This window comes from Strix aluco, chromosome 24 (assembly GCF_031877795.1).
Source record: "Strix aluco isolate bStrAlu1 chromosome 24, bStrAlu1.hap1, whole genome shotgun sequence".
Lineage (NCBI taxonomy): Eukaryota > Metazoa > Chordata > Aves > Strigiformes > Strigidae > Strix > Strix aluco.
Window position 1 is genome coordinate 5,658,864 of NC_133954.1, and position 144,179 is coordinate 5,803,042.

The window sequence follows — 144,179 nt, forward strand, 5'->3', positions numbered from 1 at the left end:
TCATTTGCTTTTCTCCAAAGCACTTCTATTTTCAAACAAAAATCTGGAGTTGCAACAATTTTTTCCCTGAAGTTGGAGGGATTTGCCCTCAGCCCGTGGTGAGGAGACACCCTGGGCTTTTCTGGCACCCAAGCTCCAGCTGGAACCCAGCAACTTCCATCCACTTCTATCTTGTAAATACAGGAGCCTTTGACTTCCCAGGCATTTAAAGTGATTTGTTGGTCCATGACTACAACCATGTGGCCCGGAGTGTCTATCCGTCTTCCATGAGTTCGCCGATGAAGCTCTGTGAGCTTTTAATGCTTCTCTTGGCAAAGGGACCTCTTCTGCAGCTTCAGCTCCTGGACTTCTGACGTGGCCATGCCAATCCCTCCCACATGTTTTGGCTGAAGTTCATTCACATTTTCTGTTTTTAGCCACTCTCTCGTGTTACTCTCCTCTGACTTTTCAGACATTTCAGCCTTTGTGTGTTTTACCCCATGGCAATTTCAGCCTGTGATATCTCATTTTGATGGCCTTGGGAGTGTGTTATTTATTAGTGCTGAGTGTCTGATTTGTGCACTGAAAATTCTGCTCTTTACCCATCTTCCAGGAGACACCAGCAGATCCTTCTGAGCTGAAATACACCTGAAGATTGGTCAAAGACTGAACCAGCCCCATCTCATGTTTCAGTACCTGGTTGCTGGGGACAGTCTTGGGTCAGAAGATGCAACTCATACAAAACTTCAGGGAGCAGCAGCCACAGCAACCAGCATCTCCTCCCATGAAAGAGATGGGAGCTTTGTGAGCTGTTGTATGTCCCTCAGATGCCTTCAAGGTGGGTTTCAGAGAGTCTTTTGCAAGAGCTGCTGGAGCATCTTGCAAATTCTACACCCATCTGAGCCATCACGTAAAGCAATCCTGACTCCTCCCGCTTTGTCTGCTCACACCCTTTGCAGCTGGATCAGCCCGTGTCTAAGAGCAAAGAGGAGGATGTCTCCAGGAAGGAGGCAGGAGACATGAAAGCCCAGCTTGCTCTTTAGCTGCTGCTGGTAGTGCAGAGTGGGGCCATCTCAGCTTGTTAGCATCAAGCAGGCTGAGAAGATGCAGGCTGCTTGAGTTTTAACAACACACAAAACTCCATTTTCCTTTCAACCTTTTTTGAATGCATGAGAAAAAAAAAACCCAAACAACACTTTGCTGCATTGTAAGGTGGTCCCTACAGAGGTTGGATATGATCTAAATTTCCATACCCTTGTGTCCTCTGGAGATGTGTGACTGCCCAGCCTTCATCTGGCTGCAGTCTCTCTGCTTGTATGAAATATCCAACAGATGAGATGTTTCAATAAAAGTTGTGCTGATGGAATCAGCTCAGGAAGAAGCAGAGCCAGAAAATATTTCTAAATTCCCATGCTCTTAAAACTGAAAACTTACTCAGGAAAAGTTTTACTGGGTCCAGGCAGCAGGAGGCTGGTGCCCACGGACTTTCCCAGTGGAGGCTTTCTATGCTGTAGCAAATATTAATAAATAATGAGGAAAGTTGTTTTTCAGGGAAAGGGTGAGATTGCCAAAAAAGATGCAGCCACCTGAGATAGAAATCTGCAGAATGGTTGTACGCTGGCAGTGCAGACCTGGGCAACCTTCTCCAGCTGGGGAAAACAAGCTGCTGCAGTACAGCCATCACCTTTGGTCCCCTTCCTCAGACAGCTCAGCAGACTGAATGCAAAGTGCCTTGCACTGGACAGATACATCACAACAAGAAGTAGACAGTAATAGGGTGGCGGGGATGTACCGTGACATGTCTTTTATGTTCCTTTCTCCTTGTACTCTAAGCCAGCATGGGGCTAATTTGCAGCAAATAATTTATCAAGTGCTTAGAGCTGCCCTTTTTGTTTGGCAGACCCTCTTGCACTTCAGCATAACTGTTTTCTGTGCTTGCTCAGCAGGTTGGGTTTTGATGTTTCTTTTTTTTTTTTTTTTTTTCCCCGAAACCCCCAATATTCCTTGCTTTTCTTGATCTTTAATCACCACTTTTTTTCCTGAGAAGGGGACTGTTAGTCCCAACAGGCAATGGGGTTTTGCACTGGCAGTGCAGTCTCCTTCCATCCCACCTTCCCCACAGGGGCTGCAGGTCCCTTTTCCAGGGACATTCTCAAATGCTCGGCTGGCTCATTTCATTGGTTTCATGAAAATTTTAAGGTCTTGCATGCTGCTGAAGAAGTGGCAGAGCTGCCACTTGGTCTCTGGACCCAGGAATGAAGCTGCTGCCAACACACTTGTTAAAGGGGAGGGCTTGAGTGAATGCACTGGGATGTCACTTTATTTTCTTGTTACTCTTGTGAGCCAGGTAAAGTTGATTGGTAAAGGAAAAGGTGTAATCAGCTGCCAACGTAGCAATGCTCCAAAACTCCCAGCCTGTGTGGAGTTTCACATAGCTGCTAAAATCTATGGCTTGGTGGAAAGTAATTGCTCCTTGAGCAGTGGCACGAAAGAAACCTGATTTCTTATGGCTTTGTGCCCTTTATCCCCCCTCCCACAGCCCCCTTTGCCTCCAACAGTGCGTGTGCATCCCCCACCTCCTAGGAAAACGCTTCCAGGAGAAGGCAGCAGATGCTGGGAGCATCTCGGAGCCACATGCATGGTCCATCAGCCCTGCTGCTGCTTGGGCTGTGCCTGTCTTCATCCCAGCAGAGCTGCCAACTTGGTTTCCCCTACTTCTACTCAACCGGCGGTGCTCATGTAACGGCGCGGGACCTGAATTATTTCTGAGAACCCACTGCCAAATTTTCTTGGAACTGACTTGTGGATTTGAAAGCTGCCGGAGGTGATGAATGAGCAGACAAATGGGCTGACAACGAGCTCTCTTAAGGAGACAGGGTCAAAGTCATGATTTTCTATTGCATCCTTAAAAAAAAAAAAAAAATAGCACAGCTACAATTCCTGGCTTCTTCATGACTCCATCCAGGTGCAGCACATCTGTGCCTGACGAATCTGCTTGGTGGGGGCAAGGACTTGAGCTACAGGAGAGCCAGGAGTCTGGTTATTGGGTTGAGGAACATCCTCCAGCATGCCATGCCATGGGCTTTTAAAACGGTGGGATCATGCTGCCAACCCCTGTGAGCGTACCCTGAGTCTCACCAGCTCCTCGCTGTGCGGGTGGGTGGAAGCAGAGGATTTGAGTGAAAATCGCAGTTTTCTTTGCACGTTTCCAGGCTTCCTCCTGAGCGTTCGAAACTGTGAAGCGAATGTCACCTTTCTCGCTTGGAAGGTGGGAGGAACAGGAAGAGAAAAAAACCACCAAATTTGGATTTTTTTTCTTTTTTAGAGAAAATTCTCATGATTCTTTAAGGCGACCTCATGATTTTGGGGAGATTTGCTGAGGGGTGTTGCTCTGGGGATACAGAGCAGGGATGAGCATGGAAAAATGTCCAGATGTTGAATAGCTCCCAGAAAGTGTTGAAGAGCTCCTGTCTGGTGACCACAGCACCAATGTGTCTAAACCCTTGGGATGATGCACCTTCTCGTGAAGTTTTTCCCACCTCACTTGATTCAGAGCTCCAACATCTGAATATTAGATCACTAAGATGCCAGGAAAGGGGATGTGAGAGCATCAGGAGGTGGAGAAGAGCATCAGGAGGCAGGTGAGAGGATCAGGATGCAGGTGTGAGGATCAGCAGGTGGGAAAGAGCATCAGGATGAGGGTGAGAGCATCAGAAGGGTGAGAGCATCGGGAGGTGAGGGAGAATATCAGGAGACTGGTGAGAGGATCGGGAGATGAAAGTGGGGTATTGCGGTTTTGTTTTGTTTTGTTTTCCCAGCAACTGTGAACACAGCACATTTCACAGCCTGCAGAATTTGAGCCTCACTTACTTTTTGACATCTTGAAGGGAGAAACACCACGAGGTTTCTGTGCAAGGGGGTTTTGTGACTATGGACACGGCGCAGTGGTGGATGAGAGCAGAGAAGGTTTGCAAAGAGCTTTTTAAGCCAGAGGATGGGACTTTCCTCCCAGACCTGGGGTCTGCCGCCTCTACAAGTGTGGTGGCACTGGGAGAGGTGATGGAAGATTTGTCATCCAGGGGCACAAGCAGGGAAGCAGCAGGATGCGAATCTCTGCTGCCTGCTAAGGAGAACCCAGAGGAATGAACCAGCTCCACTTCTCGGCAGCCATGGGCGCACCATGGGCTGAGCATCCGAGCAGGACAAAAGCAGATAAAAATGGGAAAAACTGATCTGGACAGATAGGAGGAGCACAGGGAGAGCAAAGAGAGGGCACAGAGTACTTCCAGCTTGACACCAGTGCTCAGGCTGAGGTTTTAAGGCAGGTGATTAAGGTGATTTTTCCTTTGGCCAGCTCAGGAATTTACATTTCAAGGGCCATGCCTAAGCCCGGTGGGTCCTGTGTCACCATCTGAGGGCAGATCTCCTGGAGGCTTCATGGCAGCTTCAAACCATGTTTTACAGCCAGGGTGAGAGCCGTGGGTCGATGTGCATTGCTTATCCCACTCCACGTGGTCCTTGCAGCAGCACCACCCTTCAGGCTCAGCCCAGCATCACCCTGTGGTGCCCTCCTGCCTGCTGCCATTGCGATGACACTGAACACCACAGTCCCTACAAGCTGAGCTGTTTATTAGTGCTTATACTAGTGTAGAGAGTAGGCAGGCATGTCCTCGGCCACCCCCAGGATGTGGTATAATGTTCCCTTTCTTCCAGTATGAATTTGGCTTTGCAGCTGATAGATAAGACAGCCGGAGTCAACACAATGTGCGTTGTCTCTAATCAATTGACACGCTAGATTCTTGACAGAAAAACACTGTGTACCCAGTGGTAATTATTTGTTCCCTGCCAGTCTTGGAGATCGCACTGCTTTCAGTGTGATAAGCAATTGAAATATGGACCTTTTTTTTAAACCACCCCCCTGAGGCTGAAAGTCAAAGGCATCAAACAGAGAAATAGCTGGGAGTGGAGTGACCCTGGTGCAAAGATCTGCCCAAGCTCTTGTGAATGCCTTGGGAAGACAAAGGCTTGTGGATGTCTGATGGTGGGAGAATTAGAATTAGGTCCAGCTTGCTAAGGGTTCAGGTGAGCTCAGACACCAACAGGCTCAAATGCAGAGTTTTGAGGTCTTCACTTCCAAGACCTTTACTACCATCTGCAAGATCCTCCCTGTGAGCCAGCCCAGAGAGTGCTGCAGGGATGGGGACCTGCTCTGGGACCACCTCTTGGAAAACGGTTTCCTGTCTTGATTTAAAGACTTCAGGGGCTGTGGGACCACCCATGGTCCCAGACGGGTTGTTTCATTTGAATGCATTTAGCTCCCCCCTGTCATGACCCCCTCTGCCTCCCTGTTCTGGCTTTGTCTGCCAAATTAAAGAACCCTTTATTAGAAATCTCTCCACAGAGAAATTTATAGACTGATGGAGCCACCTCTTCACCTTCCCTTTGTTAAACTAAATGACTCGAACTTTTGTCTCGCTGGCAGGCAGCTTGCCAAGCCTCACGTCCGCCCTTGCAGCTCTCGGTTGAACCCTTTGCGATGCACCAGCATCTCTCCCAAGAGCTGCTGCCTGAACGAGGCTTCGTGTTGTGTGGGAGAGTGGCAGTGGGCCACAGGGATATGCCCTGCCTTAGTGCAGCGTGAGGTTCTTAAATTTGGGATATGCAAGAGATGCCATGTTTTGACTCCTCCAGCCCCCGCTTCCTCCACCACCCATCCCCTCTGCTCCCCGCTGTCATGGTTTAACCCCAGCCAGCAATCAAGCACCACGCAGCCACTCACTCACTCTTTCCCACTCCCTGGGATGGGAAGGATTGAAAAAAAAGTAAAACTCGTGGATTGAGATAACAGTTTAATAACTAAAATGAAATAAAATATAACAACAACAATAATAAAATATAATAATAATTATAATGAAAAGGAAGATAGCAAAAAGAGAGAAATAAACCCCCAGAGAAGACAAGCGATGCACAGTGCAGTTGCTCCCCACCCACTGACCGATGCCTGAGCAGGGATTGGCCCCTCCCAGCCAACTCCCCCCAGTTTCTATACTGGGCATGACGCCCTATGGTATGGAATAGCCCTTTGGCTAGTTCGGATCAGCTCTCCTGGCCACGCTCCCTCCCAGCTTCTTGTACACTTCCTCACTGGCAGAGCACGGGAAACTGAAAAATCCTTAACTTGGGATAAGAGCTACTTAGCAACAACTAAAACATCTGTGTGTTATCAACATTATTCTCACATTAAATCCAAAACGCAGCACTGTGCCAGCTACTAGGAAGAAAATTAACTGTGTCCCAGTCAAAACTGGGACACCCAAATACAGGCTCTTCAGGCAGGAGAGGGCAGGCAGCCAAAGGGAAGAGGCTCTCGAATCAGCCCTGTGCTGAGTCTGTCTGTGAGCTGAGGCGGCTCTGATCAGCGCTACCTCTCTGGGCCAAATGAGCACATCAGGAGCCTTCAAGCCACAGGCTTGCAGAGAGCCGGGCAGCATGGCCCATCAGCTGTGGCTCCAGGGAAGACCCCGTGGCAGGAGGTGGGAATGGGGGAGACCTTCTAGGCAAGCATAAATCCACCAGTGTTGAAACTGCCAAGCCAACTTACACGGAGGGATGGAAGATGTCACGGCTAAAAGTTCACCTTTTTCCACCTTCTGCTGCCCTCCTGCTCAAACCGTCGGTGCTCCAGAGCACTTGGGTCAGCACCAAGCCAGTGCCATGTGTTCCTGGTTACAGCAGCCTCCTAAAAGCATGATAGCACCCTGGCACTGGATGTGGGATGGTTCAGGACAAAAGGACAGGAGGCAGCCGGGAGCTTTGCAAACCTCCAGTGCAGCTGGTTTCTGGGTCAGCTGGCTTTCAGTGTGGGGAAGTGTCTGTGCCTCAACGTACCCCCTCCGCTGCTGCTGCTGTCCCAGCTCTGTTGATGTAATGCACTTCGGTGGTGATCCCTAAGGGGCCTATGGGGCTTTTTTTTTTTTTTTTTTGGGTATCAAAACAAGCTCAGTATACAAATACCTCTAAGGCATTTAGGCATTAAGGCTGCCCCACGGATTTAGCAGCGTAGCCCAGGAACTGAGAGTTCTGAATTTGCCTAGTTTGGTGGTATCTCCTCCAGACTTGGCTGTCAAAGGGTACCAGCTTATCTGCAAGGGACAGGCATCATCAGCAGTGTCTCACTGCTCATCCCCCATCCCCTCTCGATACCCACACTCTGTCAGTGAGTTGTTTTTGCATTTGAGGGGCTGGATCCTGTAAAGTCCCAAGTTCACCCTTGGACTCCAACCCAAACAAAGGTGGAGGCGCTCCTGCTCCTTCAAGCACAAAGAAATACAGTACAGAGGTCCACCATGGCTATAGGGCCAACTCCCTTCCCAGCCATTTCTAGCGTAAGGGACAGAAAGACCAGTTTGGATGAGGCACCCAGACAAGGCTGGGCTTTGATGGCTTTGTCATGGGCATGGCTAAGAGCCTACAGATGTTGCAGTGAGTCACCTTGAGCTAGGCCTGGCATGAACTCCCTCCTCTGGTCCAGAAGGGGCTACAGGGAACAGGCTGGCACAGGGATTTGGCAATGGGAGACAACCCTTGGCCGCTCCACAGCTCTGCAGCCAGGCTGCCAATGAGCACTTGGTACCAGCTGATGGCGGCTGGGCATACCATGGATAATGAATGTGTGGCTAGCATCCAGGTCTCAGGAGATGAAAACTGATAACACAAAATGAGCTCTTCAGCAAGCCCTTTGAGGGTGCGCTCTTCAGGAGCAATCAGAGATGCCATCCTCATGCCAGCAACCCCCCCTCCCCATTCAAGTGGCTTTCCTCTATAGGTGGTATTAGCTAAACTCTTCACATCACCTCCGGGTATCCCTGTGGAGTGCCACCTCATCAAGCTTCAGCAGACTTCCAATGACTCTACCAAAATCTCTTAATGGAGATTTAATAAATTGCCAAGTGGAGAAATTTGTATGCCCTTTAGAGGGCACACACCTGAGCACACATGCTCCAGGCTCTGCCAGCCTGGAGAGGATTGGATTGAAGCCTGTCTCCTGCTTCTTGAAGTCTGAAAGAACTCTGCCTGCCTCCTTGCTTGGTGAAGGTTTTTTGGGTGCGTTCAATCCCAGAAACGAGGTATTTTGTTGGAAGCCTTACTGGTTTTTATTTTTGTCTAAGGGAGAAAACGTTGGGGGGCTGTAGAGGACATGCTGCTGTAGAGCAAGGCAAGGAGGAGGACATTGCAGCTAAACAGCCTGCGGGATGTCTTAATGTGGCTCCTTGGTGGCACCGCTCATGTTTAATTGAAGGAGGCTCCTGTGGAGCAGGGAACAGCTTTGCAGCAGCCAGAGACCTCCCAACCCGGCTGCTGGAGGAAAAGCCAAGACTGGGGAGCATTGCTCCAAGGCCCTGCTGCTAGCACGGTGGGGACGGCAGTGGACGCAGGTTTGGTGGCATGTGATGGGGGGACATGATTTGGGTTTTGCAGAGACAGGACCTGCCTTTCCCTGAGACACTGCAGTGCACTGAGGGTGTCTGTGTGGCTGCTGGGACTTCTGTCCAAACACAGGGAATCTCTTGTTGACTTGGGTGGCCCAGGACAGGGACCTGCCCTGAGCACCCTTGGCAGGCTGCTTGCTTGACATTGTCCTTGGAGGCAGTCTGCTCCAGAGCAAGTGATGGACTGGAAGCTCTTTGCACCATCCTCTGGGCAGCAGAAGGATTTGTCCTGAAGGGAAGTGTTTTTGTGCATGAACATGGGCACTTGAGACAGGCTAGGAGGATGGATTTGCACCTTCTCCAGGGCAAAGGGGTGTCCTCAGGCCCTCAGCCGGCTGCAAATCCCAACACACCTCCCCTCTGCAGCATCCGCTGTGGGTAAATCTGGGCTGACCTCCACTCCCCGTGGTTGGTTTAATGCCCTCCCAAGGTTTGGGACTCCCATCAGCTCTCCCAAAGCAGCTTTTCACAGTCCAGCTGTGATTCTCCCCGCTGTGGCCACCAGATTGGTGATGGTCACTGGCCATTCAGCAGCACCCAGCCATGAGCTAGCAGAGGTGCAAACACCCCCACACATGGCAACCTGTTCCCATTCCCCCAGCCTACAAAACCAGCAGGGTTTGGAGCTCCAGGAAACTTGTTCTCTTTACTGGGGTAAAGCAGCATCATTTTGAGCCAGTTCTATTTAGACTCCTGGTCACTAATAAATGGGGCTCCAAGATGACCACAGGGCACAACATCAGAGCTGGCTCCACTGTCATGGAGCAGACGAGGACGCAGCTGAGCACAAGAGGTTGAGCACGGCCATGGCATGATGCCCACCCCATCAGGAGGGGTGTGAAGACGCAGTGGAAGGAGTAAAGCTGGGGTGAGGGGTGAGGAATGGTCCTGGGCAGCCCCTGGGATGTGCTTGTACCGGTCACTGCCCCTCACCCTGTGCCGAGGCTGCGCTGGGGGCTCCAGCTTGGGGTGGGGGGCAAGGCAGAAATGACACAGCCCGGCCATTTCCACAAGACCAGCTTTAATATCAGTCATGAGAACGAGGAGAAAGCACAGAATCCATTAACGGGAAAAAATAAAAAATTAAAAAAAAATATTAAAAAAAAAATAAAGAAACCCACCGCCCCGTGCCCACCTGCCGCAGACGGACTATCCAGGCACTGCAGACGGAGGAGCACGACACAGCAGCCGGGGGGGACGATCCACCGAGAGCCACCCGGTCCGGCCCCTCTCCAGGGATGCTCACCTTGGGGTGACTGGTAGCGCTGAGGAGCCCCGGTGGTGGCCTGGCCTTGGGGGACCCGGCTTAGCTTAAGATTCATCACAGACTGACACGAAGGACAAGAACGTAAGAAGAATCCAAGAGCTGCGACTTTTTGTTTCTTTATTCTAATTCAGCCTACGACGTTAGTAATGGTGATTTCAGGGGATGGCTGGGCCCGCGAGTTCCTTCTTGTAGTGAAAATCAGAGACTGTAAAGAGGAACAGAGCTTATAAAGACAGATAGGAATATATTGCCATAAAAAGAACTGGCATGCAAGTGCTTTATACATTTGGCAGTATGTGAAATGGCAGGGCTTCGGTTTTGTTTTTGGTGGTGGTGGTGGTCTCTTTGTTTTGTACAGTTCAAAAATGAGCTGCTGCCTTCACATCTTGAAGACAACCCCCCCACAGGAAAGGACAACACAAGTCAAGTCCAAGGCGCCTCTCGCTTGGTTTTGGCAGAGTATATATATAATATATATATTTATTTTTTTTTAATGCATAGCGATTTTCTTCCTTTTTTTTTTTTTTTAATATATTTTTTTAATTTTTTTTTTTTTCCCCCGTTGCAAACCTGAGCTCGGTCCCTGCTTTCCTGTGCAGTTTTCCTTCCTTAGGTGTTGGCACTGTGGAGCGGTCGGATGGTGTCAGCAGGCGATCTCCTCCAGCGTTCCCAGGGTGGCCTGCAGCGGCACGTTCACAGTGTGGCTGATGGTTTCCGAATGATTTGGCATGGGGTCGCAAGTGCTCTGCGGACGGAGAGCGGGGGACAGGGTTACCCTGGGGCCGCTGGACGCTCCCTGTCCCTCCCCAACCGCTATCTCCTTTCTTTGGCCGAGCCATAGCATCAATCCTTCGGAAATAACTCAAGCTGGGGCTGAACGCTGCATCCGTATCGAGCGACTTCACCTGCCTACAGATCCAACTGCAGGGAAATTTCCTCTTGTCTCCCAATGGGGCTCCTTACCACGTTTTCATCATGGCTCCCTTCCTCTTCCTCCTTTCCAAGTAGGTCTAATAATTTCTCCTTGATCAGCTGCAAAAGAGGAAGGTGGGTTAAGGTGGGCAGGAACAGGCAAGACATCTCCCCTGCCTTGCGTGGGCATCCCACGAGGCACAGAGCAGCCTCACCAACACAGCCCCAGGGAATGCACCAGGTTTGGAGGACACCCGCTGAAGGATATGGAGAAGGAGACAATCTTTCCAAGGAAACCACCCCACGCGTCAAAACTGAATTCTTCACACGGAAAAAAAAACAACCCCAAACTCAGTATTTTTAAATATATTTGGGGGTTTACTGAAAAATGTCAGCTATGTGAGCACCGTTTCTCTTCACAGCCACATTATTTCCCTGGCAGCCACTGCTGCTGAAGAATGTATTTTCAAGGGAAATCCCAGAAAGGTAAAAAAATGAGTGTTTTTCTGAAAAACTTCCACTGGGGGAAAAGAAAAAAATAAGAAAGCTAAAAATGTGAAAAATTGGTTCAGTTCCTAAGGAAGCAAGGTGGATGCTGGCTGGCATGTGGAGATGTGTGGTGGGGATTTGGGACCCCGATGAACCCAGGAGCACAACTCTGCCCTGAGGCAGGACCAAGAGGAGGATTGTGCTGAGCAAATGAAGCAAAAAAACCATCTCTAGGGTCAACATTTCATCCGATTTTGGCTAACCCACTGGAAAAGAACAGTTGTATCTCTTTGCTGGCAAGCTCGAAGAGTTCACAAATGCTTTGGTTGAAAACACAATGAGTTTTAGGTGCACTGAACCCCACCTTGATGGAACCCTGAGCCGATCAGATCAGCCATGTAGATTGGGCATCATTTAAGACATTTTATTCCTTTTCTCCCTGTCTGGTGTGGGTTAAATATCTGTCACAGGTGACCATGAAGATGTCCCACATAGGGCATAGTTGGGTGAACCTGCTGGTGCATCCGTGTGCACGGGGAGCCTCTCCAAGAAGACAGGATGCTCCCTTAAGCCATGTTTGCCCAAAAAGAAGAAGAAAAAAAGATAAAAAAATAACAGCAAGAGGAAACTATTTGCCTAGTTTTATAAGCAGATGTCAAACAAAGGAGTAAAACGGAGAAGAAAAATCCAAACTTTGTGAGGTTTCTTATTACCTTCTTATGAAAGAACCCCAAGTAAGCCGGGAATAGGCAATTTTAATGAAATATTGTGTGCATTCAGCCTGAGATATAAACTGAGGCGCAGGTTTTGTTTGCACTCCGAAGCCATTATGAGCTTTATGCTTGTAATTTTCAATATATTTTATTGCAGAGTAATGCCACCAAGTGCTAACAGCTGCCCAGAAGGGACTGTGATGGGGAGCGACTGTCTTAAAACATAAAGTCAGCATCCCAACTTTAATAACATGAAGAGGCTTTTCAAGATGCCCCAGCGAGCTCAGAGCAGAGAGCGTGGTTGCCTGACATCCCTGTGCACCCACCTGGCTCGGCACACATTAATGCAACAGCCACGAATGACCCTGACTGCAATATCCATGGGATTCAAAATCCCTGATCCCATCATGAGTCGGGGCTGAGGCAGGGCTACGAGAGTGCTGGACTATGCAGGTCTAAGATATTGTGTATTTGGGTGCAGGGGGCCCCAAGCCACTGCACTGAAATCACCAGGGAACGAGTCCATGAGCTGATTTAGCAGGAGGCACCTTCCCAGGGACAAGGGCAAAGGACCTTGGGCTCCGATTTGCCAAATTTGCTGGGAACTTCCTGCCTCTGTAGGTGTTTGCATCCTCCTTGAAACTATCCCAAGCCATAAACTCCTTCTTTCATGCTACAGAACAGGACACACGCTTGCGTGTTTGGGTCCTTGGGGTCATCTTGGTGCAAACAGGTTGCTCCTCGGTGGCTCACATCCGGCTGCAGCCCCTCTCCCTGCCTCAATTCCTCTTTTACAAATAAAAATCACGAGCCTAGTATCCTCAACATGAAGCCTTCTGTGATGTATTGAAGGACTGGGAAGGAAAATCAACTGCTGGCAGGGAGCATGCTCCAGAGAGGGTTATTTTGGACCACGGCTCATTTAGGTGAAAAATGGGGTGGAAAAAGTCCAAATAGCAGGAGGGTGCAGAGAGCTGCTTGAATCTGCCTCTGCGCTTGCAGGGGCAGCAGTGGAGGCTGCTGGCAGGACGATGCCCGCAGGCAGGCTGTGACAGCAGGGCAACGCCGAGGCCTGCGCTGGCACCACGGCACAGAAAAAGCAAAATCCCCTGGAGAGATGCTGAGCTGTGCTGCTGCGCGGAGACATCAGCATTCACTGGGGGAACTTGCTTAGGCAAAAAGAGATTAGAACTATACAAGGGTCGTAACTCTGCTGCTGGAGGGCAGGAGGAGGGAGGGCTGCCAGGAAGCTACGTCCCCTCCTGATTGCTTATTGCAATAATCCCCATTAAAGAGGGCTTGCACTTTTCTCCGGAGCACCTGCTCTTGGCCACCGCAGAGCCATGGCACCATGCTTGAGCTCGTCTCGGTGCTTCCTAGAAAGCTCCTTGCTCCAGGGCTGCTGGCAGAGCTGCAGACAGCAGATAACAGGGACTGGGGTTTTTCCACCGTACAAGGTCTGGCCTCGCTGCTTCTGCCGCCTGACGGCTGGACTGGGACTCAGGCATTAATTAAAGGTGGTTTTATGAGAAGATAATAACAGCATGCTGCTGGGAGAAGCCCAAATTGAGGACGGGGACAGGAAGGCGCAGCAGCAGGTCCCAAGCCAGCACCCCAGGCAGTGCGAGCCTCAGGGTGGGCAGCAGCACAGCTACATGAAGGTGGTGCTTAATTAGCCCAAGGGAGAAGCAAATCTCATTAGCAGAGGCAGGGTGCCAAGCGAACCTGGCTGTGCCATGCCGTGGCTGCGTGCCAGCCCCCCCTCACAGAGAGCCCCCGCTGACGCAGGGACCTCCGCACCACGCTACACGGCCGTGACTGATTATGTAGCACTACGGTAGAGCAGTAAGTATATAACATCATTAATTAAAATCAATAATCCATGTGGGAATAGCGGGCATGGAGGGTCGTGGTCCACGACCACCCCAGCTTGGCATCAAGGCTGGCAAACCCACACCCTGCCAGAGCAAGAAGGCGAAGGGCGAGGGTCTTACCTCATATATATAATCGAAGAGCTCTAGTATAGTGAGGATGCTAGCACCGATAAATAGCCCCATCTGGCCTCCAATGTCACCTAGGAGAGAGAACAACACGTGCATGGCTTTCATCCCTGGTGTAAACGCTCCTAGAGGCACCCGTGCAACCGTGGTGCAGCTGCCCTGGGCGCTGCCACCCCTGAAGAGTGGGGCAATGCAAGGGATGGCCCCCACAAACACCAACAGCTCTAATGCCATGAAAAGCATCTCGGGAAGGATGTTGCCGGCCACCAAAGTGTCTTTCCTGCTAATGAGGCCATCAGCTGGAAGCCTAATGAGGAAGCGATACTGCACGCTGGCATCCGAGGGAGCCATCTGTCAGAGGCAGACAGCAAGCTTCATCCCAGGAATCCCAAAGCCCAATTCCCAAACTGGGTGGGGGGAGGAGAAAGATGCTGGAGAAGAATTAGGTAACATCCCCTGGAGCTGAGAAAAAACCCAAACCTGCTGAAGAGAGGAAAGGGAGACGGCCTGCTTTTTCAGGGGAGCATCTCAAGGCTGTCTCTGAGTCCCCCAGCGCCGGGGAAGGGCTGCGGAGGAGGCACCATGGGGAGAGGAGACTTGCAGGAATCTGCTGGGAAGGTAACTGCTGATATGAGATACTGTGCTATGCCAAACCGTGTGCTTTAGGGAAGATAAATCTCATGGATTTTGCTGCAAAACATCCGTGGTTCAACTGTGTTGTGCCCCAGAGCAAAGGCACCCGTGGGTGGAGGGGCTATGGGACCTTTGCTGTGGGTGATGACAAAAGAGAGACAGAAGAAAGAGGAAAAAAGGTGCTTGGGGGGCAAAGTGCTGGTTCAAATAGGGGCTGAGGATTAGGGGAAGATGAGACTCTGCCCAAAGCCTGCAGTGCCCTGGGAATGCGGGTCATGCAAAGTCATGCAAATAAGGAGGCTTGTTTACAGAGGCTTCATCACCAGCCTCCTCTTCCTCGCTGCAGCACTCCTGGGGAACCCACAACTGGTGCAGAAGTGCTCCCAGCATGTATGTTTTGCAGAGCTACCACTGTGGGGTGGCGTTGGGGCACCCAATGGGACGTGGGGTGCTCTGCTCCCCACAGTGTCCCCATCCCAGGGGAGGCTGGCAGTGTCCAGCCCCACGGGGTGGCCCAGCTCCAGCCGCATCCCCGGAGGGATCTGGGGATTCAGGGTGGCACACGGAGGGGGCTGCAAGGCTGAGCGTGGGCACAGAGCATGCTTGCTTCTCCTGACCAAACACCTCCACCCTCAAACCCAACGGGTCCCAAGCACCCAAATCTGTAGCTGACACCCGCAAAGCTTGACCCAGTTTGAGGCTGAGCAACCCAACAACTCCTCCACCTTCTCCATCGAGCTGCAGGGACCCAAAGGCAAAGAGCTCAGGGTCCTGGCTGGCCTGGCTGGAAAGGAGGATGAATTTGGAGCATGGAAAAGGTGAAGGGTAGATGTTTTTAAGAGCTGTTCTCCTCCACACACTGCCCTTCCAGCATGGGGGGCACCACAGAGAGCATCCATCACCCGCTCAGCCCTGGGATTTCCAAATAATAGGGCCCTGGTAGCAAGCAGAGATGGAGCAGCTCACGTTAACCTTCCACAGGTGATACATGGAGTAGCTGTGGTCCCTAGGACATTCCTGGGACAGCTTGGGGTTGGAAGGAAAATAAGAGATAGGGTAGAAAGTGTGCTGGCCAGGAAGGTGTCTGGACCTTGCTGGGATTTTCAAGACAATGCACATAAGCTGTGCACCCACTCGTAGCATCTCTCTGTCCCATAAACACACATGGACTCCAGCACAGGCTCACACAGACTCCAAACTGCACCCCTGATCTCTCCTTACCAAGTAAGGCTGCCACTTCATAGGCTTTCTTCTGCTCAATTGTCTCATAGTTGAGTGCTTCAAAAAATATGTCCAGCACAAGAATATTCTCTCTGTAGAAAGAGGACAACAGCATCAGCCCATCAGCCACCAGCGGTCTCGTGTGCTTTGGGACAAGAGAAAAAATGGGACTTTGGGGCTTTATTCCCCTCTCTGTCCTGACTATTCTCTTCTTGGGGTCCTCAGCAACCCACAGACACTTGGACCTCCTGGAGACCAGGACCACAGGGCACCATCAGGACTCTGGTAGTCTTAGCAGAAGATGGAAAATGTTTCCCCAAAATCTCTCGGGATCTGAGCTCTGGATCTCACTTTGGTGCTAACAGCAAGAGTCCAAAGGATCCTTAATATGGAATAACTCTCGCTGCCTCTGCAAGACAATAATGTGCCCAGAACTGGGAGAGGTCCAAGACGGGGGCTGCCTGAGGTCCACAGCCCAGACTTGGGTAGAGAGCAGCCGTATCTCAGACAGGGCCAGCAAGACTGGGCTTCCCTGTCAAAATAGAGTTCTTGCACTGTTTTTGGTGGGTATGGAGTATGCTCATGAAAACAAGGCCAAGGAAGGAACATACAGTTGTCTGGAAACACGTCTACTGAGAAGAAAGCAACCTACACCTCCTCTCTTCAAGGGTTTCACCCTAACCTGCCCTGGAGGACATACCTCTGTCTGGTCATGGAGGCACTGGCAAGGTCTGGCTGGTCTTAGCACAGGCTGGCTTAAACAGCCAACGGGGCTTTTACAGACACTTTCCCCCCATAAAGCAATGAAGATCTGTTTTCTGCAACACTCACGAGATATATTTTTCTGACTTGTTGAACTTCTTCTCCAGGTACTTGGCCGAGGTCTTGCTGGGGATCTTGACCATGGAGAGCTCTTTGTTGTATCTGGTCAGGTTACAGGGTGTCCTGCAGATGCAGTAATTGCTGTCCTTTTCAGCAAGCAAACCTGGAGAAGGCCACAGAGTTAGATCTCATGGAGTGAGGGACACACAGCAGATGTGGGAGCAGAGTCATGCCACCCAGAGTGGGGCCAAGGAGTCACATCTCAGAAGAGCTGCAGGAAACCCCATCCTGGCCATTTCTCTCCCATTTCATTGCATGGCCATCTCCACCACCTTGGAGAGAGGCCTTTTGGGGGAGGCTAAACTCTTACCAGCATCTGCTTGGGGAACACGTGGTAATTGAATCTCCTAAATCCAGACACAGAATGGGTCCCTCCATCCCAAACCCAGACCCAAACCCAGAACCAGAGGTGCTCCCCGCCTACATATCCTGGGGTACCTGTTATCCTGAGGGTTTCTGCGTTCATGGAGCCCCATGCAGAACCAGAAGAAACTTTATCCCAGGGTGCACCCAGCCCTTCCCAGTCTCATCGAAACCCATCACCAGGCTGCAGCTACTCTAGATTATCCCAGTCCTGCCAGACAGTAGGACACAGGTTGCTGAAAGCCCCTCCAGCTTGGGACACCGTGGTACCCAGGGAGATCTCTTGGTACTCACCGAGCGCAGGCTCTGCGCATTCCTTATACTGCTCCGGGGTACAGAAGGGAGCATCCCCTGCACGGAAAGGACACATCCATCAGCGGGCATCAGCCACTGCTGCTGCAAGGGACCTGGGGACTGCTGGGCTCTCCATGGGGACCACAAAGACCTCCCTTCAGCAAAGTGAACCCAGGCTGGGGATCGGCAGCATCTGCCCCACATCTGCACGCTGCCTTTTCTTGCAAACTGAGGAGGGGGCTGCTGGAAATACCACCCAGGGGTGTTAACTGGGGCTAAATAAGGGGAAATCAGACCCATGTCCCTCTGTCATGTCTTGCCCTTATTTCTGGGCATTTTGCAAAGGCTGTTAGCATCCTTCTTTCCTTAGGGAAAGGTATTCCCAGCTCCTTTAATCCCTGTTCCCTTTCCAGCTTGTTAACCCTTAATGATGCAGGCTGGGTGGAGGGAGGGGGTCCCTGCCCACCCCTGGCACACTGACCTGGCATGTGAACCATTTTGCAGTTGCAGTTTTCCACAATATACCGGGTCTCGCAGTCGATCCTGCAAGCCGTGATACTGTAAACGGGAAAGAAGTCTAAGCCCATATCCGACGAGCGACATTCACCCCACGGTGGAGGCAGGTACGTCAGCTGCAAGAGAGGGAGGAGCGGGGTGTCAGGGGATGCTGGGGACCAGCAGCAAGGAGTGAGGTGCAGCATCTCCCTCCTCTTGCCACAGAGGAGCCCCCAGAGCACAATTTTAATGATGTTTTTAAGGAGGGGACCAAGCGGTGCTGTGGCAAGGGATGGCCATAGCGTGGCTTTTGCCAGGTGAGCACCTTTACCAAGCTCTTCTGCTCCAGAGTTGCTCTGCTGCGTCCCTCCAACCCAGCACCTCCGGAGCAGAGCTGCAGCAGGATGATGCATCAGAGATGTGCAGCACCAGAGGTTCTCCAAAACCAGCTCTGTGGTCTTTCCTGTACCATTAGGAAAATTCTGCCCACGCAGGGACTGAAGGAGAGGCTCCGACCTGCAAATTATCTCTGACTTCGGAGCGAGCAAACATGGGGTTGTTGGCACTGGTGTGTTGACAGCTCCCATCTCCAGCTTACTCTGACCTCCGAACTGTGCCACTATGTGCCACTCCTGGGGACAATGCAGACAGTGCTGGTGACATTGAGGAGCTAAAAGGGGTGGCAGTGAGATCCTGGCAATGGTTGCGATTGCTCTGGTATGAGCAAAGCTGCCACATTTGCACCGTTCACTTCTTCAGGCACTTTTCTCGATGAAAAATGCAGCAGATCACAACCCTCAGAGAGGTCCAGGGACTTGGGAAGCACGTGGAAAGCACCAAGAACAGTTCAGCAACTAAAGATTGCTGCAGAAGGTGAAAAATGCCAAGGAGAGGGCATACTGGTGCCATAAAGAGCCTCCAAACCTTCATGCTCCCCATGGAGGGATGGCTCTGCTCAGAGTGGTGCTGCCATGGGAGATGGTGCTGGGCTGCAGAGCAGCACCTCACTGCAGCCTTGGAGAAGGCAGACAAGTCATTCATGTCCTTTTCTGAACACCCATGCTCAGGGAGAGCCCTGTGGAGTTAGATCCACATTATCCGCTCTCCTGGCATCCCTTGATGATGAGGAACCTGTCTTCTTCCCTGTTTGCACATCACCTCGCATGAGGCTCATAAGTTGCTCTGCTCAGCGCTAGTGCAATGAAAACCCTTCTGCTGTTACCACTTTATTTAACACAAATGCAAAGATAAGATAAGCAGGACTCCACAATCCACCACAGAAACCTTAATTCAGAGCCCAGGACATGCTGGAGGAAAAATGCTCTCTGGCCCCCATGGCCAAATCTACCTTGTTCCTTTTCTGTCTGCAGCTTCGCAGCCTTTCCCACTTCTCTTTATCTTTGCTAAATGCTCTGCACTACTCTTTGCTAGAGAGCAAAAAATAACATTCCCCTAACCCCTCCTTCTTTGTGTTTTAAAGCAGCATCTAATTTGCTGTGCTTTGCTCCAAACACAGAACGTTTTGTGCTGGCAAAGCACGTTGGCTGAACAAAAACATTCCCTTCAAAAATGTAGTAACATTGATCACATCCTAAAATAAATATGTAAACATGTTGATGGACGATGAGCCTAGGACCTAGTTGGCAAGGCTCTACGGTGCTTGATTTGGGTTTCTTCTGGAGATGTGTGGGAAAGAGGAGAAAGATGACCCAGGAAATGGAGGCACACTGCAGATACTGTTGGATAAATAACGACCCCATGAACCCTCCCGGCATGGACCTGTGGTAACAGTGACAAAACTACCATGGTGTGAGCTGTTTGGAGCCCATGCTCTGCTCTAGGCCTGCCCCATGAGATCTCCTGTGAGAGCAGAGCTCCAGTTCTCCAAAGCACCCTGTGAAAAGATGTTCACCTTGTGCACCAGCTTGCAGTGCTGGGTTGCTGGTAAAACTCCCTGTGGCTTTGACTTAGGAACCACTCAGACGTTAAAAACCCAAATGGGCTTAAACTGCAGCCAGGAAGAGAAAGTGGGATGTTGGGATGAGCGTGATTTGTGTGAGGGCAGCTGGGTATGGATCAGTCTGCCTTGGAGGGGCACAAAACCTGGAAGCTAAAGGAGGGTTTGGGGATGATGCCAGGCGTCAGAGAGTGATCCTGCCTTCTGGGGCTGGACAAGCTCTCAACTCAGCCAGGCCAAAGTAATTCCTTCTCTAGGAACAATTTTGCCATGAACAGTTCCCATCCAGGAATCCAGAGGTGCTTTGCTTACTCCAGCACTTTGCTTGCTGCATCTCTGGTCACTACACTGGCTCCCAGTTCCTTCTGTCTCTGAGAGGCTGATGCAGGTTTTACGGGACCAGCTGGAACCATGGACATGGCAGCCCTGTGCCATACCCATCTTCTAGATGAGCCACAGGTCCTCCTCACAATGAGGTGGTAGTTCAAGGTCTTCCCTTGCATGACACCAAGGTCAGACCCATGAAGAACTCAGACCCAGCCTGCACAAGGGCGAGGGGTGTCTCCATGTGATGGTGAACCCCTCTTTGGCTCTGCTTCCCCCACCAGCTGGGAACCACCAACTCCCCCTGCTCCTGTGAGCACCATCCCTGCTCTCAAGTGCTGATGAGACAGAAAACTTTACAGTGATGTTCAGACACAGATGTGCATGGTCTGCTCAGCAGCTCCGCGTCCTGGTGTGCAGAAGCAAAGAAACAGGATGCTCATGGGTGCCCGGGCTGCTCGCTGAGGGACGTGCGCTCTGGCATTCCCAGAAGCTGCCTAAATCCATGCTCAAGCTCAAGCTGCTTTGAAAAGCAACAGCAGCAAGAGCTGCTTGGAGCGACATGCACCGATCTCTGTGCTCAGGGGGTCAAGCTGAAGAGCAGACAAGATCCACATCAGATGTGAAGATGCAGCAGGTGATGGAGGGATCCCATCTGTGGGGACCAGCTGAGGCATTACAGGAAAAAAAACCAAACAGTTCACAGCAATCTCAGCATCCTCCAAGAAATAGGCCTGGCTCTGAATGGCATGGTTTTGAAAGTCAGCAAAGCAGCACCTTGGAATGAAAATACCTAGAGTGTCTTTGTGACAATAGCAAAGTGCTCTCTGAAGGGGACCTTTTCTCATTTGCTTTACACTTGCAATATAATAGAGTACCAGATGCCATCATTTAGTCATCCACGGTGGAGAAAGGGGCCCATATGTTGCACGTTGTATGATAAAGGAGAATAAATAATTGCAGTCTCAGATGGTATCAGCTCTCTTCCAAGCAGAGCTACACACAAATCTTTTAAGCCTTTTAAATTTTATTCTGAATGTAGGTGACTGGATCAGAAAATGATGGGAGCTGCGACCAGATATTTAGCTTACACATTTTTTTGCTCAGCCAGTGTCGGATTTGAGCCACGGTGCTTGTGAACTGGCACCATGTCTGCAGGAGGTGCACAGCCTGACTGATTAATTAAACCCTAATCGATGCAACTTCATTAACAAAGTTATGGCCTGTTTTGTAGCCGGGACCACGAGCACCGACTACCCCTATACAGCAAAGCAAAGCTGGTTTGCATCTCCCCAAAAGCACGGCATTCCTTGGGGATTTGCTGCCTTGCCACACGCACACGCCCCTGCCCACACTTGCACACACACACATAAGTGTGCAAGTGCAATTCACTTCTCTCCATCTTCCTAAACATGCAGGAATAGGCACAACACATCTCCCCTGTCACACACCAAGACTTTTGCTCTCCCCACCCCTCTCTGAATCGCTGATACTTAAGAGCAGAAAAAGCCTCTTGGCACGTTTAACACTGGTGGAGGTTTTTTTGCTCTGCAGTATAAAGGCTCTCCCTGTTTTGGAGAAAAGCACGTTGTGTCTGGCACCAACAGGAGACTCCAGGGAAGCTCAGATTTTTACTTTTTAAAGGAAATTTCCCCAGTGAACCCCCTTGCCATGGAGCAGAGTCCATCAGGTGCAACACAGGCACTTCAGTGCTGCCTTGTTTTGTATTAATCCCTGTCTCTCACATCTCTGTACCACAGGGCAGGGATTTCTTGCTGCTGGCCATGCCTCCGAGCAGAGCCCTGAGGTTACAACAGCTGTAACCAAAGCATCTCCCACACCCGGGGGACCGGCACCAGGAATCCGTGTGCCTCCCCCTCCATCACTGGCTCGGTGGGAAGCAGCGCTGCAGCAAGGGTTCATTTGAAGTATGACAAGCAAATCTGTGCTTCTTCCTTAGGGGCACGATTTTAGAGACAAATCTCCCTTGGCTGGCAGGGTTGGACCCTCCTTCCCTTGAGCAACTCAATGAACTCTCTCCAAGGGGCTCATCAAGGGCTATTACCTGGAGCCTCCATGGTAATTACAGCTTAAAAGACTCGTAGCTTCCCTCGCACTCTGTAATTTGTAATCAGAAGCAAACTCTCAACTGATCATCCTCCCTTCTCTGGAGGGAGAAGGCACATCATTAGGGACAGGGCTCTGCAGAGAGTAGAGGAGGCACATTTTCAAGATCCTGCCTCAACATGCGAAGATAATTTGGTCCCAGGAAAGCTCCCTTCGTCTGTCCCAGGTGGATTTGGTTGGCAGGCACCAACGTACCAAGTCCCTGATGTAGTCAGCTCTTGTCCTGCCTTTTATTTCCAATTATGTCTGAAGGCAGCTGCTCTGTTACCGTCTGTGGAGCCCCAGCAGCATCGCTCGCGGGTACAAGGTGACTGCCAGGAGCGCTGGGTCGCATCCTCTGAAATGCTCCCTGTTACTCTTCAAAGAGGAGACTATCCAGCCCCAGAGCTGGGTATGGTTTTACCCATCAAACAGTGCACCCTGCAGCGAAAGACTTCAGCCAAGCGGCCAAACTCTTGGCAGCCCATGACAGGTTTCCTGCCCAGAAGTGCAATGGAGCAGGATCCCAAGGTTCTTCGCTCCAGCCCCGGTGTCTTCTCCCCCCGCTAACCAGCCCCATCCCTGCTCCTGTTGCCTCTTGGCACAGGACTCCCAATGCCCTGCGAGTTAATGCAATGGTGAACCCATCCGCAAGAGCATCCCTCCTTAACCCTCTCCTTGCCAAAATGTGTGCTTTCTCAGGGCTGCACTCTCAAGCAAAGCCTTTACATCCGAAGCACTCAGCCCCAGAGAGCTGCTCAAGCAACTCATTTTAGACACCTGACACTTGAATTTCCTGCCCGTGATGCTAACGAGGCCGCTGCATTGCCTGGGAGAGCGCACAGGGGAGCTGAGCCCGTCTCGCTAGCCAGCAAACAGGAGCGCCTGTGATGGAGCAATCCCGCCGACCGTGGCCATGTAAACACTGTAAACAGCAGAGACTCTAATTAGATTTGATTCCTCTCCCCTGCAGCCCCTCCTGGGCAGCGTGCAGCCACGCAGACGTCTCCTCCTCTTGAGGGAATCGCTTTCCCCTCTTCCAGATGATGCTAATTTGGGGCTGGCTGAAGGGCTCCGGCGTGGGACCAGCGGAGGCTGCCCAAGGGTGCTGAGCGGCTCCCCTCCAACCTGCTCTGCTATCATCGAAGATGAACTAATTTTCTTTGAAGCTGGAGGGAAAAAACAAAATAAACCAGAAGGAAAAGCAAGTGTAAAGGCAGCATGGCCAGCTTCTGCCCTTGGTTCCTGCAGGAGAGTAGCGCTGAGCTCTAATTTTACTCTGCTGCCGTGGCAGCTTTCCAAGGGCTGCCCGCACTCACCCTTCCCCGGCACCGCGTGGTCTCACACTTATAGAAATTCAGCTTTAGCCTCTAATTGAGGTTGACAAAATCGCATCCTCGCGCTTTTGCAATCGTTAATACTTAATTAATTAATGAAATGTTTTTTAAATTCTCTTGATCCCGGCTATTAGGGATTACGACAATCAGTTACGAACTGGCAGGCGCCGAAAGGAAAAGGAACAAATTGACTTGTCTCCTTAAAAGCAGGATGGATCTTGCTTGCCCAGAACGCAAGGCACGGAAGGGCCGCTCCCGTCAAACGGGGGGAGGAGCAGGTCGTGGTGGCGGGGGCTGTTCAGAACAGCCTCCTCCCTGCCACAGCCCTTTTTCCTGGCCATGCTGCTGCCCTTCACGTGCTGCTCTTGGCCCTGAGCCTCCTGATAACTGCCAACATCTGCCTGCAGCCAGAGAGGTCTTTTTTTAAATTTATTTTAAGTGGTATCTCTGTTTTTTCTGCAAGTTTAATTTTACGCAATAGGGAAGATGTGGAAACACGGTGGAGACGTTTCCAGCATGAGGTTGGGGCAGTTTCAGCTCATTTTGCAGCTGGGCTCTGCGATGAACCCAGCTTTGGGGACAGGGCCTGGAGAATAAATCCTGTGAGGAGAGATTGAAGGAGCTGGGACTGTTCAGTGTGAGGAGGAGGAGGCTGAGGGGAGACCTCATCACTCTACAGCTCCCTGAAAGGACGTTGTGGAGAGGTTGGTGCTGGTCTCTTCTCACAGGTGATTAGTGACAGAACAAGAGGGAACGGCTTTAAACTGCAACAGGGGAGGTTCAGACTGGACATGAGGAACAAATGTTTCCCAGAAAGAGTGGTCAGAGAGTGGAATAGGCTGCCCAGGGAGGGGGTGGAGTCCCCACCCCTGGGTGTGTTTAAGGGTCGTTTGGATGAGCTGTTGGGGGATGTGGGGTAGGGGAGAACTTTGTAGAGTCAGGCTGAGGGTTGGACTCGATGATCCCAAGGGTCTTTTCTAACCTGAATGATTCTGTGATTCTGTGACTCAGCTCAGCTACAGCTCAGTCCCTCTCCTGCCTCCTCCATGTGTGGGTCCCCACCTGATGCCACCAAACTTCACAAGCTACCAGCAGGGAGGGATGGAAACCTCTCCCTGAACATCGCAAAATCTAGATGGGGTGTGTTTGCATTTGCTCCAAATGAAATAATAACCAGAAACCTCAGTTCTTTAATGAGACATCAAATAGCATCAACTTAATAGAATTTCAATCCCAGGCAGCTTTAGCACTTGTAAAATGCTTAAAAAGCTCGGCGTACACACAGCTCGTTGGCACCGTCTCCCAGTTAATGATGCCGGAATTTGTCTATTTGCGCTGGGTGCGGGCTGTTCCTTCCCATTTACTCCCTTCACACAAGCACCAAAGAAGTTGTCTTTGAAGGATAAAAGCTTAACCCTTCTGGCACCTGGAAGGTCCCCCTGAGCAGAGCTGTTAATACAGCCTATGAGTCCCCTGTGCTGGAGGTGAGTGGGCACCAGAAGAAAAATGTGACTTTGGAGCTCCAGGCTCCTCTGGGTCCTGGTTTCCTTGGAAATAATTTTGCAAATCAAATAGTAATATTGAAACCTCCTGTGGCTCCCCAAAAAGTCAAGAGCAGCCCCTTCTGAGCCTCATCCTGGGTTTTCTCCCAGGACTCACTGAACGGCTGCTCCTGGCATTTGCTGCACTGATTGTCTACAACTCGCTTCTAGCTCCCCCTAAATGACTTGTACCCATCACTCATGTGCAAACTTGGTCTTAAATTGCAATAAACTCTTCCCTCTCCCCCCTGGTCACCTCCTTGGCATATCTATAGGCAGCAGAAGTGTTCCCCCTCACTCCACTGGACACCACTGGCTCTGTTTGTTGGGACTACATTGGCCAAACTCTTACTGAGGTGCCCAAGTTGGGGGTTGTGCAGTGGGAGTTGGACCCTCTGAAGCTCCCCTGTCCTCAGCGAGCAGCTTTCTGTCTTTTTTAAAAAATCCTCTTATCCACAGTGAAGGGTTAGCAGGAGCACCCAGGCCATCACTTCACCTACATCCCTGATGTTTTCTCTTTCTGACCTCCTTCCTAAGAGAGCCCTTTCCAACCTCTGCCCATTCAGGTACACTGTTCCTGGCCCTGACTCATTGCCATCATTTGCCTCCAAACCCATTTTCTTTCATACCCTTTTACAAACAGGCTGATTCACTCCTAACACTGTTTTCCAAGCAAAACCACTCCGTTGCCCTACAAAAACCGCTGTGCAATTGTTTTCTTACATCTCCTGCTTTGAACCACTCCTGTGCAATGAAGTTTTCTCTGTGGCTGGCCACCGCTGCCTGCCAGTTTTGCTTCTCGTTGTTGAATTAATTCAGGGTCTGATGATATACTGGAGGAAATCAACTGGGAGAGTGTGTGGGATTGAGGAAAACAGAAATCAGAGAGTGACTGTTTTTCCAGGAGGAGGTGTAAGACCGTAGGTAGAAGATGCTCTGAGCGAGGGTTAGGAAACATGGGAAATGCTATTTAATTGCTCCTAATTTTCAAATCCTGCTGCCTACACCCTGTTGGGAACTAGGGGTTTCAGAGCGATTGCTGCCAGACCCTGAGTCCCGTTTTCCTGCCTCTGTAATTACACTTTTGATACTGCAGTTGTTGGTAGCTGATGCTCTCTGTCCCATGCAAGCATTATGAGGGGATGAGTCTCCAAGGCACACTAGAGCCCTATTAAACAATATTGCTCCATCTTCGAACCTGTTGCTTAATTGAAGCCTCTTAAATTTTTATTGCCAAGTTGGCAGAAATTGCCATTTTTAGTGCGCTTTTCATCTTCTCTAACGCGCTGTGCCAGTGGCGTAGCGGGGAGCAGCCGAGCTGGGGAAGTAACATTATCTGATCCCATCCGTTATGGGAGAGGCTTGAGTGATGCTGCCGAGATGCGGCGACGATGCTGTAAAATCCAGCTGGGAAAAGAGGATTAAAAGGAGACAAATCCACGAGGAATTTATCCTCCTCCAGAGGATCAGCCCTTCAAAATATAACTTCCAGTGTGCCCGCCCATGCCTTGGTGCTGTGGTCTGCTGCAGGGGTGTGGTGGGACATTGCAGCCTTCCCAAGGCCACGCACAACACGAGGTCTGGAGAGGCTTGTTATAGCACCAGGCTCACCTGAAAGAGCCACGAAAAGGAAAAAAATTGAGGTGGATCCCTCCAAATCCAGAAGCAGCAGGAGCTGAAGGGCACTGCTCTACTTGGGGTGGTCCTGCCCTCCCTTGGGACCCAACTGGAGGGTGACTGCACAGCCTGCCCCCAAGCCCTGCGCAGCCCGTTGTGCTGGTTTGGCTGGGATAGAGTTAATTTTCTTTATAGCTGTTAGTACAGGGCTATGTCTTGGATTTGTGCTGAAAACAGTGTTGATAACATGGAGATGTTTTCATCGCTGCTGAGCTGTGCCTACACAGAGTCGAGGCCTTTCCTGCTCCTCACCCCACCCCACCAGCGAGCAGGCTGGGGGTGCACAAGGAGGTGGGGAGGGACACAGCTGGCACAGCTGACCCCAACTGACCCCAGGGATATCCCAGACCACATGGCACCACGCTCAGCATATAGAGCTGGGGGAAGAGAAGGAAGGGGGATGGTTGGAGTGATGGTGTTTGTCTTCCCAAGTCACCGTTACACGTGATGGAGCCCGGCTGTCCTGGGGATGGCTGAGCACCTGCCCGCTGATGGGAAGGGGTGAACAAATTCCTTATTTTGTTTTGCTTGCGTGCATGGCTTTTGCTTTACTTATTAAACAGTTTTTATCTCAACCCACAAGTTTTCTCATTTTTACTCTTCCAATTCTCTCCCCCACCCCACCAGGGGGGAGTGAGCGAGCGGCTGGGTTGGGGTTAGCTGCTGGCTGGCACGCCCATTCATGAGAAAACAAACCCTGTTCTTTAGACTCAGCAATTGCCATGGAAACTGCTCCCCTGTGCTGTAAGGTGCAATGAGGCCCTTGGCCGTCTCTCCCCATGTAAAATGGTGTGAAAACCCCCAAAACCAGCAGCTATGGTGTCACATGTCCCTGTAAACCACTCCAGCTCCTTTCACTTTGCATTCAGACACAGCCACTGCTGTGGCGAACGGAAAGTCACCCAGGGAGGATGTTTTCCACCATCCTCCATCAAGACACTCTTGTTTTAATTGCAACTGTCCATCGTGTGTTGCTTTCTGCTGCGCCACCTCCTGAGGGAGCTCAGTCCCAGCTCCCCTTAAACTTCAGGGGATAGCTTTGGTCTGAGATTTCAGACAGAAAGCATCTCCCTTTAGGCACGAGTCTGCAGCAAAGAACCAGCTTGGCCTATATAACCCAACAACCATGTTTATGGAGGAAACTGCCTGCTGGCATTGTCTTTGCAGGATTGTTTTTGCTGACTCAGCACACACAACTGATCCATCCGCAAAGTCCCTCTTGTGATGCTACTAGTGCAAACCAGCATGACAGGTGGCCAAGAAGGCCAATGGGATCCTGGCTTGTATCAGCAATAGCGTGGCCAGCAGGGACAGGGGAGGGATCTTGCCCCTGTGCTCGGCACTGGTGGGGCCACCCCTCGATGGGTGGGTTCAGTTTTGGGCCCCTCACTCCAAAAAGGCCATTGAATGACTCGAGCGTGTCCAGAGAAGGGCAACGGAGCTGGTGCAGGGTCTGGAGCACAGGTCTGATGGGGAGCGGCTGAGGGAACTGGGGGGGTTTAGTCTGGAGAAGAGGAGGCTGAGGGGAGACCTCCTGGCCCTCTGCAACTCCCTGAAAGGAGGGTGCAGAGAGGGGGGAGGACTCTCTTGAGCCAAGGAACCAGCGGCAGGACAAGAGGGAATGGCCTCAAGCTGCGCCAGGGCAGGGTCAGACTGGCTCTTAGGAAGGATTTCTTTGCAGAAGGGGTTGTTGGGCGTTGGAATGGGCTGCCCAGGGCAGGGGGGGAGTCCCCATCCCTGGAGGGGTTGAAGAGTCGGGTTGACCCAGCGCTGAGGGATCTGGTGTAGTTGGGACCTGTCAGTGTTAGGTCAATGGTTAGACTGGATGATCTTCAAGGTCTTTTCCAACCTAGACGATTCTGTGATTCTGTGACATCGTTACTGCATTAACGATGCAGTTCCCAAACTGGTAAACGTATCTTAAAAGTGTCACTCTGCAGGAATCAGAGGGCTCAGCCACTGCAGAAGGAGGAGAAAAGGTGATTTTGTTCCTTTTCTTAGGACTGACAGCTAATTTTAAAGGGAGATTTAATGAGATTACGCACCATCACAGAGCCAGAGTTTGCTTTCGACAAGGGACTTTTGGAAAGCTCTTGGTATAAAGATCGAGATTTATCGCCCTGGCACCAAGATGCAAGTCCCCACTTGCGCTAAGCAGCTGCATACCTGGAAAGACTGGAGATCAGTAAGTAAAGCCCAGAAAATACTCTTATTTCCAGACTGGGATGGGGGGACGAAGGGATAGATTTGAGCATGGGCATAGGGAATAGTAGAAAGTCAGAAATAAAGACACGAGTCTCTAACCCAGCAATGAATAAATCCCCTTCGCCCCCAAGCCTGTCTCAAAGACGATGCACGGCGCCCACTCGCACCAAGGCAAGTCTGCCCAATTCCACACCTATTATTTTATCACTGGGATAAGCGCTTAGAACTAACACAGAGGCTGCGCTGAGCTGGGAGACATGAAATGACCTCTTCATTTCTATTCTTCTCCAGCTGGAGGATCGTTTCATTTACATTTAATGGTGTAAACCACACGGTTTAGGACCACAATAAGTGGCTGGACTCAGTCCTCCAGGTGATGCTCATGGGCTTTTCCACCTTTTGCTCTGACTTATTGAAGGAGCAGCATGTGCCTGCCCCAGATATAGAGATTTAGTAGAAAGAAAAAAAAAAGACTAAATCAGAGGTCTGAATAAGAGATGTGAATTCAGGGCTTGAGAAGGTGGATGATGCCCAGCTGGTCCCTACAGGGTAATTAGAGCAAGCAGTAGCATGTGTATGCTGTAATGGTTGTAATTAGGCTAAAAAATGATTTTATGGAGAGGAGGGATTGGGGGTAGGCAGCATTGCCCAGGGAGCTGAATACTGCTCCAGGCAGGCAGCTTGAAGAGCCCTCCAGGTCTCCTGGGTAAAGGCGTCAAAGCCTGCAGAGTAATTTTAAATCACTTACAGAACGCCCAAGCAGAAACGTGCTCTTCCCTCCCCCAGCACCAAAACTCCGGCAAAACCTGCAGAAGAGGGGGCACGCTTGAGCTCAGAGTCCCCCCATATGTGTTTTTCTTGTCATCTTCTACATCTTCCCTGCCTGGAATTAGGGATTTGGGGTGGGATGGGTTTTTTCCCTCTCAGCTGGCTGTTTTCTTAATAGGAAATCTATTTTTTTAATAGAAATAATGAAATAGTTAATGCTGGCAATGGGATGGGGAAGATTTACAGCAGCTGTCTTGAAAGTCTCCAGCATTTACGCTATTTCTATCTTAAAACAAAGTCCTTGAGATCCTCGCTTCAGGCTCCAGCTCCCAGCCACGCTTCCAAATCTTGCTGAAGCCAGGATGTTTAAGGAAGACAAATCTTTCCAATTACCGCTTGCGCTGCCAGGCGACTTCGATTCGAGGAGGTGTTGCCAAACCCTTTCAGCATCAGGCGACCGCACCGCACAACCCGATACCCTGCCCAGCGCTGCCTGCCCATGTGAAGGGCTGGTGATGCCCTTCTCGATCGCCAGCCATTAGCATTTCTTCAGAGCTAAAATGGTCTTACCAAGGGGGTGCTGATTCTGCCAGAGGTATTTTTTGCAGCTGACAATCTGCGAAACAAAACTGCTCTTTGATGCTGAGAAAACAGGAGAAGGCTTCGCTCGAAGTCATGTGCATGCCGGGGATGGAAATGCAAGACCCTGACAGGGGATTCCCTGCTCCGACACTGACTTCCTCTGTCACCTTTGGCAAGTCACGTGTCCTCCCTGGGGTAACCCAGCATCTGCGAGCCTCCCGCCAGGTGCCGGTGTGGGAAGGGCTCCCATACGCTGCCACTACAGGGACGATCTGGCCCTAATCCTGGGGCTGTACCCAGGCCACACTGCTCCGCGCTGCGTATGCCCACAGCAGCTACAGGATACCCCGAGGCTGCTGCGTGAGATGACCAAGACTCGAGAAGTGATGGATAAGGCATTCAACACCCAGTAATTACTGTCAACAGTTCTGGTGCTAATTAATCAATTTTCCATCCTTCCGGATCCTCTACCTTGCAGCATACCCCATGTAAGCAATGCCAAATGCTGCTGGGTCCCCCGGGGTGGCAGAAAGCAGCTGTGGAGCGAGGTGAGGGTGCTGGGCTTGTGTCAAGGGAATGGGCATGAAAAGTGCCCATGATGGGTTTCCAAGCCTGTTTCTGCTTTGGGCTTCAGCAGCTGCTGCCTCAGCCCCTGAAGAGCCCTTTGCCTTCGCTGTCGCTAAGGTGTTACACTCCAAACGAGAGCCCTGAGCACTAATAAAGCTGCTCATTTTCTCCAGCCCACCGGACTTCCCACCAGATACGAACTGACAACAGTGAAACATTTCTCTGCTTTAATTGAGAAGTTTCCACCTGCCGCTCGCCCACCGGGAACCCAGAGCATTCGTTATCTCCTGGATGATTACACACAAGCGTGCCGTAATGAAGGAGAGAAGATCTGCATCCAGGCTCGCTGAAATGCAGCATCTTCAGGTGTATTTTGGTACCAGGTGGCCATGGAGAGATGCCTTAATGATGTATTTGGTGGCAAATTCCTTGCATTGCTCTGAGCTGAAGTGTAACGACTACAGCTCTGATCTCCACGGAGGTTTAATAGGAGAAAACCCTCCAATGGCTCACGTTCGCTTTCCTCCACTTGATTTATGTCTCATTTGAGGGTGGATGCAAGAGCAGGGAGGAAAATGAGAGAGGCAATGAGGCAGGAGGGCTAGGAATGAAAGCACTGGGGCCAAGCTGGAGGAAAAAATTATTCCACTGGCTGGCTTCCCGTATGTCTAATCGGGATTTGGGTCTAATGACACCACGTCACATCACATCCATCCACACCATGATGATGTGCCACTGTCGGGACTCAGGGAGGGTGATGCATCCTGAGCCATGAGCATCCCACCACAGCTTATAATAAATAATGTGGCTATTTCTGTGTTACCTGAAAGGATTCACGCTGGTCTACATAATGAAACACTCTCCTCTTGTCTCTTTTTATATTCTTGGAGTGTGAGAGGCTCTTGGCAAAAAGCATCCTTTCTCGGCGGGTTGGAAGGTACCCAACACACTGAGCGACTGCCACAGCTGAACCATAACCATCAAGAGCAAGGCAGGGAAATTACCGGGGATGAAGTCCCTTCTGTGACCAAAATTACAAGGATTGTGGGCAATGCGTGGGAAGCAACGCTGAACAAGCTGCCCTCATCCCAACCAATTTGAAGAAAGGTATAAAAATAGCTGTTAATGATGAAGATGCCTCTCCAGGGGCATCGGTACGTAGAAGCAACCTCTCATACGGATACACTGGAAAGATCTTGGTGTGTAAATGAAATTTAGGACTTACTCTTTGCTCTTGGGTGGCCACGAAGGTCTGGAATCCAGGGGCCACCCCAAATCCCAGCTCCTGGACAAAGGGTGGCTCAGACTGGCTGTGGATCTGGACTTTGACTCCAGCCTCGAACGTTGTCTCCTCTGGAAGAAGAAGGGGGGAGGTTAGTGGGCTGTGGTGGGTGGGATGGTGTCCTCCTGCATGGGCGTGTTCGCCCCTCCATGGAAAATTATATCTGGTAAATCTGTGTTGCTCAAAAGCAGGAGATAAGCTGTTGGGAGTGCTCCACCTGGATGATCAGACTTGTGGGCATCGAGGAAGGAAACCCAGCAGCAGCATTTGCCATGAGCAGAGCACACCTGGGGCTCAGTGCAAATCACCACTGCTGCCCATCAGGACCAAGAGCATCTCCAGGCTCCTGGTCCTTACACTGCTGCCTATCCCAAGGGCCCACCTTCCCTGTAACACACAGATTTGTGACTTCTCCAGCTTGGTCTGTACTTCCAAGCTACAGAAAACAGGAGGTGACATCTACTTTCTAGCTGTATTTAGTTAGAGAATGTATGCCCTTATTACTAAACCAAAGAAAACTCCTCCTTCTCCCAAACAGAGATGTTTCTACTACCCATAAGGTCTCCATTGATGAAAGCATGGGTGCACCCAGCCTGAGGCTACTTGGGAGATAATGTAGGTAATTAAATAACAAAATAAGTGTGCTAAATTCAAAGAAGCTCATGTTTTTGGCAGCTGAAGTTGCTCCAAGCTGGGCAAACGCATTTGCAGTGCATGGGCTCTGGGCTCAGACACATCACCAAGTTGTGGGTGATGGGAGGTTTCCACATCCCAAATCTATGCTGAATACCAAGTAACTTGAGGTCAGTCCCCCTCTTCCACTAGGAGCCAAAACCAACCCAAAAGAGACTTTCTGAAGCAGAATTAATGAGATGCAAATCAGACCCAAGTGTGATACATGAGCACTCTGGGCCCCTCTTATCACATAAGCATCTTCACACAGCTGGGGTGTGTGACCTGTCTCTCTTTAGTATTGCTGCTACGGTCTTGCATCCCAACAAACTAGAGGGAGCACATGGGACTAAAGGGTAGGGGGCTGTTTTGCAAAGGAAGTTGTTAACTATGCATAATTTGGCCTAAAAACTGAGTTATCTGCTAATATGAATCCATGCCTATGGCCAGCAATGCCACCTCCACATCTAAAGAGCTTCTGTTAAAAGATGAATCATTCTCGATTTTCTTACTATTCCTTTGTCTTTTTCTACTATTTTATTATTCATTTCGATTTTTAACAGCAGTGTATTTGAGATGAAGCACTGGTAGAAACCCACCACCAAGGAATCACAGCCACAGAGCTGTTACACCAGAGCTGCACAAAGATGGATAGCAGGAGACAACAGCGGAAGACACCAGACCATGGGATGATATGGGCAGAGAAGGACAAGGGTGGAATAAGGCGATACTGGATAACATGAAGTTTACAGATTATGAGGTTTACATCACTTAAGAGGATGCAACTCGGCTGACTCAATCAGGCAGCAAAAGGATCAGCCTTCCTCTCCCACGAGGACTTTCTCGGATCCTGCTCACCTGGTAGCTCCCAAGGCAAACGAAGCCAGAGACTGCAGGGGTGGGAATGGGCTCATCCACGGATTTGTCCGGCTAAACACGAGCATTCACAGTGCCCTGCTCTACCTCCTTTACACCTAACCATCCTCTGAGGCTTCTACACTAGCTAGGCAAAGTCATGACCAAACTGATCAAGTGTTAGTCCAAGAAGGTTGGTTCAGAGACCTCTGGAGACCCCCGGCTGGACACGCTGCTGTCACCTTCATCCCCTACTGAGCAAACAAACCCTCCCCGCCAACCACAAACCAAACCAAAGCCTCACTCTGACGACGAGGCTGCTTTACGTGTTGGCTACGCAAAGCTTCATGCTCTGCACCTGCAGCGACATGTCTACCAGCAGCATCTCCACATCTCAAGCACTTGATCTCAGGAGCCTCTGCAGACTGAGCAGCTGGAGCAGGCTATTAATACTTAACCTTTTAAACCCCATCTTTTCTATCTAAGGCACAGGAAAATAATTTGAAGATAAATAGGATTTATTAAAACAGTTACCTCCCCAGGCCTTGCATATTCTGCAAAATTCTGGGATGGCAGTGAGCTCTCCACACGCCTGGTCGGGGCTCAGCTCCAGCCAGTTGAAGTTGGACCGTTAACCAGTCAGAGATGTATTGATCTGCAAGGCTCAATCTTGAACACTCGCTCTCATCGACTGATGCCTCCGGTGCCCACGCTAATCTGCCTGCCTGTGCATTGACTCTGCGATGGTCCACGCAAGGTAATTATTTACTTTTGCCTCCTTGTGACAAAAGTGCTTTTGCTATCTAAAGAACGTCATGATCTAGTGCATGGAGCATGGCTATTGCATGGGGTGGCACGCGGCAGCACGCAGCGGATGTAGAACACGAGTGGATCTCCTCTGAATCCCATGTTGGTGGGACACTGGCACAGAGAGTGTGAGTTTATTTTGGCTCTTCCCTACACTGAAGCCTCCCAGAGCGAGACTGGCATTGACCATCCTTGCTCCTGGCCTCCACTTCTGCTCAAGACCCCACAACCACGACCCAAATCACTTCCCACCACCTTCCCATGATGGGGGCTATTGCAAGCAACACAACCCTATTACTGGCACCCACCATGACAAAAACCTGCCTTGCCTTTGCCTCGCTCAGCCATAACTGGGTTCCCCTCGCTCCAAGAGACGTCGGATGGATGTTGACATCTCCAAGCTCTCTCACTGTCTGCTCGTGCCCTGCATTTGCCCACCCATGGGGGTCCCATTTGAGGGTCTCCACCCTGCCAACACCTCCCCAGCTCTGTCCCTCCAACCCACCCCAGCGCTGAGGGTCAAGCCAGCTTTCCCCAAAACCTTTGGCAATGCAGAGTGTCCCCATCCAACCTCTGCTGCTCAACAGCACCACAGCAGCTCTGGGCTCTGCAGCCAATTCAGCACCCAGCTGTCCAAGCCCCATGGGTGAACGCACACCAGAATGGGTTCAAACCCTCCCCTGAGCACCCACCAACTCCTCCAGTTTCAATCCCGATTCTGTTATTCCCACGTGACGCCCACTCCTACCGATCCCACCCGGCTCCATCGCTTCGCCTAGTGTTGATCCCCTTCCAACACTTCAGAGGAGATACCATATGCTGTCTTCAGTAATTACCTGACAAGTTGGAGGAAAAAGCTTCTATTTAGTCTAACTTGTTGGGAAACGGGAACTGTTTTGTCGAAACATTTTCCATCCGAAATTACTCTGCCCGTTTCTGCACCTGCCCCGGGTCTGTTCAGCTCTGACTTAATTCCACGGATTTCCCACAACTGGGTGCTGTGCCTGGGTCCATCTGAGGGCAAACCCCTGTACATCCGTATCAAGCAAACAACATACAGCCTGCAAGTATCCATAAGAGACTTAAAAGCAACAGGGTTTGTAATTTTAAATAGAAAATCCTGGCATGTAGCCAGCTGTAATCACAGACGGGGAGGGGAAGGCATTTTTCTACACCACAGAAGAAACTTTGATTCTAAACCACACAGTTATAAATTTTCATCATTGATAATAACAAGAAGAGCAAAATAAACAGCAGTTTTTTAGAAACGTTGCCAAAAGCCAGGCAGCATTCATTGTTTTTCCTGCAAGAAACACATGCGAGGATGAAACTATAAACATGAAACTGGCTTTGAAAAACTGTCACTTCTCCTAAAAATTCATTTTCCACAAAATAGCTGTTCTCCACTAAGAGAGAAAAATTAAAAGCCCAGCTACAAACCCCTTTAGATGGAATATGCCTGGACCAACCCTCATTAGCTCTATCTTAAATGCTTCCAAGCTCCCTGCTGGAGCTGAGAAGTGTTAGTGTGGGTTAAATATTTGCTGCAAGCGTAAGGAAAAGGAGTCTCATAGGACCCAGAAACTCAAGATCATTTGGTTTTGGGTGCATTTAGCTTGCTAAAGTGAATGTCCCTGGGCAGAGCAAACCCAAAACGCTCTGTGGCAAACCCTGGGTCTCGGGGCTTGTCACCCCAAGACAGGAGAAGTGCAACCAGCTATGTGAACATCCACAGAAACACATCCCCACCATGGTTTTGCCAGTTTTTGCAGTTTTAGCATCATCTGAATGGCTTTTTCTAGTGGTACTTCCTGGAGGCATGGGGCTGAGCACCAGTCCGGGTTGTTGCTGCTGTTTTGTTAAGCCTGTTTCTTGCAATCACCCATCAATGGGGTGAAAAACAACCCTGAAAACCCTTGAATTGGCTTAGATGCCAGAAAAACTTTTTAAATAAATTCCAGTGACTTGGGGTTTGGTATCTCATGGTTTTTAAACTAATTTCATGATGGTGCCCAACCACAGACCACCATTCAATCTCCAGGCCCACTTTTCAGAAGGCAGTGATCGTAAATTCATTTCTTAGTGTGTCCCAGGTTGGGAATGGAGCAAAAACTCCTTGGTAATTGCATTTTTAAATACATTAATATACATTACTGTACACAGGACAGTGTTTCCAAACAAATCCTGAGCTGCTCTTTTCACTGAAGGATTAGAGTAGCGTTAATTAAATTGGGGATTAATTCAGCATGTGCTTCAAGCTGGCTGCAGAGTATTATATGTTGCAGACTGCACAGCTTTCTATTCCTGGTGTTGGCTTTCCATGACTTTGTTGGGGCTTTCTGCTTAGAGCATCGCTCGAAAAATCTTAACAAAGCTCCAGCTGACTGTACGCTCGGGTGTGGGCTACAAAGTTCACCCCTGTGAATATGCAAGAAGCTGCAATTAAAATAAGAGATGCTGCCAAAGGCACGGAGCTACCCTTCTCCCTCCGCCTTATTATGTCCAAACTTCTCTCTGGCAATTAACATCCGAAGCCGTGCTCAGCACTAATTTACTGGGAATTGAAGACACACTCTGAGTCATGGGTCGTTTCTAGCCGGAGTCGTCACCTGCCAGCTCTGCCGGCAGCAGAAGACGCTCCTGCTCAGAGGAAAACGAAGCAGATCCCACATGGCTCAATCTGAGAAAAGTAGATGGGATTTTCTCAGCTGGTTCACACTGCCTGTATTAGAAGGTGGCTTGAATTTTTGGGGGTAATAAGCCTTCTCCTGCACTGTGCAGAAGTAAGCACAGAGCTGGGACATCTGGGTTCTCCCCAGACTCTCACTGTCCTTTGCCTCAGTTTCCCCATCTGTAAAATGGGAGCAATGGTGCTACTTCACTCATTGGTCTGGAAGAGTCACAGGTGCTTCTATGCTCTGCAAAGCGCAGTTCAACATCGCAGAGTGTTACTGAGGTGCAAAGACAGGGACTGTCTCGATGGGTACAGGAAGCACCAAGCACAACATCTGGCAGGAGGCACAGATGTTCCATCCCCGGGCCAGCTGTGCTGCATCCGTGAAGGGTATGTTGAACTCATGGTTTCTTGTCTCCCTCAGGGAGGAAAGCTCCCCAGGAGCAGAGGGTTGCCGCGGCAGCACAGACATGCCCAGAAGATGCTGTGAGACACTGAGGTTCATCTCTAGTTTTTACAGCATCCTTTGCTCAGTATCGCCATGGAAACAATGCGCATCAGAGCAAGCGTTCCTGCACCTCCCGCACCAGCCCCCCGGGACGGGCTGGCCACCCCAGCACTGGGGCTGAACACCCCAAGTTGCTCCGGGTGTGCAAAATAGCATGGCCACGGCCCTGTTCTTCCCACCAACCCAGTGACCCCCCAAACCCCCCCTGCATCCCTCCTGCCTGCCTCCCATCTAGCTCAGCAGCACGTGGGACCTGGCTGCGTGTCCTCAGCTCACCCGCCGGGGTCTGTGCCCGCAGCTCCTGAGCACGTTGGGCTCATCACACCAGTGGGGTAGCCAGGACCTGCAGCGACCCAGAGGACGTGCCTTGTGGTCCCAGACTCCGGGAAGTCAGCTGCTGCTTCAACCAGACTGTATCTGTGCAGAAATCTTAAACAAATGCCTAACATTCACATTTTTTCTAGACAAAAATTTATAGATTAAAAAAACCCCCAAATTGCCATGGAAACGTAACTATAAGAAAGCAGGACTCGCAAGCCTACCGCAAAAATATGTGGCATTATAAAGACACCAGTTTAACGCCAGCGAAACCAGTTTCGCTCCCCTGTGCATGCTCTCATTTCTGTGGAAGCGTTGTGTTTTGCTTCACTTAAAGTTGCTTGGTAACAGGATTAAGTGAAGCTGAAATAAGAGTATTCGCACCAGGGTTTGGGGAGGTTTGATAGCATCTGTTTGACAGGCAACAGCGCTGATGCAACTTTCCCCACTAAAAACTAGTTGCTTGAAATTTGTCCTGTGTATTTTGCTATTGTGGGCTGTGCTTTGGCTGCTGTTTTGGGAGCAATCAGGGACTACGAATTTCCCCACGGATGAAAATGAGATGTCTACCACCCGCTCTGGCAGCTGCCGGGAAAAATACCATGTGTCCCGCTCGGATGTGGTGGGAGCGAAAGTCCCAGCAGGGCTGTGCAGAGCGTCCGTGAACCCAGCCTGGCTGCTCACCTGCATTTAAGAGGGACAAAATAAATGTACAGAAGCCACTGTGCAAGGGTGGCCAGGGGAGTGGGGAGCCTGTCGTGGTCTCGTCCGTCTGGCCAAGCTTTGGAGGGGTCTGGCTGCTCCTGAGTGTGTGGTAAGGTCAGGGCTGGCCCAAGGGAATGGGAATACGCTGATGCTGGAGAAGGCAAAAATATCCCCAAAGCAGCTGGAGAAGAGACCCTGTTGTAAAAGAGAAAACCTCACTAACTGCTTTCCAGAAGGTGTATATTGCATTTAGGGTGGGGGTGATAGGATGGAAAGTCCTATAATCTACAGGTCATAGTCCTATATAGAGGACTGATGGAGACCACCCACTCCTTTATTCTTAAGGACAGGTCCCTCAGCCCTGTCCCCTTTCTGCTGGGAGCCCAAAAGGCAGGGTATCACCTCCAAGGCTGTTCCCCTTTGCAACCTTTTGAACGCACGGAGGGACACTGCCTTTTCTCTCCAACATGATCTCCTTGCCATGGTCCATGCCGGGGTCTCGTGGACGCTGCAGTGACACCCCCTGCGTCCCTGCTGCTGCTGGAGGACTCACTGCTGCTGACAGTGCCAATACAAGCTCTGGGCAAGCCCTGTGCCCAGCTCTGGACACTTAAACCTATTTTCAGACTTCTCCTGTCATCAAAGGAGTGAGGCAGGCAGCTCCAGAGTGATGCATCCCATCCCAAGGAGATGTCTACAGCAGGATGAGTCACGTCCAAGGTGTTGCAACTTCCCTCCACTGAGCCAAGACAATTCCTTAATCTCCGTAAGCAGCTACAACAGGATCAGATAAGCACAACCAAGCCCCAATGGGAATTTCAGGCATTCCCTTTTCAGAGCTAAGGAACTGATAAAGGTAATCAGCTTGTCTCTTTACAAACCCTTCCCCATAGCTATGAAATCAAACCTTGCTGCTTCAAAGCGCTGCTGACAACCTGCAACAGGGACTTCATGTTCCCCTGGTCCTCTTGAATAATCAGCGTCAGGATGACACAGGGAAAAGGATAATTTCCTGGTGGATCAACTCCTTCTCTGTCACGGAGGTGGGATGTGATCTGAGACCCGCAAACATCGCCCAGGAGCTGGACAACGCAGACAGACGTGGCTCCAGCACATCAGTGATGATCTCAAGGAGGCTGGAGGCTTTGATGATGATGGAGAGCAGATGAAGAGCAGCACAGAAGCACTGTGTGACAAGCTGCACTATAGCAAGTCACCAGGTACTTTGTGTGTGAGGTTAAAGATTTATTCCGTGAAAACAAAACCAAAAGCCCTGCACCTGAAAGAGCAACCGGCATGGAAGGCCACCAGCTTGTGTTTAAAGGCAAGTGAGGCAGTGGTATTAGCTACAGAGGTAAATCAATTCTTCCTCTTTACCCCTTGGGATACATTCAGAGTATTTCAGAGGTTTGGGTTTTTTTCCATTTTTTCTTTTTTTTTTTTTTTTAAATGATAGAATACTTTGACAAACCTCATCTCCTTGTATTGGAAAGGTGCAGACAGCACGGCTCTCCGGGCTGCACCAGGAACACGGAGGGCTGCTTCCCAGCCTCGACTGCTCTGCGAAGGGGATGGGAGCACTGCTGTCACCCAACCGTCACCACAAAATGACACCTCATTTGCCGTTTCTCTTTGCTTTGGCACAAAGAGAAGAGGAAGAAGAGAGAAAAAGAGGAAGAGAAGACGAAGAGAAGAGGAGAACCTTCTGCCTGAAGAGCCTGCGAAGAGGGAGGTTGAAAGGGAGATTTGGGAAGGGCAGGAGATGGACCTTGTGTCCTTCTCTCTCCTGCCACGGCCCAAAGGCTGGAAAAGCAGCAGCGAAGCCTCTGCTGTATGAACCGACGGGATGAGGACACAGAGCCGATGCTCTCACCTGGCACTGCTGGGATTTAACCACTGTGCGGTTCCTACAGTGTAAACTGGGACAGTCTATATGGAATATAAACCCCAAAACACAAGCTAACCTCCAGGACATAAGGCAACACTTACACCTAGCTGGGACCCAAAGCCCTCCTGCCAGTGATTTGTTACTTAATCCCCCACTAAGCATTTATTTGGGTATCTTCTACTTAATTATCCGGTCACGGTGCTGGAAGAGGCAGGAGACAGGACATGATCGAGCTCCTTCACTACAAAAGGCAAGCCCGGAGCGGAGGTTTTTGCCTGTTCACTCCATTCCAAGCTCTCTGTAAAGCGCAGCCGCGATTCATTACTCACCAAGCAACAGAAGGTGTTATAACAAACTACATTAAGCATATCCGCTATTTTTAGTTAAGCATATTGCATTTGCATACTAAATCTGAGGGGCCATATGTCTCAACGTATATTATTAAAAAGCTTCTTACATAATATACAGGGCAGGAGAAACCGGCAGGTCTACAGCAAGCCGAGCCGAGAGATGTTGAAGTGGTTTTGCTGGACGGCAAGGAGTCAGCAAATGAATATTTCAGTTCCTTGCTTCTCTCCTATTAAGCTTAAGCTTTAATCATTAAAGTGGGGAAACAAGTATCTTGTAACCTGCTTTATTGGTGAGGTCATGCCAGGTTATGCTGCTTATATGATCGCTTCTTGGTGGGGAAGGAAATTAAACTCCCTTTGCATCTCAGCATCCTTTTGGAATCATGTGTGGCAGGGAAGGGCGACCGTGGGAGGGAGGATAGACAAAAAATCAGAGGGGTGGTCGGAGCCACCCCAGCATCTCCTCCATCCCTGGGAGCTCCTGCCAGAAACATGAAGCAAGGAAGATATATTCGCTCCAGAGGGGAGAAATATTCCCTGCATCCAAAGCCGAGGGTGCTGGCCCCCTGGGCCACCCATCTGCCCGCTTTCACTTTGGCAAGCTGCTGCCACCACAGGGACAGAAATGATTCAAAAAAAAAAAAAAAAAGAAAGGACACGTTTTTAAGGCACAGAAGCGGTTCTTGCACATCCCTCCCCCCACTCCAGGAGCCTCGCCGCTTCCCCCAGAACATCTTGAAATATTAAATGGTGAAAGAGCTGCTGCTAATTTTGGCTGGTAGCGGAGCCAGATGGAAGCAGATTTCCCAGCGTCGAGGCTGGGTCCTGGCTCTGCTGCTGCCCCTTTTGGGGTGGATGGATGAAGGGAGGGGACTGGGACGCCTCGGAGGCTGAGCCCAGGGATCCAGCCAGCTTTTGGCATTGACAAAAGGGAGATGTCATCTCCATGTACTATAGAGGAGGCAGCAGGACGTGGTTTCTCAAACTGGAGGTCCAAAGAGGTGCCAGGGAGATCTTCCAGCTCTGAGCATCACTGGCTCATGGGAAGCCCCTGTACATCCCGACACCTCTCTGGGGATGCGCGTGCCACGGGAAGGCACGATAGTCCCAAAGTGGGACAGAAGAAGGTTGGGGTGGGTCACCATCCCACACGATGATCCCATCACCATCACCACCCTGACCTGAGGTGAGAGCCTCCATGGGACTGCAAGGTCCATGCAGGTCATCAGACCGAGCTGTGCCGGGTTCAGCTCCTCCGCAGGATCTGTCCTTAATTTTCCAGCCTGGAGGATGTTGTAGAGCTCGCACTGGTCCAGCACCACTGGCAGATAACCAGGATTGCCTCCTGCTGGGCCTTTACCCTGCAAGGTCAAGACTTCCCTCTCGAGCCAAGCTCGTGCCTCTCCATCACCCACCTGCTTTTCTCATTCTGCAGCCACTCCAATGAGTAATAACTTCTTACAACTATTTATTTTCTCCTGGACACATTGCTGGAGGCTGAAGCACAGGAGTCCCCGCAGGCAGGAAGACTTGGCTGCCAGAGCCCAGCTCCAGAGACGGTCCTGTTTGCTTCTGCATCCTTTCAAAGAAAAGCAATTTCTCTCTGAACGCAAAGCCAGGCTGGATGGAAAAGGTTTGGAGTTAGTGTGCAATTAAATAAAATCACTGCTGTTACAAGGATATTTGAAGACAGGCGGCGGGCAGAGAGGTTTTCACCATTTCAAGAAACCTTGACTCTGCGCCCTGCCTGAATTGCACTGACAGCTGTGGTTATGTCTATTTAATTTGCATCGCCTATAAATGTCAGTGTTTTGAGTGATGTAATTTCAAAGCACTTTGGTGAACTCGGCAACTAAGTAAACACTTATTTTAATGGAAAAGGATGTGCCTCAGACGCGGTTTATGATTACAAAATGCCAGGAAAAAGCTCGTCTATCAGAGTGGGGAAAAAACCCCAAGTACTTCAGTTACGTTGGTGAGGGAAATGCTTCTCCTCCTCATGCATTTGTTTGAGATTTCAAAGTGTTTCCCAGTAAGGACCAAGAGAGATCTGAAATCAATAGCTGACTTTTCTGGAGATGGGAAGAAAAAGAAAAAAAGAAACCCCAACCCCCTGCTCTAACTCATGGTTACAAGGGTGTAAGTCTTGGCCTCGCATCCAAAGCAACGCTTCAACAACAGGGATGCAGAATATTTTTGAGAGGTTTGGTTTTTCCATTTCCACAAGAAGTTTCAGTTCCTCCAGGTTTCCTTAGAAAACTCCCCACCTTGTAATTTTTACCCCTAGCAGCCAAATGGAATTTAGACCTTAACAGAGGAAAAACTAAAGTCTGCAGGTGTGGGGAGTGAAGAATTTCACATTGCCTATTTGTTAGCGATTTTTATAGGGATTGTTCAGGATTAGGGTTACCGAAGCAGGAGAGCAGGTGGCCGCAGGAGGTGATGCTCCCACAGGGTTCCTTCTGCTCCTCCAATCTCAGCTTCCCACCCGCAGACCTGCGAAGGTGCCATCACCACTCCCATCATCCGCACACCAAAACCCTTTTGGAACCAAGAAAGGATTTTCCTTCTCTATGTCCCACCTTCAGCCCAAAGCGTCGCTGCTTCTTCGCAGCATCTCCACCTCCCTGCCTTTGCCCCCCCAAGGCCCCCGGTGTGTCCCCCAGCCCTCTCTTGTCCCGCCATCCCCCAATGCCACATATGGAGGATGCTATATATAAAAATATTTGCATTGTGTTGTAGTGCGCTACCCACAGTAAGGCCAGTGGGGCACAGACAGATCTCCTATGGCAGCAGGCAGTCTAATATTTTCCTCTGATAAAAATAACCTGTGAAAATTACATCTAGTGCGGCCTGCAGCGCTGCAATGAATTTTGCTGGAGGGGGGAAGAAAAGAAAAAAATCAATCAGCGCTAACCTGGAGGTTTAAGCGGAAAATGGTGTTGCTGATACTGGAGGTTGCTTCTGAGTTTTTGCAAGGCACAGGGAGAAAATCGCAGCATGAGAGACTGGACAGGAGGTGAAATACTGTGATGGGATGGAGCATGAGGCATAGCTGGACCCTGCTGAGATTCTGGGGAGATGAGGTGGATTTTGCAAGAGAGACAAAGCAAGGGAAACGTTCAGTTCCTCATGTTTTGGCCATCTCAGAGTTAACCATCAAGTCTCAGGTGATCACTACGGTCCCTCCACAGCCCATGGGGAGGGATGGGTGATTATCTACCCCATCCTTTGAGGGCTGCTTGACTTATTTACATTAGAAATCTCTTTTTAATGGGTAACTGAGGGTGGAAAGGCTCCACTTTAGCTTTCAGAGATCAGTCACTCTGTTCATCACCCAAACCCACCTTCTCAGGTGCCAACACACACAAAGAAATGATGCCTGCAAGCCAGGGGAGTCTTGGTAGTGAAACCTCATCTGACCTGTCATCGATCCTGGTCATGGGAGCCTGATTGATGAAGATGGGGAAAGGAGCACACCAAAGCTGCTGGGATGGGAAGAGGAGCAGGGAACCCGGCATTTGGGAGGAGTCCAACACAGCCTGGGTTGTGTATCGTCTGGCGAGACGAAGGCTATGAATCCTCTCTATAAATACATCAAAAGCAAACACCAGACGGGAGTAGAGCGTTTCCACCGACAGGAAAATATTTGTTAAAAAAAAAAAAAAAAATCCAAACTAGGATAAACTGACGGTGAATAAGTTTAATCTGGAAATCAAAAGGTCTGGAGCCAACAATACAGGGCTGTGGGGAAAGTGTATTGCGAGCACAGACAGCTTAAATACCACACCGAGGTAGTGGAGTCAGGATACGATCATCTGTCCTTTGAGAAGTGTTGACCTTTCAAAGCCCACAAGGATTTTGACTGCAAAGGCCCTCGGACAGCCCCACACTCACTTCCAGGCTGTACAGTTCATGGTGAAAGGCTGAGGTCCTCCACTGTCCTGGTGGGCACCATGCAAGACTGCACCCGCCCTGCACCCGCTTTTGCACCCAGAAAGCGAAACCATTGGAGAGCCGGGTGGGGGACAGACCAGCAGGGTTATGCAGATGCAGAGGCTGCCTCCTGCATCTTACCTGGCGCCAAAGATCTGCATCATGATGATTTATAGACCCCATCTCCAACCCCAAGGAAAGATTTTGCCTCTGAAAACCTCAATTCTTGCCCCGGAACAGTGACAGCGTCCCCGCACCCATGGGACCCACTCACCACCCTTACAGCAACACTCCTGGGCTCACGCAGGCTCCTGCAGGTCAACATCCCACCCTGGGGCAGCAAAATGACCAAATCCAGCCCCCAAAGCCTTAGTCCACTCTTGTCCAAAGCGCAGCCCTTCACCCTTGGCTGCAGCAGTGTGGGATGGAGCCAGGAGCAAGAAATGCAAGTGTTCATCTTTTTGTGAGTCTGCAGCTTTCATGAGTTCAATACTAACTTGTATCACAGCAATAATGCTTAATTATTGTTTTTATTATTGAAATATTTATGGAAGCCCATGCAACATTATATGAACAACCCCGTGAGGCCATTACTACTGTTAGAGAAATAAATATCTGCACTGAAGGGCATTACGATGAGACACTGAAGATAAATTGTTCCTGGCTCCCGGGATGGAGTATAACAAACTGCTGTGTAACGTTAAAATCCGTCAATTTTTCCCTTGGGAACACGCTCGGGTAAGAGCTCACAGTGTGAGAAATGCATCTCAATCAGGACATCACTGAAATAAACTGGATTTTTTGCCATTTTCCCCTCAAGAATCAACTCTGACATCCCTTGTGATGTGGCTACACCACAGAGCTGCTTCAGTCCTATCCTGGAATTAGCTGGGAGTCAAACCTCCATGCCTTGGACGTCTCAGAGGCAGAGGTTGGCAAAGTGATGGAGAGAGGCCACCAGTGAAGCATCCTGGATCATGGGGCGCAAACTGGAGAGACTTTCTGCTCCCCCATAGGGACCAGCAGCCTGGACTGGATTCAGATATTGTGGCAGGTGCTGAAGCATCACAAAATAAATGTCTTTGGGGAGGCTGCTGGATGGCTGAAACGCCAGCACGGGGTGCAAAGTGCCATGGTGTTCAGAACTGGTGGAAAATGGGTTTCTTGCCTGAAAGGGAGCCTTCAAAAATAACATCCCTTATGATCTCTTGCCCTGGACCAAAAGTGACCAGATCACAAGGAAAAGCAGAGCTGGCTCAGAGTCCTTTTTCTCCAGGCTCCTGCATGAACCCTTGGCTGTCTTTGGCCTTTCCCCATAAGAAGAAGGACTTCTGCCTCCAGCTGCCCAGCACACTTCAGGATCTGTTTAACAGCAGAAACTTTTTTTCCCATCCCCAAAGACACCTATTCTCCTCTTCTCAGAAGTGGCCTTCCACTGGAAGAGACGAGACCTTTCCTTTTGTATGTCATATTTGAGAGAAGGCAATGGCAATCGCTTCCCTTCTCTTCTGTTCACACTCTCCAAAATATTTGAGTTAACGACATCATGTAGTATAATTTGTCACTTGGCCAAACTCTGCAGATGGCATTTCCCTCTCTTAATCTTTGTAAGCTTCTCCTTAAATAGTAGTAGTGGAAGTAATAACCACAACAAAAATATTAAAATTGATAAACAAAACACAGTCAGAGTCCTCTTTCCTAAAGCTCCCCAGTTTCGCAGAGTGTCTGGTAGCAAAGAATACATCGGTGGTGGCAGCATGCCAAAACCAACCCTAGATAGCCCTGAAATGCTTGGGTTTTTTCCCAGGTAGTGGTGCCTCTGCACACCATGCAGCTCTAAAACAGCTCATTTTTTATTGCTAGGTGGCTTCGCGATCTCACTCTGCTGTCACTGAGCGGCAAAGTCATCCAGACCTGTCAACAGTCGTGACCTGGCACATCTCACCTTGCCAAAAAATGAAAGCAGCCTTCGAAGCATTAGAAACGTGTCCTGAAGAAACAGAAGATGCCATCACGCCAGCTGCACAGGACACCAGTAACATCATCTGACATCAGCCTGCAGGGCAGGTGGGGACAGATCCTGCCAGGGTCCCCATGGGCACTGAGTGACCTGTCTTGAAGCCAAGGCTGGAAGAGCCCTGGGGAGACCACCAAACCCAACCTCCTGCCCCAGGGCTGCACCACGGCAGTCCCAGTCTCCTCCAGTGGACCATCATCTAACCTGTCCCTAAAGCCTCCGGTGAAGAGGGGCTTCCCTCACTCCATTATGGGCACAAGGGACAACAGAGGAGAAGACGTCTTTCCAGGGCTTCACCCAGTGTCCTACCTACCACCTAAGTCCATTCATCCTTCATCTACCCACGATAGCTTGTCCTTCCCTTTCTCTCCAGCTTAGTCCTTCCCATACCTGAAGACTTACTAGTGTTTCCCCTTCATCCTCTCTAAACCAGACAGTGTCAACTCCTTCCCCATTTCAGCCACCTCAAGCGCAGCCCTGCACTTCTGTGGTTAAACCCGCGCAGCAGAAGACCTCATGTGGCTGCAGGGCCCACCACCGTATTGTTGCAACGGCTGGAGCTCTGGCAGCACAGACACAGCAGAGCTGATAAAGACTTTGCAACACTCAAGCTTTTTTCTCCCTTTTATCTTTCCTCCACACATCCAACCATCACAGATCCAGTAAATACAGCGGCAGGAATGCACTGCTCGCAGGCTGATGAGAGAGGAGCTTCAACTCTTTCCTGCCCTCCTTTTAACCTCCATAAAAGCTGAATAATTAATCACAACTCTTTTTTTCCCCACTCTGCTTTTCTGTTCTGCTGAGATAGCCTTCACCTGCTCTCCAGCCATCCAGAAGCACGCTCTAGGTGCTCTCTGCCATCTGTGATTCCTTCGAGCACTTTGTATTACCGCAATGAGACACAGAACAACCAGACAGCTGCGCTCTTCGACAGAGGTGCTCAACACAGACCATTGGCTATTTCGTCTGGTAAACAAGCAAGGAGAGAGCCATAACTGAAAGGACAATGAAAATTTGGTGATGCTGCCTGATAATGAAATGAGGTAAGGAGCAACCACCAAGGAAGGCCCCACAGAATCACAGAATCATCTTAGTTGGAAAAGACCTTGAAGATCCTCCAGTCCAACCATGAACCTCACACTGACCGTTCTCAACTCCACCAGATCCCTCAGCGCTGGGTCAACCCCACGGAACGCTCATACACTGTGTGTGGGCACTGGGGCTCCTCAATTTCTTTCACTAAGTCCTGCATATCTCAGGAAAGACACTTTTTCTTTGCTCCGTATCTCAGGAAAGACAGATTATTTGCTCCTTCAGAGCTGGCTGAAGCAATGACGTTTTTAAGAGAAGACTGTTGAGCTCTACTCATGGAACTCAACACAAGTGAAACACTTCCAGAGCATCTACAGGAGGGGAAAACCCTTCCACTGTCATCCTCAGCACAGCTGTAACACCACACAGGGACTACAGCCACTTGCCTTACAAAGCACCTGGGAGGTCTCAAATGTCAACCAGAGCCCGTGTCGCTACAGGCTGGACGAAGTCAGAGCAAAATGATGATCCCTGCACCAAAGAGATTAATACAATTAAATTTAATTAGCACTTGCAAAAGACTTTCATCTTCAGAGTGCTTTCTAGCCACAAAATCTCCTGGTGCCTCCATGAGACGGATTAGTATGCACGGAGCTCTTCGTCTTCCAGGAGGGAAATGAAGATACCCAGGGAAGGCTCGACCAGAGAAGGGGGTATGACCTGGATTAGACTCATCTAAAACCGGTGCATGCCAGAGAGCATCCCAAAACCTCACCAGTCACTGATATCTCACTCCCAGTGCTCAGAAAAAAATAGCAATAATAAAAAACCTGGTGTTTGCAGGCACCTTTGTAGTTCCTGGGACAGCAATGGGTGAGGCTGCAGACAGGAGCCCCCAAACCTTGTGACCTCGGCGCGAGACACCCAGGCACTGGCCAACAGCCGCAACATTGGCCATGCCAGGCTCCTTCTCATGTCTCCTTACTACGCCATTAATTCTCGTTATTTTGAGCACTCATATTTTGGCTACAGACATTTAACTTTACACACCAGCCACAAAGACTTGAATGAAAGCCACTGCACGAAATGCATGTTTAATTTTAATGCTGCATGGCATTGCTTTGTAACACGTATCTGTTGATTTTAGGTGCCTTATCTCTGCTTTACCAGATTTCCCAAAGCCAGCTTCTAGTTTTTATTCCTTTAGTTTTGCCTCAAATGAACACGTCCTGACTTTTAGGTGTTGTTTTTTTTTTTTTTTTAAGAAAAGCTTTTGAAGCATCTACATCCCTTAAAGGATTTTCTCATTAAGTCATCGATATGTATTTACAGCCTTAACAACATTATGTGACTGGGGATGTCTGTGCCTGCTAATACCAGTCCTACAGAGGATAACATCTTGCTGTCACAGTAGTGCACACACCCTCTCAAGCAGCAGCACAGGAATAGGAGCAGCTTTCCCAGCCACGTCTTAACCACTCTGCACATCCGTATCTGTACAGGGGTGCTGGAAAAGGAGAAGATGAGATACCTGCAGCAGACAAGCACTGTGATTTCATTTTATTTTTTTTTAATTCTGGGTGTCTAACTGCCAAACTCACACAAATTGCACCTAGAGGAAGTATGATGTGCTGATTGCACTAGGATGGGCTGAGATGCACTCCTTAGATGAGCTCATGGGCCAGGACCTCAGCATCAAGCTCATCTTGGGGACCAGAGAGGTTGATGGACAAAACACGGGGATGCAGAAACCCCTTGCAAAAACCCTACAGGTTTCAGGCTCATGTTTGCTTACCAGCTGCCAAAGCTGTTGAGATGTTCTTCTTGATGGCTAAAAAAAGCACCTGTTTTGGGCTCAGAGAACCAAAAGCTTAAAGACTGGCTACAAACGAACATTTCCCCCTATTTATCAAAAACAAACAACTATTTGATTTTAAAACCAAGTTGAAATCTCCCTCCCCTCCAAGTCCTTTCATTCCACAAGCCACGCTGGATGGCCAACATCAGTCCTTAGGGCAATCCGAACCTGAATCAGCCTGACAATTTCTTGGGCACATGGAAACAGCAGTACCTGCTACATCACAAAAGAGAAAAAATAGCTTTTTCAGCAACTGCACTGGCACTCTCCAGCTCCACGATAACATCGAGAGGCCCCGGAGAGCAATTCACCACAAACGCGAGTATATTGGTTATGTGACAACCTTAATGACACAAAAACCCAAGTAACCTTTGAGCTGCCTCTCTTCACTCCAGTGCTATTGATGAGTGTGCTCAGGCAAACATAATTAATTTTTAGTGGCAGCCTAATTTTGTGGATGCTCTGGTTGTCAGGGGGCTGGTGGAAGGTGGAAATAACATTGACCTTTTCTCCCCAGGAAACCTGGCTAATTGAATGAATTCTTGCTCTCATTAGGAAAAGGTCCAAGACGCAGCACATTTTGTGCCTCCCTTCAGGTGACACCAACCAGCCTCCTAAAGGTCAAGCTGCCTTTGATGAGTTGATCTGAGATCAGAGTTTCCTATTGCAAAAAAGCAACAACTTCTGGCCCAAACCCCTTAGTGTTATTTATGCTCAAGGCCACTGCTGCTTTATAAGTACGATTTATCTTTTTGGAAGTCTTCAGAAGGATGAATCAACCTTGTGTCATTGGGGTTTGGGGTGTTTTTCTACTGCCTTGGCTAATTGTTGCTGCCTGGTAATGCCAAACCTTCACATCATTTCAAATGAAAGAGTGTTCTCGCTTTGCAGCACTGACTGTGGTTCAGCAGAAGTTGTTTCGTGGTAGCATTTAACAGCTTGTATTTAAGCAAGAGGAGATTTATGCACGGGAAGCTCTACTTCATTTTGCAGAAAGGGACATAAGCAGTGAGGATAATTTGACTCTCTAAGGATGAGTTTGATATTACACAATGAATTACTACCCTAGTTCAATCTTCTACATTGATTTTATGGGCTCTCACCGCAGATTGTAGTCTAAAATATTTCTGGCACAGAGGTGTCTGTGCAGGGTTATGAACACACCGATTACCACCAGTCAACCTCGCAGTTTCATAAGCAGCTGACACACGGGGCTCACCCTCGGTGATGGGGAATATCAGGTTTATGGCTTTGTGGATTTTGACTTTGTGTCTTTCTTGCAAAAACTGAAATCCAACGCCAGCCAAGATTCATTTCTCTGCTCTGCCTTGCTGGGAGACAAGGTGTTGGGTGGGAGAGGAGCTGGGGAGGGATGTCCATCACTACTGCCACAGCACGACGTCACCAGATCTGTGCATCGTCCTGCAAACGGTGAGGAGCCAACAGCCAGGGAACCCCCCGCCCAGCCGAGAGCAAGGCAGCACACCACCACATCCCCTGAAGACCCCGAATGAAGCTGCAGTGAAGATGCTGCTGTGTCTTATCCAGCACTCCTTAATAAAAGATTAGCTGAACCTAATCAGGAGGGAAAGTTGTTAATTCAGGATCTGGGGATGCTTCTTTTGTAATAAGAGGGCATGAATCCAAGCATACCCGTTAAATGCCAAGCAAAGCCATCCCCCTCTGGCTCCACAAGTCCCTGCTGCAGTTTCCAGATGAATTCAGTATCATTTTCTCCATCTTAAACCATCATGTAATCTTACTGCGAATAATAAAAGCCTTTCTGGTCTTTCCTCCTCCCAGAGGGAGAAGCATTTCATCCACCTGCACCGTTACACGTACACACACGGTTTGTTCATCAGTTGGTGAAAATGCTCTGGGCTGAAAAGTACTGCAGAAGGCAAGTTACTCTTACACACACCTTGCCCTGCCTCTCTTCTTTTTTTTTTTCCCTATCCGTTTTTATTTTAATTGATAAATGAAATTGAGAACCAAGCCTTCCAAGGCAAACAAGAGTTTCATCTGCAAAAAAGCTGCCCTAAGGCAGCCACGGCTGCACGCAGGAGGCTTGCAACATCCCCGTAATGGAAAAGAAATTGCAAAAGCTCCGAGAAGCCCTGGAATCAGCACTAACCACACAGACTTTTAGGAAGTGTATTCCTGTTTTAAAACGTGCTCAGGGTTCTGCAAGCTGATGTGTACCTGTGCAACCCATTGCCATTGGCCACTACCCTGCCACGGCGCTTACCTGCTGCTACCCATCACTTCTTCCATTCCCAGGTCATTTCCTACTTATTTTATATTTACAAAAGAGTTTTATATTAATTATAATTATTCCACTTAGAACTCCACAAGCTGTGAATGAAGCAGATGCACAAAGAAATGCCTTTTTTCTTTTTTCTCAAACTCTGGTTAGTGCTGGTGGCTCAAAGCCTGCAGACGATTCCCCATGGTGTAAATCCAAAACAGCCCCTCAGATCTCACCAGAAGCCCGGCGGTTTGCAGTCATGACCTGGGGGAACCCAGGCTGCCACCACTTGAATTCAGATCTTTTGTAAGCAAAAGGAGGCCTGGATTTATGAAGAACCACCACTGATCATATTAATATGCAGAAGTAAATGACAGTGAGTGCTTTGTGCCTCTCCATAGCTGGCAAATCAAATGCTCCAGGGCTTGGGCTTATTAATGCAGCATGCACAGAGGCTGTGCAGCTGGAGACCAAGTGCTGGGGTTGGGGAGGCTTTGGAGAAAGCAGGGGGGACATCTGACCCCTGAACTAAATCAACTGTTCCTCCTTGCTGTAAAAATCCTTCCAGTAAGATGCTGTAGTGCAGCAGGAACAACGCTCCACAGACCCATCTCAGCAGCATGGAGATGCTGTTTAAATCTGTTTTGCCTGGCACAAAATCCTAGAGGGCAGGGGAAAAAAAAAAAAAAAATCAAAGAAACCATGGAAACGCTCTCAATTTCTGCCTGCATCAGTAAACTTTTGCGAGATGAATTTTCAGGGTTGGCAGCATTGGCCTCCAGCCACCCGCACGTGCCTGGGGTCACCCTCGCCCCCTCCAAGTCCTCTCTGCAGCAGCTTGGCTGCAGGGTCCCAGAAATTATCAGCGCTTCTGTGAGCAATGAGGAGGAACAGCCCTGTCTCAAGCCAAAAGCATTGCTGTGCTGCTGGCTGCAAGAAGTGAATGTGGATGATTTGTGCTGAAAATCCCTTTGAACTGATGCCCAGAGCATCCCAAACTTTGGGCAGGTCCTGGAGATGCTCCACTACAAATCCCAAAACCCAAAGCAAGCAGCAGATCCCTCAACCCAGCCCTGATAACCTATTCTTTGCCAGAAAAAAGCCACCTGAGACACCCCCTTTAAAATACAATGTCCCCCAAGCTGTGCACAAAGCAAGGCAGTGAGGCTCGTGCTGGTGTTGGTGTGACGTCCCAGGGCACGTCCCCGCTCTGCAGGCATCCCACCGTGCGCTGGTCCCCAGGCAGATGCAGCTGGAGGAAGGTTGGGGCAGGCTGAGACGTGCTCTTGTCGCAGCATGGATGACACCACTGTCACTTTTACCCCCTTTAGAGACTGAAGGAGAACCCAAATAGCCCTTCCCAGAATAGCCTGCAGCCACAAACAAATCCTAGCTAACTTCTACGGCATCAGGGCTCTCCTGAAGAACTTGGTTCAAAATTAAAGCCACGCTAATTCAATTTATCTAAATTCAATTTGGAAACGGAAACAGAGCAGTGGAATTAACGTGGCTTTAATGAGGAAGAAAAGCAGCGGGCATGGAAATTCAATGCCACTGAAACCACCTGCACCTCTGGCTAATTTGGATTAATGCTACAGACATGCCTCAGCTGCCCTGCAGCGATGGCCCGCAGGAGAGGGTGAGCATCCAGTGCCTCAGGCACGGCAGAGGTTGGTCCCCGAGCTCCCACCACACACCGTCAGCTTTTCCTTTTCCCAAACCACAGCCCCCTGAAGAGGGGCTTCCTCCAGCCACCAACAGATGGTTTTCCCTTGCATCCACCATTTGCTAGCAGGGTTTGGTACCCACCACAGCGTGAAAAAGCCCTACTGGGAAGCAAAAAATGAACTGTAACCCGAAGGGGTTAGGTGTGAAGGAAACAGGCTTGAGATCTTTCTCTGCATGACCTAGAACAAAAGTCTTGCTCGTAGTCCATGTTTTTTATCGAGTTAAATAATAGCAGCCCATAATACTACGTGATAGTCTCCTAAGTAGATCGAAGCCTCAAGCTTTATAGATTTCATGCTGCTTCTTAGCGCAATTTTATGGCGCATTTCTCATCCTCTTTTTTTTATTCAGCGTGTTACTTGATTAATTGGTATGAAATGTTCATCTTTATCAAACAATTTCTGAAACACAAACGCAGAACTCTCTGATTGTATTTCTTATTTACAGCCCTGTAGCCTGAGTGATTTCCAATTTACTGTACTGTTACTACATAATACCTTGGGCCACTCCAGAAAGATTAACCAGAAGTGGATTCCCTTTCCAATCAAACAGTCACCGCTATAAATTAGCGTTTCTTTTACTATATTTGATTGCCTTTCTGCCACCTTCCCTATCAAGTGCAATAAAACAAACACCCTCAGCAGCCCCACCACTCCCCAGCACCTAATCTTGTGAGACAAAGATGCGTAACCGCAGAGTTTGGGAGACTCTGTGCCATCTGTACGACTGGCTGCAGCTTCCACCTACGCTACTCTGAGTCTGTGGTTTGCTGTTTCCCCCTTGGTTACTGGAAAGAGTTTTCCCTGGTATAAAATTTCTTCCATCTTGCATTTTACTTCCATGCAGGATTGCTAGTTTTTTTGTTTGTTTGCATCACGATTTCCACCTGGAATATCTAAGACCTTCTTTAAAACACAAAGGTGATGTGAAGACTTCAGCCACAAATTATTTTCCCAACTCTTTTCATGTCTAGTGCACTCGTGGTTAAAGTAAAATGCTAGAAAATATAAATTCTAGAACTGCAAAACTCAAAAGACAGAGATTTCCACCTCTTTTTCTTTTTATCATCATTTTTTTCCACGTGCCTCATGATTTTGACAGTCCTGACACAATATTTTTGCACACCCAAAGATGGCAAGGCTGCCTGATGCCATGACATCCAGACACAGTCAAAATACCCTTTTCTTTGCACTTGAAAATCAAGACTGAAGCAGTCTGTGTACGCTCGCTATTCCAAAATTAGATTGCACATGAATTTAACATGTTCAAATAATGGGCTTGCATATGCAGACAGTCAAGCAAAAGGTGTATTTTTCTATTACAAGCAACTTGTTAGACAAGATATTTCAGCTTCCCAAGATATTAATGGATACTCAGTAAAGGTCTTTTTAGAATGACAATACACTTCATTTTGTTTGCCGAGTCAGTAACAATTAAATCACTTTTTGTATTACAAAGCATATGCCAATGTGACATGGTGGCGGCAGCTCCCAGAGCAGCCCCATCCCAAGCTACGAACCAATATTTTCCTTCTTCATTTCTTATTTGAATTGCAAAGAACAGTTTAAAAAAGAAAGCCGAGATCCTGAGGCATGCAGCCAGCAGCAAAATGAGGATTTTTTGAGTCCATGCACCAACTATTTTCATGCGGGGCTGTGAAGGAGAACGTGGTTTTATGGCATCTCCAAATCTGGAGCAAAAAGCAAAGCAGCTATGGGACTAAATACAGGAGAAGATGCCACCGTTTTAACTTGGCATTGATAAAAATCAGCCCTGCATCCAACAGAACCTCAAATGCTTTGTGCCAGCGAGGGTCTGAGGGACCCGAGGTGCAGGAGGAAAGATTGCACGGGGATTCCTGGCCGTGGCTGGGATGGAAAGGCAGTGAACTGGGGCCTGGAGGGTTCTTTTGGTGGTTGCTTTCTATGGGACAGACCCTTGCAAGAAGCACGAGCCAAGGCCACCATGATGGGCCAGAGAAATGCATATTTTTCCATGTGAAGGCCTCCCTGCAGTGATGGAGCTTGGTCCACCTTCAGCATCTGTGAAGTCCTTCATGGGGTGTAACACCACATCTGAGACGGCAGCTCGGTGTGGGCAGCTCCAGACAGCTCTGGGAAAACTTGGATTAACATGGGACAACCAGCTGGGAAAGGAAATGGTTTGAGCAGGTGCCTCTAAGGGACACTGCAGAAGTTGGAAACTGGAGAAAAAAGGTCAAGTAGCTCAAACACACACAAACCATTGCCTAAGAGACAACTAAAAGAGCAGCTGCTGGGTACAGGATGGCTACTGGGGAAATGGAGCAGCAAAACCAGTCTGTAGAAATATCTGAAGAGTTAAAGATAAGAAGCGAATGGAATAGTTCAGGTTATAATGGAGATATTCACTCACTGGGAATTAAAAACTCAACTCCTTCCATCTTCAAGGTATCCCCATGGCTGGACCTCCCCATGCCTACACGTGGCTTTGGCACTGTACCGTGGAGATCTCACCCCATGTCTGCCCCCATCCCTCTCCACAGCAAGGGCTGAAGTTCACTGCCAAGAGCCGCATGTCCTTGACAGAGCTTTTCACTGGAGAGCCAAGTTTGTGCGGTCCCAGTGGTAGCAGCTGAGGAGATTTAATTCCAAACACATTTACATTATTATGCAAATATTTGGAAATCATCAACTCCTTCACTTACCTACTAAGAGCTGAGTTAAGTGTTTCCATGGGAACAGCAACTATTAACCACTATAGTTAATATTTTTATTCTGGTAGTGTCCAGAGAGCTCAATGAAGATTGAAGACAGCTTGTACAAGGCGCTGTATGAATGTGGAGGATAAAAGAGTCCCTTGTTGAAAGACAAAGATTAATGTTTTATGAGCTTCAAAGTTAAGTACCAGTTCTACCTGGACCCGTAAGAACATGGGCAAATTTGCTTGCAGTGAGTCCAGGAGCTTCTCCTACATCATCAACCAAATCAAGAGCTCTATTTATATAGTTTTGCCTTGAATCTTACAGCATTTCATGGTCAGATGGAGATCTTAACAACTACCCCAGCGCAATCTAGCCCCATATCATCAACCCAGGTCTAGGGATGTGAGAATCCCTCCCTGTGCCTCTAATCTTTAGCTGAGTACAAATTTAAGTGAAATATGCATGTGATTAGCAGTGGTGAGGTCATGGGGGGTAGGACATCATCAGGGACATCTTGAAAATCAAAGGAGTACATTGCTCCCTTCCACATGCAGTCAAAAGTCAAGTCTGGGCTCAAAAGATCCTAAAAGCCACAAGATTTCTGAAAAAATGAATACACTTGGGGTTGGTTCCCCTCCCTCCCCCTGCCTCAGGTTTCAAATCCACAGCCACGGCCAGGTTTCAAGCACCTTTGTCACATGCAGGGCTTGAAAGTTGTCTGAAGAGAGTGACCAGAGCAGAAGCTGCCATCCCACCAACCTCTGGATAATGGTGATGCTCATAGACATGGAGGTACCAGACCGGAAACCTCCTCCCCGTTGCCACAGGCTCTCCTGCCTGGCTTCCCGCTAGACTGCAGAAACAAGACCTGGTTGATCCTCCTCCCTCACCCTTTTTCCTCTCAAGTTTATTTCTCCACTTGCTTTTTTTTTTTTTTTTTCTCTCCTGTGTAATGAGAGTCTGGTTTACCCAGCTGAGACTAATCCAGCATTGCAGCGATAGAAAAGCACAGCTCTAAAAGCAGTGTGTTTCTGGATGGGTTCCTCCTAAAGATTCTCCAAAAGGCAGCTCCAAAAAGTAAGCCTAAAGCGAGGACGGTGTGACACAAGGTCTGTGTCTCTATGGGGAACCTCAGAGGGGTCCAAAACTCAGCAAGGTTGAACATACAGAGCTCGTGGTGTGGTTGTCCAAGCCTGCTACATCCCTGAGCCGTCAGTGTGGTGGTTTCCTCCCTCAAGGCAGCCTGTAAGCGATACGGAATCAGAGGTGGAAGATGCACTTCACCTTCCCACTCTACTGTGAACCTGTTTTGCCTTTAAAAGGACTTCGAACAAATGCAACGAGTCAGAAATGATTATTTCAAATCACCGTCTCCTCCCCCTCACCCGGGCCAGCTCAGGCTGACTTTGAGTACGAGCTAAAAACTGAAAGGCAAAGCTCCTGCTATAAAAGCCTGTGCAATTGTAAATGATTGATGGGACCGTGGGAATCTGTTTAAATCGTAAGAATCAAACACCACACAAATAAATTTTAAGTTTTGAATGAATGCAACAAACTCTCCTCTTTGCTATTGAGCAGAAGTTTGAAAGGTGCTCAAAGGGACTCGTTTGCACAGGATGACAGAGCAATGGTGACACAAAACCATTAAGTGATATTTGCTCCTCTCCCCTCCCTGATACCCCAAAACAAACACAGACAACCTCATCCTGAAAAATTCCCACTGCAATGCTCTGCCTTGCAACTGCCAGAGAAACAGTAGCTGGCAATTTTCCCAACATTTTTTTGGATGCTTTGTTTCAAATGTCAGTGTGGGTTCAGGAAAACTACAGCCGCCACTGCTGAAGAACCGGTAACTCTTGCTCTGAATGGGTGGCTTTGGTGGCACGTGTCCCTCCTCATGCTGTCCCCTGCCTAGGCCACCCCTCTTGCAGAGCCCAGCCTCCTACCCGCCAGTTTTGTAGCAGGGTTCATTAAAGAAACTGGCACCAGCATTGCCAGCAACTCCCACTGTGGCAGCTCCGTTGGGATGATGGGAGCTGCTGAGCTGCCCTTGCAGGAGGCGGCGTTTCCACGTCCACTCCGAGTGCTGCTGTCCCAACCCATAAGACCTGCGAGACAGCACAGAGCCCCAGCCCTTCTGGTCAGCACCTCCTGCCCTTCTCTGTGCCAGGACTAGAGGACAGCAGTGCAGCACACTGGCTCTTCAGAAGATGTCCGACCCAGTTGGGTTCGTTAGGGGACAGATGTCGTCCATCCCAAATGCTCCGAGTGAATGAGCCGAGCCCTCGGTCCACCCAGGCAGCACTAACCCACGCAACAACAACGATTATGGCAATGAATGTCCCCAGAGTTCAAGGAGGAGGAAAACAGAGACAGCAGCTGGAGGTCCACCTTGAACACGGCCTCTCAAAAATGCCTTTCTAGGGAAGAGGGACGTGTTGGAGCATCTGAAGGAGACATCACGCTTCTTGTCACCCACAACTGCCCACACTTGTCCCAGGACAGGCAATGACACTCCTGTTTGGCATCCCAAACTTTGGTGTCGAGACACCCGAGTCCAGCACTCACTGATGAGCTGAACTACAGAAATGTTGGTCCCCACTGGCAGCCGCAGACACCAAGAAAAGCAACTAATTTCTGTGCAGACTGAGCAACTCTTGCTTTCAAGAGCTGGTTCAGACATTGGCTGGGAAGGATGGGATGGGATGGTCTTTCCAAAAAGATCACGAGTACATCCATGTTTGCAGGAGGAAAAATAAAGTCTTACCTGTTTCTCCCCATATTGGCAAATATTCATCCTGCTGTATGTCTAGCATGATTTCCAGTCCATTGCCTGTTCCACCCTTAACCGTGGTAAGAAGAGGTCGTCCTTCTTCTCCTGAGTTAAACATGTAGCATTTCCCATACTTTGTAAACACCTGAGAGGAGAGAAGAGATAAATAATATAATATTTCCCATATAATCAATGCCTCTTCCCACCCAAACACGGGCAGAGGGATGAAAAACGGCCACACATCGCAGCTGGAAGGGAAATGTCTGCAGATAAATCTAACTCAGTTTAATCATTTAGAGCACTGTGTTCTCCTTACAGAAAATAAAAGATGGACGAGAGGAAGGGAAAGCCATTTTAGAGGAGTGAACAAATGTCTTCAGCAGCTCGAGTCATACCACGTTAAGTCTCCGAGAAACACGCTTAAACGCTGTGTTTGAGCTTGGACTAAAATATAATGCCACTCGCTGGTTTTGTGTAGGGCACCTCAGTCCGCCACTGCTGCGTGCTCATGGCTGCAGACCAAGAGGGGGGCTCATCCCCAAAGGACAGACACGCCGGCACTGAAGCCCACACTTACTCCGTGCTCATCCAGCTGCTGAATGTCAAACCCTGTAGGCATAGCTCACGCCCGCTGCTTTCCGCCCAAAGGGAGCAACGTGCAGGATGCCTGTGCTCTCCCGACACAAAAAACCCCAACGTGCCATGAACTCCTCACTCTACCACTACCTGGCAAATAATAAGAGTGAAAAACACTTGGGCAAATGAAGACAGATATCCTCCATCACCTTTGATCTTCTTCAGTCCCAATTTGGCCGGTCTCTTGAAAGAAACCTGGGAAAATCCCCGGTGGGGGCTTCCAGGCCACCACCAGCTCTGCAAAGCAGGGCTGACAGGGGCTTCCAAGTGTGGGGGGACAGGGGCTTCCAAGTGGGGTGGCTCTTGGTGGGGCAGCAGAGATGTGACATCAATGTGGTGGCATTGTTGACAGTCTCAGGCATTGGCCAGTCCTGCGCTCAGCCTTCCCCCAATCTGGGAGAACATTTGGGAAACCAAAGATTAAAACCCAAGTCCCTCCTATGCCTTGCACTGACAGACCAGGGGATGTGCAGATGTGCAGAACCTCCTCCTATATAAAAGAGGATAAAATGGTTCACAGCCAGTTAGAAATCCCCCAACCGTTGCACATGGTGACTTCTGACAAACACCAGCATGAAATGGGGAGCCTGAGTTGTTTTCGAGTCACTCTGCTGCTTCACGGAAAGTTTGGGTTTTGCAATCAGTAAGCAATCGGCAAACACCGGTAATGAATATTCAGAGTGAAGGGAGCCCAACACCAAGCGGCATGCTGGCTGCAGTCCCATCAGAAATCACAAGTCGCTAACGCAGTTGCTGAGATTACACGACCCCAAGATGATTCATAAAACTAAACAGAAGCTGGAGTCATCAGCAATTTATTCCCCTCAAATATTGACATATGCCTTATAATCACAGCATCAGGGAAGCAGGTGAAAAAAAGAGAAATACAAAATCATATTCAAGTTTAAAACCTCTGATTGGAGCAAAATGGATGCAGAGAATATGAAGCGTTTGCGGGGGGCGGGGGGAATGCCCTTTAAAAAAGATTTTACATGCAAGTGAAAATCCCATTTTAATACTTGACTGACCTATTAAACCATTCAAGCTGGAAAGATAAGCTAAACAACAGTAAGCCTGTGTTAGCAGCCAGTGCCCTGTAGATGGGTTTTCCCAGATAGGCTTTGAAGGCAGAAGTCAAAAATTTCTAATTAGGATAGTTCAAAATACAGCAAGAAGAAAACCTGCATTAGTGAAAATCACGGGAAAACAAGCAGGCTTATATCGACAACAGCACACTGTAAATGCTGAATAAGGATTTAGATGCTGATGTACACAGTGCGGTCTTTAGCCAAATAAATCCAGACAATTTTATGAGGCTTTTTATACGGCCCTTTGCAGCTGTAAAAATTTAAGTGTAAAGCCTTCAGTTAGGGCATGTTTCTCCAACAAACAAGATCTAAAGTGACAGCAGCCCGAGGCTCAATTCAGCTGCATGTCTGGGACCTCAATCCCAGGAAAAGAAACCAAATGGTGACTTGAAAAGGAAGGGGTGTTCCTCCATCCCCTCCACTCCACCCTTGGCAAGCGACCGTCAAAGTCCATGAAAGGCTGCTGGCCATGGCCAAGAGCTCATCTGCCACGACCTTGGCAGATGTTGCTCTTGCACAGTAGGAGAAGATGGGAAACCTGTCCAGCCATACACAACCTGGGATGTGTTGGCACATGGATGGAAGAAATGCAACTGCTTCCCAGCCCCACATCTGCTCCTGAGCAGCAGCAAACCCCAGCCACCATCCGAGACACAGCTTAAATCCAGGTGCTGCTGGCATCATCTACATCACCCCCAGGACTCTGCAAGGAAACTTTTCCAGGGAAGACAGATGATTTTCTGCTGCTCTTTAGAAAAGAATAATTTAGATTGGAAAAGACCTTTAAGATCCCCGAGTCCAACTGTTAACCGAACAATGACAAGTCCACCACTAAACCATGTCCCTACGTGCCACATCTACACCTTTAAACACCTCCAGGGATGGTGGCTCAACTCCTTCCCTGGGCAGCCCGTTCCAATGCTTAATAACCCTTAGTAAGGAAGTTTTTTCCAATCTAAATCTCCCCTGGCACAAACCTGAGGCCATTCCCTCTTGTCCGGGCGCTGGTTCCTTGGCTCAAGAGACTCCTCCCCCCCCTCTGCACCCTCCTTTCAGGGAGTTGCAGAGGGCCATGAGGTCTCCCCTCAGCTCCTCTTCTCCAGACTAAACCCCCCCAGTTCCCTCAGCTGCTTCCCATCAGACCTGTGCTCCAGACCCTGCACCAGCCTCGTTGCTCTTCTCTGGACACACCCCAGCACCTGAATGTCTCTCTTGCAGCAAGGGCCCAAAACTGAACCCAGTATTCAAGGTGCAGCCTCACCAGTGCCGAGCACAGGGGGACAATCACTTCCCTAGTCCTGCTGGCCACACTATTTCTGATATAAGCCAGGATGCCATTGGCCTTCTTGGCCACCTGGACACACTGCTGGCTCACATTCAGTCGGCTGTTGACCAACAGCTTTCCAGCCACTGTCCCCCAAGCCCGTAGCATTGCCTGGGGTTGTTGTGCCCCAAGTGCAGGACCCAGCACTGAGCCTTGTTGAACCTCATACAGTTGGCCTCAGCCCATTGATCCACCCTGTCCAGATCCCTCTGTAGAACCAGATCAACGATCCCACCCAACTTGGTGTTGTCTGCAAACTCACTGAGGGTGCACTCAATCCCCTCATCCAGACCACTGACAGAGCCACCAGCAAGCACAGATCCTCATTAAGGCTCCTGGTGCACATCCATCCTTTCATCTCTGAAAATCAGGCAGTTATTACAGCTTTGTACAGCCACATACCACACCAGAGCCGTGACGGAGATATGACGGAGAACATGAACACTTGTCCTAAGGAGCACTCAGGCATCTTTGCTGAAGCACCCAGAGCCAGCGAACAGCATCAAAACTCTGCGGTAGGGTCACCGCCAGGCTTAGTGGCTAAACAGAACCAGTGGTCAAGAGGAGACCAACAAGGGATACATGGACCAGGAGAAGACGTACAGAACAAAACAGCTGGGGAGGAGGACCTAAAGCCAGACATGACTGAGGGCTTTTTATTCCTTTGGACCAGTCTGAGCCCAATTCCATGCACTGGGTGCCCATTTGGGCTGGAGCACATCTTCCCACTAAGTTTCATCCACAAGGAGTTGTGCCCAAGTACTCCAAGACAGCTCCTCAGTGCAAACCAAAGCACAGTAAGTGGGGACAGTTGGGAGATTCGCTCCCAAAGCACATTCCTGATCCAACTAAACCCCATGCAGATGCCTCCACTCGGGGTTTGAGGTGGCTACACTGCTCACCTCCAGCAGCCCTCACTGGGAGAGCACCACCAGGGCTACGAGGACCCAGGCCTGAAAGCACAGAGAACTGAAAATCAAAGAGAATAAACTGAGGATGAAGAAATGAGAGCCTTTCGCTGCAGGACAAGGTTGCTCACAGGGACCCTGTGGGAAAGGCAGCTGTGAGCCATGAGCAGTGTTAATGCTCAAGCAGCTACTGGGGATGCCTTCAGGCAATCTTCTGCTAGGCTGAGCCCTGCTCCCAGGCAGAAGGAGTCACAAATACATCAAACAAACAAACAAACAAGACAGACAAAAAAAAAGGAAGAAGGAAAGAAAGGGAAACCATCCTGCTCATTGCAGCTAAAGAAGCTCCCTAGAAGCCCCTGAAGCAGCCCCCTAGAAAACCTCTGCTAGCTCCTGCACTACAGTCCCAGCAGTCACCACCCTACTACATACAACATGCCACACGTAACAGCAGCTTCACCTCTATGTACCACCTCTCCACACCCCAGAAAACATATCCCACCCATCCTGCTATCCACTGACGCTGCATGGAGCGAGCACCGTTCTGAGCACGGACAGGGCGTTCAACCTCAGCTGGGTTTCACAGCGATGTTGGCTTTGCGGCCAACAGCCTTGCTTAGGAGGGAGCTGGGGAGAGGCAGCAGGCATTAGGGAAAGCCCCGTAGGGTTCAGTCTTCCTCGATGGCACAGCTCCCACAGGATGCCCATGCTCTGCTGCTGGCTAGCTTCTTCCCCAAACCCTGGGCAGGCTCCTTCCACCTCCTCTACCAGGAGAAATCCCGATGCCTATATGGAAAGTCCCCTACCAAACCATATATAAATGCCATATATTTAAATATATGCCATCCCCACATATAAAATTTCCCTGCACGTAGCCAAGCCGTGCACAGCAGGGCTTAGCCTACGGGCATTGAGCACCGTAATGCCTGACCGCAGCGGCAGACTACGGCACGGGACAACCGTGAGCACATCCCTCTCGAGACCTTCAACCACAAGCTTTCCCATCTTTCTCTAAGAAGCTATAAAAGACTATTTGTAACAGCATTTAAAAAGACATAGCCGAGTTCAAAAATCCATATCCATTCATTTCAACTCACATTAAACGGGGCTGTGCTGTTCCTCACCTTCTCACCTTTGCTATGAATGGTTATTTAGAAAGATACAACTTTTTCAGGGGATCCTCTCTGTTTTAGGCTCTTCTGGGCTCCCTGATAACAGGGAAGGATTCAGGGCATTATCAGATCATCAGGACAAAAGGACAACGCCGTTTGGAAAGGTCAACATCAGTATATATGGTCAACATCAGTATATATTAACTGCAGTGGTACACCTGAGACAGTAAACACGAGGCAATGCAGAATGATTTAACCTCAGTTTATTTGTCTTACGGGAAAACAGCACTCCTTGCTGTTAGTAATGTTTTAACTTGCAATAAAAAGAAGGTCCAGCACAAGCCAGACACAAACATGTACCTTGAGAATAGTCTATAAAAATACCAATATTTTTCTTTGATGTATCACCAGTTACTTCTGACAGCTCGTCTGAAAAATCTCCATTTATGTACAAAGGTAAACATGTTCAAAATACGTGAAACAGTACGAGTGACACAATGAGCCCTTCTTTAGCACGAAGAGGGAAATATGTGTATCCTGTGAAATTAAAAAGCAGAGCGTGGGTATCTCAGACAGACTGCAAGTACAAAACAGAAGACACCACCATCAAAAGCTCCGAGACATCAATGTATATCCTGCTGTCTGTCCAACCAATAGCCCAAAAAAGATTGATATTCAAAACGCAAGGAAGCCTGACTGGAGTAATAGAGAAAAAGGTATTTCACAGTTTATAACCAGCATACACAGGACAAGCATATCTGCTGATAAATTATCCTTTCAATACGGAGCAAAATTATGGTAAAAGCAAGTAATTTGAAGTCTGGAAATTACTCTTCTCAATCCAGACAAAGACGCAGGCTAGAGCTCACTGACAAGGCAAGACATTAGTTGTCAGATTAAGGTACTAACGATTGAAAAGAGCAAATTAGCATCCTTCACAATCATTTTCCCCACAATTGCAGTACACGAAGGTTCAGAGACACATATCCTATCAAGCCACATCCAACAACATCAGGGACAACAGAGCAAAAAGGAAAACTAAAGGACTTTCTAGACAGGTCCAGGAGAAAGGGAACATGAAGCTGAAAGGGCCTGGGGAGAACAGAGATGGGTTTGGGCAGGAACACACATGAGATGATGGGAAAAAGATCCTATTTAGCAGGAAAGAAGACCTTATTTCTGAGGTTTTGGCACAGCGATACATTCCCATAGCTACCAGCTCTCCCGTGGCACCCGCTGAGCGGTGGCATTGAGCCATGTCATTATTCCACTCGAGGTGCAAGGAACAGCACGGTCCGGTTGGCTCCATGCAAGCGCATCATGATGGTCTATTTGTTCACACCCTGGCAGGAGGTAGCGGTACATTATTTAAAATGAAATGATGGCTGCGAAGAGCAAATTGCAACAGATGCCTACAACAAACAGGTTTCTGAAACGTTAAATCCCAAGGGGATCTCTTTCAAAGGAGAACAAGACTGCAATGACAGCTTGGTAAGGAGGGAACTCACATCTAATGGGCAGAAAGAACCTCATCTCCCTCCCAAATGCAAGTACAGAAGGAAAGAAGGAATCAAGTCCCTATCCCAGTCAGAGGGGGATGCAAGCCTTACCAGGGCATCCTCTTCGTTGGACAGGATTATGTATCTCAGTCCTACAAAGACACTGAAGAAATACAAAAAATTCACAGACCCACGTATTAAAAAGGTGACTTGGTCTGTCAGCCTCAAAAAAACATATGGCAAGGCACGGCTCTTTCAAACATTAACATAAACCAGGATGGAAAATGCATATAGATGACATACTTTGGTATCTTCTCCTCCTCAAAGGGTAGCCACAGGTTTATCTTTAAATCCATGTTTGTTTTGTATTATTGGAAACCTGGCACAGAAGCATGTCAGACAAACAAAATATTATCCATCCTTCATGGTGTCAGGTTTAATCTTGCAACGGGGAAGAGTAATGGGGATGGAGCTCCAGAAAGCAGAGCCATAAAAGCTGTCAGAGATGTGTTTACAAGGACAGGGTTTTCCTTTCGGCCTCCAAGACTGAGACATCCCAGCGGGGCTTGTCAAGCAACTCTGCAAGGCAAGGCAGGGAGATGTTTCGTTGAAATCAGTTCGATGTCTGCCCGTACCCCTCCAGGCACCGCTGTCGCACGACTGTATGGGAACACCAGGGATGTCAGCTCTGGTTTTACACAAGTCTGTTGTTTTTAAATAAGAAGTTATTGAGGTCCTAGGTACCGCTTGAGGCTAAGATAGTCTTGTGCTAGCATTAACGTTATTTCTTTTACAAACTAGCAGCGGCCAGCCCAAATGTAATAGTCTACCATTGCTGACAAGCTGCTACATAACGTGTAACACCCAATGCACAGATCTCTGCCTTCAAAACCAGTTTTTGCCACTGGACAGGACCAAGTCTCTTTTTAATTTGTTTATTTTATAGGATGGCACTAAACATTGCCCGGTGGATCACAATTCATACCTCTATATTCTACCCTTCAAGAACAGTTAAACTCTAGCAGCACTAACGCAGAGGTATGACAGGCCAGCACATTTAATTCACCAAGAGATATTGCCATTTTCTTCTTATTTGTGCAATCAGCCACTCCCTGTAATGGCATATTGGTGCAAGCATTTGTTTGAATGGTGAGTGCTTATGGAGGGTCCTTATAGCTGGCATAAATCACCTCCACAGCGATCACTGCAATTTAGCACTGGTTGAGTGGATATTTAAAAAGAAATATAACACTAATATTCTGGCAGCAAATGAATAAACTATAATGGTGAAGCTCCAAATATTTGAGAATTATGTTGGTCCATAAACTAAGAAAACTGCTACCCTCTCTCTGATCCCTGTCAAGCCCTAATTACTTCCACACATAACAAACTGATGCAGAACAATGCGACAGGAGCTCTGTCCCACCAGACCATAATTTATTAATTGTAGGAAACCATATCTGCATGCTCCCACAAAGGTTCATCTCCCATATGAACACAAATTAACCCATGAATCTTTCTTGATTTCCCAAGACTCGGTTTGCAGGAGAGCATCCACTGGTCCTTCAGTAACCCAACGCAGAACACCATCCTCACCATTTTACGAGTTTTGGGGTTTTGGAGGTGGAGAGAGGGTGAGTTTTTTTAACAAAAAGTTTCTCATCTTACAAAAATCAATGCCCCAGCGCAAGTGTGAGGCCTGGGCGTGTACAAATGTGCACTGCTCACAGGTGAAATGAGGTCAATGGCCTGAGACACACCAGGCTGGGACCGTAATATCACCAGACTCAGGTTGAACAAGGTCAAACAACAACCTGGATGATGCCCTCAGGAAGCAGCAGATGGTGTGAAAAGAGGAGAAAGGCAGGTGACGGTGTGTTGCATTTCTCCTGCCTGACCACCAAGGCTGTCCCTCCACCAGCAGCAACCCATGGATGAGCTCTGCGTGTCCCGGCTTTAGGAGCCCTGGAGCCTTTTAACAGGTGCCAACACACGGCTTGAGGGCCAGGATTTATTTGGATAATAATTACAATCTGTCTTCCTAACCTCTCCCCACTGATTCATTTAATGAATTTTCTTCATTACCCTTGCTGAACTCCCTACTGAGCAGCAGCACAGCTCTGTCTCCAGCCCAGCAGCAGCTGCAGCTCTGGGATTGACAACAGCAATATTGCTGCATGGCCCTGCCAAAAACACCTCCAGCGTGTGCAACAGGAGCCCACAGATCCCCCCAGCCCTCATCCTCGTGAAGATACCCACGCAGGTGCCTTAGCAAAGAGGGTGGATAAAACATTTGGACTTGAAATGTTGGTGTCAAACCCAAATCCCTCCAGGTAAGGAACTACCAAATGAGTTCTCCAGAGAATGCTGATCGACCATCTTCAGATCGTAAAATCATGCACCTTAAAACCATCAAGCCCAAAGCCAAGGGAGGGATGGGGAAACGCTCATGAGCGGGGCAGTCCTGGTCATCCAGGGTGAGACTGGCTGGAGACTCCTCAGCCATGGCCTTCAGCCCCTCCACAACCCTCCTGAGATACTGAGAACCCTGCAGAACGGTTCCTCCCCAGCCAGCACCAGAAGTGTTTGCTCCTTACTATAAAATTGTTCTCATGTCTGAAGCTTTTTAGGCCATTCCCTGCCTAGAAAGCCCAGGCTTTCTGCAGAGCTGGCGCAGGAGGGAGGCGTCAGCCTCATGAAAAGGACAAACAGCTACAAATACTCTCAACGGGACAACTTCATCTCATGCCTTTTGTGAAGGAAAAGCAGCAACTGCTCCCTTACCCTCACGCAGAGGAGATAAGTACTAGACATCGTACTGAAAACAGGATTTCTCTGTAGCCAGCGAAGCTTAAAACCCCGGGAGGCTTTTACTACTTACAGCCCTGAGTGTTACAACTTCTGCCTGAAGTGAAGTATTTGGGGCACAAGTAAAGCCTGTCCCCACCCAGCACAGGCTTGGGGTGGAGCTCAGGACCAGCCTGGCCACCACAGCCAGTGTGAATGGCCATGGCCATACAGCTGGGTGATGGTTTTATGCCCCTCGTACACCACGGGATTTGCACTGCAGGTTTTCGCTGGCATATAACCAAGCCATAATTCAGAGCCCCACCATTTAGGCTCTTAAATGTCTCTACAGTCAATTGAAAAAGATATTTCCATAATGCACTTCCAGGCACTTTAGTTAGAGATGCTCAAACATTAGCACCAAGCACTTTTTTCAACTTTCGTGTGATGGCTACAGCATTTGGAAGAGCGAACACTTTGGAGGGGCTGCATGCATAGTGTCTTTCTTCTTTCACCCGTTGGCTGCACAGAGACCTCCCAGCAATGCCCCACTGCTCTCTGGTGCAGAAAATCCCAGAAAGCAAAGCTGTTTTCCATCACTCATGCACGCACAACCATGCCCCATCACGCCCGCACGTGCCATCAGCGCGGTGGTGAGTCTCATCTCAGGGACTACCTTGGGGTGTGTGGAGCAGGCAGGACAGGCAGTCGTCATGTTCTCACCTCCTGTGGGGAAAACACAGCCTGTGGACAGGTAGATTAGGGATACTGGCAGTGCCTGACTCCACAGGAGCACATGAGGCATCCACGCCTGTGAGGTGCTCGAAAATTACAGTAATATGAGGAGCGCAGACATCTTTGCCATATTTATACCATCCTGCACCGAACGCCAACAGCAGAGTTTTGCTACAGACGGGAGTGAGCTGAATCAGGCCTCTGATCAGCTAAAATGCTGTTGCTTTCGACACACCAGCTACGCAACCACTCCTCGTAGAGCCAGACGACCTCCAAGCATCGGCTCACAAGAGGTGGCTGCTGCACTCCTGGGGCAACTGGTGGACCAGAGGCATCTCCGGACTTGCTCCCGGGACTGAGCACATCTGATCCCACCATGCTTCACCTCTCTGCTCCCTACCATGCGGATGCGTTGTGGTAACGCAGTGTTTCAGCATCCAGAGACATGACAAACGAAACATGATGTCGGCAGGTCTATCCCCAGCTGGAACTAAATTATTCCCAATGACAGCTGCAAAACAAACGGTCCCCCTACGGCAGGGAAAACATGAAAATAACAGCTAAAGCGGATTTTATCCAACCTAAATTCAAGACTTTACAGTAAAATATGGACCCAAACCCCGCTACCAAGACTCCTGCAGTCAGTGGAGAACAGCAAAGCAGGGAGGGAAGTACACATGGAGGTACATATAAACGCAAGCTGAGATAAAGTTTGTTTTAAGCCTAAGGCTGATGATGGGCAGGATTCGTTGCACCTAAGCATCTATTTCCCTAGGACAGATCCATCCATTTAAACCATACAGGATGAGAGGGACAGCTCTATGCAGCCACTGGTTTATAGCAAGGTATAAAAAAATCTTGTGCTTGAAATTCAGAATGAATTTATTGCAAACAGATAATTAGTAACCATAGCCCCTTCTTGCTCAGTTGACTGCCCACAGGAAATCAAATCTTTTTGCTCTTTTTCCCCACTTTTAGCTAGGCAGAGTCAGCACAGCTCTGCTTTCTGCCCCGTGTTTCAGCTACAAATACTCACCCAGGGATGCAACTGCAGTTTTATATCATCACTGTCACTGAGAACATGGCTTTCCGATTCCAGGGTAAATTGGTACTGGCAAGCAGGAAAAAAAAAAAATTCATGCTTGTAAACGGGGCAGATTGGATCTCAAAATCTATGAGTGGCAGTAAACCAGGCATGATATGTTGGTATTTTTATAGTCACTCTTTAGAGCAGAGCAGCGCTGGAGGAGAAGACAGGCTGCGGCGGCGCAGCCCAGCACGGGCTGTACCCCAGTCGTGCGCAGGGAGGTCTCCAGCCACGACAGCAGCGGGGCACAACGCTCTCAACAAATCCACTTGACTCCTGCTGGGTTAATATAAATCATTCCTGAACACTTTCTATGGGGGATTGAGTCAGATTTGGACTATGGAGTATATATACTGATATAACCAGGCCAGGCTCTGCTGTTCGCAACAAACATACATGTAGCTCGTTCAATGCAGGACAGCTTTTTGGAGGCAGCCCTACAAGGACTATGAAACGGACTGGAGTATTTTCTAGGGGAAAGTAAAAGAAAAAAAAAACCAAACAGTAAGGGTTTTGTACTCTGTATTCCCAAACCTCACACAAGTACCCGATCTCCGGCCTCTGCAGTCAGACACTCTCTAAGCATCCTTTAGCTAAAGGATTAACCTCAGTTGGCCTTTTAATTTAAATTACTGCTGAAGTAGCCAATTCAGAATTCAGTGAGAGATTTTATAGCCACTATTTATTATTTGTACAGCCACAGCTCCAAGCAGCCCCTTGCTGTTCCAGAAAGGCGGTGGGACACAAAACCCTGCAGCACAGAGCCGGTGCTTTGAGTTACACAGGGGATTTCAGGAACTACCTCTGAATGACTCGACTGAAGCCCCAGGACCAGACACACCCAGCAAAACCCCAGCTCTTGCCAAGAGTTGGAGTGTGTTAAAGGATTTGCTGTACGCATCCCTCAGCTGAGCAGCAGCAACATGGAATTTAGACAGGGCATGAAGCACTGGCCAGGCACGAGCATCCCCTCTGTGGCTGCATCCCTCCAGCTCTGGGGCAATCCTGCTCCATCACCGATGATGGATGAAAGCCCAATTAGTCCAAAGGCAAGATTTTTTTATCCCTTAACTCATTATCGACTCAAAACCTTCCCAAGCAATCCTGATGTGGAATTTGATGTTAATTACAATGACACTCGTGATCCCGCAGGGAGCAGCTTTGCCCGAGGAAGTCCCCAAACCCCAGGACAGGGACAATTTGCTTTGTAAATGCAAGCATGAAATGCAGCAAGGCAAGAGAAACAAAGGGGGATCCCTTCAGCCGAGCAAATACAGGTGTAACGGGGCACAAGGGAGCTGGGCAGCTCGTCTGCATCCCTTCTTAAAACCAACACACAGATATTTTTGGTGGAGACCTCCAAAGAGTCTATTTACGGTCTACTAGGGCCTAAAGTCTACCACAGGGCCTAGGTATCCTCCAGCTCCTTTTTTACCTTTTTATAGCATGTTTCACACTCGAGGGGCACTCAAAGCTCTTTGTGAGCAAACAGTTTCCCAGATGTGAGGCGTTTTTTCTTTAAAAAACACATACATATAGATACATTCCAACTATAAACTGCCTGCTACATAGTGCAGAGGAGACACAGACCTAACAGCCTGAACTAGAGACAGACCCCAAGCTGTGTGAGGTAAGAAAACGTGCAGTTATGCTTTTGCTTGATACACACCACCCCTCAGCTCTCATGAGCATCCTCAAGTCAGAGATCTGGAACCTGGAGCTGAGCACACATGAAAACAAAGTCAGTGTGGCCCAATCCAGTGCTTTCAGTTGCTTCTAGCGTGTAATAACCTCAGAAGATATTCATAACCCAGGCAAGGAAATGACTTTGTTCAGTGCACACAGCATGGTTTTAAAGTAGAAAAATATCCTTTTAATTAGATTGCCAAGTACATATATATATATCTTCATATATCTATAGATATATATATCTATATATCTCCACCACAACCCGTCAGCCCCCGACACATGCTTCCTCTCCCAGCTTTGAGGCTGAGATGAGGGCTTACCTACACCACAAAGACCCTTTTGGCACCAAGTGCCAAATCCTCGCTCCAATTACCTGTCCACTGTCCAAACTGCACAGTTTGGTATCCAAGCACCTACAGAGACTTCTCTTTCTAATATAAGGGTTCTGCCTCTGGCCACATAGCCTCTGGCCAACCCTATGCTGACAGGGAGTAGCATTTGTTGGACAAAACCCACCCCCGCCTGCTGTAAAAGCCACTGGCTGCTGCTACAGAAGCAGGAAAATGCAATAATGCAAAATTTTGAGAACCTGCACTCAAAACAAATAAATATTTTTATTTTCATGCACTCCCTGGGATGCCACTTCACAGCATCGTTGTGCCCTCGCTCCCATTTGCTGCAGTGTAAGTTCACAGTGGAGCAACCAAAATTGCTCTGAAGGAGCCCAGATGCCACCAGCAGTGGGAACATCCTCTGATCCAAATGCAAATGACCCTAAAAGCACAGTGCAAAGGCTTCCGAAAGCAACTACATAAAATGTCTTTATATTTGTCCTCTTTTTGCCTTTTATTTTAACGTTTATGCAAGCAGCATGCATTGGTTCCTGCCCTCCTGGCTAATAAAAGCACCAGAAAAAACTTTCTTAAGGGGAAAATATCCACTATGAAAAAACCCAGGACCAAAATCCCTGGACCCTCAGCATGTGCACTCCAGTCAGGCCCTGAAATCATGACTCCCTTAACAACTTTCCCCTGGTCTTATTTTATGGTTCGCTTCGCAGGAGTAAGCCTACAGTAATCACCAAGAGAATTCAACTCTAAAAATGTAAAAACCAGCTGTTCGGAAATGTAAAGGCTTTATTTTGTAATTAATTTGACACCAGCTACTAAAAGGCTTGGCTCTTTAGCACTGCGTTTGAGCAGCTCACTGAATAAAGATTTTACTTCTCTCCATTTCAAGGAATTTATTTAATGCCATTTCTGTTCCCGATGATATCCTGCACATCCACACACACAGCTCTATTTGTTTAGGAGCACCAGTAAGAAAGCCTATTTCATAAATTCCTTAGAGGTATTTTGACACCAAACCTACCTATAAAAAGGGGATTTTAGGTTAAGCTGTGCAATTTCTATGCAGAAAAACCACGAGTCCGGTGCCTGGCAGCATCTGCAGGCAGGAGGGGAAGGTGGCAGCGCTCTGCAGGGCTGGGAGTTACATTGTGTGGGTGCTGTGTAGGGTTGCTGATGGTGCTGAGGGTCAGGATGCTGCAGGGATTGTGGTGCCCAGCACGCTGGGGGTACAAAGGGGACCTGCAAGGGACCTGCCTGCGGAGGGATGCAAATGGGGAGTGATGCTCAGCTGCAGCAGAAACTTTTTGCAGCCAAAATCAGGCTGTGTTTGAAATAAGGATGTTGCACTTGGAAGTAAAGACCTACTGCATGACCCAAATGCCAGGCTGATTAATTAAACTACATCAATAGAAAATTAACCCTGGGCAAACAATGGGAAACTCTTAAAATGCAACTCCAAGCGAAAATGTTTTATGAACATCCCATCACTGGCAAAGTAAATCTGCAAGTCTTTGGGGGTATGCAGCCCATCCCAAACGGCCAGGAAAAACAAGAGGAGAGGAAAAACGAGCATCGCCAAGATAGCTAAACCCAGGAGCCCTCAGTCCAAAAACCTCCCCTCGGGTGCTTTGGCAAGGGGAGGTTGGAGCATTTCTTGCTGGAGATTTTTCCACAAATGACATTTCTATTTTCCTTCCAAAACCATTTGTTGTTGTAACTCCAGACATTCGTAGTTATCTGCAGAGCCTCCTTACATCCCATGGAAGTTTTAGCCTTGCCAGGGAAGTATGTGACAGCTTCATCAGGACTCCGTATTTTTCATACAGTCAGTTTTCCTTTTTTCCCTGCTGAATTTGCTACCCTGCAGCTGCCCTGAGCAGTCCCTTGGCCATGGCTGAGTGGACATGATCTCACCACCACCGTCCTTCGCAATGAAATAAGAAATACAGAAGAATTTCTGGAAGCTCTCAGCACTTTCATGTCTCCCTGGTGACTTCTTAAAAGCATCGCCAGATCCTGGAAAGCCTCATATGCTCTGTCAAAGGCTTTTGCAGCTACTTGTTCCCAACTAAGTCAGCTATTCAGAGTCAGCCTTGTAGATATTATTTCTCTGAACTAACTTAGCCTGAGCTGGCACATTTTGGATCATGGCAGCTTTCACAGTTGACCTGTCTGAGACACCAAGTCAATATAGAAATACTGAAAGAAGTCGGTGGAGGGAAAAAATAGCTAATACAGGAGAGCAGGGAGGGTTTCACGGCGCAGAGATGGTCCTGCATCAACGGAAAAGGCTCTTTTTCCTTTCTTAGCTTTAGTTGCCAAAAGGCAAAACAGCGGCTTATCCTAGAAGAGCATTTTTGATGTTTTTCCCGTGATCACTTGCCCTGCTCTGCCTTCACCCTTATCGAGGGTAATCCCTTTCTGCACACTTAGATCTACATCAGTAAGAAATAAAGGCTCAAACTGATCCTGCTATGAAACCAATGCTCCTACATGAGCTGGCTGCAAACTCCTGGGGCACAGACCGTCCCTGTGTACCTCCTGCTCCAGCACCATGGTCCAAGGCTGGGCTTGGAGCCATAGTTTCCATCATGGATAAACCCCATTTCCCAGCCTTTTGGGTTTCAACAAGAGGGAATGTACCGAGCATCCTCCATGCTGCGTGCTGCAGCATGGCACTGCAAACAGCTGAGCATCTTGGGGGAACATGTGCTGCTCACTCTCCTTGGTGTTCCTGGATCTCAACAGCTTAGTGGGTCTTGGCCACCTGTCTCATACTCTTGGAGCAGAGGCTTAGCTCTTACAGCTGTAAGGTGCCTCTACGAGATAAACTGCTCCACATACAATACAGGCATACAGATATACACCTCAAACACAACACGGTTATGGGAACCATTTACCAAGAAGTTCTGAAATAACAGTGATGAGGGAAAGGACCGGCTCCAGGGACAGGAAAACAAGTGTTTCCTTCACCTACAGCAATATGAGCCAAGAGCAACTCAACAGAGTTGGATTATCAGAGATGAAACCAAAATGGGACCTCCTCTGACTACTCAACCAGTGAGGAAATGCTCCATGTCCCTATCAACAGCCATCTTCAGGGACTAGCAAATATTAGTCAATTAAAAGCATCAGGTTAGAGCAACCGTAGCTGTCTGAAATGCTAAAAGCCTCTGCAAAGCAATGTACTAACTTGGGTCATTATTCCCTGAATACCTTATAATTTTGTTAGTCATCACAGTGGGTTATTTCCCTTTGCTCCTGGGCTACTTGGCTGCCCTGCAAAGCCGCGTTATTTGCAACGTATTTTATTACCAGCAAAGCAGGGGCTGACAGCTTGAAAGTTAATTGTTGTTAACTGAATAACAGACCTGGTGTAGAAGCAAATTACAAATTGCAGAAGCAACTAAGCAACTGGCTGACCCCACACAAGCAAACCTGAACTGGAAAATGAGCAGAACTAAACAAATCCCTCCAACCTTCTCCTGACACATGCTGGGATGAGCTGTGGCCAAATCCACAAAGAGCTGAAACTGCAATGGAAGCAGGGAAGTGAAGCATGGATTTCTCCCCTGAAGTTGAAGGCTCCATGTTGGGGTTATACCACTATTATTTGCCGACCCACAGGACCTGGCAGGGTGGAGATGGCTTTTGAGAAGGCTCCTTTACCCAGAGGGATGTTAAGGCTGAGACTAGAGATGGTCCTGACGCAAGGTGCGGTGGCAGGTTGTGCCATGGTAGGATGCTGTTGGCTTTCATCCCAGAAAGCCACGCAAGAAAAGAAGTTTGGACACCTCAGGAGATGGGTGTGTTAAGGCGGGCATCCACGGAAGGAAAAAAAAATTGAAGACAATATACACATCTCAGGTTTTACAAGAAGCTATGGAGGAAAAAAGGCTCAGGAAGCAAATGCAAACTTGTTTTAAATTTCTATACCACCAAAAGCAATAGGGTTGGCAGTACCACCATGGGCAAGCCCATACTTTATGGACATCACAGAATCCTAGAATGCTTTGGGCTGGAAGAAACTTTAAAGGTCATCTAGTTCCAACCCCCCTGCCACGGGCAGGGACACCTTCCACTAGCCCAGGTTGCCCAAAGCCCCGTCCAACCTGGCCTTGAACCCTTGCAGGGAGGGGGCAGCCACAGCTTCTCTGGGCAACCTGTGCCAGGGCCTCACCACCCTCACAGGGAAGAATTTCTTCCCTACATCTCATCTAAATCTTCCCTCTTTCAGTTTAAAACAGTTACATCTCGTCCTGTCACTACACTCCCTAATAAAAAGTCCCTCCTCAGCTTCCCTGTAGGTCCCCTCTAAGCACTGGATGCGCAGTACACACATGAACTTCCAACCCATCTCAATTAAGCAGCCGAACTGACCTTTGCTTGGAAATTAGATACGCAATTTAATTTAACACAGGACACAATACAGACCCAGCTCAAACAATGTTTGCTTCTCCACAATTTCTTTTGCATTTTTTTTTTTAAATAAATGAAACATCTGTTACTAAAAAAAAGGAAATTAAAATAAAGGAGAGCAACTTCTACAATATAGAGACCTTAGCTCTGAAGGACTCAGACTGCCACTTTCTGCCACAATGCAATAATGTAAAAGCCAAACACAAGCTGAGAACAACCGCCTGGAGTTGAACTTGGAGTGAATAAATCAGACGACAACCACGAGCGCTTGCAGAGCAGAAGGTGATGTCGGAGGGGACAGCAGACGCTGCCCTCTCCAGTGCAGACACGGTGGCAGTTTGCAGAGCAGCAAGCTGTTAGCACGAGATAGGGCATGCAGAAAATTGCAGTATGCCATAAAAGCAATATGTTTTCCAAAGGTTTTTTTTTCAGTTGCCCATGGGGTTGTGTGTTTTGGTCCCCAGGAAGGGTTTTGAACTGTATTTGACGCCTCTGCTTTGTCAGCTGTGGGATCGGGGATGGTTTGGGCACTCTACAAAATGCTCCCGTCCCGATCACTGGAGTTATTGTTGGGCCATGAGGGTTCCTCGGTGGTCCATGACCATCTGCTGCCGAGGAGATCCCAGGATCTGGCCGAGACGCACAACCCAAGACTGGCACATCCCTGCCCAGTCTCCCAGAGATGCTGGGGACAGAGGCACTTTGAAAAGCTTCTTTGCCCACGAACATGGCAAGCCACAGACAATCCCCCAGCACGAATCCACTCTGTATTTGGAGATTTAAAAAACATTATTACTTTGAAGACTTTCTGTCCAGAAAGTTTTATTTAAGATTTCATTTTAGTAACTCAATGCCAGGCAGCGCATGCTGCCGAAGGGCTGCGGTGGTGGCACCTCCACCTCCCTGCCCGGGATGCCTTTGCTCTGCCCCTCTCTTTTATGTCACTATTACATTACCCATCATTTCATGACATTTATGAGCTCAGATGGATCCCATTAGCTAATCAGTGTTAACAGCTACCTGATCTATCTTATCCAGGTCAATGGATGAGGAAAGCAGATTGATGTTTAAAGACCTTCAGGTCTAATAAGTCTTCTAATAATCCTCATATACCTGTAATAGATATGCATGCACTGGATCAAATAGTTCATTTGGTTATGACCAAGCACCACAACCAGCTGCCTTTGGGGTCCATCTCCCTGAGTCTCCATTTGGCCCCACGGTGTGCGCTCTCCCCTGCATATGGTGGCCATATGAAGCAACACTTTTTATTCAGAAACAAGGCCTAGAAGCAAGAAAAATATGGTAAGCTCCCTCCCCGCCCCAGTAAGGTTTCTAGGTGCTTTATACATCTTGAAGAGCGATGGGGGTTAGACAGCAAGAACACAATTAATCTCACTTAATGTTATCGATCAGCAACGTGCCAGGTAGAACAACAGATGCTGTAAGGACACAAGGCACTTGTTCCCTTCCACACGAAGGATAAGCTGAATTATGTCTGTGTGGGACTAACTCTCTTTACTAACTATGAGGGAAACCTGTGGCTGAGATATCCTCTCCCTGTGTGCTGCTAACACCCCAGGAGCCTTGCTTTGCTTTTATCTGATTTTATACAAAAAAAAATTGAAAATCCCTTGCAGATGTTAAAACCTTCCCTGAGGAAGCAGCAGGCATTTGGGGCTCCCACTGTGATGATACCTTTGGTACACAGCGATGCTCCACACCCCTTTCCACTGTCCTGTGCCTAAATCAACTCCCCAGCACTGTGCCGTGGGTGGGCACGATGGAACCAGTTCCTCTGCCCATCTTTTCTCCGCCAACTTGTTTTCGGCGAGCTTTAGGGATGAGTCACCTGCTTCGTAACTTGTTGCTCAAATTTCAACTCCCGCGCTAACCCCAACCACCTGCTGCCCACACATTAAACACAATCAAGTTAATTCAGAAAGGTAACGTCCCTGGCTTCCCAGCCTCCCAGATGCATTGATCGTTACACTTAGGAAGTGATTTTTGCAATCATGACCATGCAAGGACCGCAGCAGCACTAACAAGGTGTGGAAAAAATAGCCAGGTTGCTTTTGCTTCAGAGCCCAGAGAATGAATTCATCCTCCGTGCAAGGAAATACCATAGCTGAGGTGCAACCGTTCTCCTGAAGGGAGTATCTGAGATGCAGAAAAGCCTCACTTGCACCCAAACAAACCACATTTTATAGCTCTATTATATATATTATAGCTCGTAAAAAATATATATGAAGCAATATCTTAAATAGCAATCGCTTCGGTGCTGTTCCCATCCTTCTGCCTCCCACAAGCTCCTGGTTGCTCCAAGCCCTGTCCCACACCACCGCCGCTCTGCCGGGAGCCGCAGGTCTCCCCAAAAGGCTCTGAAGCCCATTTCCCCACAGGTCTCGAAAGCAACTCCAGGTTAAAGCTGTCGTATACCCTGTGGCAAGCTGCTGTCCTGCAGGTGAGCACACGAGCCCTCTCGCCCTGCGCTGCTGCTCAGCCGAGGGATCAGTGGATCCTTCTGGTGCAGCTGTGGTTAATGCCCGAGATGCCCAGTCTTCTTGCTTTTCCCCGTTTCTCATCTGAGATTTTTCTAACCAAGGTGACAGGGAACACCACTGATGTTTAATATACCTTCTTGCTGTAAAACACTTCCAAAATGAGGTCTTCAACTCAGGAACAGAGCAGCCTCCTCGCTGTCTCCACTGTCCCCACACAAACAAGCGCTTTGCAAGGGCTTTCCAGTCCAAACCTTTGAAGGCAGGTCTGCTCAGGGATATTTCCCTTGCCAAATTTCAGGGCACTTGTTTCAGAACTTCAAAACCAGACTCTGGTTCCGCATACTTGTCCTACTAGGAAAAAATAAAAAAAGTTGTTCTGCTTCTTTTTAATTTTTTCCCCCTTCCTTAACAGCCCTTTGCCAGCTTCCACTTGAGGTGATGGCCAGGAAGAGAGTTTCAGCCCCTGAAAAGAAACCTTGGAAGTTGAATCCAACGGACACAAAGTCCCTTCACGCCACCCTGATATATCTGAGTGTGAGCCTAAAAGTCATGAAACTGCCATCCATCTCCGTGCTCTGCCAGAGACTCCCTGTGTGACCTCAGTCATGTCACTTGTCTTATGTGGTCCCCACACCAGTGAACCCCCGAGAGCACCCACATACCTGCTGCTCTCACGCTGTAACTCAGCACATCCTATTCCCATCTGCTGTCGCCTGGACGCCCGCAGAACAAAGCTCTAATCCCTAATCCCTTTTCAATGTATGCTATAAATAAATCAACTATAAGCACTGACCGAATCTGTTCCTACACATCCGTTATGTTTGTGGGGGCACAAGTGATGCTCTCAGCTGTACAGCTGCTATTTAGCCCTTTGCATCACAGCCTACCAGAAGCTGGGAAGGTATCATCCCACAACAGCCAGGCAAGCTTCTTAGATAATAAATCCATCCCTCTCCTCCCTGAGGGAAAGGGACTGAGTGGCAGAGGGTGAAAAAAATTGGATGGGACCAAGGGCAGCTTGCAAGGATGCAGGGCTCATGGCTGCACTCCAGCAAGGTCCTGCTGCAGGTGTTTGAAAGGAAACAGGTTCTTGGCTCAACACTGGGGTAGGTGCTACATAAACAATAAGGAAAAGCCCCAACTCCCTAAAGCCAAAATTGAGCTGGAAATAACTGGAAAATTAGAAGTGACAGAGATCATGATGTTACCTGGGGATGGGGGAGTTCGGCTTTAAAGAGACTGTAGGATGGACTCAGGTACAGGCTGGCTAAACTCCCCCTACCAATTTTTAATCCTGCCCCAGGATTAGCAGACAGTGACAGTGCCAGATGTGGGCAAAACCACTTTTTATGCTCAACTCTTTGCCAAAACCTACCAAAATCTGCATTAACCACCCTGGCCCACGGTGGCTCTCAGAAGCAGTGCACTTGCTTTATCCTGAGACTCAGCACAGACTGGTCTGGACGAGCACGCTGCCTCAGCCGGTGAAACAGCAAAGAGAATTTAAAGTGGATTGATAAAGTGCATTAACCTCGGAGTGACCCATCCCTTCCAGTCCTGCCATGGCCAGACTTGGCTTTGAATTTTAACTAAACAAGGTTAAAGCCTCTAATTCCGGAGAACCATCTCACAAAGAGCTTTAATGTGCTCTAATGAGCTTCTCTGAATCCTAACATAATTTTCCACTTGCGGCATAAACTAAAACATTGAAGTCATAATAAAGCATGAAATTGGCCTGTGGATGGGGAGAGAATATGGTGCAAAAAATGAAGCTTATTATTATTATTATCTTGAGTTGTCAACAGTCCCTGCAAAATACCCACTACAAGCAGCTGATGCATGTGCCCAGCTCTGGGCACACATCCCAGGTCTCCTCCTCGAACCAGGTCAGCGCAATGTACGGGCTCTGCGACATCTTTGTATTTAATCTCCACTTTAAAAACAATAACACGGAAAGCGCAGAGAAATGTAGTTACTCAGCCGAGAGACGTGAACCCATGAAAGCAGGGAAGAAAAATGGCCTGGGCCAGCATCCCCCAGCCTTGCCCGAGGGCTGCTCCGCTCTGCTTGAGAGACGGATGGGGAAACCACTGCTGGGGAAAGTGGGTGCTGTAACAGCTTTTCCAGCAGGAAAACAAGCTGGCCAAGCATCCAGGGCTATAAAGGCAGATATAATGTTTAATCAAGCCCAAGTGCTACACAGGTTTCAGCACGAGGCTTTCTACACACCCTTCTTCACGCACCGTATGGACGGAAGCATGTTGCAAGCCAGCCCGCAAGTAAACCCGGCCAAATGCGACCCCAATTAAACACAACTCAAAAAGAGCTCGCACAACCTAATCGCAGGCAGAGGGCTGTTTACCAGGGGGCAGCAGGCTTTTCATTACCCGCTCGCGGCAGGAAAGCCTGTAACTGGAGCTGGAAGGAGATGTATTAACAAGGAGGACGATGGCGTGACAGGCACACGTGCTTCGCTCTTAGTCACCCCAAACTAAGGACACAGGCTATAAATTGGGTAACAAATTGGCTAACGGGACACAGGTGGGAGGTCACCCTGACCAGAGGTGGGTCAGCGAGGCCCCGTTAGCTGCTGGCTTTGCTTATTAATGACCAGGCCGAGTCTGTCAAGTGGAAATATTAATACCACCGGTGCCACAGATTGTCTTCAGGATGACTGAAAGCCACACGACGAGCAGGCATGGAGAAAAAAAAGGCAACAGATTTTTGCATGAGTAAGTCAAGAAAGATGCATTGGTGGGGGCGGGGATAAAAACAACACCAAAACACACCAAGCAAGGAACAGCCTCCCCCGCGAGCGGGTAGCGAGTGGAGAGAGGACTGGGAGCGCTTGGGGATAAGTGATTTTTCTCTGCGGGATTGCAGCTATCACAGGGAGCTGGAGGAGAAAACCACTGGACACACATTAGGTCCCTTCTGGCTAAAGGAAAGGACAGTTTTCCTCCTATTTTCTCATTCTACAAAAAAAGCCCCAACCCTACAGCCCTCCCAGACAGGGAGGTTGCCCAGGTCCCCATTTCAGAGCTGTTTCTGGCAACAAGGCTGAGAAGAGGCACTGAACATCTGTGACTTTCCCTGGTGGTTTGCTTTCCTTTGAGGGAAGGAACAGGGAGGGACCTTCAGCGGGGTCCCTGCTACCCATCACCATGACACATCCATCATCCCCCCAGCAGCTGGCACCGCTGCTTGCATTGCACCACAGAGGTCACTCCCCATTCAGTCCCCGGGATGGAAATGGCTCCCAAATTTCTTCTTGAAGCCAAACCCACCTCCCAAGGCAAGGATGGGCCAAGGAACATCATATCAACCCAAAGCTTCCTGCTCCCATCCATGGACGGGCACGAACCACCTGCACTTGGCCAGTGCAGGATGTGGCTTTATATAAAGAGCAGAGGATCGAATGCAGCGACAGCTCATCCCTCCGAATTCACACTGTTTCTGACATGGATAAAATCAGCCAAGACTATGGGCAGGTGTAGCATCACTCTGTCTGCAATGCTGCTGTCTAGACAGAGCCTAAAGTGGTGGCCGTCCCCTTCTTGTCACTCATGTGTCTAGATAGTCACCAAAACAAGCATGCACTGCCTTTGAACCACAGGTCTTGGAGTCCAGCTCCCTTTCCTAGTTCTTTTGTAATTTAATCTACTTTCTGGAAGCTTTGTTTTAAAGAGCAGTGCAAGGAGAGACCTAAAAACATTAATTTTGAGACAGCACATTTCCAGGTCCTTTGAACAGAAGAACTAAAGGAAGGAGAAGCCAGGGAGAACCAGTCCCACCCAGAAGCAAAGATCAGAGTGCCTTAGAAGAAAAGCAACTCTAAGACTCCAATAGGAATTTTGTGTAAGAAAGTTCAAAAAAAAAAAAAAAAAAAAAAAAGGATGTACAAGACTTACTGTGCTTTGCTCCACAACTGCTATGAAGTGCTGAGAACTCTGAAACCTGCCACTGAAATAATGTTTTGTAAAGATGAGAAGAAAATCCAAATGAAGGTGAACTTCTCCCTCACCTGCCCTGGAGTTGTGTTTATTGGCTCCACACTCCGTCTCCAACCCGCCGCGAGCCCCAGCAGAGCCGTCCTGCCCGGCAACGCACAGAAGGGAAAATATTTCTCATCTCTACAAGCCCTGGCAGGTGGCTTGGTCTTCCCCTGCAGAACAGCCTCTCCCAGTCCAAAGCAAAGATCGCATCATACGGCAACCTGGGGAGCATCCTACAAATCCTTCAAATTGGGTTCTTCTCCAATTCCACACCTTTTTCCAATTGTTTGGACAAAATTCAAAGAGGTGGTGACTCAAGGAGTAAGGAGCGGGTGTTTTTTCGTGATACCACTCCATGCAAGCGGGAGAACTAACTCTCCTGGGCAATGGTGGTGGCTGAGGTGAAACCCAACCAAACCATCTGGGCAGGCAAAAAGCTCCACAAAATCCACTGGGGTGAGGACCGTCACCGCGCACAAGGGCTGAGCATGGGCAAGTGTGACACGCCAGCTGGACACAACGACAGGGGCACCTTCCTTCTGCTGAGTCAGAGTGCAAGGTGGAGCAGCCCATGGGCAGCAAGAGGCTGGAAACCAGGTGTTTGGGGAGCAGAATGGCCACCCATCATGAGTTCTTTAGACTCAGTGAGATCAACTGGATGCTGAGTGTGTGTTTTAGAGCCTTGAGCAAAGCATCGCATCCCAGGCTCCAGCTGGGTGGGATTCTTGCAGGGGTAAGTGTAAACACAGATGTCCCCTGGACTGATGCTCTGCAGGGGCAGCATTAAACTACCTGGAGGTGGTTTAGGGCTGCAGGAGGGTCTAAGGCAGCTGGATTACAAAATCTGAGGCCAAAGAAAGAGCAAGCTGTCATATTTGGATGTGATGTTGGGGGATATGGTGTAGGGGAGTACTTTGTAGAGTAGGGCTGATGGTTGGGGATGAGTCTCTTTAACCAAGTAACAAGTGATAGGACAAGAGGTAATGGCCTCAAGCTGCGCCAGGGAAGGTTTAGACTAGATATGAGGAAGCATTTTTTTACAGAACGGGTAGTCAGGCATTGGAATGGGCTGCCCAGGGAGGTGGTGGAGTCCCCATCCCTGGAGCGGTTGAAGAGTAGGGGTCGACATAGCGCTGAGGGATATGGTATAGCTGGGAACTGTCAATGTTAGGTTAATGGTTGGACTGGATGATCTTCAAGGTCTTTTCCAACCTAGATGACTCTGTGATTCTGTTGGACTCGATGATCCCAAGGGTCTTTTCCAACCTGAATGATTCTGTGATCACATCTGAAATAAAGACTGAACTTCCAACAAGGTTTGCACCTTGCCTTAGCATAGGCACCCAACACAGAGGCATCCACCTCCCTTCCTCACGGAAAGCCCAGGTACCCAGCAGCATCTCAGATAACGAGGTTTAAATATGAAAATTTTGTTGTCATTACGTCTAAGGAACTGCTGGGACACACAGCTACACAAACCAAGACTGGCGGGACAAATCTCCCCTCTGGAGCTTCCTGGCAGTATCATTTGGCATCTGAAACAGCTTATTCAGCATCTCTTCTAATGAATATATGCTGGTGCTTTGTGCCGGCAGGCTGTTCACAGGGCTCTGCAAGGGTCTTTCTCATTTCAGAGACCATGTCTGCCTTGTACATTTTGCATTTTATTCATAATACATTTATCCTGCCAGTGGCATTTATGGATAAACTACAGCTCCCGTAACATGAGAGCACGGTAAAATCCTTGAGACCAATGCACTTCTCTTTGCCTTCCAAGCTAAGCTAGAAATCCTGGTACAGCTAAAAGGTAAATAACACACTTTGATGGGTTTTGTGGGCAAACAAACAAATCATCTGACGAAACATCGCTTCTATTTCTGGGCTCCCGTCCTGGGGAACTGTTGTGCTCCTCGCAGGCTCTGAGAGGAGAGCATCCCCAGTGCTCTCTTTAATCAACTTTTAATTGAAAGCAGACAAAAAAATCTCACACCTAATGAGGAGGTGAGGGAGCCCAGCAGATATGAATGCTTCCGATTATCCCCTGGGAGCAGGAAGGGTGGATTTCATTTCGAGGAGTAACCAGAATGCCCTATCAGCTCCATATCAGGGATACACACTGGTGCGGAGTTAAGCGTGGATGCCTTCAGGGTTTGCACCACAAAGGATTTGCCTTTGGAGCATTAATGCTTTGGTGGCCATCCCTCCTCACAAGAAGGCAGCATGCACATCACAGAGTGACCAAAGGCAGCAAGCCAGGCAGATAATCATATATACCTACAGTATTTTCAAGCCACACAAGAAAAGGCATATAGAGAAAAAGTTTTCCTGCAGCTCCATAAAGCCTTATATTTATTGCCTTGGGCTGAGTATATATACGCCAACATAAAGCCCCTTTGCTGCTGATACCCCAGGGGATTTGCTTTACAGACCCTTTACAGCTCTGCAAAGCCACTCCAGGCGGGCAGATGACTTGACGTGCGCTGGCTTTAAATGCTGGTGGGGTTTCAGAGGGAGCCAGGTCTGTCCCTACACCACACAGGACAGCATCTCCTTATTGTGGAGCATTATGGTAATTTCTGCAGCCAAACCACATATAACTCATGCAAGCACAAGCCACACCTCTGCCCAAGCAGCTCAAACTCCCGCTTTTTCATTGTAGTAACATCTGTTTTTTTTCACGAGTCTCCCATACTTTGAGGCAGAGTCTCATTTGCTGCCACAAGCACCTTTTTTTCTGAAAACCCCAAAACTTCCAAAATCTTGCTGCTGTACACATTTAAAACCAGTCCAGATACACAACATGTACAGACATGTTATCGAGGTTAATTAATTAAAAAGTATAAGGAAGTTTGGGTGAGACCCCAAGCATCAATGTGAAACACTTGCTCAGTCTTTGGGGTGTATCATTTGCCAGGAAAGTGCGTTGGGTTTTTTTTATAAAAACAGGAAAGAAAATGACAATTTGCACATCACTTGTCTCTAATGGCAGCATCTTTAATTAAAACATCCTCAGAGCTGGCAATACTGATTGTAGCTCTCAAGTTTTTAAATGCTGTTACAGCACAAAGCCCTCTAAGATGCTGACAGCTTTCACCAAAATGCTTAATATTCTCAATTTCACCTCTGTTCCATGCAAGTCCATGCAGATGCTGAGTATTTAATCTAATTGGTCTCACTATCAAGTGGTAAAATAAAATAATAAAACCTGGCAGTGAAGGGAAGCTCCTTCTCTTCAGCTTGGAGAATAAAACCAAAATGTTACGGCACCATGAGGGTTTTTTGGGGGAAGGCTGGGATTTTTCTTTCTCTCTTCTCCTTCTCTTTGCAAAAGAATTTTAAAAGACATAATCACAATGCTAATTTCCTGATTCTCTGCTCCCAAAATCATCAGGCTCAAGTGCAAAAAGCTGCAGCAAGGAGGTAGGAAACACACAAAACTCATCATACAGTAGGAGCAGTTTCAGGTTGGGTATTTTAGCATTGGCCTGTCTCCAGAAAAGAGACAAACTGCAGCTTCCCAAAGGATAGAAAATCATCCTTTTAAGTTTAAGTCCAGCATTCAACAAGTGTAAAACATCAAGCCCTCACATTCAAGATCAGCCACTGGAATCAACTCAAATTAAAGCTTGTGTCTGTGAAGGGCGAGGAGACACATCCTGTGGCACAGAAATGCATCGGGAGGTCACCCAGAGACATCCCCATGCTCTTCAAAGTATAACTTTGGCATAAAAACCTGGAAGTGTTCAAAAAAACAGCAACTCTTTAGAAAAAAGGTATTTACTCTAACTTCTGCTTGTCTGTGCACAGCATCTTCCCCTGGGCTGGGACGAGGGCCGGGGAAACAAGCTGTTGTTTCCTTTCTGTCAAGGAGAAAATACTTACCAGTTAATCCCAAACCACTCAGTGACCCCAAAATGCAACACTTAGGTTTGCCACGAAGGTTTTCACACTGAAGAAAGTTTTGCTTTTTGTTTAACCTAAATGCAAAGGATAAACAAACTTGAAGAGTTCTTGCAAGGCAAACCCCAAATCTTGATGTTTATAGCTCAAAATGCAAGCTCCCCAAAACTCCATCCCCAAACGGTTTCAGTTTTAACTGAAAACAGGCACCCTCTCCACACTGCTCTGAAAAACTCAATAAAATGAGAATATCCTTCTTCTAGCCCTGAGATGGGAAGAAAACACATCTTGGGAGCACTGTGAGTGTCCCATGCTGGTTGGGGCCCCACAGAGTCGTTCGTCGAGGGACGAGCCTCACGGTGCTGTTCCCAACCCACTCAGCTTAAGCATCTCCCACCTCTGGGTCAGTAGGTGATACCAGCTCCGGACACACAGAAGGAAAAGAGCCCCAAGGGTTCAAAACCTGTCTTAGTGTGGCTGTGCCAAAGCAAGGCACGGATCTGTGACCCCCTTCCCTCTCTCCCAGGCCGAGCGTGTCCCTGGACACGAGCGATGGTGAGGTACCAGTCACCTTCTCGCCCAAGAGGAGCCCAGTGACATACATCAGATCAGATGCTGGACCAGATCTGTGCTGGAAATCAACTCCCTGTAGTAACTCATAACGCACCAAGTACCAAAAAACTAAGGTGTGATGGTGTCTTAACGCCAGCTCTTGCACCACACCATAAAGCTGTTTTCTATGGCAAAATAACTGTCTAGTATTTCTAAGGCACAATCTTGCTAAACGATGCACATGAGACAGAACAAAGGATGGTGCTGGGACGGTTAATGAAGCCTTGGTTGTGATCTCCATCGCCGAAAACACTCGACAGTCTTATTTTTGTTTAGGGATAGCTTTAATGCTATATCTTCTGAACAGCACTTAGCAGCTTTAACTGTAACTTAATTATCACCGGTAGCAATACAAAGCTGATATCATGAAGCCTAGCAAGTCATGTTAGCGTGGTTATTATGCAATCCAGCCCAATCACCTTACTCAAAAAGTCTTCACCTGAAAATTGCCTCTAAATATATGTATTACTTAACGTAGGAAGGTGAAGAAAGCCTTGTTGGTAAACCACAGCTAGAGAGGCTGGACAGAAAGCCCATGATTAATTGAATTGCTTAGCCATGTCTGTGCTTTCGTTTTCTTCTCTAAGTGCTCATGATTATACGATACACAAAGAAATGAAAATTAATAAGTATATCCTAACCCACACAAACACTCTGAAAAAAAAGATGTGCTGTAGCACAGCCTGTCTGCTGTGACAAAGTTCCTTAAATATAAAACGCAGACCTGTTTTTTAAATGTTGTTCAACATGGTTAAGTAGAAAATTACACTCCTCAGCAAACGCCACCCAACACAGTGATGCTGGCACGTGGTGCTCGCTGTCCCCTGACCCAGCACCTGTGGCCTCTTGAGCCGGCGCCTGCTCCCATCAGCTCCACTCAGCATCACTCCACACTCCCAAAAAGCAAAATTGGTTCATTTGGGAGGTTACTGCAGCTGAGCACACCTGGAAACCTGTGGCAGCCCAAAGCCCCGAGCTGCGGGGAGGCACGCCAGGATGGCTGAAATCTCCTCACATTTCGGATAACGCACCGATGGAGCCAAGCCCAGCCCAGCAGACAGCTTTGCCTTCCCTGCTCTGCCGGAGCCCAAGGTTTCACCATCCAGCTTCTGGGCTTGTGAGGACAAGTCCATGGCATCCGTGTGGCTACAGCCCCAGCAGCACCTCAGCTCTGCTATCGAAATAAAAAGGCTCCGGTGTTCCCCTCTGCACCTGTAACCCCAACATGACGTTAATCCTTTCAGCACAATCCCTCCCCTGCCATGCCCAGACCCTCTCAAGAGCCCCAAATTTCCCATCTCCATGCTCCACCGATGCCTTTAACAGTCTACAATTAAAAAACCCTGCCTATGCTTACATGGCAATTTTTCTCTGCTTCACTCTTTCCCCCAAATTACTAATTTTTTTTTTTGACAAATGCAAAATCCCCTCCGCATTCACCCCAGAGGATTTACACCGCTCTTCTGCTGGGCTTAATGCTGCAAAAGCCGAACACTCTGTCACTCTTGTTCCAGGCACTGAGAGCATCTTAGCATCCCTACAACAATACCTGAAAATGGAAATGACTTTCCAGAAGAGTCAGAAATTACAGGAATTAATTTGCTTCTAATCTTCCAGCACGCTTCTTATTTTGTATGGCGATGCCGATTTACAGTCTCCTCAGGCACCCACCTGGCGGGTTTAAATTAGCTTGCTAAACAGGCAGAAAAGAAATGCAACAAAAGACATTCAACCTCTCCAAAAGGCAGCCAAGACCTTCTGAACCAAAGTGCAATGGCAGGCGGAGGAGATGAAACCAAGACTTCCTCAAAGAAGAGAAAAAACACCAAGTAACTGGAGGAATTTCTTCCTCTATCACTGTGGCTCCTCATAAAATAGCAGGTTTGGGCCGTGGCTGCCTACGATGCAGCCATGACTTATTGGAGATTTTCAGGCATCTGTGGGGACTGATAAAGACTGGAGGATTATTATTCTTATTTCTACTTTAATAGTGGCCAAAATACTTTAAGGGCAGGATGAGAAGCCCTTTCAAGGGCTGGGGTGTCAGGAACACTCTTCTGCCCATGGATACTTCATCTGAAGCTCCTTGTAAACCAAAGCTCATGACACACTGGTGTTGGCAAGAGGTACCGGCAGCACCCAGATCCAACCACAGGCTTCCTTCTCCCATTAAAAAAAAAAAAAAAAGTGATTTTTTCATTCTTAAATATTTCCCTCTGGAATATTTGTCTATTTTGTCATAAATACTAAAGTTTGGATTTTGTATAGCCACTGCCTTTGGTCCTCCCAACCTGATTCCTCACCCCCCCACATTCCTGCAATAGGCATGAAAGTGCTCAGCCCCGTGCTGCAGCTATAAGGAGTTTAAAAAACAAAAAAAAACACCCCTAACCTCAGCTGCATCCACAAAGCTGCTTTGAGTGACCTTCAGCCAATGACCCTCTGACCCATCCCCAGCACATGCTTGCAAATCCCATTAGTATTAGCCAGGCTTAACCAAGGCACTGCTGGCAGAAGGGTCCCGACGGCTTCGTGCTGCAGCAGCACCCGCATCAACCAGCACATCGTATCGATGAGCAGCAGCGATCTTCTGCCAGGCACTGAGATTATTAATTACAGCCCCAGGGCTCACACAGAGCAGCTCTTGGGGAAATAACCTGCTTTAAACTCGGTGCCCGCTGCTACACAGGGACAGCTGCCAGATCTTATCTTAGACCTACAGATGCCAATGGGGCATTTGCAGACCCGCAGGCTGGTGGCAGCAAACAGGAAGGACTTAAATTTATGCCCAGCTGGGAGAAATCCGGGTTAGCTCTAAGGGTGGATCTTTTCCACTTTGACGGCGAGGAAGCAATGATCTCAGCCTTCCCATCAGGCAGGGGCGAGCCACGAGCTCCTTGCCATGATGCTATATTTCCCTGCTGACTTAGCAGGGGCCTGAATCTGGCAGCACGGACAAACGGCTGCCCAGGCAGAGCTGGCATCAAAGCCTGGTATAAAGCAGCTGGTCAAGTCAGTATTTCTATGACTCAGAAATGCACTTGCTGTTGTGCTTTTTAATCAGCCAAATAAATTGCAGCGAGACCTTAAAGTACACGGCAGTAGGAAATGAGAAATTCTGCTGCAGGTGTCAGGAGAGGTCGGCAGGCGATGCTTTGTTTGTCCCTTCCCTGCATCCTCGTGCTGCCTGTTCCACCAGCCCCTTTCTGCCCATCAGCCCAGAACTGCGGCTTCCTTCTCCCTCCTGGGCAAATCCAGGAGAGCAGCTCGCAGAGCAGCTTGTCATTGCCATAAATTCACATGGAGGTACATGAAAGCAAGGCACCTCCATCCCATCAGCAAGGGCAAGGAAAGGCTTTCGTTAAGAGACTTGAAGCAGTGTTTCCACTTGTCGTGTTATATTAAATAGGTACAACTCCCCAGCCTCCCTCCTCCTGCTGCACACACCACAGGCCGAACTTGCCAAAGCATAAAATAACTGCACAGGTGAGCTATAGCAAACGTGTCAAAACCTTCCTTCCAAATCTATTACTCTGGTAACTCATAAAAAAGTACCATTACATCTGGGGCTTATCACAAACACACACCACAAAAATAGGTCAAGAGAAAACGTGCCTGCACAGCATAAACAGGGAGTGGAAGTTGGAAGGGCTGCAGCAAAACTCGGTCCATTGTAGGTCGATGCCTTGCACTCTCGCTCTGCAAAAGACTGAAATAATGCCACTATTTATAAATGGCCTTTTAAAAATAGAAATGTCACTCTTCCTTGCTAGGAAATTGCCTGATTTTTTTCCCTCGAATACAGGTGAGAAGGAGGGGGGGAAGGTTATGCATTATACATGGCAAGATTCATTTTTTATTAGACTTCTTGCAGCTACATCATCGCTGCATCACTGCAGAGCAATGAAGTAACAGTGCAACATCTCCTGAGCCAACAGCCTCCTGCAAACCCCGCAGCTTGGGGCCCCTCCTGCAGCCAGCAGCCCCCTGTGCACGACAGGGAGAGATGGAGCCATCATCCCCAGCATCGATCACCGCCGCCGCAGCGGTGTCAGAGAGGCGATTTACACGTCACCAAGTCGACACAGGCACTCGCTGCCACGTTCCCACAATGTCTTTATGTCCTTGTGCCACCAGTCTCTGCCTTTGCTTGTGGTGGCCGGCTGGTGTGGAGATGCCAGACCCAAAACTGGGAGCGATCCATACCCAGCACAGCGTAAGCATCCCCCGAGCAGCGGGCAGGACCGCAGCCAGGCTGCCACCGCCCTCCCCTCCGCTTCCAAACCAGAGTAAAACCTTGGCAGAGCTGCCTATAGCACATCACAGCCCCCACAGCGGAGCAGTACCGTGTGTGACCCCCGCAATCGCTGCCGCTCCCACCCTCCATTTCACCACGCTAAGGGTTTACTGAAAGCCATGCAAGAGGAGCCTTGAGGAGCTAATTAGGGGCTTCAGCACTCGGCGCCAGCAATCGCCGATGTGCGAGACGACACGTGTAGGAGTTAGTTTTGAAACACAAAGAGTCGTGGAAGCTTTGAGTGAGCAGGGAAATAGCGACTGACCTTACAGCGATCGGGGAACAGACGGAAAAGGTGCGATGGCTTGTCTGATGGCTTCTAGGCTAAACCCCACATCACGCTGGTACGAGGCAGTCGGATGAGACAGCTGCCAGGCCAGGTTATAACACAGTCCTGGCAGAGCAGAGGAGTAAACATGCAAACCGGAGAGACGGTATAATCATAGAATCACAGAATCATTCGGGTTGGAAAAGACCCTCGGGATCATCGAGTCCAACCCTCAGCCCAACTCTACAAAGTTCTCCCCTACACCACATCCCCCAACAGCTCATCCAAACGGCCCTTAAACACACCCAGGGATGGGGACTCCACCCCCTCCCTGGGCAGCCTATTCCACTCTCTGACCACTCTTTCTGGGAAACATTTTTTCCTCATGTCCAGTCTGAACCTCCCCTGTTGCAGTTTAAAGCCGTTCCCTCTTGTTCTGTCACTAATCACCTGTGAGAAGAGACCAGCACCACCCTCTCTACAATGTCCTTTCAGGGAGCTGTAGATTGATGAGGTCTCCCCTCAGCCTTCTCCTCCTCACACTGAACAGTCCCAGCTCCTTCAATCTCTCCTCACAGGATTTGTCCTCCAGGCCCTTCCCCAGCCTCGTTGCCCTCCTCTGCACTCGCTCCAGCACCTCTACTGAAGGAAGCGAATGTATAAAGTAGATGAATAAGCAGATAAAATGACACATTTAACTGGAAGAACCCGGGCCTGTTTTCCCAGAGAAGGTATTTTCTGCTCCCGTTAGTCACTGGGTACAAAGGGGCAGCAGCCAACGACTGGTTTTCCTGCTGCCAGCCTTCGCTTCCATTGTAGCAGCCCAGAGAAACCACTCGCATCTTGTTTGGGGTAAGCATACACATTCCTGTAGCTAAGAACACCTCTGCAACTGTAAATAAAGAAACAGTGACCCTGCCTTTCCTTAACAAACAGCTTTTTGGCTAAAAGACCAGAAGTTTTCAGCAGTCGCTCATCTACATCTGCACACGTACACACACACATGAACACACAAGCAGCATCGGAGCTCCCCAGCACATGGCTGCAGGCAGACTTTAACCCTCATTAACCTCCAGCTGCAGCTCACAAAGAGCAGAGTCCCTGGGAAAAGACTCCTCTGGTCCAAATACACAACTTTGGTTATGTGTGTCACGAGCAAACCTCAGTGGGCTCCTTTATTTATTGCTAAATAAATAGAGTTCTCCTTTGCATGCAGACTTGGTTGTCAATACAAGCTTCCAGCTTCATTTAATGCTTATTAACTTCCTATGTTCGATAGCCACATGAGCCGAGAGAGAAAGCAGCAATTCCTTGCTGCAAACAGTGATGATGGCAAAGAAACTGGACACACATGTGCGTGGCATGTGCAAAGCCTCCGTGAGCTCCGCCAGTCCCCTCCAGACCACATCTGCAGAGTGGGAGGGCCACAGTCGTTAAGGTTAAATGAAAGCAGCTTGCAAAACCACGCTTCATTTACTTCTTGATTTGTTCTTTCTTCAGGACATTCCCAAAAGCCAATTTTTAACATTTAAAATAAAAAATCTTTTTTTTCCTCCACTTGTGAGCCTTTCCAAGGATTAATTTGCTTGGAGTATGTGAGTCATTATGGTTTGGTGATTTTTGTAAAGGAAGATGAATGAAACACAACAGGAAGAGAGAGCAACAGAAGCTCTGTGCAAAAGCAAGAGTCCCATCTCCATTTTCCTCTTCTTTTTTAATAACCTGACCCTTTTTAGAAAGGCTCCTGGGGCAAAACACTCAGCTTTGAAAAGTGCAGTACAGTCCAGCAAGAGGTTACTTAAGCCCAGATGCTCAAGTCTGCTCGGGAAGAAATTGGGTCTGCTTTCGCCGAGCTGTGGGGGTTCAAACCTTGGAGCAATCTGCAGCAGAGCTCATTGCTCCGAGCCCTGCCAGGCACAGCCCAGACCTGTGTCAGCCTGAGGGAGTTAAATGAACTGAGTCCTAAACCAGCCCTGGGGCAGCCCAAGTGTGCGACTCAGGTGCAGAGATCTTCTCCTCCACCGCTTGCCACCCAGCTACCCCAAAGCCAGGAGGGCACACATGGGGCTTGTAGCCATCCGAGCTGCTCCACATGGGCTTGTTTTCCCCTGCCAGTCCCCAGCAATCAGAGTATTTCTGCCTAATAACGGGTCAGTCCTGTCCAGTCCCACACAGGGGAGCAAATCCCACCAGGAATGGTTGGTAGCACTACCAGCAATTCCCACAACAGCATCTGTTTTAACACTTTCCTAACCAAGTCTCACAGACAGATGTCCTCCAAGACATCCTCCAGATGCCTGAGTTCACAGTTTGTCCAAGTCCTGGCCCCACAGCTCAGGTTTATTAATCCAGCAAGAAAAAATGGGGCAGGAACCCACAGCTCTGGGATGCCACCTGGGGCCAGCACCCAACTGCAAGGAAAAGCTCAGCAATCTCCCCTGCACAATGTCTTCAAACATCTAAGTAAAAATGTATGGCAAGTCATCTGCAAGTTTGAAAACCAGACGGACGAACACCAGGATCCCAGGTCAGCCCTTCAATGTGTCTGCAATCCAGGGGCTTAGACCCTGTCCCGGATTCATTTCCCCCGATGAGGCTGGCAGAAATCCAGACTCTGAATCAACAACCGGGACAAGCACCACACTGTAAAAACCTCCCTGTTCCCTAGAAAGCATCCTCATCTCTGCAGCCCAAACACACACTTGAAGTCCCTGCGCATCCCCAAGACATGCTGTGCCATCCATGCTTCCTTGCAGATGTGGGTAGAGCCAGGTTAGAAAAAGACTTTAGAGAGATTTAAGTTCTTCAATGAATTCCCCAGCCTGCCTAATAGGAAAGAAGGGAAAATTTTCAGGCTAGAAGTGTTTAAAATAAATAAAGGTATCTATATATAAATGCCCAAATTATAGCATATTATAATCCCAAACTCAGTCAAACTATCCACAAAAGGAAAAGGAAAATGCCACGAAATAAAGCTGCTTGCACTGATACGGCCTGTCCATCAGTCTTGAAACCACTTCTATTCCAACCCCTCTCCACCCAGTTCCCATTAAAACTCAACTTTTCAGATGCTGAGCTCATTGCCTTACCGCTCCACACCATGGCAGCCTGTTCCAATAGCAACTAATTGCTAACAAGCTCATTACAAGATGAAAGCAGCAGGAGTGTAATGCTGGAAATTTTTTTTGCCTCTCTGCAAAGTGAACAGCTGGCCACCAAACCTACAGGACTAATCTAATTAAAGAGTAACAAAAATACCTACATCAATGGCAAAAAAACCTCCTTTCACTCAGACATAAGTGTTCCCTCCTCAAAGTTCATCAGAACTTTGTCAATTGTGAGACCATTTCCAACCGTCGCGCTTGCTGGGAAATGGAAGATTCATGATCTGAGCCCAGCTGGGTGCTGGGAGGAAAAAAAAAAAAAATTAACATGAAGAAGCAAAGCAGATGTTGGCAAGGTAACCTTGCTGTAAGAACAAGAGGTCATGGAGGGGCTGGTGTAAGGCTGCTGCTTTGGAGCAAGGCTGACTCCAGAGCTACACCAGTTTTGCCAGAAAACTGAGAAATTGCATGATGTGATCTGGTGTTTGGTACATAGATCTTTCTTTTTACAAATTCTCTTAAGTCACTGCTGTTTGTTTTGCTCTGTGTCATGCTGGACATCAGGCATCCTACCTACCCACCCCAAACACCCTTTGCCATGGACAACAGCAGAGAGGCAGGAGGGACATGGGGACATTTAGGGTCTGGAGCACATGTCGTACAAGGAGCAGCTGAGGGAACTGGGGGGGTTTAGTCTGGAGAAGAGGAGGCTGAGGGGAGACCTCATGGCCCTCTGCAACTCCCTGAAAGGAGGGTGCAGAGAGGGGGGATGAGTCTCTTGAGCCAAGGAACCAGCAGCAGGACAAGAGGGAATGGCCTCAAGCTGCGCCAGGGAAGGTTTAGACTGGATATTAGGAAGCATTTCTTTACAGAACGGGTAGTCAGGTGTTGGAACGGGCTGCCCAGGAAGGTGGTGGAGTCCCCATCCCTGGAGGTGTTCAAGAGGCGGGTTGACCCAGCGCTGAGGGATCTGGTGTAGTTGGGATCTGTCAGTGCTGGGTTAACGGTTGGACTGGATGATCTTCAAGGTCCCTTCCAACCCAGATGATTCTGTGACATGAGATGGCACCCATCCAAGCACAGCCTGCTCTATCCATGTCTGGGAGAAGCGTGTCCTTGAGCACAGGGTAAGGGCATGAGACCAGTTTTCCACCCGCCCTCCCTGTGGCTTGTGACTCTGCTGCAATGTGGTCCCAGAGGAGTCTGACTTTGAGCCCCTGCTCACGTGCAGGATGCACATGGGGCGAGGTGGAGGCCAAGACCAGCTTGTCCATCTCAAGGCATAACAGAAAATCAGGGCACAGATAATGAAAGAAAACCACACGTAAAGCTACAGCCAATCACCCCAAGCCAGGGCTGAAGCCCTTGTGTCGATGCCTGCAATCTCACCGTCTGCTCCACCACGAGAGACACTCCGCAGCTCTCACTGATCCATCATCAAAGTTCACGAGCAGCTAAATATTCACCTGCTTTATCACATCACGAGCAATTTGTTTTGCAAAGTTTATGAGTCTTCCCTCAAGGGCCTGCGTTTTACAGCACTGGTTCAACCAGGATTTTGCAGGCCTGCAACAGCACCAGCTTCCTACATGGTTTGAGCTGGGCTTTGCTCAGGTTTTGAACCAAGTCCTCCAACCATCAGCGCCTCAATGCCCTGCCAGGCCATACAAGGGATAGCAAAACATCCTCCTTCAAGGCTTTCCATGCTAGTGTTGGTACAACACTAAATAAAGCAATTTTTAAAGCACTAAATATGCACTAATTCCTGCATCATGGACACCCAGAGCTTCCAAATAACTTAAGAAGAGCATAAACTAACCCATGGCATATCCCAGCCTGCGGCCAATCTCCTTCCAAAGCAGCAGCACGTTTTCATCATGATGAGCTTTAGCCTTATTACGCACCAGCTTTTCTTCCACCCATTATTCAGTGGCCGCTGCTTTTTATAGTTAAAGGATTAAGGAAGGATGAATTAGCAAATGAGCTCTGTGCATAATGCAATCAGCATGCTACAGGCGGGCTGTATCCCCCCGGCTCCGGCTAGGATCCCCAAATTGGCAGACAGGAACCCATTTTCTTGATGTCTAACATCAAAAGGGCATTGCCTTTCTGAACCCAGAGGAGAGCAAGATGAAAACCAAGCAAGTGTCAGACCAACGCTAACAAGCACCGACGTCTCAGGAACAACTTCTAAAATAAACAGGTTGCCAGATATCAAGTATTTTGTCTGGGTTTTTCTCACTCCTGTTTAGTTGCTGGGAAACCACCTCTTTTGAGGCATCTCAGACCCTTTTGCACTTACTCCTTGTTCCCTGACAGAAGTCAAAACTCTCGGTGTGAGTCCATCCAATGTCAGCGGGGAGGCGAGAAGAGACTGTGATCCTTCAGATGGGAAAATTAGAGGTGAAGACCCGACCACAGCATTGCCGTCCCTCTTGGCACTGGGCTTTTTAAGACCAAAAAGTCAGCAGTCCCACTAATAACCTGTCTTAACACGGCAGCAGGGCTCACGTGGATGGCACCGGTAGTTTGGTGTTCCCTTCATCTCCACTGGAGCTCATTTTTAATAAGACAGACAGGAAACGGAGGCCAAAGAAGCAAAACCACTTCAAACAGTGGAGGGGAACCAAAACGCAGTATTTTCCACGGGAAGTTGCTCAGGTTCATGTGCCTGGCTGTATGGAAGGAGATCGCACCACCCTGGTGCTGCTCGAGAAGGCTGGTCTCTCCAGAGTCACCCGGTGAGGATGTCTATCGATTTTTTAATTTTTTTTTTCATTTATTCATTTAACCCACCTGGTAGCACCAGCGACACTCCTGGAGAGCATTCCCATTCACCCCTCGCTGCAGAGCATCCCTCATAGTAGCACTGCAGCCAGGCTTGCTGCTGTTAAGAATGTATTTAAAAGAAAGAAGAGCTGTTCTACTGCTTTTATTTCACCTTCTTAAAATTATCCCCTTAGAAATGAGGCATTTAAACATTTTGGCTTAGTAGGCCACAAAAACCTCTGAGCATTGCGATGACCATACGGATGGAAACCCTCTCGAGCATCTTTTCTCTCCTTGCACAAGCTGCCCAGTCACCTGCACGTTTCAAAGTTGCTCCCATGCTTTATTTCTCTCCTTCTTCCCCTTTTATACTCTTTTTCCATCCTCTTTGCACATCACCCTGGGACACTCAGCTCAGGGTTGAGATCTCCATCAGCTGCAGGAGGTGAACGTGGGACTGGATGATCACTGTAGGTCCCTTCCAGCTGAACTATTCTATTCTAACATCTCAAAGTAGCCAGCGGTGCCCTCGATTCTGACCTTCTCCCTACCAAGCAGGATAATTAGTGAATGAAACATTTCCATTAACCCTATGCAACTGGTGGCTCCACATCCAGTTCCAGAAGCCCATATAAACACCCACCTCCCCTCACTGCGCATTCTGGATTGCGGCAGGAACCACCTCTATCAACCTGTGGGTTTAAGCAATGAGCTGAAACAAGAAAGGGGAGGGAAAAAGAGACAAGAGGAGACAGTGGGAAAGGATGGGGTTCATGAGAGCTCAGCCAAACTGTAACTGCCGTCACAGAGGCACTGGCAATGAGGAGTCCCAGGCCCCCTTCAGAGGCTAGAGAGGACCCCCCGCTGCCCTGATCCTAGCACTCATTTTAGGACAGGGTGAAAGACTTTCTGTAGGGACCCCTCTCTTTTTTCCTTATCACACTAAGTTTAATTTTCTCTTTGAAGCAGAGGGTTGTTTTCCATTTCCCTTATACATATATTAACAGTTATGATTGTGTAGAGTGCTGTACAGGAAAATCCTCCCCCTCTTCCGAGTCGCCTCTCCATCACTCGCTCCAGGAGCGCGGGGACTCGGGCACATCCCACCAGCATCTTCCCCGAGAGGCAATCACCACCCAAGACAGGATGACAAGCCAACAAGGAAGATCCCCAAAACATCAGCGCCCACAATGCTAATAAAAAGGTAGAGCGATGACTCAGCCAGGCTATGAAATGCAGAGAGGAGTGCATCATGCGCTATTTTTAATGTTTGATAGCACAAATCCCACCACCCACCTACCACAAGCTCAAAGCTCTTGCCCAGCCCTCGGCATCTTTCTGCCTGTCCTGTCTGACCGTCTACAAACCTCTCCAGATGTTTCCAGCACCAGCAGAGTTGTTGCAACAGATCGGAGCAGCTTATCAAACCTACACCGCTTCTCTTTGTGGGAGGCAAAAAGGAAAAGAAATCACCTTGGCAGGTCCTATTGGGACGTTAAAAAATCCCCAAAACTAACTCCCACATTTCTCATCTTCAGCCCTAAAACCAGTAACTTTTTTTAGGTGACCAAGTCATTAACAACATGTACAGACATCACAAAATTACCCTGGGCTTTCGCTCCACCCAGCCAAACCCCTGGACTGGATAAACACGCAGTACTTGATGTTTTTTAAAGGCCAGCCCTAAGGACACCCATGAAAACCTCTATTTTGGGACAGACTTTTTTTAAATTTAAGTGTTTAATCCTTATGATCGCAAAAGAAAGCTTGGAAATCTCATCTCTAGTAACGTCCAAGACAGAAGACAAAATACCTAAGAAAATCTTTAACCTTCTTAAAATTGTATTTTTATTAGCCTTCAGCCAATGACCAGGATTCATTCCTGCTAAACCATTCATTCAGTGCATCTTCACAAGTAGCAACACCCTCTCCTGTGCTGACATTCAGAAACTGCAACGGAGTTGCTTCTACCCAGCGTACCAACCAGCCTGTGTAAATCTACAAAACCTGCAATTTATGTTGATTTATCTCCTTCCCACGTACGTATCATCTTTCCAAAGAGGTGGCAGATCTCGAATCCAGGAGTCACTCTAAATATAACCTCCCCAACCTCGGGAAGGGTGAGATGTGGCAGGGAAAAGGGACCTGTAATTTCACCGTATCACCAACACTACAACCAATTAACTAATAATGATGGTTTAAATTGGTGGGAGTAGCAGGGCACTGGATCAAATTCTGGTGAAAAGAAATTACCTCTTGTGCAAAGTCGAACAGTTTGACTTCATGAGCGAAAGGTCTTCTCAAAAGGAGAAGATATTTATGCAAATACAAAATCACGTGGGTTACAAAACACTCACACATCCCGGAGCTATAAATCCCCAGCAGCCAACACAGAGAAACACCAGGAGTTGAGATGAAGCCTGTCCAAGCAGCAAGTCACACCCTCACAGGACACTAATGAATTTATTGCACCTCCCAACCCAGCCAAGAACATTATTTAAACCTGCCCCAATGGCTTTCCTATGCAAGTGCCTTGGACACACTGGCACATGCAATTAACTTGCACAAAAAAAAGTTAAGCCAGGTGAATCGACACAAGCAGTAAAGTGATGGTGAACTGTCCATCACATGGAAAAATCAAAGGCAGAGGACTTTTTAGAGCATGGTAGCACTTGGTCAAAAAATAGAATAGAGTAGACTATTTCAGTTGGAAGGGATCTCCAACGACCATCTGGTCCAACTGCCTGACCAGCTCAGGGCTGACCAACAGTTAAAGCTGTTATTAAGGGCATTGTCCAAATGTCTCTTACACACTGACAGGCTTGGGGCATCGACCACCTCTCTAGGAAGCCTGTTCCAGTGTTCAACCACCCTCTTGGTAAAGAAATGCTCCCTGATGTCCAGTCTAATCCTGCCCTGGCACAGCTCTGAACCATTCCCCCGCATCCCATCCCTGGATCCCAGGGAGAAGAGCTCAGCACCTCCCTCTCCACGTCCCCTCCTCAGGAAGCTGCAGAGAGCCATGAGCTCGTCCCTCAGCCTCCTTTTCTCCAAACGAGACATACCCAAAGTCCTCAGCTGCCCCTCACAGGACATTCCCTCCAGCCCTGTCACCAGCTTGGTTGCTCTCCTCTGGATGCATTCGAGGATCTGAACACCCTTCTTAAATGGTGGGGCCCAGAGCAGCACACGGTATTCAAGGTGAGGCAATACTGTGTGCTGTTCTGGGCCCCACCATTTAAGAAGGATGTTAAAAACACAAAAAAAGTTTGTGTTCAATATTACGCAGAAAATACTGCTCAACCAACAAAGCAACATGGGTTGGACTCAGGCAACCAAGCAGCAGCACAGCTGGCTGCTCAAGAGCTGACCTCTGGGGAAGGCAACGGGAACAGGGCAATGGAAAATGTGACAAGAGCAGCAGGGACGTGATGGGAAGGAGAGGGAGGACCAGGGAAAGTCACCCAGAGTGATGCAGAGCACCAAGAACGAGCCTTCTCCAAAGACTGTGCCAACTCAGGGGCACACACAGGGCTTGGGAGCAGCTGGGAGCTTGCAAGCGGGAGGAAAAAAGAAAACAGCCAAGACAGGAGCATCCATCTGTCCCGTCTCTCTCCTCGCTCCGCTTGCCTGGCAAAAAAAAGCCACAGCGAAGCCTCTGCCCTCCAGGGTCACAAAAACATATTATCTTAGAGTCAGGAAGATCATACTTTTAACGCCTGGAAATTGCCTTTTAATTATTTAATGAGAAAGCAGCAAGCAGCAATGTGACACCAAAATAGCCTCCTACAAGCACAAACTCTGTAAAGCAAGGGGCCATCATCTCATCAAAAGGTTGGGGACTTGTTTGTCCCCAACCCCAGCAGGTGGGGGAAAGAGGGGTGGGGGAGGGCAGAGAGGGCAGGAAGGATGGATTGATGCTTCCAACCACATCTGGAGATTGATAAAGCTGGGTGGAAGGAAAGGACGAGGGAAATCAGAGCTATGTTCAATACAGGGACAGAGGAGAGGAGGCAAAGCTTGCAAAGATGAAAAGCAAATGCCCTTTTCAGAAGAAAACCATCAGCCAGCTTTGCATGCATCCTTGGCTGGTTGCTCAGTTGAAATATGTTGGTGGATGCACGAGAGCGAGTGTCGACAAGTACTAATAAAACGCACAGCGCAGAATCCAGCCGCAGCCCTGGGTGCAATAAGTCATCCAAGACTTGTAGGAGGTTTCGACAGAGTATATGGATGCAGACATTATTAGAAACAGAATGATTGATGGGTTTGATATTACGGTGCGTGTTGATTTTATGATGGTGTAGGTAGCTGGGATTATGTGCACGCAATGTCTGGATTTGTCACCTTATGCAGTAAATATTTTAAGTATTGTTTCACAGTGAATAACTCAAGGCAGGGTGATACCTTATGTTGAAAATACACTCTCTCGACAGAATGCATTTTTGCAATCAGCTGAGCATAAACTGGTTTAGGGACCAGGAGATGCTTAATTATCGTGCAGTGCAGGGAATTAGCTGGTTACCTTAACTGGTACACTGCAACCTGCCGCTCCAGGCGCAAAGCGCAGCCCCAGCCTCAATGCTCCCACATCCCACCGTGAGCAGCACACACATTTCCATACGTTATTCCAGGAGGTGGTAGCACAGAGGGAAAGAAAACAGAGGGTAAAGACTAATAATCCCTTAGAGAATCCATTGCTATTGAAAAATAGTTGTTATAAAGTTATATGCACCTGGGAGAACCGTATGATACATCCTGGTGTGTTGTCGGGAGCCTTTCAGGCTGCTTTCCTGCTGTAGTACAGCAAAAACTTGCCTGTTTTTCCACTACTTTTGGAGGCATTTGCTAGTTTCTACTAAATTTAGCACAGAAAGGTCTGAGAGACACGAAGCCCCCCAACACAAGCCCCGGAGCAGCAGGCTGGTGACGTGGGAGCGGGTGTTCCTACGCTCTCCCATGGGGACAAGCAGCCTCAAGGGCTCGTTCCCATTCTCCACGGAGCCACGGAGGTGTGTGAGCACATCTGCAGCTTGCCTTGGGACCCAGCACCACCCTCAGCATCGCCATCCCTCCTCACCTCCCCCCCTGCAAAAAGAGGGAACCCCCTCCCCTTGCTTTTGAAGGCGATGGAGGGGCACTTCCCAAGACAGGCACAGGGCAGGAGAGCAGGCAGGGAAGAGAAAGCAGCCCGGAGCGTTTGCAACAAGGAGGGCAAGGCATTCCTTCTAACACTCTGCAAGGCCCCAGCTTCAAAAAAATAAAACACAACAGTGAAAACACACTCACAAGCAGCACTGCTTTCTAGACTGCAACGGGAAAGGCCATTAGACCTTCTCATGGCCATTAAATCTCTGCGTAAGTGGGTACCCCCCTCCCAGCACCTTCAGAAAGGGCGGGTGAGGAAAGTGGACTTAAATTTCACTTGCAGCTTTGTAAGTGATTTCAGACCTGTTTTCCTGGATATTTTGGTCACTGTGTTTGCCCTCACGCAGAGTTGGGGATAACTATGTATCTTCCCCCCATCTGGTTAAAGAGAGCAAGCAAAGCGGGGGGTTTTCCTCTCGCACAAGCACATGCAGAAGGAAGTTTTCAAGCAGCCCGTTCAAAAATATGAGGCACAGAACATCAAGGATCTGTGCAAAGTACCTCTCAGTGACATTGCCACCTGGATGAAGAAAAGCCAAAGATTCCCGGTTGGAATTACAAAGAGCACAAGCCCAGGACAGAGCCCAGAGGACCTCATGCACCAACTCCGTATGATTTCAGATGAACCCTGAAGCATCCACCCACAAGAAACAGTGTTGGGTCCACAGCCCCAAGCAGCAAGTCCTCTAAGAGACCACAAAAATCAAACACAGCCCCGAGCAGACCGACAGCACTGCAGAGATGTGTCCAGCAAGCCCTCGAGCCAGAGGAAGATGCTACTCAGCTTGCCCCTTTCTCCAGCTGCTTGCAAAAAATGCGACATCTCTGAAATCTAGGCTGGGCTTGAAGTAGTTTGTAGCTAAAGGAATCCAGCACTAAGGTCAAGTTGCTGATGCTTCTGCTCCTGCCCACTGCTCAGACAGATTGGGGTCCTTCCGCAAGAGTGGGTTAGGAAGCACTGATGCATTAAGTCTAATAAAGCTACAGGATGAGGTTATTTATTTTTGTCAGTAACATATGTTGGGAGCCTATAAGATTTACATGCCCACAATGAGACACTTTCGATCCTTCCATAAATTTATTACAAAATACAGAGTGAATTCCCTATCACACGTTATCCTTGTTTCCAGCCATTGGAAGTGTTTCTAAAAGGCAAAAAGGAAAGAAAAAAAAACCCAAACCGCAAAGGTTTCAGTCTTTTTCAACCATATTACGTAACTTTTCCCCCACACTGGCAACAGTAATTCCTGCTTGTGAATCATAGCTAATTGTATTATAATAGGCCATTCTTCTTGATTTAATATACCGTATGAAAATCAGTATGTGAGTGAGTGTGGTCATAAGATTAGTAACAGCTCTAGTTCTTAATTTATGTTCACACTTTATTATTGAAAAATTTAAAGCTCAAGGGTGTTGAGGAGGATGTTTTGCTGGAATTTGTTTTATTCCAAAAGTAAATTACAAAACTGGGGGAGAGGGGAGTGGAACAATCAAAAACAAATTACAAATACCTGCTCCCACTGCATGGAATTACAGCGCTCAGGGTGAAGAAACTCCGAACTGCCTGAGAACGAAATGAATCAGCTGCATTATCACAGAGGTCTGCAACAACAGGGTTCCCCATTTTCAAAAAGAGAGAAGAAAAACGTAGAGAAGACCACAGTCCAAAACAGATCAAGATTCATGGGTGATTTTTGGCTGGGTCACAGAGTAGAGAGAGAGGGGACTCGAGAAAGGAAAGGAAATTAGGGAAGGGTGAAAGAAGTGGTGGGAAGGGTGAAAGAAGTGGTGAAAACTGCAAAGAAGGTGAGACAGAGCAGAAAGGCAGGGAAAAAAGAGAATTGCAATCAAGCAAAAGGGCAGGGGAAAGCAAAGGGAGAAGAAATAACACAGCCCTGCTGTCAAACCCTGGCCAAGCCCGCCTACGTGCTTTGAAGCGGTTCGGGGCCAGCGCATGTCTTTTTGAGTTTGATTTTTATTTTTTAAGGCATGGGCAATCCATTACAGGCAGGATGTCCCCGGGCAGCTTCAGGCCCCAGGCGTGCCCGCAGCCATCGCTGTCCCTGCCAGAGGGGATAAGGGCATCGCAGCATCCCTGTCCTGCAGCCAGCACCCGGGACCGCTGCTACCCCCCACCAGGGCCGGCTCCAGGCTGGCCTCTGCCTGCACCATCAGGGAATGGAAAATGTGACCTTGGATTGGCATCAGGATGCAAAACTTATGGGCAAGCAACAGCCCCGCATGCAGGCTTAGCCCCAACCAGGGATAAATGCATCTGCAGTAATACCCCACGATCTAACCCAGGCAGCTCTCCTCCATCCCGGCTCAGGAGGTGGCAAGCCCACAGCCAGGATGGAAAAGGCAAACCCAAACGAAAAAGCTCATCCCAGCTCCAATTTCAGCCATCCTGCTGGGAAAAGCGACTGTTTCTGGAGCCAGCCCAGGATGCTGCAAAGCATTTATGGCACCATGTAACGCTCCAGCCAGGAACAAGCTCCGGCAGCCCGGGGATTTCAGGATAAAGGACATTACCTTGAACTACACCCAGAGTAAAGGGCAAACCCCAGGAGCCTCCAGGGGATAACGGGCTCGCCACAGCCATTTTCATTAAACAAACTCTCAGCTGCATCTCCTAAGTGCACGGGGGCACCAGGGAGCCCAAGCCTGACTTACTCCCATCCTGCAGAAGAGCTGGATTTCTGCTGTGTTTATTTAACCTCCCCAACACCAGTTTCCTTTGGTATCTACATCACAATACAAGAATTATTATTCTTTGCATTCAGCACATATTAGTAGATGGTCGGCAGATCCTGAAGCAATTTGCAAATATTAATTAAGCCTTAGCAGAGTCCCTGAGTGGTAGGTAACTGTAATTATGTCCCTAATTATATTAATTTTGCTGTAGGGCGGCAAGTAATTATTTGGAATCTATTATATAACCAAAACAAACCTATGTTGATGATTACATGTTTAGCATGTGCCTAACTGGTGTTTTGTTTCCTGACTGATGGCTTCGGCATAAATGAAAGAGGAAAAAAAAAAAAAAAAGGCACAAAAAGCACATAGGAAAAAAACACACAGGAAAGTTCTGCTAAAAATCTCTCCTCTGTTCCACAGCCTGATTCCTCTCTCCCAACCACACTCATCCCTCCTCTCGACACACAGTATGTTTGCATACCCCTACACAAAGGGGTTTGTGCTCCAACCCAGGACAAAAAAGGAACAAAAGAGGACCAGAAACTGAGAAAAGCTCAGAAGTTTCATGGTGGTAAGTGGCAAAACCTTAGCTGAACTGTTTCCCCACTGAACAGATTTTTTTCTTGCCTGCCTAAAATAACAGCCCCCATAGTTTTCACCCCAAGTACTTGCCCAGGTTTTGTTAAAACCTACAATCCTGCAAAGTTTAAGCAGTTGCTTGCATCTGGACCTAGCTCAAGCGGGTTGCAAAGCACAGGATGCAAAGGATTCAGGAGCACCAGCACGAGCAGAACCCAGCCCTTATCCCAAATTCAGTGGGCCAAGAAGCTGCATCCCACCTCCCTGCGCAGCCACGCAATCCGTAGCACACTTATTCTCCACCAGTTCAGCAAGGAGCCCTAATGCAAAGGTCCTGCTGCAGACCAGTTTCTGGCCAAACCCAGAGGAAAAGTGACCCAAGTGCAGCCTCCCACACCAGAAAGACATTTACTCTTCGAAGACATTCTCCACACCACACACTCACAGTGCAGCGCTACCCAGAAATAAAGACCAGGGCGCTGTAAAATCGTAAAATATAAAGAACTTTCCATTATTTTTTTTCCTAAATTAGCAAGGCAGAGCAGGTCTCCCTGAACACCCTCATCCTACACAGTCTGAAGGGTTCATGGCAAGAGCCCGGGCAGCACATCTCCGCGTCAGCTTGAAAAATTTCACCGTGGCCTTCCCAGTGCGGCGTATTGATGGAGCTCGGAGACGTTAGTGCTGACCCAGCAGCGAGGTGCACTCCTTAGATCAGTTTTATGCCAGCCTTTAAAACCCGATGTCATTTTTCAAATTAAAAAAAAAAAAGAAAAAAAAATAGAGGCAAAAGTCAGAGCAGCTTTGCTGGACCAAATTGATTATCACAAGACAGTAAAGGATTGTTCCCCGCAGCTCGTTCTCGATAGCCCATCTCCAGCAGACAACCAATTAGGGAAGTTTCTATCCACCCTCACCCTTGAATCTTCTCAGTCTGTATTTTTCTGCTCCATCCCAAATACATCCTCATTACACACTATCCATACCTCAAAGAGCCACATCCAGCTCTCCCAGCCACCCTTGGCTTGGACAACCTATGCAGCTCCTTCGGTCCTGCCTCATAAATCAATCCCCAGTCATAACTCTTTTATTGCCGTTATCCTGCACACTCTCCTCAATTTGTCAATATTTTTTTTTCTTCCAGGGAGATGCTCCAAAGACAGAGGGTGGAAAAATACAGTTTTGTTGCAATTGCATATTATCTTCTTCAAGTCTGGAAGGACACTGGTTTGCACTATGTTGAAAAGTACCACTAACGTCTCTACCTAAAATTTGTTTGAGTAAGAACTGGCCAAAAATGTTTAAACAGAAGAGTTTTCAAAGCATCTCCATTTTTCAGTGGAAAATTATTAAAGGGGTCTGCTTTGACTATGCTACACTTAGGGAGAAGGTGAAAAGTCAAGATGACACCAAACCAAAATGTTTTCAGAGAGTTTTACCTCATGAAAAGTTTCAGTATCATACCTATTAAGAAAAAAAAAAAAGTCAAACTAAGTCACCCAGGAGATGGGAGGTCTGAATTTCAACCACACCTAATCCAACTGAAAGCCAGAACTAGGAAGGAGGACCAGGCCTTTCCCAAAAAAAACATACGCCTTCTCCACGCTGGATGCCAAGAAGGGCAAAGTGCTTTGGCAGATGCCTGTGCTGATGAGGATGAGGATGAGCATGAGCATGAGGATGAGCATGAGCATGAGCGGCTAACTCCCACTCCAAGGAAACCATCAGTAGCAATGAAGATGGCAACCCCTTCGCACCAATTCATGTCACTGTCAAGCCAAGCTCCCGACAACAAGGGTTTGATCATTTTAATTCCCTCCTAATCCCTGGACTGTCCTCCTGCTCCCAGCACCAACCCCACACCTCCTCTCGCAGCTGACCCCTTGCCATCCCTCCCCCAAAGTCACGGCAAACGGCCCTTACAAATTCAGCTGCAGCGCCGAGGCAACATCTGATGCTCTGCTGATGTGGTCTATCAATCCCATGAGACAAGATGAATTAGGCTATCTGCTGCAAAAAAATATAATAATAAAAAGGGCTTAGGTACCCACACTCCAGTCATATCCCATTTCAGACTCCTAAATCAAAAAGATGTGATCATAAAAAGCCCTGCAGACCTGCCGGCTACTGCAAAGGAGCCAGTTCTCCACAAGCATTAGGCTACCAAATTAAACAAGGGGAGAGAAGAAGCCCACGACCCCCGATCATGCATGCTGCCCAGCCTTTCTTGCTCCATGGATTTATCTGGGATGTCTTAAACTCTGCAGAGCAAACCTGCTTTGGAAGGGCTAGTGCAGCACCAGCCAGGCGATGCTCCTTGGTCCCTGCTCTTCTCCTGTAGCAGCTCAATGCTCATCCACAATCCAGCAATTGAGTGGCAATCTCCAAGCCAGCTCATCTCAGTTTTTATTCTCCAGCCTAATTGCAGTCACAATCACCTCAACAACCAACTTTGCAGGAAAACAAGAATGTTTAACTTCAGTGCAGGGACCAATTGACCCAAACATGCATTAAATCACCCCAAACCCCTCTTCGGAGCCAGCCCATCTTTCACAGCGAGCATCATTTCGGGCAGCACTTAGTACTGTTCAGTCCTAATTTCTCCTTGGATTCTTTGACACTAACTAACACAAAATTAGCAATATTACTTCATGTCGCTGCAGTCTGGTGAGGAAAGCACGGACTTGGCACTGCTGCTTTAATGAGCAAGACTGAATCCAACTGGCTCCACTCGTAATTCCCTTAAATGGCAGCTGTACAAATCGGGAGCATATTTAAAGCTTCAGCCCCACATCAGCATAATTAAACGCAACCCACTTCCCTTCCAAAAGCAATAGTACCAGCAAGCCAGATTTAAGTTATGTTTGGAACTGGCACTAAAAAAATAAATAAATAATTAAAATAAAAATATAACAGAATAGGGGTCTAAAAAGGAATTGGGTAAAACAGTTTGTTTGTAGTCGAGTGAGCAGAATTCCCAAACAAACAAAACCACACATGCACGCTGAAATTACTGTGCAATTAGTTATGGTGGTGCTAAATACAGGGCTTACAGCTACTGCGAGCCTCGGTCCATCCCAGCTGGCGGCACAGCCCTTCCCGTCTGCAGTCACAACGAAACCGGATGCAAACCCAGGGCTGGAAATGTCTCGTTAATTCAGTTTGATGAGGGTCAGCTTCACACTGGACACAGCTGATTATCTAGCTGGGAAACAGCAAAATAATGCCCCCCACCCCCAGCATTCAGGAAGATTTTCTAAAATGTCCTTTCCTGCAGCAAAGCAGCACCCAGGTCTCTATTCAACTGCTACCCCGTAAAGTCCCTGTTCTGGGAATAAAAAAAAAAAAATGTTTAAAAAAAATAAGTGGTGAGCAAATAAAAACACGAACAGGTATTGACTGTGGGGCCTTCAAAGCAGCCCCATAAATCACAGCCCTCACCAGGGCTTGTTTCAGCAAGGTGCAATCAGGATGGAGACTGAGACCTGCCCTCCGTCCCTGCAAAGGCCGTCTCTCCCCCTTGGAACGGGCAGGTCACGAGCCACACTTTCCCAGGCAGAGCCACAGGTGACAAATTTTATTTGGGAAGTTATTAAATCAGGATGAGGTAATTAGCCCATAAATCCCAACTCATGGGATGTATTAATAACTTTCTCAGAAAGAAAAATATAAAATAAAAGAAATCAATAAGCACAGGACAGAATAATCAAGATAAATATTTTAGAAACAGAGCTCAGTGGAATAAATCAACACCCGAATTCAAGCGACGCAGAGCAAAGCGATCGTCCACTTAATCCTGATACTCAGTTACAGATAGATGGGGCCATTCCTGCAAGGGAAAGCAAATACCATCTTTAATCATTAAACCGCCCAGTTCTGACAGTTTTATATTAGCAACTGGAAGAAGTTTCTGAAGGACACCAACTGCTGAACAGCTCCTTCCCTTTGAGTCAAGGCGACAGCCGAGCACGTGCACAGCCATCATGTCGTGCAACAGCTGAGCTTTTAGGTCCAGGCTATGGAAATAAGTAAACCTACACATATTGATCAAGGGGTAGCAGCCTCCATCTGACCCAAACACAACCATCCTCATCCAGCTGGAAATGCTGCACACAGCCGGCAAAACCTCCCTTGCACAGCCAAGAGAATAACTCAAAACTGAGCGCTCATAAATAAGCTAAACATGCCCAACTAAACCATCTCAGTCCTACAGCACTTGAGTTCCACAAATTAGTGCAAACCACCCCCCCCCGCCTCACTTACATATGTTGGGAAATAAAAACGCAATGCTACCTCCACATGTTGGTTTTGTTGTGCTTATTCTCAAGTAGCCCTTTGCTGTTTCATGTTACGGAAGTGCAATTCCCACCGTACCCTAATGGTATAAACAAAGCGAGGTTGAAAGAAGAGGCAATCTCTTGTACGAGATGCACTAACAGAGTTGGAAAGAATAAAAGGAGACCAGCTCTCTCATCCAGAGCCTTTTCTTCTGCTTCAGATCTAAGGAAGGACTTGTTTGTTCAAAAACAAGTCTGGTTTGCTCTTGTGGGTTTTTTACCCAATGAAAGATAGCACCCTGCAAGCATTACCTCACTCTTGTCTTTTGAGACGGAAAATGCTCTTTGAGCATCCAAGCAGGTAAAAAAACTGCAAAATACTCTTTACACTATCATTTATTCAGTTTGCATTTGATCTTTCTCACCCGCTTTGCTTCACATCCGTGCCCAGTTCAAACCGCACAATTCTCTTGCCCCTCCTTGGTGTTATTTCTTCCCAGCTCAGGAGGAAAAGCAGAAGCTTCAAGTAACCCAGACCCAAAGGGACGCCTGGGGCTGCCCAACTCTCAACCCTCGCAGCAAACCCCAAGCCCTGGGTTTGGTACCTCGACCCCAGACCACGCGCCCCAGGGAGCGCGTTCCCCCCGCGACGAACCCTCCAGACACACGCCAGACCCCACAGAAGATGCTTCCAGCATCTCCCCAAGAAACGTTCTTTGCTAGGGATTTACAGGTGGAAAAGCTCCTCAGCCTTTACTCAAGGACAACGCAGAGGTCACTCTCTTTTGCTTTAAAACAGAGAGGAGGAAGGACGTGCTGCGATGGAGGGAGTTGGTACTAACCCCCCCGCCCCAGCCCTGCTTCCTGCAGCAACTCGGTGCAGGGAAGGCAGATCCAGTCGCTTCCTCTGGCACGGAGGGCTCCCATCTCCCTCCACCCCGGCGTCCCCCTCCCGGGGCCGCACACCCTCTGGGATGGGAAGAAGGGGAAAAAATTGCCCTGTATTTTTCCCATTTCCTCAGCTGAGCGATTCCACGCGACGGCACAGGTCCGACAGCAGAGATGGGGAGCGCTCCCCTGCGCCCCGGGCCAGGTCCTGGCACGCTGCGAGCTCCCAGCAAGACTCTCAGGGCTGACACACACCATCTCCTTCCCTCCCACCCTGGAGAGGCAGCTTCTCAGATCTGCGCAGGATGGCTGGAGAAGCAGCTCGCTTTGGTGGCATGAAACAGCTGCTGCACAGCGTTTAGTAACCGGTTACATCGAACAGAGTCTGCCCTTAACTCCCACATCGCTCCCCACTGCGTCCTCTGCTCACGTCAAGCCAGAAGAGCGCTCCAGGATTTACATTTCTTGGGACAACGTGAATCATGTCGCCTTGCTTGCCGCAACTCAGAGCAAGAGGTCATTAAAACCTGCAGTCAGGCCCTACTGACGACTAGCAAACATCATCACACTTGTAAACGGGAGAACTGGACGAGGGAGGCAGCTTTTCCCAGCCCAAAGGCTGAGTGCCTGTTTCTGCCTATTATTCCCAAATTTCCTTATGTTATTGTACTGGTTGGCAGAGCTGTCCTGCTAGAAAGGGCCTGTATCGATACGCTATTTATTTTTTTTAAATAAAATTATTTTATTTCTGCTCACCTTTGCAGCAGCATATGCTAACTCAACAGTCCCGGGCAGCTCACTTCGTCCCGCAGGGTTATTCTCTCTCCTTCCCTTTACAATTTAGCAGCCAGCTAGGCTGATGTGAGGAGTCCAAAGACACAATTTCTTTTGATTTTAGGTATGCATCTCAGGCAGCGCTTACAGAACAGGGAATTCAACTCCTCTCCTGCGTGCGGAGCAGCAACAGCTCAAACTAGTTATCTCTCCCTACAGACACCAGCACCGCTAACAGCAGCAAGAGTATTTAATCACAGTGTATACCTCTCTCTCCTGGATATCTGCAGAGATTAGAAGAGCAGAATATTCCAGCACAATAAACATCCAGCTGCTCTCAATGAAGTACGAAGGGGCTGTTCAAAAGAGTTCAGTTTCAGCTCTCATTTGGAGCTACTGAAGATTCAGTATCTCCTCTTACCGCACTGTAGCCTGCAAACAGTCCCGCGGGAATTTTTTTCCAGCAGAGATACTCTTGGTGGTTTGCAAAACTGTGCCCTAAGGTCGGGGGTTTGGTCCTGGGCCGGAGTCCAGGGGTAAACTCCCGCCTAGTGCCTCAGCGCTCACGCGGGGGGGGGGGGGGGCGGGGGCCTTCTAGAAGGTAAAGGCGGCAGCTCTAATTAGCAGAGCTCATCATTTGCAAACCAAATCACGCTGCACAACACCACACAGCTGCGCAGGGGGCAGCTCAGCTCACCCACCAGGAATTCGCTGGGCAGCACAAGGAGCGGGTTCGAGCTAAGGCTGTGTCCCCCCCCGGCACCCCTCCTCCAGCGGGACGGGGCTGAGCTCAGCCTAAACCTGCAAATCCAGGCGGAGCTCACCCGAGGAAACTTTTGCTTCCTAGCTGGCGGTGGGAAAAGTCGAGATGTAACTATGCTGGAAGCAACAGGGCAAATGTGACCGAAGTAGCTGGGACGGCCGCAGCATTTTATTTTTGAGTTAAAAAATAAGGGGGCGGCCAGCCCTGCTGATGGCCAGAGTTACCCTTAAGACAGCAAACATCAGCTTTGGTCCGGAGGGGAAACGAGCATTCGGGGAAACAGCGGGGTGGGCAGAGACCTGCCGGGGGGGCGCGGGGAGGGCTTGGGGGCGCCGCACCCCGAGTAGCGGCATCACCGCGACCGGCGGGGGGGACGACGGGGGGACGACGACACCAACAAAAAAAGTCAAACAAAACCAGGCGCTGGGCGGCGGGGAGAGCCGGGAGCGGGGGGAACCGGGGGCACTCACCGCGGAGAAGTTGTGGGGCCCGCAGAGCTCGCCGCGGTACTTGCAGGAGAGCAGCATGTCCTCCAGCTGGTGGCCCAGGCGGTCCATGAACTCGGCGCTGATGCCCTCGTAGTGCCGGGGGGGCAAAAAGAGGCGGAAATCGGCCAGTTTGGCGAACCAGCGGAGCCGCGCCTCGTCGCCGCGCAGCAGCTCGGTGAGCAGCGGGCGGGCGGTGCGGTTGGGCAGCAGCAGCCCCAGCCAGTGCCCCGCGTAGTAGAGATCCCCCTTGGAGAGGCGGGGGAAGCGCAGCGGGTTGTTGTTGCAGAGGGTGACGGCGGGGAAGGGCAGCTGGCGGCTCCACTCGGTGCGCACCTGGGTGTGCGAGGGGAAGGAGAGCCAGTGCAGCAGGCGGTTGGAGGACCAGGACAGCAGCAGCCCCAGCGCGGTGCAGAAGGCCAGCACCCACAGCGCCCGCCGCGGCAGCGCCGCCCGCCCCCCGCACATGTGCCGCAGCCCGTGCAGCCGAGCGCGCAGCGGCGGCACCCGGCGCCCCCCCCCCCCCCGCCATGGGCGCTCCCCCCCCCCCGCCCCCTCCCCACCACCCCCCGCCGCCGCCGCCGCCGCCGCCGCCCGGGGATCAGCGCCCGCCGCCCCGCGCCATGCCGGGCCCCGCCGGGCCCCGCGCCGCGGCCGGCAGCGGCCCCGAGCGGCGGGGGGAGCGGCCGCGGGCAGCCCGCCGCGCCGGCACCGCGCTCTCCGCCGGGCAGCAGTTCCGGCAGCGCGGCATGCCGGGCCCCGCCGCCGCCGCTGCTCCCGCCGCCGCCGCTGCTCCCGCTGCCGCCTCCCCGCCGCGCCGCGGGGCGGCCGCACCCCGCGGGGGGCAGCGGGGCGGCCCTGCCCGTCAGACGCCGGCCGAGCCTCCCGGCCGCGCCGCTCACATGCTGCTGCGGCGCCGCTCGCGCTGCCCTCCGCTCCCCCTTTCCTCCGCTCCCCCTTTCCTCCGCTCCCCCTTTCCTCCGCTCCCCCTTTCCTCCTCTCCCCCCCCGCCTTCCTCCTCCTCCTCCTCCTCCTCCGCCCGCCCGCCCGCCGCTACCGGGCGCCGCCCGCGGGAGCAGAGGGCTCCGGCACCGCCGCGCTGACCCGCAACCCCGCCGCGCACCGACCGACACCCCCGCCCCGCTCCCGCTACTACCGGGCTCGCTCCCGGGACCTCCGGTGCTCCCCGACCCCAACCGCCCTCCCAGCCCCGGTGCCCGCTCCGCGGGGTGAGGGCTGCGGGACACCCCCCGCCCCGCCTAGCCCCGACCCGCGCCCCGGCCGGCTCTCATGCTGCCCCGGCCGGGATGCCGCTGCCCTCCGTTCCCCCGGGGAAAGCCCTCCGCGGGGTGCGCCCCGTCCGCGGGCGAGGAAGATGAAGAGGAGGAGGAGGAGGAGGAGGAAGAGCGGGGCGAAGCTTTCCCGAGATGCAAGTCCCGGCGAGCCCCGCCGCTCGGCGCCAGCCGCGCTCGGGAGGCGGAGGGAGGGATGCTCAGCCCCGATCGCGCCGTTGCTTCACTGGAGTAGCCCCCCCCCCCTCTTCCTCCTCCTCCCCCCTCCGCCCCCCCCGTTTAACCCCCGGCAGCGCAGAGGGAGCGCGGCCGCCGGCCCTGGCCGGGCTTTGGGGAGCCCTCCCCCCTCCCTGTCCCCCCCTTCCCTCTCCCTCCTCCAGCCGGAGTTTGTTTTTCTGCTTTTCAGCATCCCCGGGGGAAAACATGATATCACAGACACAAGCAAAACCTCTAGAAAAACAGGCAAGGTTTGCAGCCCGCTGTTTGTAGCGGTTGTTTTCTGGGGAAAGCAGTTGATTGTTTTTGGGGGGGGATGTTGCTTTTTGCTTTCCTTAGCAAAGCTGCTCTACGGGTCCTCCGCTTCCCTCGAGAGGAGTGGAAGCACAGAGAAACGCGTTCACCGGAGCATCACCCTCCCTCCGACCCTCGCTGCCTCCGCCTGTGCCAGGCCGAAGCCCTTTGGGCTCATCTTGCCCTGCATCCGACGCACAAAAAAAAAAAAAAAAAAAAAGCGCCGCTTTTCCCCAACAGCTTGACGAGACGCAGTAACTTGCGATACGTGTTGGCATCGTGTCGGGTTTCCTTAGCCCTGATCTCTGACAGCAGCTCGCTGTTACCTTCATTTTGATTTCGAATAGTACCAAGAAGCTTTCCTATAATTGTGTCCAATTAAGCTGTAAGTGGCGATTCAACTGCTTTAAATCCCCCCTGATATTTTTTTTTTCCCTCTGACTTCATTTTCCATGTGCATTTCCATCCGTTCTATATTTTTACCCAATAGATGGAGCCGTTACAGCCTGGTTATCTCCAGCTTCTTTCGCAGAGTTTCTGTTTCACTGTGGCAAAGCTGCAAACGTGCAGCAACCCCCGACTTGGTGGGGAACCGTCCCCAAAATCCCACCCTTGGCCCTGGGCTGCAGGGAAAAGTGTGTCTGAGGGGCCCTGAGCTTGTGCCCCCTCGCCCGCGCTGGAGGTGCTGGCAGCAGTGATTTGCACAAACGCCTCGACGTGGGCTCAGCTTTACTCCCTCAAATAACTTTGATCCCTGCTCGCAGCGTACTTGTGTCCACGCTCTGCGGGAGTTTTGCCATTTTTTAGCACCGCTTGTAAGCGTCAAACCCTTTTCAAACCCAGGAAGATAGCCGTGACCTTTCTCAAACCGAATGGGGAAAGGCCAGAAGTTACTACATTTGTTAAAACACGATAGCTAGGAGCTGCCGTGGAGCCTCTCCGCCTGGTTTCAAAGCAGATCTCAGCTTTTTTTCCTGCCACCTGTTGAAATCAGTGGGAGTTTTCCCCCCTTGGCTCACTCGCAGGATCATAAACATCCAAACCGCTTTGCCACGAGCCAGTCTGAGATTGTTATACCCATGATATATTGACACAAATCCAAGGAAATAAAAGGTACCTGACTATAAACACCCTCCAATATTCCCTCCCCCACAAACCTCATCGCTACCTTGCAGCAAAGGCAGCGTCGGATGGTGCCGGGTTCTCTGGCAGCGCCTGGGCTGTGGGTTGTGCCTGGCTGCAGAAACAGCACAGCCCTGGACTTTGTCCACTTGCTTATTTTCAACCTCTTCCCCTTTTTTAAAGGGCTTTTCACTTGCTTTTTTTTTGGGTGGGGGTAGCTTGGCAAAAGGGGATTGTAAAGGAAAGAATAGCAGGTTTGCGTGGAAAGCTGCTTTCTTCCCTTAAATGTGCCCACTCCAAATTACCTGCTCAAATCTCCCTGCCTGGTTTATCGTAGGGAAGTAACTTTTCTTCATTAAAAAACCCCCAAGCAACTGGTGGTAAATAGGAGTAGGATGGCCAAGACCAACTTCACCCTGAGCTGAAATTCAAAAGCTTCCCTGTGAAAACATTATGAAGGCAAACCAGGCAAAACCTCAGCATAAAATTCAAAGCCTGCATCAGCTGGTGTGACCTCTCGCCCTTGCCCAGCCACCCACCCTTTGGAAACCATCTCCATTTTTCAAGTTATTTGAGAAAGCAGCTCCGCTCCCCACTCACCCTGTGCGCTTGCTTCATCAGAGTCCTCGTTAATTCTTTACGCAGCCAGAGCAGCTTAAAAGCTTATTGGGCTTAATGTATGGAAGGAATAATAGAGCTGGAATCAATAAATATTGCTTATTAATCAACAAGTCACTTTAAAATTATTGCTTTGGGTGGGTGAGTTTGCTACTTCTGTTGGAGATCAGAGTTTGGATGGAAAAAAAACTATAGAGGAGAAATTCAGTGAATCATTCCGGGTGAATCCTGCTGTTCTCCCCCCCAAGATGTAACCTGTGTGCCCCTGAGAGGTACAGGAAAAACAAATATTCTGAGGTTTTTCTAAACCAAAAGCATTGCCTTCTTTTGAAACTTCATTTTCACTTCAAACATTGACTCAGGTTAAGACAAAAGGATTAAATAAAAGCTTTAAAACCCCTGGAAAGTAAATCATAACACTTTGTTCCAGTTGGACCCTTTTATTATTATTATTTAGTTCATCCCATAAGGGAGCAAAAGGAGTGAAAGCTCAACCCCAAACACTTTTCCCTCCAGACTCGCCGTGTGACTGGCAAGCTGAAAAACCCACAAACCCCCTGTTCGCCAGGGCCCTGCAACCCCCCGGGAGAGCGAGATGCTGAGGTAAAACCTCGGGTCTGTAAATGTGAATTTGGCAAAAGAGTTTCCGAGGTTTCCGGGCTTGGCTCGCGGGGCTACAGCTTCGCTCCACCCCCGTGAATGGGAGTTAGTGCATCCCAGGGGATTTATGGGATTTATTCCGTTGCTCGGTTCAGCAGAGCAATTCCTGGTGGGTGACTGGGCATGAGATTTTATCCCTGGTTCAGTGCCACGGCGAGTTATGGGTTGGCATTAACACCGTGATCGTACCCAGGACGTGGATCAACTTTGCAGAAACATGATCTGGTTCATAGCGGTTTTAGTCCCTAAAAGCAGGAGGTGAGATGTCAGGGATGGGATCAAAGGGTGCAGGACTCTGATCTCCACCTTGCAGTGCTGGTTTTTGTGCTGTCAAAGCCCCCCAAAAAACGAAGGGCTTGATTTTAGCTCTCAGGAGCTCAAGCCAAGGAGATACCAAAGGGTCAAAACCAAGGGCCAGGTACCAAAAGGCCGGTTGTCCCCAGCCAGTCACCGTTGGTGGGGATGGGGACCCCCTTTCCCTGCACAGAAGCATCCCCTGGTGCCACTGGAGATGCTGGTGTGGCAAGCAAAGGCTGAGCACCGCCACAAAGCTGCCAGCTTTGCTGGGGTCTGCTCTGGGCACCGATATGCAACGAGGCACTCCGTGGGGCAGATCTCATGCTGCAGCCCAGCAGCTTGGTGTATCTTAGAGAAAAATGAGCGCGCTCCTCTCTGGTGAGCTGCAAACACCAGTCTTCCCAGCATAATTCTCTGCTTTGCCTAACCGCTGCAAAAACAATTCCTGCTGAAGCCACCATGTTATGAGAAAGTCATAAAACGCTTGGAAATAGGGGTTTCCATGGAAGCTACCATCTCGGCCTTAATTCTATTACTGCTGCCTCGAATCCCATAGTACGTGACAAACCGGCCCCGGTGCGATCCGAGACCAGCGCAGCTTTGGGGAACCCCCAGGGTGCTGCCACCCCACCACCAACGCCCTTATTCCAAAGGGGGGTTGTCTTCTTTGGTTTTGTTTTATTTTCCTTGAAAGCAAATCATTGAGCTTCCAGCTGTGAAATTCTCCAAACTAATTGAGGATTCTCAGAGCAGAGCCCTCCTAGGTACAGCCCTGCACTACATCTGCTATAGGGATTTTTCTGGGTCTGCAGCATTTTGGGGCTGCGTGTTTTTAACGTAGGGAGGTGAAATACTTGATTCATAACAAAATATTGAAGGCACATAAATAGTATGTCGGTAGCGCGTTTCTTAATCTGCCGCATACATTCTAGCATCAGTAGTGTAGTAAAATGGTTTGCATTTTACAACTCTGCTTTCCAATCCAGAAATAGGGAAACTTTTGATATCTCATTTTCCATGCCTTGTGTCTGTATAATAAAAAAAAAAAACAAAACAACCCGAGAGAGATCAAACAAACGCCCAAGTGAGTAAAGATGCTGTTGCTCTTTTGGGGGTTACGTTGGGACTCGCCGAGTGTGAAAAGCAAATAGAGGTGGGGTTTTCTGGGGTTATGCAAGAGGCTGCTAAAGATCAATTAGAAAGACTTTAGGAGGAGCCACATCTCAGCTGGGGGGGGGGGGGGCGGGATCCCCTGTGACTGCCCCATAGAGGTGTCACCTTTGCCTTTACAGCAGCCGGGATGCACATGTGGGGAGCCCCCACCCACACATTTGAAAAGGTTTAGGCCTCCTTCGTCCCGTTTTTTTGGAGGGGACACTGAGACACGTGGCTGGAAAGGGCTGGCCCATGGGCTTGAGACACATTTGGAAACCAGCTGTAGATTTTCAAAGGCCCTATGCAATGCCGTGCGTGACAGGGCTGTCCCATGTCCCCTAATTAGCAGAGTCTAGTTAAATTGGCATTTCCTGACGTAACCATTATTCACTAACTTTCCTTGAAGCAACAAAATGATAATATATATATACATATATATATGCCAGTGTATATATATGTATATATTTTTTTCTTCTGTAAGCAGAAAAGGAATGATTTTAATCTATTTTAAAATTCTCAGCTGGCATCCACCCAACTATCTCCTTTTTTTTTTTTTTTTTTCCTGTTTTCCATTTCACCACTGAAGGAAAGAGGAGAGGGAGTGAAACAAATGAAAATACCTCTGGATTTCTTAAGAACTAATTTTAACATGAATCCTTTTGAACAAATTAAAGAGCAAAGTTCTCACAGCCTCTTAATGTCACTAAGCTCCTTTTCTGTTGCACTCAATAAATCTCTGATCAAGCATGGGGTATCCTGGTCACAAGGGAACAACCCACCTCCTGCTGCAATGCTCTCCAGGCATTTTGGTGGCCCTGTGGCCACCATCCTGCTGGCCAGAGCTGTCAGGGCTGACCAAAAGCTGGGTAGCCCCAGCGCTTGGCCAGCTGCAGAGTTCTAGCTCAGCCACGGTGACACATGGCAGGGTCGTGCTGGGCAGGAGAGGGTCAGGCAGCACCTTGTGAGCTGGAGCAAATCACTGCTGCTCGGTCTGGGGGATCCTAAGGAAATGGAGAGAGCCAGAAAAAGAGGCTGGCACCCAGTACCCAGGATTTTGGTATACTTCTCCCACATTAACTGGCCCTGCTGGAGTTATCCTGGATCCATCCAGCCATTGCAAAGCACAGATACGAGAAAAGAGAAAGCAGCACCTTTAAAAAGGAGCCCTGCAAGACGGCAGGAAAGAGGGGGGGGATGCATGAAACACAGCCAGAGGCTGGAGAAATTATTCCATCTTCAGGAGGACAAAAAAGAAAATTGAATATTATCTTCTTTTTGGAGAGAGAGCCTGTGTCTCTGAAGTTCAGAGCCTTGGGGCAGCTCTTCACAGAGTGGTGCTGCAGCTGGTTTTTTGTGTTGTCGTTTTTCTTTTTTTTTTTTTTTTTTTTTTTCTAATGTATATAAAGGGCTGAAGTTTGCTTGGAGTCGCCTGGCATTTTGCTGGGTGAGCTCCTGCTATTTTAGCTCACATCTTTATTTCTGATGGGCTGTGCAGCGCGGGAGCTGGAGCGATGTTGTCGCTGCTTCATTTGGGTGTTTAATCACGCTCCAAAGCTTTTTACCGCTTTGTGTACACCGCCACAGGAGACGTTCTGGCTTAATTAAAAAAGAATCCAGAGAAAGAAAAAAACCTTTAAGCTTGCTTTACTATTCAAATCTGTGTAATTCAGTGCTTTGGTCCTGGCTGTGTGGCCGTGAGCTGATCCATATGGGGATTAGACGTCACCTACACCTTCATACGTGGCAGCGGGATGCAACAGTGGGAAGCGTGGGAGGGAGATCCCGGCTCCCCTCTCTTGGGGAAATAATTCTGGATACTACGTGAGCATAAGTATGAAAGTGGGTCTGGAGGCTCTTCTGGACCTCACCTGGCCTCAGAAGGTCACATCCCAAGGAGCAATAGCACCTGGAAAATGGGAACCTGGCGCTTCCTGGTGGACATTCGGGGCTGAACGTGGCACCAGCACACCAGCCCCTGTGGTCACGCCAGTGTCAGGAGGAGTCCTGGTGAATATTTCATGTCACCTCCTCTGTCTGCAGAGAAAATTCGCCTGCTGTCTTAATTCCACCCTTCCTGCCTCTGCTGAACCCTTTTTTCTCAGGTTAAATTTACTGGACTGAGCAAATAGAGAGGAAAGCTGCTCTGTGTTTAGATGCTGAATGGGACTGAAAATTATATCTCTCCCAGGGAGTTTTGCTTCTAAATCAAGTTAAGGGAGCAATTTCTTAAGTTAATATTTATTCTTTGTCTTTCCTAGGTATTTGAAGACTCTTCTGGGAGCCAGGTGGGAAAGAGCCCTTTCTCCTCTTAAACCTGTTGCTATTATTTCAAATACAAGCAAAGGTAAAGAGGCTGCCACAGCCCCGTTCTTTATAGCAGCAGGGAAGCAGGAAAAGTCATGCTTCAAATACTGAAATATGAGCACAGCTCGGCTGGGACAAAAGGGGACGGTCACCTCTTGCAGGAAGCAACATTAGACTGTCATCCCACAGCACCGGGGCCGTGTTTGGAGGCTGCTTTATTTGTTGCATGAGGATCATCTGCTGGAAAGCAAATATTTCACTCACTGGGCTGGTTTGGGGTCTCCCCACAGAGGCTTTGGCTGGAGTTTTAAGGATTAATCAACCTTGGAGTGGTCCCACAGTCAGGATCTGACACAAAAGCTGCCACTGAAACCTCCCCATCCTCAAATCTATTTGCTACTGGGAATGATTAGTGACACAAAGAATTGCATGATAATTTGCTGCTGCAAAAATTTAGGGGTTTTTTTCTTTGTTTGTGAGCAATTGGCTCTGCATGGAGAACAGCCATCGGAGGTCCACAGCATGAAGAGTCACCTGGAGATAGATATCTTGAGGACAGGAGAGAGGCACGCGTGTGGGCCAGCATTTGGGAAGGGTGCGTGTCTCACATACGCTCGCACACCCGCGTGCTCTAGCTGAGCACAAAGGTCACATTGGAAGAAATCAATAAATGCAATTATTATAAAAATTGCCGCTGTACCTGAGGCATGCAGCTGGAGGCATACGAGGGCAAGTCTCCAGCAGATTCAGCTTTGACCTAACTCCACTTCTGGCACATTCACCCCGCGGAGCAGCAGAGCGAAGGCACGTGGAGACTCCCAGGGTGACAGCGGCTGTTTGCAGCTATCGGGATTTTCAGTGATATTTCCCAAAGGAAACAAGCCCTTCTGCACAAGGAAAAGACTCCCCCTCTCCATCAAAAAAAAAAAAAAAAAAAAAAAAAGAATTCCTGTCAAAAACTATTTCAAAGGAAAAATTTTGACAGCCACGAAGTTGCTCCAATTCCTTTCAAATTCAGTGGGAATGTGTCTGGTATTTCAGCACGGGTTCGTTTAGGCAACTCCCATCCGTGGAAATCCCAGGTCGCTGCAAACTCCCCCAACACCAGCAGCTGCTGCAGGAGGAGAGTTTGGGGGCTTTTACTTTCTTTATGTGATTTGGGCAAGACTAGAGGACATTGGGTGGGTGTTAAAAGACTGTCCCTACTAATATTCCCACTGTCCTTGGCATGGGTAAAGCCCATCCGCAGGGATGCTGGGCAGGATGCGAGCAGGGCAGGTAAGCGCTACCTGCTGAGCTGCCAAACAGAAAGGATCCGTCTAACGTTTCTTTGGCAGGCTAATGGGTGACAGCAGTTGTGTGGGAAGACTAATGGAGAAAAGGTTTGATAAAATAGAAGCACCATCCCTAAGTTTTTCAGATGCTTTTTTGCAGTTATATAATTTTAAAATGACATTGATTTTGAAAAAAAAAAAACCAACCACCCAACACTGGGAAACTTTGAACACTTAGGGCTGGATTCTGCTCTTGCTATCAGCAGTGAAAGTTTGGGTCCCTCCCTGTGAACATCAGGGGAGTTTCAACACATTTTCCCAGGAAGGGGAATTAGAAACAGGATTTGGCCCCACATTCTTAATAGCTTCTAAATGCCACCGGTGCTGTACAGAGAAGAGAAAAGGGGCTGAGCCATTACACTCAGGGAAGCGTCTGCAGTTTGCATCCAGCCAATATTCCCTGCGCATGTCGTTACTATGCCGACAGGCATCAACGCCGCCCGGGGTGCACGAGGGGTTTGCACCTTGCAAGGATGAGGCACGGTTTGTCCCTGTGGTGGGGTCTGTCTGGGGACACTGTCCCCGCCTCACACAGACCCCCCCAGGCACCTCTTGCAAAGCCACCTCTGCAGCTCCTGAGGAGCTTTAAAGGATGCCCAGCTCCACTCACCCTCCTGGACCCGGCCCTGGGGCTTGCTTGTCGGGGAGAGTTGGTGGAAGAGGTTGAAAACAAGGATGACGGCATGAGAAGGAGCAGCCCAGGCAAGGAGTCGGATGGCCAGCAGAGCGGTGAGCTGAGTGTGACACCCTCATCCCCGGCGCACTACGGCCTGGGTGGCAGCTGAGGGAAAGCCGGGGAGCACCCCCAAAACCCTACTGAGCTCACAGGGCTCAGCTGCAGCCCTTCACTGGGCTGAGAGGTGTCCTCAGGGCACACGGAAAGGACACTGGGGGTGTTTGTCTTTTCCTTGTGCCTGCTCTGAGATGTGAAGCTGGACACCAGTTTCCCTGCCCGGCTCTCCTGTATAGACCAGCACGTTTCCAGGCACAGGCTGGTACAGCATGAAGGACACTGGGACCTGGCTCAGATCAAGCCTGGCCTCTTGCCTGGCCGGGATCCAGCCCCCGGGAAATGTCCCCTCTCCCATTCTAGCCAGGAGGGACTTTTTTATTAACGCTTCCCTGTAGGCTCCAGCATTTAACTCATCTGATGGCTGATGGCTTTTTTTATTATTAAAAATACCTGTTTTCTTCTTCCTGTGGGAAGCCAAAATAAAGGGAGCTTTTAGATGGGAAAAAACATGAAGAAATGAAACTGCAGCAGAAGGAAGGTTCCTCCAGGAGGGATGTATGGACTGACTCTGCCTTGACATGAAGGAAGATGCTGTCAGAATTAGTTTCCCTGAAGAAATGTTGTCCATGCTTTTTGGGAAGGTTTGAATCGATTCTCTTACCCCTCCAAGAGAAGTACTTTTGCTTCAGGTATATAATAAGGCACAAAGGTGAAGTTTCCTGGTCTTTTTTATTCTCCTCTGTAGCAGTGCCCATAAATACTGCATACATCCATATTCATAATTCCTCTCTCCCACTCCCTCCGACTCTTAGAGTCACTGGATGTGGCTGGGGGAGCGCGAGGCGGGTGCACATGGTGCTTGGTGCTTCTCTGAGCAGTGGTTAATGAACTGGATGATTCTCCGAGATGGCATGTCAATGTTTTTTCTTGTCAAGGCTTTTTTGTCTCTGATGTGATATTTTAAAACAATATACCTGAAGGTGTAAAACCTCCATGGATAACTTTGAGAAGACCCCTCCATTTTCTCCTTTATATCTGCAAGAATACGGGTTGTTTTAGCAACATCATGAGGTTTTTAAATTTTGCCATTAAGCTTGTAAACAAGATGCTCCAAGGAAGCAATTGCTCTTGTGCCAATGTACCAGGCTTTAAAATCTGGGGAATGAATGTATCCTCATCTTCCTTCCCCACGTTGTCAGGATCAATTTCTTGGTGCCATGAAAGGTGGTGGCAGTCAAGAATCTTCAAATAAGGGGGGATCGGCAGCTGGAAATCTGCCGGTTTGCACATCGTGCTCCAAAAAGCCTTTTCAGAGCTTCCACGAAATAGAGGAAAAGCAGGACTGTATTTTCCTTCCAGCTACTCCTAAATATGAGTGCAGCATCCTCCCACATTCCCCATTTAGCCCCTGGAGACAGTGACACATTAGGTTTATCACATCTCTGAGATGGACAGAAAGGGACTGAGATGAGACATTTCCATGTGGACACTAAAAAACCTTGAATATATTCTTCACGGTGGGTGTTTTTCATGACAATAGGGTTTCTTTTCTCACGTTCATTGACATCACATTATGCAGTAAGTCCCCGGGGAACTGTTCCCGGAATAATTGCACAAGACAAATAATCAGTATTTCCAATTTATTTTCTTCTGCTCTTCCGGATGAAGTAATGTGGCGCTTCTTTGTGATAATTGGAAACACCTCATATTGACCTTAGAAAAAGAGGGAAGAATTCAAAATATTGATCTTAGAGCTAACTTCAAGGGAAAACTTGGCATTTTGTGCTTGGAAAGCTTAGCCTGGGACAGCTTGCATTGTTCTCCACGAGCTCTTGTGCAGAGACCCAGCTTTTAGGCAGCGAATCGGGGTGTGTTCTGGGATGCAATCCGTTACCTGGGGAGGTATCAGCACAGAGCAGCCACCACCTCAGCTGCAACTCTGGGGGTTACAAATCTCCCTGCCAGTTCCATTCACTTAATCCCCGCCTTTGCTTCTCCAGCGAAGTTTACTGAGATACTGTGTTACTGCTCCTTGGGGCTCAGCAAAAGGTTGTCTTAGATACCAGTATCACCAGTGCTAGGATCAGGGGAGGCATCATCCTCTCTGGCCGATACAAACTAGCATCCCTCCTGAGAGCACCCGGAGTCTGGAGTACACCCAGAAATGTCAAATAAAGTTAGCAGATAGGGTTCAAAACAAGCAGAATAGTGTACTGCTCCACATCATGCATGGTGAAAAATCAGCTGAGGGCTATTGATACAAAGATACAACTCTGGCTTCAACAGGCTGGCCACAGGCTGGTAGAGATCAGCCCAATAGTTTTGGGGAACAGTGTTACGCGCTGTCCTTACTCTTATCGTCTTCTCTAGGTGTATGTTTTTATCAGGGACAGGATGTTGGAGAAGACTGATTCTCAATCTGATTTAATACAGCTACTCATATAGTCTTACGTTATGCTCCTGACAATCTCCAGACTTTGCAAAGTGGGACATACCTGAATCCAACCACTTCCCATTAGGCTGTTGGGAAGCAGAGGGATTTCAGCTCACCGACAACTCGGTAAAACCACAATGAACCGGTGTTTCTCTGCACTGCAAACTTCTCTGCACCTCTACAAACGAGACCCACGGTGTTTGCCAGAGGCTGCTGTTTAACTTGCAGCAGAGCACACGGGAGCTCGCACGGCTCAGTCACCTCTCGGGACGGAGCAGAGGGTGAGCGCAGCTCCCGACACGCCTGCACCACCGCCTGCAGCAACCACCATCCTGCATTTTACACAGCCTGGAAAGGGATTCAGACACAGGCATGAATGAAGAGTTTATGAATAACCCAGTATCAATCACGCTGTTTAAGCATTATAAAGATCTGTGTACTTTTCAATTGATACCACATAAAAATACATGATAATGAATTTTTTTGAAAATGCCAAGAATCAGCTCCTTGTTATCTGCTTATAACTCAGCCGGTACCCACAGCAATCACCCACCACAGCCCAGTGAAAGCTTTCTGCTTTACTGGGTTTACTGGACTAAGGAACTGGAGGAACAATGCTGCTCTGAATAGGGTGCACCAGGCAGAGCTCAGAGCCTGTGCAGCACAGGGAACACCGGGGTGAGGAGCCAGAAATTGCTCTTCTGAGGAAAAGCGGCACTCACCCAAACTTCCCAGCGCGATTGGTGCGGGGGGCAGACAGGATCGTGGCCACAGCACTGCCAGGGAGTCTGTCCTCAGACCCCTCGAGGGGTTGCATCCACTCAACCTTCAGGATGCAGCAGCTCATAAATGAAACACAGATTTTATGCTCTGCCTAGTCTAATACAGCTGGATCTCCTCACACAGGTCCCTTTAGACTTACTTCCCTGGCAGTATAAAAGAGACTTTAAAGGTAATACATGCCTAAAGCTATGTGAAGTGGCCTCAGCACAACCCAGGATCATCTCATCTCCAATAGGTTTCTCTAGATGTGGACCAGATTCCCTTGCTGGTGTAAACCTAATGCACCCACACGGGTTTGGTGGTGAATTCAGATGAGCACATGGCCCGGAGCTACTATCATGAGTAACAGCTTCATGCATCTTAAAAGGGACTGAATCAGCTACCAGAATAACTCAGGGCTTCTATATCCAGGCAGCGGCACATCCGCCCCAGATTCATCCACGCTTCCTGAGAGTTAGGTTTGTGTACACACGCTGTGCTTGCTTTTATAATTATAATCTCTTGGTTGTCTTACAAACAGTTGCTTTAAGGGTGATAGTCTGAGCAAATTCCCCTGTTTGTTAAGAAAACAATAAGTGCCTGATTACGAGCTGAGATCTACCTATTGCTAAGCTGGATAAATGCGCTGAACTCGGGAGCGTTATACACATGCTCAGCTGGCAGGGAGCGTGCTCAGAAGAAGGGTTGGTCAGTGAAGATTTAGCTTTAAGCATTTTCTAGGGATGAACCTTTCAAAAATGAGATGTGATTGCTGGAGAATTCTTTTTTGAATCATCTAGGTTGGAAAGGCCCTTGAAGATCATCTAGTCCAACCGTTAACCCAGCACTGACAGATCCCAACTACACCAGATCCCTCAGTGCTATGTCAACCCGCCTCTTGAACACCTCCAGGGATGGGGACTCCACCACCTCCCTGGGCAGCCCATTCCAACGCCTGACTACCCGTTCTGTGAAGAAATACTTCCTAATATCTAGCCTAAACCTTCCCTGGTGCAACTTGAGGCCATTACCTCTTGTCCTATCACTTATTACTTGGTTAAAGAGGCTCATCCCCCCTCTCTGCACCCTCCTTTCAGGGAGTTGGAGAGGGCCATGAGGTCTCCCCTCAGCCTCCTCTTCTCCACACTAAACCCCCCCAGGTCCCTCAGCCGCTCCCCATCAGACCTGTGCTCCAAACCCTGCACCAGCTCCGTTGCCCTTCTCTGGACACGCTCAAGTCATTCAATGGCCTTTTTGGAGGGAGGGGCCCAAAACTGAACCCACTCATCGAGGGGCGGCCTCACCAGTGCTGAGTCCAGGGGTAAGATCCCTTCCCTGTCCCTGCCGGCCATGCTACTGCTGATACAAGCCAGGATACCATTGGCCGTCTTGGCCACCTGGGCACACCGCTGGCTCATTATTAATCAACCCCCCCAGGTCCCTCTCTGACTGGCAGCTCTCCAGCCACTCCTCCCCAAGCCTGTAGCGCTGCTGGGGATTGTTGTGGCCCAAGTGCAGAACCCGGCATTTGGCCTTAGTGAAACTCCTCCAGTTGGCTCCAGCCTGTCCAGGTCTCTCTGCAGAGCCTCCCTACCTTCGAGCAGATCAACACTCCCACCCAACTGGGTGTTGTCTGCAAACTTACTGAGGGGGCACTCGATCCCCTCATCTAGATCAACAAAGATGTTAAACAGGAGTGGCCCCAAAACCGAGCCCTGGGATCACATTCGTGTGTCATGATAACTCAGATTGTAATTGTTGCTGCTTCTCTAGCCTACAACCGCTCCTGCTCCTGCCACGTTGACCCTTTGCAGTGCAATGCCTGGCCCCCGTCACTGCAGGGATTGCCGAGGCCCCTGCATGGGAAGGGCTCTCCATCACTGGTTCTTGACTGTCTAAGAGAGCAGCTTTTAATTACACCTCGCCTTGCATTGCACAAGCATTCGTACGTAGCAGCTGGGGGAAACCCATTGCTTTTTTCCAGCCCATCCGCAGAGGAGAACCAACAGCTCCAGGGAAGGAGGTGGCCTGTGGGGCTGGAATTCATGATCAGTCCTTCTGGCAGGGCTGCCGGGAGCCACGCATCTCCCCTCGCTGCTTCTCACCCTGATAGACGTGTGCCATCAGTGCAGTGCAGTTTGCTGCTTAGCCCCAGGAGGCTGGAGGTGGAAATGAGATGGATTGAAATCAAAGATTTCCTTTACTTTTGGACTCTGTCATTTTCTTGTTTGCCTTATGTTTTCTCTGTGTTTAGTTAGAGCCCCTCAGTACTTGAAGAAGGTGTGACACATGGTCATAAATAATCATTAACTCTGCAAGTACTTTCTAGTTTAAACATTTTAAATAAATAGATGTAAATCTTCTGAAATGCCAACTTTTATATAACTGTATTACATTTGCATGCATGCTGCTTTCAACGAGAAAGCCCTGCTGAGAAGCAGGACCAGCATGGGCTAGATTGGTATTTCCCAATCCACAATGGGAAGAGAGACTGCTCTGTCACTGGGAAATAAAACGGCAAGATCAAATACCAGAATACTTCGTCTTGCTTGGAAGTGAGCCGCTTCACACCATGCACTGATTTTTCAGCTAATAAAACCGGATGCAGACTCAAGAGTCACATAATGTTAGACAAGGTGGTGCTGTCAAAGAAATATGAACTGGTTTTGGCAGTGGGATTGAATGGGGACAGGGGTGCAGAGATCAGACCCCTCTGAAATGCTCGGCAGGATGCTCTGCCCTGCCTGGGACCAGACCGAGCTCCCTGGAAAAGGGGGATGAGGCATAGAGGGTAAAACTAGTAGTTCATTTTAAGTCCAACTGGGAGCTGGTTGTGATATTAACAGCCAGCCCTACTGACCTAGACTGAAACACCCCCAGCAATGCCCTGATTTTAGAGGCATGCCAGCTGATGGAGTTTTCTGCGAGATTTGACTTGCTCAGTCACGTCCGTAGGCAGCACCATTGCTCCCCTCTTGCAATGAGCATTTTTAACCTGCCTCCTTATCATGGGGAATTCTATGTACCATCGGTGGCACCAACATTTGCGTTCACTGAGGTCAAGTTTTCAAGACCGTGGGGCAGTGAAGAAAAGCCAGTAGTGAGAGATGGCTTTTGCTTTGGGCATGGCCCAAGCGGGACCAGTTTGTAGCTTTGCTGGTGTTGGCAAAAGGGGAGCTGCATTGAAATCGTAGCTGGGAAAGTTGAGTTTTCTGAGCTTGGTCCTGCTGTGACAGTGGGGACTGGCCAGGCCAGAGCATGGCCCACTGATGCCTTTGCAAACCATCAGGGAGCATGTTGCTAACCCAATTACCTTGGGGTGAGAAGCTCAGGGGTGCCGAGGCCAAACGCGCAGCAAAGGGCCGCAGCCGCCTTCCTCTGCAGCACGGCTGAGCAGGAGCTCGGCGTTATGTCAAAGCAGACACAATTAGCCAAGAGAAGTGCCTGCAATTAGCAGGGCGCTGCTGGGTCATTCTGGTTGAGCTGCTTAACAACCGCAGCAAAGCCCTCTGTCAAGACAGCAAGGTTAAGCCCAGTGAAAGGGGGATGCTCACCTGGCACATGGAAAAAGTCACAGCAAACCAGACAATGCTGATGCAGCAAACTGGGTAGTGGTGATGCAACAGGCTACACAACGCCAGCAATGGGCAAAAACAGGACTGTGAAAAAGAGGCAGAGTCCAGACGGTGCACGCTGGGCTCTTGGATGCCACCCATGTCTCTGAAACTCTTCTTTGATACCAGCTTCTCCAGGCACCAGCAAAGAGCAGGAGCTGGGGGATGCAGAACATCGGCCCTCTGCGTGCGTGTCCACGGCCATCATGCATCTCAGGAGCTGGAGCAGTGGGGTCCAGCTGAGCGTGGTAGGTCAGTGTCAGCACTTGGTAAAGTATAACTGGGGAACTCTAGCAAGAAAAACAGCCGTTACAATAAAAACATGAAGCTAAGAGGTGCCCTGCAATGATGTGCCCATAGCTGGCCTCTGCCCTACATGGCAAAAACCAGTTTGGCTGGAAAGTGAGCCAGATACCACTGAAATAAGTGAGAGCGAGGTTCGGGAAGAGGAGTTGCTTAGTCTGGAGAAGAGGAGGCTGAGGGGAGACCTCATGGCCCTCTACAACTCCCTGAAAGGAGGGTGCAGAGAGGGGGGATGAGTCTCTTGAGCCAAGGAACCAGCGCCAGGACAAGAGGGAATGGCCTCAAGCTGCGCCAGGGCAGGGTCAGACTGGCTCTTAGGAAGGATTTCTTTGCAGAAGGGGTTGTTGGGTGTTGGAATGGGCTGCCCAGGGCAGGGGGGGAGTCCCCATCCCTGGAGGGGTTGAAGAGTCAGGTTGACATAGCACTGAGGGATCTGGTGGAGTTGGGATCTGTCAGTGCTGGGTTAACAGTTGGACTGGATGATCTTCAAGGTCCTTTCCAACCGAGATGATTCTGTGATTCTGTGAGTTTCTTATGAAACCTGTTTTATCAGCATGACCAGGGCTTCTTAGAGTAGCTCAGAGAAACAGCTCTTTATTTCAGCCACCATCACTGCAGGACTTGATGGACTCCCAGAGCAAAGCAGAGGAGATGGCACTAGCAAAGTCCGCATTGGCACAATAAAAACATCAGTGGCGTAAAGAAAGACAGTGACAAAGCAATCTCTGCAGGAGATGGAGCTCAGTCTCCGCCACTTCAGTAAAGGCTTGTTTAATTTACTGCACGGTGGTTGAATTAAATATTTCTTGGCCTTATTAAAATAAGGATTTACTCCCCATTCTATTATTCATGGAGCTGTACAATAAGTACCAGCCAGTCGGAGCATAATTAGCAAGGAATTATTTACAGAGATAAGAAACTGTTACTAAACCCAAGCAAATAGTGTCTCCGTGCTCTCCTGGAGTGGCCTGGCAGTGGGATGGCTGCTCAACATGACCCATCGGGGCAGCACCTCTGCAAGCAAGAGTAATGATGCCTTCAGAGGCAGGCATGGGAGTAACTCAGAGAAACAGCAAACATGCAAACTGTCAGCATGATTCACTGAGTAATTATAGAGTAATACTGTGTAAACTATTAGGAGATAATAATAATAAGTCAGGATTGACTCGTCTCCTTTAAAACTTGAGGCTGCCTCCTAGTTATTTGTTATCTCTCAAAGCCTGCTGCACGCATGAGAGGAGAGCTGAAGGGTGCTGCTGCGCGGGAGCCTGCGCAGGCGCCTTCTTCTCTAGGCTTTGACGGAGCAAACTTCTGAAGGTGGAGCCCATAAATCACCTGGGCTGATGCCTTTGCCAAAGGTAGATGTCTGCTGGGGGCGTCTGGAGAAATGGTTGTGGAAAGGACAGCACAGGGGCACATCTGGTAAGAGAGGGACTGATAGGGGTTATCAGTCCTTGTGCTTCTGGACAGATGAAGCTGTGGGTCAGGGAGGAGTTTCACCTGACTTGTTTTACAAAGGCACCTGTAATGTTCCTGGGGTGCTGGTATTTGCTAAGGTTTGCCCAAGCTAAACCATTTTTAATAAAACTGAACCCAGAAACCAGCTAAGGAGGCAGCTGAACTCAGCTCCTGTCAATCCCAACACCACATTTTGATAACATTGATGTGTTTGGTTTCAATTTTGAAATGTAACCTTTTTTCCTTCCCAAATAGCCTTTAGGTTCATTTAAATAACTTTTTTTTTTTTTTTTTTTAAAAAAGCACTTCAGACTGCAACTTTCTGCTCTGAAAATGGCAAATGGGGCACTGAAATAACTGTGAGCTCTGTTGCTGCCTCTCTTCTCTCTGCACCAGCTGTCTTCGGGGTGGGATAGTTGTCAGCTCCAGCCCTTCACTACAAGCCACTTTAGTTAGATGAATGACTTTTTTAGTGAAAGAACTTAATCCAAATATCCTCAGTTGGCAGGTCTTGGTATTGCGTTGCCGAATCTCGTTTACTATGGACAATCCTGTGTTCCAGAAACATTTTTACAATGCCCGATGCCTAAATAGCCTGTTGCCTTTGAAGTGTCAGTGCCACGTGGGGCTTCTGGGGAGCAGTCACTCCTCTCATAAGTAGGGGTTGGGGTTTAGACGTGAACGTGGGGTGCAGATTTGCACCCCACAGATGTGCAAAGCCACATGCTTCTGCAGGGTGTAAGGCCAGGCAGCCTGGGGACCCTCAGGGTCTGACAGCTCCTTCTGCCTGCCCAGCACCAGCAGAAACGCTCGTGCATGGTATATGGTGACAGGTCTCTGGAACAGGGTGGCACAGTTTAATTCTGTTGCAAGCAATGACCAAAATCTTACGTTGTTAGGTAAATCAGGCCACAAAAAACTCCTTGTTATAGGTCTGCCAAGCAAAAAAATAGCAGGCAGTTTAAGGACATATCCTGAAACATGTCTCCAAAGCCATGCCAGCAGGGCAACGGCGGTGATGGAGTCCAACATTTTGTTAGCTAATAGTCATAGGTGATGCTTGGTGGGTGGTGTACGGACATTTCAGGTACCACACATCCCCTCTGGGAGAGGCTCAGCTGGCAAAACACTTGTCACAAGAAGGCTCATCCCTTCCGGCAGCGCGGTATTGCTGTGCTGGAGAGCCCTGTGTCAACACTCAATCCATCACTGGCGGTTCTTTATTAGGGCAGGAGAGCGAGCGGCAGGCGTAGCCGTGCTTCGCCGTTGATCAGAAGGTGACACAGCAGGAACAGCTGTCCATCAGCTTGAAACTCAATTATCCAAGCTACAGCTCTCCTCTGTATAGGTGTAATCAGCTCCTTATACATCATATCATGCGTTCAACTACCGGTTATCATCCTGTCATGCACTTTCCAGACAGTTCATTACTTATACATACACTAAGCAGATATCCTTCCCCTTGGTGGGACCCGCGTTGTTCCTGATGGGTGCTGAGCCCTTTTCCTGCATTGAAGGGCATCCTATGGGCAGGGGAGCAGCTGGCAGTGCTGCTTGCAAGGACCTGGAAAGAAGGTGGCAGCATGGACCTAAGAGAAACCCTACAACCCTCACAACCTTTGGTTATAAAATCCTGTGGGGTCTGTGATTGAGACCTGGAGGCTTCACTCAGCACTTAAGTGCAGTTCTAAACCAGGGAAAAACTAGGCATGGCCTGTTTGGTTTTTTCACTCTGTCATGGTATTTCCAGGAATATGACTCCAGGCAAGTCTGCAGCTTGTATTCACAGTTGAATTCTTTGGTGGCAAGAGCAATGAGCAATGATTTTTGTTCTCTGGGCTTCAATACTCATAACATTTCCATTTTTATGGCATTTGATTATGTATTAGACATTTAAGATGCATTTATAGTATTAACCTCTCAAAAGAGGCCACTCCTAAAACAGCTCTGTTTGCCTAGTTAAAATGCGACTCTCGCTGTTGTCTGTACCTCAAGTGGTCTGAGTCGATGAATCAAAGATCTGAAATGCTAAAACAAAATATATATATAAAAAAACCCACAGGGGGAAAAAGCCTTCTTTCCTAACAAATGACCTGTGCTGTAACATCAGCCACTTACTCATTTGTCAAAGCGGCGCGGTTCTGCTCAGCTGCACCGAAAGTTGTAATTTGCAAATCTGAATCCAGTTTGATGCTTTGTCATCTTGTGACACCGCGGGGGGGTGGAGAAGGTGACTCAGTACCGCTCGTACCGTGTGCTGGTGGGAGCTGTGCTGCCCTTCCCCGGTGTCCCGCAGTCAGGATGGGGCCATGCAGGGGTGATGCGCCCAGCACCCCAGGTTATGGGGCTTTTTTGTGATCTGGCAAGCAGAGGAAAGAACCAAGCAGGTTGTTCTGCAACTGGAAGGAACCAAAAGAGGTGAAGGGGTTTGCTCAAGACCCTAGTGTGAGTCCAATAAATACAGAGCCTGGAGCAGCACCAGAGTTCCCTTATCACCAGCCAGTGGATGAGCCTTTTGATCACGCCGACCCTCCTCTGCCCTCCAAACTGGTTTGGACCTTCATTAATTGATCAGTCTGTGTCTGTAAGTTCCCATTTTGTTTGTGTTGTAGAAGCAGCTCAAGATCCTCCTGGAGGACATGGACCTCTGAGTACTGGGTGCTGCCCACACATCTAACCAGAAAAGACTTGTGACAGCTCAAGGATCAAAACAGGCTGCAGAAGTCCGATGGCTGTGACAAACACAGGGGAGAGTGAATATCCATCATGCAATATAACACAAAACTATCCCAAAATCGAGAGTTAAGAACATTCAATTGCCCTGAACCACTCCCTGCCTCCTCTCATTTCCCATTATCCGTTACAGGGATAAGGATGTCATCTCCTTACATAGTATTTCCTCATGTTTGTGAAATGCCTGACACAATCGCAGTGAGAACTGTAGAAAAAACTTGGGAGATAACAATTACTGTCTTTTTTTTTCCCTAATAAGCACAAGGCCTGAGAACCAACACTGAGCATAATGACAGAGCCAAGGTAGTAAATCCCCTCTCTTTAAACAAGCTCTGACCATCCTTGCCTGGTACAGGCAGGAGTCTTCCTGAAAGCAATGTGAAATCATGTAAATAAAGACAGTATCACAACTAACATGAGAGGTGAAGAGTGGAAATCATGAATGAAGACAAAGCATATCTGCTATTGCTCATATCCAAAGAATTTCACTTTGCAGCTCTAATGAATTATTTTTTTTCCCAGCTCTGTACATCTGTGTACCGTACTCAGGTTTAGATTTAACAGTACAAATAGGAACCAAGATCAGATGCACCAGCCGTACGACTCCAGCAGCAATGCTAGGGGAACCTCTGGGCTGTTCATACCCCACTGTTTGTGCTGTTACACGTAGGTTGAAGGCAGAGTAGTTATCTCAATACACATGTGTTAGTTTGCTAGGCAGTGCAGGATTTTAATGTATGTACACTATAATTACTTTTAGTTGCTCCCTTCTCTTTTATTGTAATTTGCTTGCTAATTATCGTTACAGAATCTTAACTCAGTTGTTCCCATTAATCTTAAATTAATTATAAGGTAGTCCATACTATTTAACACCAGGGGTGTTTTTTTTCTTTTAATCACATGTTTTTAGGCTTGTTGCTGATGTGCTAGAAACAGTCATATTGGAAGAGCAACTTTGTCCTGAAAAGTGATGTTGCAGAAAACACGACTGCAAGCCAGGGCTGTCCTCTTCTGTTTCAAGGATTCGTGACAAAACAGGCTTCATCTGACATGAGAAAAGAGCTGCTTTCCCCTCTGCTCCCCGGTCCATGCAGACACCACATTAATTTCTTTAATTTTCAGGTGCTGTGTTTTGACACAAGCCTTTTGGATGACCGCCCTCAGGGGGGAAGGACTAAACCCTGCAAGATTTGGGCTTTCACCTCCCAGAGGTTCCTTTGCAAATCTCCATCTCAATTAAGCATCGTGTTAACGGTGCAGGAATTTAAGAGGATTTGTCAGCCTGCTGGTCTTGAGGCACTAATGGGAGAAAAAAGCCATCCTCTAATGGATCTACACCCCAGGGGACAGAATATTTACCAAGCCTCCAGTGAGAAGCATTTCTATTCCTGGTTAGCTGTTAGGGGACCAGTATTTCCAGATGAAGGATTTATAGGAATGCCTGTTTTCAATAACACTGAAGGTTTAAAGCTGTATTATTGCACCTATTATATCTCAGCTGGGTAGCAAGCTTTGGTTGAGACTTTCTTTGGTAAAGATGGTGACTTGGTGACACCAAGGTTTTTACTGAATTCATGTCAGTCAGTAGTTTATCTCCAAAAAAAAAAAGCATCCTTAGACCCCTGAGTCAAGGCACTTTCCTTGAGGTATCGTCAGAGTAGGTGACTCCATGTGACCCCACTGCTCTTGTCTCCAAGCCAGACACCAATGGGTCAGAGGGCTTCAGGGTAGGACACACATCCTCCCTCCACAGTACAGCTCCAGCCCGTGCTCCAGGGCAGATGACGAACCCACGGTTACTTGCCCACATGCAATTGCATACCCCAAATGACGTGCCTTTTCAAAATGTCATGTGAAAGACAAGCTCAAAACTGGAGGGAACTGTTTTCTTTAAGTTCAAACAGGTTGCTACAGCCATCGCAAAACCATTTCCCCTGAATTCTTTTCAGAGACAAAATACTGTATTTTTCCAGAGCTCCAGTCTTGTTCATGTCACCCCCAGGTGTTTCACAGAATCACAGAATTGTCTAGGTTGGAAAAGACCTTGAAGATCATCCAGTCCAACCATTAGCCTAACATTGACAGTTCCTAGCTACACCATATCTCTAAGAGTTATGTCAACCCAACTCTTAAACACCTCCAGGGATGGGGACTCCACCACCTCCCTGGGCAGCCCATTCCAACGCCCAACAACCCCTTCTGCAAAGAAATACTTCCTAATATCCAGTCTAAACCTTCCCTGGTGCAACTTGAGGCCATTACCTCTTGTCCTATCACTTGTTACTTGGTTAAAGAGACTCATCCCCAGTTCTCTGCAACCTCCTTTCAGGTAGTTGTTTAAGTGCACTTGGAATGAAGTGCTGCATAAGGTTTGCTGAAAATGCTGATGAAATCAGTAAGGCCCTGCAAAACACTTCTATTTCAGAGCACCCACATTTGTTTTTGCAATACGACTGTGACAGATAAATTCTGACCAATTCTGCTGTCCCTCATGGCTAGTTTTTATGGATCTGGACTCTGTCCCGAGCATTTGCTGGGTACTACCGAAATGCCAAATAACAGGCAGTGCCAGAGCTGAGAGCCCACACGTCCTACAAGGACAGAGGAGCTCCAGCACTAGGTCAGACACCGCAGCATGGGATGCTCTGTGAACACAGAAATGGGACAGTCCTCTGTCCGGCTGTGTACAGTGACCATCAGACAGAAAATAACAGCTACCTATAACCAGCTGAAGAGAGAGGCTACTAAAGAAACAGCGAAGCAGCTCTGATCTATAACATATAAAAAACCATGGGATGCCTAAGGCTTAAATGATATTGACTTATTTATAGACTAGGCAGGAACATGAAAAGATTTGAGGGAGGATGAGACTTTGGCAATGGGATTAAATTAGATGTTTTCTAATGCCATTATAAATTTTGTTTTGTTTTGTTTTTTCTCCTAATTTTGGAGAGCTGCTGCTCTCACACGACCCTTGGTTAGGGGAAGTGCAGGATCAGGGCGGCGGCATGCCGAGGAGCTTTGTGCCCCAGGATCACCTCTTATCCGAGAGCCGACCCTCACTTCGATTGCAGCCACACGTTGCGGTTTTGGGTCTCATGGAAGAAAATCACTCTGGTTTTTGGAGGGGAATGCCAAGGACCGTCTGCCCAGCAATGTCCCTGACCCCAAGACCCGGCGTGTGGCACACCAGGCACGGTGGGGGCTCACAGCAGCACAGAAACAGGTGAGCAGCAGGGAGGTACTTGGAGGAGCTCGCTCTGCTGTCAGCTGAGGAACTGAGCCGTAGCGGCTAGATTGCAGCATATTATGAAGTCTGGGTACTTCCTTCTTTAAATCTCTTCTGGCTCCAGTGAAATGTTTTATTATGAAGACACACCCCAGTAACAAATTCAGAGGGCAGTTGTGTTTCCTCTGGAGTTTTTCTGAGAGATATAAATGTATCAGAGGAAATACCACATATATCATCTACAATATTTCTCTCCTTTTCCCGGAGTCCTCAGTGTGCCTCTGTACCTTTGGGGCCATGGAGGACTTGCTGCTGCCATATTTTCTCAGCATCCTCCACTGAAGGTTGCAATGGGACATGAGAGAGCTAGACACAAAGCTCAGCTTTTAAAAATACCCATCTAGGCTCTACTGAGGAATGGCCTTGCTCTGTGTAAATGTTTGGTTATAAGTGCAGGGATGCTCACCCCTCTCCTTAGCAGAGCCAGCTGGGTTCTACCTAGTGCTTCATTTGGAAGAAATAAGTGGTTGTGGCTATACCAGTTGCAAGGTGTGCACAGGAGCCTCAAGCCCCGGTGAAGGCAGACTGCGGTGATGCTGAGGCTGGAGGGTTAATAAACACTATGAGCAGCCCATAAAATCCCCCCTGTTTTCCCCGACTGCCAATGTACAGAATGCAAATCAACCCACCTGTTAATGTTGGAGCATAAATAGAGGCTGAAGGATATTCATGCCTCTTACCGCTAGCTAAAATGTCCCTCAGGAAGCTCTCAATTAGCCTTCTGTCTCCGAGCCCTCGCTTGATACAGTCTTTGTTAAAAGATACTGCCAGAGCATTGTGATTTTGGATGCTTAGAAAGAAATAAAGCATAAACAAAAAAATAGGCCTGCTTGCTAAACTGTGCCGAGGCGGGGAAGGAGAAAGGCTGAGCAGGCAGGGGAGAGGGCTGGGCTCCTGTCTGACACGTGCTCCTCACTTCAGCATCCCCAGGATGTTGCCACCTTTTGTGTTTCTTTCCAGAAATTTTCTTCTGGGCTAAAAGTTCATTTCAGAGCTAATCAGCACAGCAGGTGACATGTCACTGGGGAGCCGTGTCCACGGGAAGTTCATCTCCTGCCTGCCACAGGGCTGTGGGGTGAGGGTGGCACCACCATGCCTGGTGGGTAAGGACGTTGCCGTGGCCAAACCAGGGCTGGAGAAACCCTCCATGAACAGCAGCATCTGGATGAGCGGATCCAGGTGAGACACTTTCAAGTGCACACATGAAAAAACAGACTTTGTCCCCCTTCTGTTTTCTGCATCACTTTTCCAAGTGCTTACTCCCCTCAGCCTACCTTGCCTGGGGTCCACATCGGGCACCAATGTAGGTCCTACGGCCTTCGCATGACAGCCCAGGGGGAGGTGAGGTGGCAAATGAGCACAAGCTTTCAGGGTCACGGTTTTGAGCTCAGATTCTTACCATCCCCCAAAAAACCATTTCAAAGCCCATTTTAGTACTTTCTCTTCATTCCCGCTACTACCTGTGTTTATTTTTTAGCCACTGAAAGCGCTCTGCATGTGTTTGTGCCCATCTCTGTGTTGTGCTGTGGTGTGCGGGGGTGTATTTGACTCAGGCAGTGTCTCTGGATACTATTCTAAAGCAAGCAATAATAAATAAGTCTACACCACGCTGTGCTAATTAGGGAGCACGGCTGACAGCATATTGGACGCCCTCATTTCAAGACAGCCTGAGATGAGGGCCTTCCACAGCTCATGTCTATAATGGGAATCCACCAGGCCATGAGTCTGGGATAAAAATAGCCATCATAATTAAAAACAGAATTCAAGGCACAAGCAGCGGTATCACAGACAGATGTAAATACAATATTTAAACACCTAATAAGCATTCAGCATATCACCAAGAAAGAAGAAGTTAAGAGATGGTCAGTCCTCCTTCTATTAGTCATGTAGAGAAACAGAATGTATGTGATTTGTTCAATATACATCAGATCTTTAATGGGACTTTCATTTACTTATAATATATATCATAAACTACTTTGCAAGAGAAAGGCTGGCTGGAGGGACCTGGCAATATATCTGCAGCAGAAATGTCTTTGTGCCCTCTTTGCTCAGATTTTCTCTTTGAGATGTTCTTGGAGGAGCTGTGCCAGGAGGGCAATGAGGTTTGAGACCAATCACGCTCCAATCATGAGAAGGGACTAAGGACTCTCCATAAACAGGTGGTCATAAATGTGAATGCTCAAGTCAGCAGGGAAGTGTGTCACTGTTTGCAACTGTGTGCTGTCGAGCAGAGATGTACATTGTGGCCTCAGTCTTACCCAGGCTGTGCTAAATAAGAAGTCACCTTTACTGAATGTTTCTCTGACACAGAAGTTGTAGCTGCTGCATAAAGCCCTTCCTGCAGGGACACGCTGCAAGGCTTTTGTGGACAGAATCACAGAATCATCTAGGTTAGAAAAGACCTTGAATATCGTCCAGTCCAACCATTGACCTAACACTGACAGTTCCCAACTACACCATATCCCTAAGCGCTAAGTCAACCTTACTCTTAAACACCTCCAGGGATGGGGACTCCACCACCTCCCTGGACAGCCCATTCCAACACCTGACTACTCGTTCTGTAAAGAAATACTTCCTAATATCTAGTCTAAACCTTCCCTGGCGCAACTTGAGGCCATTCCCTCTTGTCCTATTGCTTGTTACTTGGTTAAAGAGACTCATCCCCAGCTCTCTGCACCCTCCTTTCAGGTAGCTGTAGAGAGCGATGAGGTCTCCCCTCAGCCTCCTCTTCTCCAGAGTAAACCCCCCCAGTTCCCTCAGCCGCTCCTCGTACAACACGTGCTCCAGAAATCACCTTTTTCACTCACTGATCTCTTGCCTTTGAGCTGCCTCGATCTATGTCAGTGCTTTTCTCACCCTCAGGTACACAGACGTTACAGAATTTGCCCGTGTGCCGTTGGCAATCCCCCCCACCCCGAGCTAAACCACTCTGCTCTCACTGTGCAGACAGCGCTAAGGACCACAGGCTACCTCCAGCCCAGGGTGACAATTTTGGCACCATGCGCTCGGAGATTGCTTTGCGCTGTGTTGGATTTTCTAGCCGCTAAATTCATCCAGGCAGGACCCTGCGCTCTTTCTGGTGGCTTCTCTCTGTCCCAGCATTGCATGACCCTGGGCTGCCGGCAGCAAAGCAGCACTGCTGCCTTTATGGCCATGACCCCAGGAGCAAGAGAAACATTTTGAGGTTCTCCTATGAGTTCATGCGGGGCAGGACAATCTGCTAAAAAGCCAATGTGTTGGATTTTTTTCTTGCTGAATCCCTGCAGTGTCAAGGTCACCCTCTACATCTTTAATTGAGGACTAGGAAAAAGTGAAGATCCAGATCCAAAAGGTACATCCTCCTCACTGCCTGCCCACAGCCCTGCAGGTATGAAGCCAGCTTGCTCGCAGGGCAGCCTGGTGCATAGTGATTAGACCACAGAGCAAACGAGTCTGGAAGTGATGAGTATTGGCTTGGAAAAAGTCCAGGAGCAGAGACACTTCTAGTAAATATTACCCTGAACCTCGGGACTTGGCTCCATTTTCATGTCTTGTCCTTGGTGTACAAGCCTGGGGCAGTGTGCCTGGTGGATGCATTGGATCGATGCTATTCCCAGGCTGTAACTGTTTCCTCGCTTGCGGGAGCGGGCTGCATGCAGAACCGGGGTGCAATGGCTGAAGGCAGGGAAAGGGGATGCTGTGCTTTCCAGCTTACCCCTATTACTTTGCTGATGCTCTCAGTTTGGGGATCCCCAGCTCTGTTACTACTCATTAACAATTTGCTTTGGGTGGATTTAGGACTCATTTAAAGTCAATGAGAAAGGGAAGATGCACTGAGGTCGGTGTAGTTACACCACGAAGAGCACAGCAGAGATGCTGGTCCTGGCCCACTGTGCCCATGGTTACACGTCTTCATCAAAGTGACAATTCTCACCGCTCACGGAGGGAACAGCTATTATCTCGCTGTCTGCTGCTAATGAACTTCACTGCAGTGAGCAAAGTCCTTTGGTGGGCATGACTGGCGCTGCTCATTACAATTAAAAATGCACAATTAACATCTCATGCCATCCTCTCCAGCAGAACGACTACTGGAAAATGTTCCTGATCCTTTCCATCATGGGATGGCCCTTGTGCTGTCACTTATCTCCGTGCCTGGCACGCTGGGGGTTAGCACCGGGACCCCCCCGCCTCACAGGCTGGGTGATACACCCGTCACATGCCACGAAGCACAGGGGAATCAGTCGGAGATGTTTTGGCTGAGAGTAAAGACAGCTTCCAAAAACCATCATGAAGAGTTACTGGGAGTCAGTCACTGCTGAGACGAACAGCAGCACCTCAGAGGGACCCCAAGTGCTTAGTAGATCTTGTAATCAGCATTGCCCAGAGATGCCTTCATCCTCAGAGGATTTGTCCTTTTCTCCCTTTTTTTGTTCCCTTCTGGAAATAAGAATTGATATTCTGTCATCTTGTCTGGATGTTTTCACATCCTGACAAGGGCTGGGAAGGCTCAGGAAGGAAATAACAATTGCTGTTCTTTCTCCAACTGGGCTGAGCTCTGTCCTTGCTTGAGCAGGAGTGGGTCTGTGTGCATGCCCACGTGTGTATGCACGGATGTCTGTCTGTGGGGCTGTGGATGGACAGGGTGGGCTTCAGCTGCCCACATGTGGTACCTAGTGATGTTCAGCACGGCCCAAGGCATCCCAGGCCAGCATGGGACTGCCCGATCACACACAGGACCTCCAGATGCTGGAGGCCAGGAGGGGTCTGAAATGGACCCTGGACATCGCAACGGCATCAAAGGCTACTGAATCCTGCCTAGCTGACTAAGGAGGATGAAACCTGCCAAGAATGATACAGGAGAAGGAAATCTCCACTAGACTCAAGGAAGAATTGCTACTTTCCCTTGAATTTCTCTCATCCATAAAGAAACGCAACAACCAAAGCACCCTCAAAAAGCAAAGCCTGCAGAGAGGGTGGCGACACTGCCCCAGGGCCAGGAGAAGGAGGAACGGAGCAGCTCATGGATGCTGTCAGCCTGTTACTGCTAACTCTGAGAATGAAAGAACCTGCAAAGAATCAGCCCTGCAATGGCAGACAAATTAATAATATAGAGAGATAAAGAGGGAACGTGATCTCTGATGTGGAGGGAACACACACATATAACCCACATACAAGAGGAAGAGGGAACAAAGGTTCAGAGTCCTTGAGAAATGTGTTTTCTCTGCAGAACCAGGCATGGGAGACTGCTACTGCTGTTTCACTCTCTATATAACCTGAAATAAAATGTCTTCTTAAATAAAAATCAACCACAGATGCGTGTGTTTTTCTGAGCGTCCTTAGAGGCAGAACAAGAACATTATCCTCACCAGGATGGGGAGAAGGCAGCAATGAATTTTCTGCAAATGTTCGTTAATCTTTTCAAATGAATTTGCTTTCTCTGGGCAAGGGTCCATTTTGGATGTCCATTCACTAGCACAAAGGAATTTAAACAGCCTAAAAACTGTTGCCACTGCTTTTACCCAGCAGGCAGGATCTCCACAGCTCATGCTGGAGTGTTTCTAGCCTGGAGTTGAGGATAGAGTTGGTCAGATGGGAAGCCAGTTTGTTGAGCCTGAAATACTGAATTTGAAACATCTTAGCTAAGAGTCCCTCTAATCATATTCAAAACAAGCCACTACCAATAACGTTTGGCTGATCTGACTCATATTGCGGAACTGGGATTTTCAAGGACACATGGTCCCCCCACTTTT

General features: G+C 48.8%; 1 protein-coding gene across 2 annotated transcripts; it reads right to left on the reverse strand.

The window, feature by feature from the left end:
* Positions 1-9,835: 9,835 nt before the first annotated feature.
* LOC141934320 (acid-sensing ion channel 2-like) lies at positions 9,836-114,336 on the reverse strand. Of its 2 annotated transcripts, XR_012626302.1 has the most exons (11): positions 113,818-114,336; positions 59,133-59,283; positions 32,027-32,154; positions 17,724-17,874; positions 17,243-17,299; positions 16,535-16,688; positions 15,704-15,795; positions 13,844-13,923; positions 10,699-10,767; positions 10,306-10,480; positions 9,836-9,940 (listed from the first exon to the last, which is right to left on the reverse strand). XR_012626302.1 is itself a non-coding variant. In XM_074849678.1 (10 exons), exons 1-10 carry the CDS (start codon positions 114,298-114,300, stop codon positions 10,379-10,381), a joined length of 1,467 nt encoding a protein of 488 aa, XP_074705779.1. In that variant the 5' UTR covers positions 114,301-114,336; the 3' UTR covers positions 9,836-10,378. The 2 variants fall into 2 exon arrangements, 1 of the variants encoding a protein (XP_074705779.1); XM_074849678.1 differs by having other exon boundaries at positions 9,836-10,480.
* Between the last annotated feature and the right edge of the window lie 29,843 nt (positions 114,337-144,179).

What these genes read in the sequence shown, in the direction of transcription:
- LOC141934320 (XM_074849678.1), bottom strand. Translation starts at nt 114,300, where the DNA reads ATGTGCGGGGGGCGGGCGGCGCTGCCGCGGCGGGCGCTGTGGGTGCTG. An exon ending in GGCCCCACAACTTCTCCGCG is followed by an intron (nt 59,284 to 113,817) that starts GTGAGTGCCCCC and finishes CTCTCCTCTCAG; the next exon opens with GTGTTTACAAAGTATGGGAA. An exon ending in GGAGCCATGATGAAAACGTG is followed by an intron (nt 10,481 to 10,698) that starts GTAAGGAGCCCC and finishes CTCCGTCCGCAG; the next exon opens with AGCACTTGCGACCCCATGCC.